Here is a 143,169-nt window from a genome sequence, read left to right on the forward strand (position 1 = left end):
TGGAGTGAAAGGAAAGACAGACCTGAGCTTCAGGCCATGGTTTCATGTATTCCATCATAATGGTGGTGACAATCCCACTCTGGGATATGGCTCTGTGGAAGAGCCCAGCAGACATTGGAGACAGGAACTGGGAACAACAGAGGGGCAGATGTTAGGAGGCAGAGGAGCACGGAGGTCTGAGGCCATAGAAGCCTTCCCAGATATAACCTCGACTGCTAGTTCTCTGTGGTCACTCACCAGGGATGAGACAATAATGCCTCCAGCAGAGTTACCGAAGATAGTGACACAGTTGGGATCTCCCCCAAAGGGGGCTATGTTCCCCTGGATCCAGCGAAGAGCAGCCACCACATCCAGGAAGCCCCTGTTGCCTGGCATGTGCTTGTCTCCAGTGCTAGGGACAGGGAGTGGCACTGTTTGGCTTAAGATAGCTTCCCAGACATATTTTTTCTTACACTCTGCGAATTTGCTTTGAGTCAGTCATCAGGGCACTGGGCACTTCTCCTCTTCCCAGTCCTTGCTTGCCCGTGAGTCACCTGTTTTCCTAGTATGTGTTGTAGGTAGATGTAGCAGGATAGCCAGTCAGAGCTGGCTCTTAGATGGTGAAGATGGCTTTTTTGTCCTCATTCTTTGCTAGGACTCTAGCCCCAGTTAGAGACAACACCCTTTGTTCAAATTCAACATTCATGTTTGGTTTTTTAAATTTTTTTTTAAAGATTTATTTATTTATTTATATGTAAGTACACTGTAGCTGTCTTCAGATGCACCAGAAGAGGGCATCAGATTATCATTACGGATGATAATGTGGTTGCTGGGATTTTGGTTGTGAGCCACCATGTGGTTGCTGGGATTTGAACTCAGGACCTTTGGAAGAGCAGTCAGTTCCCTTACCCACTGAGCCATCTCGCCAGCTCCTCATGTTTGGTTTTAATTTGGCCCCATTCTATCATGGAGAGCTGGCATATTCTCTCTCTCTGTCTCTCTGTCTCTTCCCTTCCCCCCTCTCTTTCTCTCTCCCTCTCCCTCCCTCCCTCCCTTCCTTCCTCCCTCCCTCCCTCCCTCCCCCTCTTTTCTTCCCTCACTTTCTTCCCCTCCCTTCCTCTTGTGTTTTTGTTTCCATCTGTGTGTGTTTGTGTGTATGCACATGCTGTGTGCTGTGTGTTATGTGTGTGGAGTGCATGTACATATGAATATCTGTCGAGTGTGGAGATCAGGAATCAACTAAGCATCTTGCTTAAGTGTTTTGCCTCTTGGTTTTTGGAACTGGGTCTACTTAGTGCTGAGATGCACAGACATGTACAGCCACACCCAGCTTTTACATAAATGTTGGGGACCCAATTCAGGTCCTCATGTTTGTATGGCAAGCAAACATTATTGTCTGAGCCACTTCCCCAAGCCGCCTACCCTCACATTCTCATGAGAAAGCCTTCCTCAGGGCTGCAACGTCCTTTTCCAGGATGGTCATCTCACCTAAGGAAGCCAAAGATCCCAAGGCGATACTGGACAGTGACAACTACCACATCCCCGTAGGCAGCCAGGGCTGATCCATCCTGAGATGTGGAGGAGCCAACCAGCAGAGAGCCCCCATGGATCCATACCATGACCTAGAGAAATGGCTTAGAATCAGTGGCCCCAGCTTGTTGGACTCCAGCCACCCCCCTTGTAGCCCAGGGTATTATAAGGACTTCTGAAGTGTTTAAGAAACAGGGGTGTAGAAGGTCATTTGTCATGGTCGAGTTGGATGGGGTCCTCTGGACTATATACCGGCCTTTTGTCCCCTGCAGTGATCTCAGTGGGGCTGTAGATGTTGAGGGTCAGGCAGTCCTCAGAAATGGGGAAGATTTTAATCTTTTCATTGAGGCCAAATCTGCTGTTGATCATTTTCTCTACATCTTGAAGGCACCTGCAGCCAAGGGGAAATTTCAGGGCCAGCCCTGAGCTCCACATACCCTGGCATCCAGAGACTGCCACTACCCTGCACACTTGCCCACTTACTGCAGCGGTACTCACATTGGGGGATTGATGCTAGCATCTCTCACACCTTCCCAGGGCTGTGGTGGGAGTGGAGCTGAGAACCGAAGAGGTCCCAGTGGTGCTTGAACAAAGGGGATGCCCAGGAAGACATTTACCATGAGGTCTGTATCCTTCACACCCACCTGCCGGCCCCGAACACGACCCAGGGGCGTATCCACTTCAGGCTGAATGACTTTGGTTCCTGAGACAGGGAAAGAAGGGCCATTGGGTGGTGAGTCTACTGCCTACATGAAGGGATGGGGGAAATAACGGACTTTTAAAATGAAGGAAGACTTGCTCCTCCAGTGTCTATTTGTTGGGTTCTACTCTGAATACTCTCCACCCAGCATTATGGCTAGGCTCTCCAGCAAGTGGCTACCTTCATGATTATTATCCCGAGCTTTTGTCCCCACCGGCAAGAACATGCTCAGGACAACTGGAATCTTCTGTGGCAAAAGCTTTATTGCTTACTTCTTCAGGAGGCAGAGGAGAAGAGAGAGAGAATGGCGAAACCCCGTCCCTTTTATGGAGGATTGTCCTCCACCTCGGACGTGTCGCTCCCTGATTGGCTGCAGCCCATCGACCGGAGTTGTCGTCATGGGGAAGGCAGAGCACATGGAGTGGAAAACTACCCCGGCACATGCGCAGCTTGCTTGTTTACTACTTAGAACACAGGGTGTAAGCGCCATCTTGTAATGGCGAATGTGAGGGCAGCTCCCCACAGATTATTATTTTTTTGTTTTTGAGACAAGTTCAGCCTGGCCTTTAAAGTGTTGGATAGAGGAGACTGGCCTTTAACCCCTGATTCTCCTGCCTCTACCTGCTCAGTGTGAGGATTATAAGTGTGTGGCTAGCATGCATGGCTCCTCTCTCCATGATTGTCCCTGACTTCCTCTTCCTTATTTTGTGTCCCAATCTCTAGTCTGAATCAGACTTATTCCCAGCTTGAACCTCAGTTACTCACATGTTAACTAAGGGGTGATAGTCACTCAGTTTGGTTAGCCTGCATTGCTTATTTTTGCCCACTTGTGAAAGCAAGAAGATGAAGATGAAGTAGAGGAGGAGGAGAAAAGAAGAAGAAGGGGAAGGGGATGGGAAGGGGAAGGGGAAGGGGAAGGGAAAGGGGAAGGGGAGAAGGAAGAGGAGGGGGAGGAGGAGGAGGAGAAGGAGGAGGAGGAATAAGAAGAGGAAGAGGAAGAGGAAGAGGAAGAGGAAGAGGAAGAGGAAGAGGAAGAAGAAGAAGAAGAAGAAGAAGAAGAAGAAGAAGAAGAAGAAGAAGAAGGAGTCTCACCCAGTTTTCCACTACTTGTTCTGTCATCTGGTGGCTCCCCTGTATGGCCTCATGGGGCTATTTGTATCCCAAATTTTTCAGGGATCTATAAGTAGGCTTCCTTTGTGACACTCTTGTTTGATTTACCATAACTGATTAAAACAGTAAAACATAAAAGTAAGAGTGAGGATACAGCTTAGTGTTGGAGCTTGTTTCATATGTTAAGTCCTCGAGTTCAGTCTCTAATAAATAAATAAAAAGATCATACAGATAATAATAACCCTGCCCAGTCGGGATATACCATGCCTGCACTCTTCTATTTTGGGCACCTTCCCAGAGAAGGCTGTTCACTCTTACTGCCTCACTCCAGTCCCCCCTTCCTCAGGTTTCCCACGGAGCTGGAAGACCCACTTCACTGGTTCAGGGAGTATGTCTTACCAGTGACTGTGGTAACAAATGCCTGGAGCAGACAGGCCATCCAGACTTGGACACTGGACCCAGCTGGTATCATTGTCCTCATATTTGTCATAATGGACTGTGGACGAAGCTGTGGAAAGCTGGAGAGGACTTGCCTTTTATAGTACCTCTTATCTTGTGAAAATTAACTTGGTCTGCCCTGATTGGTTGGAGGCCAGCTCTGGAATTGTGTATTCTACGCTCTGCCTGCTCTCAGAGCAGCAGAGTCTTCTGGAGAGGTCTGACGATTTAACACCCTCACCCCACCCACTACCCCCACTCCCACCGCCACCACCCCTCCTCTGTGGATGATTCTACTCTTGCCTGGCATGGTTTGTCACTCTTACAACTGCAGTGGCTGAATTGCATGTCAGTCAGACTCTGAGCTTAGTGAATGGAGCGAGGGAACTGGGTTGGACAGAGTTGAGGAGGGGAATAGGGATAGGGATCAGGTTTGGGAATTCGGGTGGGAAAGGGCTGGGAGTGAGAATGGAAATGGGGGCGGGCAAATCTGGGACTTGCTGGAGAACTGGGAATGGGTGAGGAGGCTCCTGGGAGTCTATGGGGATGACCTTAGCTGAGACTCTGAGCACCTGGGGATATGGAGACTGAAGTGGCCACCTCCTGTAGCCAGGCAGGACTTCCAGTGAAGGGAGGGGGAATATCAACCCACCCATGAAATCTTTGAGCCACAATTTGTCTTGGCTATGAGATGTGCTGGGATAAAAATGGAGCAGAAATGGCCCAATGACTGGCCCAAGTCAAGATAAGGTCCTATTCTATGAAGGAGGACTGGGCAAACAGAAAAGAGTAATCATTCCAAGAAAGATTGAAACCCAGAAGCACGGAGACATCTCTAAGTCTCTAAGCCCAGCATCCACGTACTCTGGGATGAGGGATAGTCCCAAGGCCTACTGCATTGCTGCTACATGTTAACATTTTTCATAGACTTATATATAGGGCTCTGCAACTTTTCAAGCCTAGAAAGCATCTTGCTATTTTCCCTACCTTTATAAAGTCCTCAAGTAACCATTCTGGTTCCATTTAGGCATTACCCCATTGGGAGACCCCCAGAAGCAACTCTGAACCTGCAGCAAACTTCTGTCAAAATCTAACAAGCCTCAAGACTCCTTATTTGCATTCTGAATGCACATAGTCCTGGTACCTTATGCCCACAATGAAGGTATGCTGGGGGTGTAAGTGTGGCCTAAGCCTGCTGGATCACAACCACAGAAGCTGCTCAGTGTGTCACGAGGAGGTTGGGATCTGGAGGTGAACTTGTAGAAGGAATCCCAGCCTGTTCTTTAAAACAGAGAATAGTCTTTTTACTATTATTATAGGAGGGGCATCCTTCAGGGGTTATGAGATGTCTACAAAACATCTTTCCAATTGTCTTAAACAGAATATGTATGCATATGTTTTTACTTTTCAAAAATATAGTCATAAATGGGAGAAGTCCTTGGTCCTAGGAAGGCTCAATAGGGTCCTAGGATGCCCCAGTGTAGGGGAATCGAGGGCGGGGAGGTGGGAGTGGGAGAGTGGATGGAGGAAAACCCTCATAAATGCAGGGGGAGGGAGGATGGGACAGGGGGTTTCTGACAGGGGAGATAGGGGAAAATATTTGAAATGTAAATAAAGAAATTACCCAATAAAATAAAATAAATATTTGTTTTTATTTTGTGTATATGTTTTTCAGGGTGTTTTGCCTGCATGTATGTTTGTGTATCATGTGTGTACAGTATCTTGAGTGTCCAGAAAAAGACATTGGATCCCCTGCCACTGGTGTAAAAGAGGGTTGTGAGTTACCATATAGGTGCTGACAATCAAGTATAGGTCCTTTGGAAGAGTAGCTAGTGCTCTTAACCACCATGATTTCTCTCCAGTGCCCACATATATTTTTCGATACAAGGTCTCACAATTGGCCCAGGCTTGCCTCAAACCCATGTTCATATTTCCTTCACATCTTGAATGCTCTACAGGCAGGCTCCTCCATGTATGAATAGAAAATTTAGAGGCACCCTTGCACAAGGTCAAATAATCAGAGTTAGTGCCAGTAAACAAGTGTCTTGTTTCTCACTGAATTCTTACAGAAGTTCTTACACTATCTTTCTTGTTTGCCTCATTGTAGCCTACATCTGCAATCCATTCATGGACACCAGCCCCCCAAGTCCTCTCCTATCTTCCCTGGACTATCTGTTCTGCACCTCCAACTTCTACTGTACTTTCCCACTTGCTGCAAATCCACCCTCATCTAAGAAGCATCCTGTTGAGATCTGGGGATGTAGCTCAGTGGTATATGCTTGTCTCTCGTGGGTGGGGCCTCAGGGTCAATCCCTAGCACCACAAACACACTCATACCACACTCTCCAAGGTGTTCTTTGCTCCATTTTCTCTCTTCTCTTCCGCAAAGCCAAGATCATTTGTTACCATGTCTCATTCCTCTCCTTATACTTTCTTCTAGAAGTTTCCCTCCACCATCTAATCAGGATTAGATGAGATCAAGAAAGGCAGCTCCTGTGGGAGTTTGGAGCAGAGCAAACCTGCCTCTGAAGCTTCCTTCATGATGCCAGGAGCCCTGTACACTCCCACAGGAGTCACTACTATCATGGAGCTTGCAGTCACAGTCCAATAGAGGTGTTGGGGGTGAAGATGAGGGAGCAGGAAGCTGTGACTGGAGGAACCAGACAGGAAGGTGGAAGCAGAAGCTGAAAGCCTAGGGTGCGAACAGTTAGAATGTAGATGAAGAAATGGAATGACCTTTGGTTGGGGTGAAGAGAATTTGAGCAAGGGTGTGTATATTTATCTGCAGTGTGCTCTTTCATTTGGCAATTGTCAGTGACCAATGGTCAGGGTAATCTCACAGCTCTGATTTCCTAGCTACTAGGAATTCTGTGGTTCTGAATGTCTAGCAGCCAGGCACTGCTGTATACACGTTTTGCAGGACAGATTAATGATTTTCCAAGGAGTTTGGTTTATGTGTTTCACTTTTTATTATATGCCCAGAGTTACAAGTTCAGTCACAATTAGAAAATGCAAACAGAACAGTATTTATTCCTACTATTAACCCTGTAATTCTAATTTAAAGAGTATAAAGAATGTCTAGTGCTAAGCAAACATTTTTGATATATGATAGCCTACTTTTAGGCTGACAATGTTTGCTTTTTGAAAGTGCTCCAGGCAAACAAAACATCTGAACTGTTTGTTTGTTTATTTATTTATTTCTATCAATTCATTTGTTTACATCTGAAATGATTTCCCATTTCCTGTTCACCCCCTCTACCAACCCCCATCCCAAACCCCACCTCCCAATTTGGAACCGTGAAAGGCAGCCTGGTTTCTGGTTAAGTTGGAAACTCTGGAGACCCTGCAAGGAACTGTAGGCATGTTGCCACCCTCCTGGACACCAGGCTCCTGACACGAGGACACAGCTCTTCATAGGTTTGTGGCCATCAGTCACGTAAGGACAATGCCCTAATCCCCTCCACAGGTAGAAAATGTGACCACAGGTCATGTAGCCTCAAGACAGATCTCCATTTTGATGAGGTACTTAAAGGCCTGGAGGTTTAGCCAATAAACTCCCCTTACAAGACACTCCTTCCTGCAATAGGTCTTTAACCCCAGGCCTGCCCTGAGAAAGTGGGGTACAGTTTTACTCATTGCCAGTCTGCCATGACACTAAATGCCTTAAAACCATGAACCATGGATCTTTTCATCAGGATCCACCATGAGGAGCAATGGAGCAGGTCTTAGCTTAAAGAGTCTCCCAGCCCTCCCAGCCATGGCCTCCATGAAGCCCAGCCACTCGCCAAGCAAGCCAAGGACTCTCTTCCCTGCAGGAACCAGTCAGGGCACTATTCTCTTTTCCCCTTCAGCCCTGGGCTAGATCCAGCCCACCAGCCTCTGTTCTGTTCTCAGCTCTTCTTTGGCTCCCAGTGGTGCCTAGATGCTCAACAGCCTGTGAACCTGATGTCCCCAGACTCCTTACAGGTCCCGGACCCCTGAGTCAACTCCAGCAGTCGCTGGCATCTCAGACTGCCCTCCCCCACACCTGGAGTGGGGTCCTGTGGCTTCTCATAGCCTAATGCCCACCCTGCTCTGTCGAGGGATAAGTGCAGTCAAAACTCCCACATATCACCTCCACCAGTGGCCTGATCCCTGACCAGACTTGGGACATCCCATAGCCCCAGGTCCCCCCTCTCATTTCCCTGTATGAGAGTGCTCCCCTACCCACCCACACACTCCTGTCCTGAAGTTCCAGCATAACCCTACATTGGGCATCAAACCTCCCCAGGACCATGGGCCTCCCCTCCCATTGTGGTCAGGCAAAGCCATCCTCTGCTACATAGGTATCTAAAGCCATGGATCCCTTCAGGTACACTCTTTGGTTGATGGTCTAGACTCTGGGAGAACTGAGTGGTCAGACCAGCCTATGTTGTTCTTCCAGTGGGGATACAAACCCCCTGAACTGGTTTTTTAATAAATAGCAAATACTAATACCTCACTCCTAAATCTTTTATCATCTATGCTATAAAGTAGCAAAGGTTTATTTTAGTCAATCTGTCTTATTTACTGAGTTTTATTCATCCAAGACTGTATCCTGTACCACCCGCATCTTTAAATTACATTTTCAGAGAGCTCTAAGCCTATAATATAAAAGCAACCTTGAATCCATCACCTTTTCTCCTGGCTATTCAACGATTGTCAGTTGTCTGTGTTTACCCGGCACTAATTATGCTGTTTTGAGTTTGTTCAGGAGCAGATACCCCAAAAAGGAACGGCCACATCTAAGTATGTACTTACCTGGGCTTAATGATTCTCAGGGCATAACAAAGACTTCCAAATAGGGACCAGATAAAGTTAATTGTAGGATTGAAGAGTCTCTTTAGATTAAAGAGACTCAAACATAATATTCTCAGGAAAAGACATAAAATGAGTAAAAATGAAGAAAGTCCTCAAGAATGCAACATGCAGAGACCAAACCCCAAAACTGAGAGACAGAAGGACAGCGATTGCAGCATTCTGCTCAGCTTTGCTGGAACTGTGTCAATCAGCTGTGCTGGCTCCATGTAGCCCCGTTTCTAGTGGATATGGCTGTGCCAGGCAAGGAAAACACCTCTTAGCTCCCAGGACCCATCGTCGACTAGGTTGTCACTAAAGGTCCTGTACATTACAGTTTCTTGTCTGTGGCTCTGCACAGCACAATCCTACTTAGTCAGGGCTGTTTTGCTTTGAAATGCTTTGGACTCTAGCACTTTCTGAGGCCCCTCACCCTATAGTTGAAATCTAGTTCAAGGTCACTTATCTCCTTACTTGGGAAATCTTTAAAATTTCACTTCTAGTTTCTGAAGGCTGTGAGTATATAAATAATTCATGTTGCACCCAGGAGCCTGAATCCCTTGGGAAAACAATGTGGGGCTCAATCTCAAACAGCCTGCAGTACACACTGATAGAGAAAACCAGCCATGGCCTCTGCATCCTAGGTTTGCACTTGGAGAGCCCAGTGCTGTCTGGGTCCCTTTTCAGTGACTTCTCAGGTCTTTTTAAAATTTACTGTGATCCATGTAATCAGCACACAGTGATTACTGCTCCTACTTGACTTTACCAATCAGCAAGGCCTGTTGTCAAGTTACTGTCTCTTCTTTTACCAAGGTTCCATCCCTGCCTGGCCAAATCACTCTCTGCTCTTCAGTTCCTGACTTAATGAATATCTGGGCTGTGGTAATTGAGAGGTCATAGCCCTATCAGCTCAGAGCCATAGAACTAGTTTCTTTATACTAACTAAACAGTCTAGTCTTTCTTCCTAATCCTGAGCTACCATGTGCCAAAGCTGTGAGAAGATCCCCATACCCTGCCGCATACTATGCCACCATTCAGAGGCCCTGTGTCACCAATGGCCAAGACCAGAGAAAACATGTGGAATAAAGCAGACTGTCAGGGCATTTCTGTAGTGTAGGTGGTGTGTGTGTGTGTTTGTAGTATGTGTTGTGTGTGTTTGTGTGTGTGTATACATCTACAGAAGTGTGGTATTGAGAAGGAGATTTAGGGATACATTTGCAATGAGACACCACATGTCCACCCATCATAATTAGATTTAAACCTATAAGACCATGAAGCCTGGCGGTACACACTTGTAATCTTAGCACTTAGGAGGCTGAGACAGGACATGCAGCAGTTGTCAGAGAATGAAGAGTCATCTTGGAAGGCAGTTGGGCAGTGTTTTTAAAAATGTTGTATGATGATACACATGCTTGATTTATGACTCAGCAGGTCTATTCTTAGTTCACCTCAAAGAAATGGGAACAGTACACTTTACCTATACAAAGTAATTAATAATACCTGCCCCCACTTCTCAGATGTGTATCAGTTGGTGAGAGGAAACGTTTTTGTGTGAACACACATGGAAGCAAGAAGTGAGCTGCTCCTTAATCTGAAAAGCATCAGGTGAAGATGAAGCGGTCAGTTCTGAACCCTTGGAAAATTGCACCAGATCCTTCTCCTCCTGGAAGAGAGACGTCATGGAGCTCAGAGGCACCTCTCCTCTCTGGAAGGGAGAAGCTAATTATATTCCTCAGAAAGACCACAGTGGGGACTGACCATTGGCCACCCGCTGATGATGGAAGCCCAGAGCACAGTAGACACATTCCTCATGACTGACCAACTATTGGCCACCTGCAGATGAAGGAACCCCATGCTACCTCATTCCTTAGCGATCAATCAGTTTAAAAGTCACACTGTTCTGCTAATCACAGTGTGCTTAGTGGCTGTTGCTCTATTCTACCCCTGAAAACTGTATAAAAACTGGCTGAATGGGCTGCCTAGGATTGTTGCTCCAACTTTGGATGCAGGACGACCCCAGTGTACTAAAACAATAAATTCCTCTTGCTTTTGCATCAATCTCCCGGCTCTGCGTTGTTCACTTGGGAGGGTCCCTGATAGGTAAGTCTCATCAGAGTCTTACAAAGACAGATCTAGTCCCAAATGATTCTTCTTGAGTTATGGCAGACAAGACCAGCAGCATTGGAAAAGAGTGAGGTTGTTGCCAGGCGGCAGGGTCCAAGGAAATAATTAACATAAAGCAACTAGGCTACTTCCATGGCTCTGACTTTCTAACTACTAGGTGCTTATTTATACATGTTTCTCTGAACAAAAACAGGCTAACAATTATCCAAGTGGTATCAAGTATGTATTTGATTTTTCCTTACATGTCCAGAGTTACAAATTCATCACGATTGAAAATACACACAGAAAACAAACGTTCGGAAGAGAAAGAAAAATGATACTTTTGTGGGGACAGTTACCCTCCTTAGTAATTCAAATTCAAAATTTAATGAATGAATTCAAATGTTTGTAAATATTACACAACACAGCTCTTACAAAATGAAGCTACTAAAAGTCTAAAAAGTGCCCTGTGAGTAGAGCCTCTCATTAGGTGAAATGTCATAGGCACCAGCAGAAAGGAAGTCCACACAGGCCCAGTCACAGCAACATTGAACAAAGCTCTTGGCCTCTGAGCCCAGGCTGAAAGCTATCCTTGTCTACCCCCTTGTCAGGGTGGGGCAATGAAAGTACTTCATTTTCAACTGAAAGGTGGTGGTGGCCAAGGTCCACCTCCATTGCAGAATATAAGAGAAAGGGAAACTTTACCAACCTAAGAAAACTGATGCCCAAGGAGGCAAGCTGGATAGGTAGGTGGATGGGAAAATCTTAGAGGGTTACAGCCTCTAACAAACAGAAAAGAACACAGAGGCATTGTGAGCAAGATGTTATTCTTACATAATGAGAAGAAATACAAGACAAGGTCAGTGACTGATACTTTCCTCTTCTCTACGGGGAGAGGAAGAAGTTTAAGGGTAAGGGAGAGTAAAGTCACTCAAGAGAATGCTAGTGGAGAGTAGGGGATGCTTAATGTCTGGAGGTTGTAGGGACTGTGAAAGGCAGGAAGCCATCTTTCTGCTCCTTGAGGCTCCTATGGTGCCAAGGCTACACCTTTGTTCCTTGATTCCAACCTTGCAATTCTATCTCCAAGATAACTTCCTTGTCAATGTACCATGATAGTGCAAGTGTGCCACTTACATTTTCTACATACCAAGAGGGGCACGAGCAGTGTCTGAGCATTTGGACACTTCAGGCTGACCCTGCTTGCCTTCAGGTCTACATTCCAAAACTGAACACTAGAACTATGCCATAGGGATTTACAGAGATGAGGACCATAAAGTGCCTCACAGCAGGGACCCAAGAAAGATTTGGGTATTATATCACAGATCTCACTTGCACCTGTAGCTCTGAGCTTTTCCCAGGGCACCAGGACTCCATTCCAGATATACTCATGCTGAAAGTGTGCTACTGGGAGTTTTGCGATCCAATGATGAAGTCCCCATCATTTGCTGTAACTAAGCTTGGATAATCTGTGGTCTTCCGTGTTCCTCCATGTACTCCAGCATCAATTGGTTACCAACCTTAGGAAGCAACATCTAACTAATGGGATCAAAGAAAGGGTGGTTAGACAGTGTGGGAAAGGCTTGGGGTAGGGCCTGGGAAGGTAAAAGTAAGAGAAAATAAGCCAAGCTCTGGTATGACCTCACATATAGAAAGAAGCATAGTTCAGGCTGTGTTCATGAAGTTGTATTGGTAGGACATCTGGTGGTGATTTCTTTATTATTCACAGATCCCAGGATTGTCAGCATCCTTTCTGATGTGTTGTATAGAATAGCCCTGAGGGTCTCTCTGTCTCTTTACTTCTTCCTGTCATTGGTGTTAATGCTAAAGGTGGCAAGGAAAGAGTTTCAAATTGGGATGGATAGTGAATGAACCTGGGCTCACAAAGCCTTACCATCCTATTAAGGCTTCCAAGACACCAGAGGAAGAGATTGACTTCATTTTTTGGACTTATTTTTATTTTTAATTATGTGTGTGCTGGTTTTATAGGTTTGGCCCTCATAGACTCATGTGTTTGAATGCTTGAGCCACAGGGAATGACACTACTAGGAGGTGTGGCACGCTTGGAGTAGGTGTGGCCTTGTTGGAAAGGGTGTATCACTGTGGGGTTGGGCTTTGAAGTCTCCTAGGCTTAAGCTTTGTGTTGTGTAGAATTCCAGTCTCCTCCTGGCTGTGATTCAGATGTAGAACTCTTGACTCCTCCAGCACCATATCTGCCTGTATGATGCCATGTTTCCCGCCATGATGATAATGGACTGAACCTCTGAAACACTAAGCAAGCCCCAATTAAATGTTCACTTTTATATGAGTTGCTTTGGCCATGGCATCTTTTCACAGCAATAAAACCCTACCTAAGACAATGTATTTGTGGTTGTCTATGGGTGGATATGTTTAGGCTAGCACAGATGCTCTTCAGGGGTGTTGGATCCTCTCAGAGCTGGAACCACAAGCAGTTGTGAGCTGCCTGATGTGAGTACTGAGAACTGAACTCCAGAAAAGCAGTACACACTCTTTACTGCACAGCTGTCTCTCTTGCCTCTAGACTTCACTGTGAACACCAATGATGATATTGACTGAAGTGAAACACAGGAGAGGCTGCCAGTTTTTGTGAGTGTCTGGGCAAGAAGACTTTATATCCAATACCAGGTATGATCTTGAAGGCCTGGGACATCAATGACATATCCTGGAACATCTTTGATATCCTCTGGATACCTTATACTCATTCCTGACTTATCCTTCAGTTCCACCCTGAATGCTCCCATGTCTGGTCTCATATGCCCGGGCCATCAGTTTATACCCAATACCACCAGACAGCATAGTCTGAGGATGAAGTATTTGTGCCTGCGAAGTTGAAGGTCATGTGAGCCTCCTGATCCTTATGCTATTGCCATTCCCCTTCCAAACTCATGACCTGGGCCTGACCTTGTTGATAGTTAGTGTTTCCTCTTCACTCTTGACCTACAAGCGATTTACCAGAGTCTTTGAATCTACCTGCTCACATGCATTCAAGTTGGCTACATCTGTAAAGGAACTAGACAGTTTGACTAGGCTATTTGACTGTGTGAAGAGGAAAGTCACAGGGATTCTTTTAGCTATTTTCTGGGTTCTTAATCCCATTTTTTCCCATCTCTCTGTTTCTTCCCTTTAAACTCCCTAACACTAGGCAGGAGAGAAAGAATGATAGGAGAGAGAGACAGAGAGAAAGAGAGAGAGAGAGAGAGAGAGAGAGAGAGAGAGAGAGAGAGAGAGAGAGAGAGAGAGAGAGGAGAGAGAGAAAACAAGAGAGAGAACAAGAGAGAGAGAGAACAAGAGAGAGAGAGAATGAGAGAGAGAAAGAGAGAGAGAGAGCTAGAGGGCACACTTCAAATAAAGTCAGGGAGTAGAAAAGGGAGTGATGGCATCATTAGACTAATTTCTGCTGATTAGGGGATGCTTAGTTCCTTGGACACATTTGAGCTTCGGCATCAGGATATCGAATTTCTTATTTTTGTCTCTGTATACACTATGACTTGACAAACAGCAATCAGGAGCATTCAACCACCAACCAGCCAACCAGTCCCTTCTATCAGGTATCTAGCATTTATATACATACTCTAAAAAGTCCCCAGAATTCCAAATGTCACACATCCACAGCACCTCTCTGCAGCTGGCAAAATCATGCTCCTACTAGAGCATGAGGCAAGTCATAGTCAACTGCTGTGGACAATCAGAGGCAGCCCCATATTCCATACTTGAAAATATAATGAAAACATATTTTTACAATATTTCAGTGTTTTAAAAAATTATTGGTGTTTTGCCTGCATATATGTCTTTGAAGGTGTCAGATCATGTAGTTTCAGACAGTTGTAAGCTGACATGTGGATGCAGGGAATTGAACCTGAGTTCTCTGGAAGAACAGTCAGTGCTCTTACCTGGTGAGTTATCTCTCCAGCACCCATACTGCTATGTTTTTAACAAAAACAAAAAATCTCACTATAGAAAGTTATTACAGAATGTAGTACCACAGCCAGACATGATGTCTCCTTCAAGCCTCGAGAGGTTGAGTCAGGAAGATTAAGAGTTTGAGGCCAACCTGGGCTACTTAACAAGGCACACATTTTAAAGAACTAAAAGTTGGGTCTAGGCATGGTGACTAAGGGTCTATAATCCCAGCTTCCAAGGAGGCTGAAGCAGGAAAATCACAGAATGAGGCTTACCTGAGCTACATGTTAAGTTCAGGTCCAACTTGTGAGACTAAGAGAGACAGTGTCTCAAAATAAAAAGAAGGTTATAGGGATATAGTCAGCAGTACAGAACTTACCTGAATTCAATCTTTAGCAGTACTTGGCTGGGAAGAGTAAAGTGGTTAGGAAAGGTGAATTATTGGGCATATAATATGTAGAAGTACAAAACATTTTTCAATGACAGCGCAAAGATCAAAGCTAAGATTCATATATCGAGTCTTTTTTTTTGGACTCTGAGACACAAGTATGACCTCTTTCAGAATGTGTCCTTTGGTTTAGGGCAGCCTTTTCAGGTTCTGGAGTTGGGGTACTGGTGTCCAACTTAGTTGGGTTTTTAGGATTCTAAGAATCAAGAGGCAGGGGATTTTCAAGGTGAGGACTTCAGACTATGAGTGCGCCACCTACAGAGAGGTCAAACTTCTTTCAAACATATGTGGGATACCTTTCTTCATATTGTTAACAGCTAAAACCCTAAATATCCCCCCCCCAAACCCAACTTATCTCCTTCCAGGGACCTTATCAGGATTTGCGTCTCTAGTGGACAAAGGTGAGCTCATCAGCCTTTTACAGGAAACCAACTTGCTGAGGTTCACTGAGCAGACAGGGAATCTTGCTTTTCCCTACCCTACTTACAGAGAGCCCAGCCTAGAACCTGGCTTCCAGGGACTGCCCTGACTATGCACAGGAAAGGCCAGAGTACAGAACCTGGAGTCTTATGAACCTGAGATTGAACGTATGACTATCTGATTCAATCAGGAGAGAACTGAAGTAGTTTCACCATTCATTTTTAACTTTCAAGTGACCTCAACCTGGGACAGTCTAGATACATTCTTCAGAGATTCCAGACACATTTCCCCCCTCTTCTTCTTCTTTTTGTGCACCCCACCAACAGCACCTCCTATTCCTCATCCTCTTTCTTCCCCTCCTCGCCCTGCTCCTTTTCCTCTTCTCCTCCTCCTTCTTCTTTTTGAGACAACGAGTCCCTATGTAATCTTGGCAGGCCTAGAACTAACTGTGCTGCCTGGGCTGACCTTGAACTCACAGAGATCCATTTGCCTCTGCCTCCTAAGTGGTGGTAATAAAGACATGTGCTACCACATCTGGCTTCCAGGACACTTTCAAGGATCACCTGCTGTCCCTTCCAATATTTCTTTTTCCTACAATGTTGGCATCTCTGTCAATTCATGCTTCATCCAAGTGCAGGTGTGCCTGACAAACCATGAATGGGTCAGGTATAACCGAAGGGTTGAGGCAGGGAGAGAGTCTCTGAGGCTGGAGAAGAGTAGCCTGGCCAAAATATGATATGTGGGTTTACAGAGAAACCTGGAGAACAAGATTGGGCTGTGCCTGGACATGCTATAAGTCACATTTCCCAGTTTTTGGGTCAGGGGCAATTACATGGAGTTCCTTCTATGGAAGGTGGTCCTCAAGAAGGCTGGACACTAACTTTTGTGGCCTGGACCAAGGATGGTATTGACTCTGACCACCCATCAATGACCTCTGCTGCTTTCAGCCTATCTTGGGGTTGTCTGGGTTCCCAGGAGGAGTCAGAAGCCAGATGATGTTTGCACATCTAAGAGGAAGTAGGGTGTGCCTCAGTGTTCTCTCCCCTGGTTCTCACATTGTTTGGGGGATGACTGGGGCCTAAGGATCAGGATGAAGGAAATCTGCATGCTAATTCTCCTTGGTTTTTCACTCTGTAGACCCCTCTGTATCAGAAAACTTAATTGATAATGCTGAGGTCCTGGAAAGAACATTGCATGCACTGCTCTACCCTGAAACTACAGAGCAGGTCTGGAGGCCAGGGAACACACCAGTGACTGGGTGACTGCAGTAATGGTCCTTGTCATTTCTCTATTGCCCATAATGCCACTATCTGAGGTCATTGCCTTGTCAAACACTTCTCTCTGCCTCTCCCCTGCTGGCCTGCTGCTTCCTACAGACACAGACACCCATTTAATTTAGATTCCGCAAACACCAACTCCAGTAGCAAGAGAGCTTCCCTCAGGAGGGCACATTATGGAGTCAGAGGCCAGCAAGCCTCCAAATAAAAATCTGTCCTCACACCATGGGGCTGCAAGAAAGCCACTTCCCCTCTCTGAGTCTCAGTTTTTAACTCCTCTGTATAGAGGACAAATCAGAGGCTTGGGATAAGAGACAGATGTCAGCCAGCCTGGGCTCTTATTAACTATCCCAGTCTCTGATGAAATATGTTTCTTGGGGCCCTGGACATTGTCCTCAGGATCAAGAAAGGGTGTTGATTTTCAACCAACTTATGCAGATCTTGTCTGCTGGACCTAAAATCTGAGGACCTGGAAAGAATGGAGCAGACTACATTTGATGCTGTTGACCATCTTTCATTAGTTTCAGTGTGCTTTTATATGCCAATGTAACAAAAGAAGCAATGATGCAAAGAAGAATGTTTGAGTTCAGACAAACATGACCAGAAAAACATGTAAATAATTGCCAGTAAGCACATACGCAATTTCAACAGAGGAACATTTTCTCAGAACAGACTAATTGAAATACAGTTGCCTGGCTCGTATTATAGATTACATGTGGGAAAGCATGAAATCAAGGCAGAAGGCCATATCCAGATTCAGAGTACATTGAGGAGATTGGGTTCTGTAGCTATTTTCTGATATTTAACAAGAATAATCGTGTTTTATTGGTTGAAAGTAAAGGTACTTCCAAGAACAATCCAGGGAACAAAATGCACCAGGTTCTCTGGCATTTTTCTTAGAACCTCTCTCAGTTCCCCAAGCCATTGGTCACCACGCCTCATTCTTTGACCACGTTCTAACAGAGGGCAGCTTAGAACCTTATGAAGGGGCAATAACACTTAAGTAGAATATCCAAAGGGCAAGGGAAACCCAAGGCCTAAGAGATAGAGAGGATCAGTAGGAAGGGAGACCCGTGGCAAGGAAGAGGGAGAAGATTGGTGCTATCTCCAAGTAGCAGGATTAATGTCACTTTCAGAGCCTCTTCTTGTCCTTGTTTTGGTCTTAGGAACTAGATAAATTGGTCCAGGAATGAGTGTAGAGATGGTAAGTAGCAGGGTAAAATGCCAAGGTGGGTTAACATGGCCACTACAATCAGATTAGGGAAGGCACTTATACAACAGTGATCCCCTCAGACCCCAGAGAAGAGCAGCAACTCCCACAAAATTATCAATCAGTCATTCAGAGAATGGGCATCTTCTGGATTGACATAAACTCCAAATTATTTCTTGGTAGAAGATGCCCATTCTACTAAGCATGCTAAAATTGTGACGACTCTAACTGACCCAGTTTAGTAATCGTTAACTGGAAATGAGAGATCCCTGTAATTTTTGCCTGTACAGAGGATAGTGAACATTTGCCGAGCTTTTGCTGGGTGCTGATCTAGCTGCTTTATGGATGATCATCTTTCAAATGCTCATGGAATAGAGGATAGGAACTACATTATATTACAAATGGAAAAACTGAGCAACTATATATGCTACAAAGAATTTACCTAAATATTAAGCAGAGGACTTTATGTACACTGTAAAAAATTCTAACAAAACAAAAAAGCTAATCACTTGTTGGAATGGGGGTTCTGCAGGAAGAGGCAGGTAGATCTCTGCATTTTAGACCAGCCTAGTCTACAGAGTGAGTTTCAGGGCAACCAGGGCTACACAGAGAAACCCTGTTTGTATAACAAACAAACAAAACAAAAAATCCCAAACAACAACTGTTATGTTTATAAAAATATAAAGAGAGAGAAGGAATATGTTTGGTGGACGTGTAGTCAGGCAGGGGGGAAGGGGTTGCCTCAGTGTGCCTATTCTGAGGCATCCCTTCCCTCTGAGGGACCGGCTACAGGATAGTATAATATAGTATAGAATAGAGTTTATTCAGGGGATGGGGAGGGAAATTAAGAGGGTAGCCTAGACAATGAGAGAGTGAGATTGAGAGAGAGAGAGAGAGAAAGAGAGAGAGAGAGAGAGAGAGAGAGAGAGAGAGAGAGAGAGATATGGGCCGGCCATGAGCATGTGGAGGGGGTGGGGAGGAAATGGGGAGAGACAGGTGAAGGGAGGAGAGGAGAGAGAAGGAGCAAAAAGGTAAGAGCAAGAGAGAGAGGAGTGTGCAAACAGCCCCTTTTATAGTATGTGTTGCCAGGTAACTGTGAGGTAGAATTTAGAGAAAATGCTAAAAGCAACAACAAGAAAACAAGCAAAACAAACAAACAAACAAACAAACAAACAAACAAAAACAAAGACAAAACCCAACCAACCAACCAAACCTTAACTCATGGCAAAAAATAAAACTTGCCCAGAAATAAACACCAGTAAATGGTGACTCATACTTAAAAGCCTGTTGGTGAGTGTGTGTGTGTGTCTGAGACTGAGTCCTTGTGGGCTAAAGCTATTAGGTTGTGTGTCTGCAGTGCAACCATATGCCTGCCCCTTTTCTGGAGAAGCAGTCTTGTCCTGCAGCGCCTCCTGGTGTCCACACCACATACATAACCCATTCTGCCATCTTGCCACAGGAGGCTCCATAACCCAACAGTTTCCTCATGTGAAGCTAATCCTTCTGTCTCCTTATTACAGGCCAGCTGGGGACTTGGAACAAGGACATGGGTCTGCTGTGACACCCTGGTCAGCAAGGTGACTCTCAGGGGTAGTGGCCCAGGAAAAGAAAATGTAAAGGCAAGAGGCATAGAAACCCAGGGAACCTTGCAGCCATAATTATTCTCCCTCAGGTGTCACTAGACAGGGCCTGAGACCTCACCATCCAATTTGCTCAGCTCTCCAGGGTGTAGCCATCCAGTGGCCATGGATGAACTGGGTTTACCTGAAAGGTGGGCTGGAAATGAAAAGCGTGTGTGTGTGTGTGTGTGTGTGTGTGTGTGACAGAAGAATGAAGCCAAGACATAGGTCCTGATCAAGACTTCAATTTTAGTATTCGGCACTTTGTTTATATAAGGTGAGCCCACAGACTCATTCTTTGTTTCAGCTGGATTATTTTGCAAAGTAAGCTCGGAGGGCAGTCTATTCTTCTAAGTTCCTGTAGGAAGTTGCACATGTAAACAAGGTGGATGGATGACTCCACCTACGTCATTAGGTCTATCTCAACTAATGCTCAAGGTCTATTCAGCCTGCTCAAGGCTGGGAAGGGCAGAAGTCTCCCTTTTTTGTTTTTTTAAAAGATGAGCAGTACTAGTTGCTGGACAGGGGCACAAGATTTACTTGTTTTCCATAATAACTTCTAGGGTATAGAAAGGCCAGGCAACTGTGCCTGTCTTAGGTTGGTGTCAATATTGCTCCTTCTAACCCATCAGGGAGAACAAACATAACATTGATGTATGTCTCTGTCTTAGTTTGATAGGAGCTCAATAACACTCTTATCTGTCCCTGACTACCAGCCTTCTATAGCCCACACTTTCCCATTCAGACCAAGCTACAAAGGATATATGAATATGCACTTAATGCACTTCTTCATAGCGATGGATAACTGCCATGGTGAATAACTGAACTTGCTGAGAGTGATCCTGTATGAAGGCAACCAATCTGTTTAAGATACAAGGTCCAAAAGTTAAAAGCAACAAAATTATAATTAATGGTTCTAATTAATGTTGAAATTAATGTAGAAATTAAAGTTGTAAGCTATGGGAAGTGGAGAACCAGATTTCAAACCATCCCTGATTCTGTCCTTTTTCTCTGTTCCTTGGGCCTAGTTCTCGACTTTAGCCATAGAATCCTTTACTATTCCTGAATGATCAATGTAAAAGTAACATTCTTCATGGAGGGCTGTACATAGTCCTTCCTGCTGAATGAATAAAAGATCAAGTCCTCTCCTGTTTTGAAGGACTATCTCAGACAAGGAGATTAAGATCCTAGCAAATGGGAAATAGAGTTTCTATCTTTTCTATATCTGCATCAATTGCCGTTCTAAGGAACTCATAATTTTTTTCCTTGCAAAACCAGGGCAGAAGCACCAGTAGCTGCTCCTCGCACACTCAGAGAGTTCTTTGGCATCCAAATTTTAAAATAAAAAGAATGATTTAAATAATTTTGTAGTGTATGGGGATATAATTCACACTTTCTTGTTTTTTTTTTTTAAATGAAGATATTGTTTTAAAGTTCCATGGGCCTATTCCACAATACCTTGTCCTTTATGATAATAAGGAAATATGGTAACATCTGTTTGCCATAATTGATTAGGTATGAGTCCTCAAGGATTAACACCATTATGTGCTAGATGAAGAAATTGAGGACAATGAGAACAAGTTTTTACAATTTGATGTGCATATTTTCTAGATATACCAAATTGTTGTCTCCAACTATTTTTATTTTGATGATGTAAAGAATAAGATTGTTTGGCTAATTGTTCCTGTAAGGTCTGCCTGGTATACAAATTTGCTGTGGCATTGGCTAGGGGTCAAGGCAATCCAGTATGAGCACTTAAATGTCCTATAAAGTAAGGAATAGTACATGTTTCTTAAATTAAGCTGTATTTGTATATATAACTGTAAAATTTGAGAATTAGCAGCATCTAAAAAAAGGAAAAATTTCAAGCAATTGCAAACCATGAGCTACCTATTGGCTATCAGTATTCAAATTAAAAGCTTGATTTTTCAATATTTCAAAACAGTGGCTACAACACATAATTCAATTATTTGTGTTGAAGTGGAGGGAAACTCAAGAGAATGAACAAGTAATCCAATCACATATGTTTCTCTCCCATTAAATGAGCTGTTTATAAATACAGTATATGAATTCTTTTTTGGTTGCATGTGTAAATGTACAGGAAATAAAAAGTATGTATCCAAATATCAATATTCTGCAATAATCCATTTAATTGCTGATTAAAATAAGGAATAAATGTTTCATCAAGTCCTTTCCTAAAATACTTTTGTGTCGCCGGGCGTGGAGGCACACGCCTTTAATTCCAGCACTTGGGAGGCAGAGGCAGATTTCTGAGTTCCAGGCCAGCCTGGCCTACAGAGTGAGTTCCAGGACAGCCAGGGCTACACGAGAAACCCTGTCTTGAAACACACACACACACACACCAAAATACTTTTGTGACTCTATCCTACAATCCTGCATTAACACAGCAACAACTTCATAATAGGGTGTTCATCCTTTCTTGGCGATGAAGAAAGATGAATCCACATTAAAGTCCCTTTTGCCAAAGGAGTTCTGTGAAACAGCCAACAAATGATCATAGTCTAATTAATGTGTCTGTTGTTGGCTAATAGCTTCCTCTACTTTCTGCAAAGCTATTTATCCCTCATCAGTTAATTGTCGACAGGAATTAGGATTTGCATTCATCTTGAGAAATATCAAACAGAGGTTTAAGTTCTCTTGTGGCAAGCTTAAGGTAAGGCCTTAGCCAATTAATACCTCCTAACAACTTTTGAGAATAATTTGAAGTAAGTAAATTATCTTTTCTTTCTTGAATTTTCTGTGCCACAATTTGTTTAGGATATAGCTGATGTCCCAAATATTGAAAAAAATATTGCCTTTGAATCTTTTCTGGAGCAACAACTACTCCAAAATTTTAAAGCTCGTTGGATAAAAGCAAAGGCTTGCAGTAAAATGTAATTAGGTGGATCAGCTAAAAATATACCATCCATATAATGAATAATATACACTAAAAGATTCAAAGTCCTAACCTCTTGTATTGAATCATTGACAGAATTTTTGATGTAATGTAGGGATATTAGCTATTCCTTGAGGCAAAACTTTCCAATGGAATCTCTTCAAGGGCTCTTCAAAATTACAAGTAAGCTCACTAAATGCAAACCTCCTAGTCACCAGGACACAACAGAACAGTATAAAAACAGTCCTCCAAATAACATAATAGTTTTATACACATTTCCTGGAATGGCAGGTAGAGTAGGCAAGCCAGGCTGTGAGCCTCCTCAAGTTCCATAGCCTCATCAACCCTTCGCAAACCCTGCAACAATCTCCACCTGCTTGATTTTTTCTTAGTTACCTACCTATATGTGTGAGTTAGAATCCTGAGCCTGTGATCAAACTTCAAAATACAGCCAACGGAACACTGGCAGTCTAAGTATAATTTTAAAGTTCCTTTTGCAATATTAGAGCATACCCATAATTTTGGAAAACAAATCCCAGTTTTAAACAATCCATTCTTTTAAAAATCAATACCAAAAACATTACTTTCACATTACAAAGTTTGACTGCCAGCTCATGTATGAATGCATAACAGTACAGTTTTTAATACTTCATTAAAGAGACATTGTTTTATATCTTATCCTTTGTAAGTCTGTTTTCTAGGACTATTTCCTTTGATTTGGATTTGGAGAACTGTTTTTATACTGTTCCATTGCATCCTGGTGACTGGGAGGTTTGCATTTAGTGAGCTTTTATGTAAGAATTACATAAAATATTATCCCAATTTAGAAGTATCTTTAGAGACCGATTTTCTTGGTTTGGCTCATGCCATGTGTTGTTGTTTAGAATGACCCTGAGTTACCAGTTTCAAGCTAAGTTTTTTGTTACCAATGCTACAAATTTATAATCATACCCAGTAACTTATAAGCCAATACTCTATAACCATGACATGCAGAACATATTTATACTTTAAAAACCAGTCAGAAGCAAAAATGAAGTGGCTACACATATATCATGTATTTAGATTGGACAAAATTCTTACTTTTTCTAGCTATAACTTTAAGAGAAGAGCACTTTGTTACCTTCTGAGCCCAATAATCACAATCAGAGATGTTTCTAGGAAAAAACAGCCAATTGCTCCCTTACCAAAATGCCAAACATCTGTTGGCCCCTTTAAAAGTGGCTTGGCAAGTAATCAGCCCCTAGCAGGGCTTCTCCAGCTGTGCTTGACTCCCAGCCACAGTGCACGGTAACTTACCAGTTTTTGCTGTGCAAATTGAGACTCTCTTTTAAACAAGTTAAACGAAATCAAGGGGTGGACATCCAGCAGATAAAGTTTTAAGTATTTTTTTCTTTTCAACATGAAACACAGAACAACAGTCGTCCTAACAATAAGCATAAATCTATTTGAGCTAAGAATTTTTCTAACATCTGTTTTTTTTTTTTTAAACCCTGATCCTCTTATCTAATGTATCTCTTGGTTGTGGACAAATGCCTATATACAATTCCTCTGTCCCATTGTGCTGTCACCCCTAGGAGAAGTCAGTGTTGGGTCAACACCTCTTCTGCCAGCTGTATCCCCTTAATACACCTCCTGTAATAACAGCCTCCAAAAATAAACTTTATAACTAGTGCTAATGTTAATGCAGTTCATTGCTAACTGAGCAGGATACTGTTAATTCTTCCATTTTCTGTGGAGCTCCATGCAAGACAGCATTTCTCAGTGGATCTCTCCATTTTCAGTCCCCTCATTTGGGTGCCTCATTTGTAGCTATCCAGTGGCCATGGATCAATTGGGTTTACCTGAAAGGGGAGCTGAAAACTAAAAGCATGGTATGGATTGAGATGTGCCCTTCCCCCAGCCTTGAGTTGGCTAAACAAGTCTCCTGTGCCTGGCCTCCCTATATTTACAGCTTTCTGCCTGAGACTTGAGCAGATTGCCTACTGAGCTTTACAACTCAATCCAACAAAAACAAAGCAACAGAATCCAAGTGAAATAAAGGGATTGGTTTTTGGGTTTTACCTATATAAACACAGAACTGAAAATTAAAATTTGAGCCATGATGATGAAAGACCTCCGTGGGGATACCCCCTCCTAAGTCACGAGATACTGAGCACCCTAAGAATCACGAGAGACCGTCTTTATGCAAACACACGAGGTAGTTTAATGATGGAGCTTTGAAAGACAAGTATGTCATACAGGAGACAGAGGTGTTGACACCGAGGCTCAAAAGTTAGGGGTTTATATAGGAAGAGAGTAGGGGTAGCAGAAGAATTGGCATGGCTTCACACAATTAGACAGTTTAAACATCAGCAAATTATACGTGCAGAGAGAGGTAACAGCAGTTCTGAGGGGCAGGGACTTATGATTACGCTGAGATAGTCCGGACATCCCTGCTGAGATAGTCTGGCTGTCTTTACAGGTCTTCTCCTATCTTTACGGCTAGCCAGTTCCTGGAAGGACTTAACAGCAACAGACTTTGTTCTTTGCCCTTGGCCCAAAAAGCCCTCCTAACTAGCAAGCCGCATGAGTCATGGACCTTGAATTTAATTTTCTTTCAATTAGAAATCTTTGTCTTGGGTCTTTATTTCTCTCATTCACCTATCCTATTTCATCCCCAGCTCTCCTTCCAGGTGTACCGGGTTCTCCATGCCACTGGATGGCTCCAGCAAGAGAAGATTGAAGCCAAAGCAAAGGATGTGATCAAGGCTTCAAGTTTAATATTCAGCACTGCATGTATATATAGGGACAGCCTGTGGGAAGCCACATGTGCCGTTGCAGGGTGGTGCTGCCTACCACTGGCCACCACACATACATAGGCAGTAAAGTTTTTTGCCAAGATGAGGTTTTGAGAATTAACCAATCAGATAAGAGACATATTAACCAATCAGATGAGAGACATATTAACCAATCAGATGAGAGACAAGTTAACCAATCAGATGAGAGAGAAGTTAACCAATCAGATGTGAGACATGCAAATGAGGTGGTAAGCATAACCCATGCATAACCAATCCGGGTGTGAGACATGCCTCTCCTAGGCCTATATAAGCAGCACCAGTTCTGGGCTTAGGGTCTCTTTGCCTCTGCAATCAAGCTCTCCCAATAAACGTGTGCAGAAGGATCCTGTTGCAGCATAGTTCTTGCTGGCAAGTCGGGCGTGCTCAAGAACAGCCCAGAGACCCATCTTTTGTTTTAGCTGGATTATTTTGCAAAGCAAGGTCAGAGGGCAGTCTATTCTTCTAAGTTCCTGTAGGAATTTGAACATGCCAAAAAGGCAGATTACTCCAGCATCTCTGCAAACACTCAAGGTCTATTCAGCCTGCTCAATTCTGGGAAGGACACACCAGAGACATCAGGAGCTGGCAGCCTCAGAGCAGGTGTGGTATGCCCTCAGCTAAGGGGCAAGAAACCATCCCATGCTAGACTTATGTTCCTGGAGCAGCTCCTTTGTGAACACTTCTCCCAGTCTTTCTTTCTCCTTACCTCTGTGTCTCAAGAGTCACCATGTCTGATGACTGTCAGTCAAGATCCCACCAGTAAGCCAGTATTGTGGTGTGCATGTATCATGCATGCACATGAGAAGTTGAGGCAGGAGGTTTAACATAAGTTTGTTTCTACCTTGGGCTATACAGTGAGATTCAGGCCAACCTGCATTAAGAAGTGAGACCTTCTCTCACCAAAACAGAAGTATTCATTTTGGAAAATGCACTGGCTCCTCCTTGCTTTCTCCTCCCAACCCTCCTTTCTTACTCCCTCTTCCAAATAGTGTTCCTGTTCAAGTCCCCTCTGCTTAGAATCTCTCTGGAGTCTTCTTGCTCTTAAGTTCAAGATCTGATCACAATCAAGTCCCCTTCTGCTACATCCGCTCCAGTAGTGACTGGAGTGTCAGGTCTGCAAACCTGGAAGCAGTCCTGAGGCAGAGTTTCACGGAAACTTAGCCTCCTGGAACCTTGGCATTCCCATAGCATGTATACTCGAAACCTGTCCCCACATTAGTCTGGTGTATCGATCTGTGTGCTCTCCCTCAATATTGTCTTATTATAAGTGCCTTTAAGGATTGATTTTGACATATAGCTAAGTTAGATTAAGACTCTACCAGAGTTCCAATGTCCTAGAAAGTCCTTGAGCCCACCCTGAGCTTGGAATTCAGTAAGAATGTTACCTATTCAGTAACATTCAAATTTACTTCTAGTAGAGACAGTGAAAATAACCAGGCATTACAATTTACTTGAATAAGAGCTAGAAAGCTCAGGGCTAGTCAACGTTGTAATTACTCAGAACAATAGCTGAGTCACACCCATACACAGGAATACACAATGGCCTAGGAAATAGGTGGGTTGTGGTTTTAGGAGGAAATGTAATATTATTCATGAAAGGATTAAGAGTGCAGAATTACCCTGGTGCATGTTTTTCACTAGGCCCAGAAGAATAGCTTTATCAGGTATTTACTAAAGGACCTCTGATTGTGGATTTAACAATAGACTAGCATTGTATCAGAGCATTCACCTGGCTTCTGTATTTAGCTGGTCTTAATTAAGGGTTGTTCTTATCTCAGTTGAATACACTGCCTGGTACTTGTATGCATTTTCTTTGTTTGTGTAAAGAACCAATGTACCTTGGAGGATGTATTCCCCTAGCTTTCTTGTTTTTCTGGTGCTTGCTTTGAGAAAACATATTCAGATGTACACTCTCTGTGTCCGTATTTGTTTGTCATCTTTGATAACTCCTTGCTCGCTTGTAATGGGAACCCAAATTTTCCTGCAAATCAAGGACCTAACCTAGGTCTGCAGCACCCTTCCCCTGCCCCCACCCCATAATCTAATCTCTGTTCATATGGAAGAGCATTTCCTCAGAATCTGTGCCATCTGCAAACCTGCTCTTTTCTCTTGCTTCTCACTTCTTTTATACTCTGTCCTGCCATTTGAATAACCTCTGCTTATCTTTTAGGTCTTGGCTTAGATGGCAGTATTTCCATGCCCTGAAATCAGACATGGCCTATTTCTCACAGTTCCTTGTAGTGCCAGAAACACACACTGGGTCCCATTTTGTAGCTGTCAGGCTGTCTATTAGGTTATGGTGTCAACCTTGTTTTTTGGAAGGAGGGGTTGGAGAACAAGAAGCCTTGGAAGCTTGTTCTAAGAGGAACAGATAGTCATAGGAAACTTTTCTATGTGTGTGTGTGTGTGTCTGTGTGAAGAAGTTCAGAGCCAGCTTTGTGTCTCCCCTTGCTCAAAGTGACTCCCTGGGGCATACCTGAATAGTTACAAATACTTTTCATGGAGGCATCAGCCAGGAAACAGTCTGACAGAAAAGCTATGTGTAGGACTCAAGTTCATGAGCTGGGATAGTGTAGACAAGGTATTATGAAGTCAATCAAAATGCAGATTTATTTGTTAATGTATGCTGGGTCTTGAATAGTCTATCTTGTATGCTGAGCAGATGTCCTATCAATGGGGTACCTCTTCCTCAGCCTCAAAAATCCAGATGTTTTAAGGGAATGATACACTGCTTCTTAAAAAGGACACTAACCTACTCTGCAAACTTGTGGCCTGAGAGGGTGCTGAAGAGGCTGTGCTAACTGCTGAACCAGTCACCAAACACTTTGTCCTGACCTACACCAAAGTGTCCCGGTGGGTCCCATGGGGCCATGCAAGGCTTTGCTGTGGTTGCTCTCTGCTACTGAGAGGTGAGGTAGGGGCTCCTGTCCTTTGTCTATAAGCCTGGAGGCCAGGCCCTGAAGGTAAAGACTGTTATCTGATGAGGGTTTTCTTGCTGGATTCTGTTCTGCTTTGTGTGAAAGCAAAGACCAATCAGCAGAGAGAAGGTCCTGGCCCTGTGTCATAATATTTCCACAACACCAGAACTATGCCTTTGGAGGTCACCTTCCTGGCCATGATGGACATCCATGGGGGATGGATCATTATTTTGGTGCCTGAGGGGTCTGGGTTCAAATCTAGAAACCACAGAACCACAGATTCACGAGTCATAAATTCTGTCTGTCACTCCTTGCCTCTAGGTCTTGCCTAATCTTGCCATGGTTGTCTACTATCATTTTCAGAGACCTCCTGTGGGAGGGACAAAGACTCAGACATGGACAGTGTGAGTACATGGTAGACTGGGTTCTAATGGATGTATGCAGCTTAGAGAAGGCAGAGGAGGTTTCTCAAGAGAACAGATCTTCTGAAGAGCTTTATTAATGTGTTGGACTGTGCCATACAGCAAGGGTTCAAGTCACTTTAGGAAGAAACACCAGTATGTTCAATGATCAAGAAGTAGAAACCAGAGTGGTAAAATTCCGTAGTCGACCATACTGGTCTGGCAGGGGCTGATGATTTAAGAAACTTGGGCTCACAGCAGTGTGGTCCAGGCTAAAGTCTGAACAGAAACAGAAGGAAGTTGTAGTTGCCCTGCTTGGATGCCACTATTCTTGGGTTGTCCCAGTCAGGAAGGTCCAGGTAGGTCTGGCCTCAGAGCTCCTCTGGAACTTTCCTGCTCCTCTGCTCTCGGTGCCATTCTTGAATTTTTCTGGGCAGTGTCTCTGTCCAGAACTGTAGCCGGCCCTTCTTTAGCTTCACCCCAGTCCGTGGTTCTAGACCAATCTCCAAGTATTGTTCTAACTGGTTTAATTGGGGCCAAGGAGGCAGTCCCTTGCCATTGGGGTTCCTGAGTGGGAGGAATGAAGGAAAACCAAAGGTTGATTCTATGCCCTGGGTAGATGCAGATAGGCCCAAAGCCTTCCCTGTGTAACCTACTCACCCTGTGTGTGCAAACTGGCTCCATTGGGCCATCATGGTCAGGCTCAGCTGCTTCTCTTCCTCTGTGGCCTCTGGGAAGGCTGGTAGGAGGGACAAATTTGGTTTAGAATCAGGTGAGGCTTAGACTGTCCCCACAGGTCCCTGGCACTGACTGGAGATATCTGGAACATGGTAGTCTAGGGATGGGATGTCTGTATGTTCTTACCCAGGAGGGAACTCTCATCAGTGAGGAAAGGACCTCCAAAAACAAAGGAATTCTCAGACGCATGGTCAGCCTTCACCCAGGCTGGCTTGAATTTCGCAAAAGAACTGGGTGTATGCTGGAACTCGTACAAGAAAACAGGGCACCCAGCATCTACAGAGAAAGCAGGATTCATGTCAGGTGCCCACAATTCAATCAGGCCATCTGGCACACAAGCTTGTAGTGGCATACATCTTGATCTGAAGAGTGGTACAGACTAGAGATGGCTGGCAAGCATTCCTGGGATTGCTTGGTGGATGTTGTTGCTTTTTAATGACAAAGTCTCATATATCCCAGGCAGTCCTTGAACTTCCTATATAGCCAAAGATGACTTTAAACTCCTGATCCTACTGTCTCCACTTCCTAAGTGCTGGCATGAACGTTATCATACCTGACCTGAATGTGGTGTATCATTTGTTTTTGTACTCAGGATGATCATCAGAGGAGCAGTACCCAACCTGTGGGCCAAGACTCATTTGGAGTCACCTATCAGACATCATGCACATCAGTTATTTACAATTTATAATAGTAGAAAAATTACAGTTATGAAGTAGCAACCAAATAATTTTACCGAAGAGCATCACTACCCCATGAGGATCTGTATTTATGGGTCACAGCATTAAGAGTGGTCACACCACTGCTTTTGATGAACATTCCTCATGTTCCCACCTTATAAATGATGATTGTGAGGCCCAGAGAGGACCTTGACATCTTGCCTGAAGTCACAAGGTTAAGAACATGTGCCTAATATAGGACAGTGTCAGGTTCACAGGGCAAGCATTGAATTGACTGCCATCTGAATAAATCTCAGGGACAGAGTTAATAAAGAGTATGCTGGTTGACCTTTGATAAGTCAATTTATCTCTCTCAAGTTCTGTTTCATATCCTGCCTGAGGTACTAGCCACTCCTGGGATGGTCTTGAAGGTGGCTGTAGAGTGTAGGATGTAAATCATAAGAGGGACTCTGTACCTATTGGTAGCTATGCCACTTGCAATACTACAGGGAAAGCAGGGAAGGTGGCAAAGGCTGGCTTACCTTGAAGGTATTTTGAGAAGTTCAAGGTAGGAATGACCAATGTGACGTCACCCAGCAATTCCTGGAAGGCATACCTTGTAGCTGATTCATCTGAGCCATTGTCTATGTATTCATCTATGATGGTGAGCAGTATCTCAGGGGGCAGTTGCTGGGGTGAAATGTCACATCACACAGCTTAGGCAGACGTCCCACGGATCCCCATATCCTCCACTACAGATTCTTTCAAATCCTTGGACTCATGCTCCAGGGGGTGGCCATGCATCTCTCTGCCTCCCTGGGGTGTTTTCTTAAGAGATCTTATCAAGGTAGGATAAGCGCAGTGTAGCCCTGTGGCCATTGTTTGGCTGTAGCACCTTAAGAAGGTATTTGAATTGCAGTGAAAGTCAGTGTCTACCTTGTAACTTTTTGCGAAGTCTAGGTGAAGTGTGCAGCACAGAGTGTGGTAATTAATCAGGAAGATACACTGAATCGGGGTACCACACAATTCCAGAGAGCAGCAATGAAGTTGTATGATAGAGAGGGCTCTGGGGTTTCTAAAGACAATAACACACACAGATGCTCTCTGGATATCTGGGCAGCTCTTTGCATGCAGTGTCCAGATTCTCTAGGAGATCTTAGGTGAGAAGGAAGCATCATCTCCATTTGCTGTGGGCTCAGAAGGATTGGAGAGCTGGAGATGATCAGGGCTGGTGTCTTATTTTCTGCCTCAGCTTCCTGAATGCTGGGATGATAGTCACCCCCCCCCCCCCCCCGGTCTCTTCATTTTTAGTGGAATTAAGACTTAGGCCAGGAGATTTATTGGCCAGTAAGCAGCATTAGGAGTGGATCAGACTTGTACTAGGTGCCCAGCAACCCCTACTTCCTTCCTCTTGCCTTACCATACGGGCCAAAAATGGCCTTGAAATCTCCAACAGGTCCTCCTGGCTCAAATGTTCCAAGTTATCCAGCATATTATAGAACTGTGGGGAATAGGATAGCTCAATCACTGTCCTTCATCTTTAGGCTTGAGGAAAAGAATATTTCTAGGCCAGTGTGCACAAACTCATGATAGAGCCATGGGTTGTTAAATCCATAACAGAGAGACTTCTGACTGCTGAGAATTGAGGTGCTTAGGATAGTGGCATTGTATACAGGTGTCAGAGGCTAACTGCAGTACCACCAGGGAGGATAACATTTGTTCAATATATCTCTTCTCCTTTTGTATCTCTATGTATATGTGATTGTGTGCACATATGTGCACATGTGTTTGTGTGCTCATGTATTTATGTGTTTTGTGCACATGTATGTGTTAATCTTCATATGAATGTGTGTAGGTAAGAAGTTGATGCTGGTTATTTTTCTCAATCTCTTTCCACCTTATTTTGTGAGCCAGGTCTCTTACAGAACCTGGAACTGGTCAGTTCGGCTTGACCAGCTGAGCAGTGAGCTCCAGGAATCCTCCTGCCTTTTCCTCCCCAGCACTGGGTTATAGACATCTAGCACCATGCCTGAGTTTTTTTGCAGTATGCTAGTGATGGATCTCAAGTCCCCCATGGTTCACCTCACAACCTCAAGTGCTCTAGTTAAAAGCATCACATGTTGCCTGATAGGTTGGCTCCTGTAACCCCAGCACTTGAGAGGCTGAGGTGGGAGTTTGAAACCAGCTTCAAGTTTGAAACCAGCCTGGGTTACATAGTGAGTTTTAAGGTAGCTGGACTATTGAACAAGACCCTGCTTCTAAACCAGAAACAAACAAAGACCTCAGGCAATTGAATCAAGTGTTGGCTTTTTCTGTTACAGGTATTTTTGTTTTTGAGATAAGAGGTCACATTGTAGCCCAGGCTGGTCTCAGACTTGAGGCCCTCCTACCCCTGCCATCTGAGTGGACAACAGGAGCATGCAGTGCCTGGCTTAGATGACATAGCTTAGCATTTGACATCTGAGTCCTTGAGTTCAAGGTCTACTATTTACTGGCTTCATGATAGCCAGTTGAACTTCTTGTTCCTCAGTTTTAAAATCTGTGAATGATACATGGCAGATACCTGCCTCCTAGGATCATTGTGGGACTGAGTTCGTGTATGTCCAAGTCCTGGCACTAGAAGCTGATTTTTGTGGTGGACTAACATTCAATGGGGCAATGTCAAGAGAAGAAGAAGTTCGTTTGTGTTCTCTCTCTCTCTCTCTCCCTCCCTCCCTCCTCCTTCCCTCCCTCCCTCCCTCCCTCCCTCCCTCCCTCCCTCCCTCCCTCCCTCCCTCCCTCCCTCTGTCTCTCTCTGTCTCTCTCTCTCTCTCTCTCTTTCTTTCTCTCCTCCTCTCCTTCTTTCTTCCTTCTGCCCTTTCTCTCTTTCTCTCTTTCTTTTCTGTTTCTTTTTGACAGCAGGGCATCATTAGAACAGAACACTGTGAGCTCCAGTGGCCCACACTAGCAGCTGCTCAAACCACAAAGTGAAGAAACACTATGGGCCCCATCTTTTGTGAGAAGCTTCAGCCACTGAAAACAATTGATAGGCTCAGGGGCATACTTGTGGGCAGAGTCCTTGGTTGGCAAGCCAGAGGACCTGTGTTTGGTCTTGAACATCATGGGAGGGTGAGAAAATTTTCTCTGAGGATGAAGAGACAAGAGAAAATAGTGGATGAAACAAGGCTCCCAGGAACACAGCACAGTAGAGACACTCTTATGGGCTCTGTGTACCTGGGCTGGATCAGAAGGCTGGATATATCTCCTGGGGCTTAATGCTGCCTGAAACCTTAGTCTTTCAGGCACAGGGTCACAAGCCCCAGTTGAGTAGAGTAGGGTCTATTAACCATTCACCACCATGAATGCACTGTGGGTTAGCACTTCCCAGAAGATCAGTTTGGCAATAGCTGTATCTTCAACACAGGAACATTCGGTTGGTGAAAAGGAAGCTTAGTGGCTTTGAGTCTCAGCTTTCTCACCTACCAAAATGGGAATGACCTGAGTGTTCAGGCCATGGCTGCTGTGGTGTGGTATAGGGAGGGCCACTCAGGCAGGGTCTTGAAGAGCACAGTTGCCAAAGGTCACTCACTCACTTTGAGTAGAAGCCAGCCAAACTCATGGTTGGTGACTCCCAAGAGGTAGGGCACAGTGGGGAATTGCTTGTCTGCTAGGAGCTTCTCTGGCCTTTGTGGGAAGAAGGAGTCATTGACTGTGTAGGAAATGTCCACCTTTTTCTGCAGGAAAGAGCAAGACAGATGTCTACTGATTACATAGGAATTAAACAGTATAGTTATGTGACACGGTCATCATCCCCCAACAGGAGGTATACCTTCATGATAAGGTCCTTTCCTTCCTTCTGCAGCAAACACTGGACCAGCTCAGCTGGGGATGCAGAGCCACAGGCCACAGAATTGGCAAAGTTCTGGGGACAGTCAGAAGAACATTGCCTCTCAGACACACATCGTTCACTTCCCACTCTACTGCTCCCTGTACTGAGCTGTGATGCCACTGTCTGGGTCCAAGGCTACCTGGAGAGACCTGCTACCAACCCAAGAGGCTGATCCCTTTCCAGTGTTCCCTTCTATGACCTTTTACAGTTCAGTAATAGCTTGTGGCACTCAGAAGACCATGCAGGGTCATGTCTGGCCGGGAATGGAAGGGGTGCTGAGTCTGGAGCAGGGCTAAGAGGCAGGAGGAATGGCTTCCAGAGAGACAGATGAGGTTTGGAACTTGTGGTAAGGAAGCTCTCTCCTCCATGGTGAGGTGAGGAGTAGGCTGCTGCTTTTGGGTAGATGTGAAGCAATGTGTCCCACTGAGGTTTCTGAGTTATCCCTCAAACCCAGTGTTAAGATACCCAGCTCACTCCTCCATCACAGCTGGGGCCTGGGACCAGCAGCTGGTAAATGATAGGTTTATCCTGTCTTCACTTACTCCAAAGCACCCTAAGGTACACCTATCCCATCAGTGTCTCCAGAGCTTACTGTTTGGTTTCAGACCCAGACAGGGAGACTGAGGTGCATATTTTACATATCAAAGACATGACCTCCAGAATCTCCCAGAGTCCCTCAGTCCATACCAGGAATGACTTGGTCCCAACCCTAAAATTTCCAACCCAGGGGCTAGGCTGACCTTCTCCCATAGGCTCCTCCCTATAAACTTCAACCATTTTGGTCTCTCCTCCTTGTCTTCTTTCTCTTCAAGCACACCCAATCTTTCTGTCTCTTACTTCCCCCTACCTCAGCCCCGCCCTCAATCCTTGAACCCAAGAGGAGCGTCCCAATCTGCCTTTAATGTAAGGGAGTCTGGCTTGGATTATCTCATTTACCAGTGAAGAAATAACCTATCACTTACCTTCACCATCTCCTTGGCCTTTGACCTCCAGGTTTGCCCCCTCCATTGCATCTTCCACTCATTGTGGCTTAGTTTTGTTTCCCTGCTTCTTCTAGCCCTTTGGATCCCACCCTAACTCCCTCCCAGGCATGGTCTGTCAGCTCCCTACACTACCTTCCAGTCCTTTAGTTCATTCACTTCCTGCTTGTTCCCTATCTGATGGCTTTACTGCTTCTGTGCCCCATCCCTGTCCTATTATGCGTGAAGCTTTTGACTCACAGTTCCTATTGGGGATTGCTTGGTGACTTCTGGCTACCCCTCAAAAGGGGACCGAACTCTTAGGTAACAGAGTAGCTGGGAATATAGGAATCCCTTGGGGAATGGGGGGATCTCCAAAAATACCCCCAGAGAAGAACCAGAGATAACCTGTTCAGGGGTGGCCTCCTCTAGAAAGCCTTGTCTGACTGCCTACCTCCTGGACTGCACTAGTCAATTGTCTCTGAGACTATCCGTGACTCCCTGTGTTACTCCTTCCTCTCCACACCTGACCCAAAGGTTAGCACAGGGTGGGCCGTGGAGTGAAAGGAAAGACAGACCTGAGCTTCAGGCCATGGTTTCATGTCTTCCATCATAATGGTGGTGACAATCCCACTCTGGGATATGGCTCTGTGGAAGAGCCCAGCAGACATTGGAGACAGGAACTGGGAACAACAGAGGGGCAGATGTTAGGAGGCAGAGGAGCACGGAGGTCTGAGGCCATAGAAGCCTTCCCAGATATAACCTCGACTGCTAGTTCTCTGTGGTCACTCACCAGGGATGAGACAATAATGCCTCCAGCAGAGTTACCGAAGATAGTGACACAGTTGGGATCTCCCCCAAAGGGGGCTATGTTCCCCTGGATCCAGCGAAGAGCAGCCACCACATCCAGGAAGCCCCTGTTGCCTGGCATGTGCTTGTCTCCAGTGCTAGGGACAGGGAGTGGCACTGTTTGGCTTAAGATAGCTTCCCAGACATATTTTTTCTTACACTCTGCGAATTTGCTTTGAGTCAGTCATCAGGGCACTGGGCACTTCTCCTCTTCCCAGTCCTTGCTTGCCCGTGAGTCACCTGTTTTCCTAGTATGTGTTGTAGGTAGATGTAGCAGGATAGCCAGTCAGAGCTGGCTCTTAGATGGTGAAGATGGCTTTTTTGTCCTCATTCTTTGCTAGGACTCTAGCCCCAGTTAGAGACAACACCCTTTGTTCAAATTCAACATTCATGTTTGGTTTTTTAAATTTTTTTTTAAAGATTTATTTATTTATTTATATGTAAGTACACTGTAGCTGTCTTCAGATGCACCAGAAGAGGGCATCAGATTATCATTACGGATGATAATGTGGTTGCTGGGATTTTGGTTGTGAGCCACCATGTGGTTGCTGGGATTTGAACTCAGGACCTTTGGAAGAGCAGTCAGTTCCCTTACCCACTGAGCCATCTCGCCAGCTCCTCATGTTTGGTTTTAATTTGGCCCCATTCTATCATGGAGAGCTGGCATATTCTCTCTCTCTGTCTCTCTGTCTCTTCCCTTCCCCCCTCTCTTTCTCTCTCCCTCTCCCTCCCTCCCTCCCTTCCTTCCTCCCTCCCTCCCTCCCTCCCCCTCTTTTCTTCCCTCACTTTCTTCCCCTCCCTTCCTCTTGTGTTTTTGTTTCCATCTGTGTGTGTTTGTGTGTATGCACATGCTGTGTGCTGTGTGTTATGTGTGTGGAGTGCATGTACATATGAATATCTGTCGAGTGTGGAGATCAGGAATCAACTAAGCATCTTGCTTAAGTGTTTTGCCTCTTGGTTTTTGGAACTGGGTCTACTTAGTGCTGAGATGCACAGACATGTACAGCCACACCCAGCTTTTACATAAATGTTGGGGACCCAATTCAGGTCCTCATGTTTGTATGGCAAGCAAACATTATTGTCTGAGCCACTTCCCCAAGCCGCCTACCCTCACATTCTCATGAGAAAGCCTTCCTCAGGGCTGCAACGTCCTTTTCCAGGATGGTCATCTCACCTAAGGAAGCCAAAGATCCCAAGGCGATACTGGACAGTGACAACTACCACATCCCCGTAGGCAGCCAGGGCTGATCCATCCTGAGATGTGGAGGAGCCAACCAGCAGAGAGCCCCCATGGATCCATACCATGACCTAGAGAAATGGCTTAGAATCAGTGGCCCCAGCTTGTTGGACTCCAGCCACCCCCCTTGTAGCCCAGGGTATTATAAGGACTTCTGAAGTGTTTAAGAAACAGGGGTGTAGAAGGTCATTTGTCATGGTCGAGTTGGATGGGGTCCTCTGGACTATATACCGGCCTTTTGTCCCCTGCAGTGATCTCAGTGGGGCTGTAGATGTTGAGGGTCAGGCAGTCCTCAGAAATGGGGAAGATTTTAATCTTTTCATTGAGGCCAAATCTGCTGTTGATCATTTTCTCTACATCTTGAAGGCACCTGCAGCCAAGGGGAAATTTCAGGGCCAGCCCTGAGCTCCACATACCCTGGCATCCAGAGACTGCCACTACCCTGCACACTTGCCCACTTACTGCAGCGGTACTCACATTGGGGGATTGATGCTAGCATCTCTCACACCTTCCCAGGGCTGTGGTGGGAGTGGAGCTGAGAACCGAAGAGGTCCCAGTGGTGCTTGAACAAAGGGGATGCCCAGGAAGACATTTACCATGAGGTCTGTATCCTTCACACCCACCTGCCGGCCCCGAACACGACCCAGGGGCGTATCCACTTCAGGCTGAATGACTTTGGTTCCTGAGACAGGGAAAGAAGGGCCATTGGGTGGTGAGTCTACTGCCTACATGAAGGGATGGGGGAAATAACGGACTTTTAAAATGAAGGAAGACTTGCTCCTCCAGTGTCTATTTGTTGGGTTCTACTCTGAATACTCTCCACCCAGCATTATGGCTAGGCTCTCCAGCAAGTGGCTACCTTCATGATTATTATCCCGAGCTTTTGTCCCCACCGGCAAGAACATGCTCAGGACAACTGGAATCTTCTGTGGCAAAAGCTTTATTGCTTACTTCTTCAGGAGGCAGAGGAGAAGAGAGAGAGAATGGCGAAACCCCGTCCCTTTTATGGAGGATTGTCCTCCACCTCGGACGTGTCGCTCCCTGATTGGCTGCAGCCCATCGACCGGAGTTGTCGTCATGGGGAAGGCAGAGCACATGGAGTGGAAAACTACCCCGGCACATGCGCAGCTTGCTTGTTTACTACTTAGAACACAGGGTGTAAGCGCCATCTTGTAATGGCGAATGTGAGGGCAGCTCCCCACAGATTATTATTTTTTTGTTTTTGAGACAAGTTCAGCCTGGCCTTTAAAGTGTTGGATAGAGGAGACTGGCCTTTAACCCCTGATTCTCCTGCCTCTACCTGCTCAGTGTGAGGATTATAAGTGTGTGGCTAGCATGCATGGCTCCTCTCTCCATGATTGTCCCTGACTTCCTCTTCCTTATTTTGTGTCCCAATCTCTAGTCTGAATCAGACTTATTCCCAGCTTGAACCTCAGTTACTCACATGTTAACTAAGGGGTGATAGTCACTCAGTTTGGTTAGCCTGCATTGCTTATTTTTGCCCACTTGTGAAAGCAAGAAGATGAAGATGAAGTAGAGGAGGAGGAGAAAAGAAGAAGAAGGGGAAGGGGATGGGAAGGGGAAGGGGAAGGGGAAGGGAAAGGGGAAGGGGAGAAGGAAGAGGAGGGGGAGGAGGAGGAGGAGAAGGAGGAGGAGGAATAAGAAGAGGAAGAGGAAGAGGAAGAGGAAGAGGAAGAGGAAGAGGAAGAGGAAGAAGAAGAAGAAGAAGAAGAAGAAGAAGAAGAAGAAGAAGAAGAAGAAGGAGTCTCACCCAGTTTTCCACTACTTGTTCTGTCATCTGGTGGCTCCCCTGTATGGCCTCATGGGGCTATTTGTATCCCAAATTTTTCAGGGATCTATAAGTAGGCTTCCTTTGTGACACTCTTGTTTGATTTACCATAACTGATTAAAACAGTAAAACATAAAAGTAAGAGTGAGGATACAGCTTAGTGTTGGAGCTTGTTTCATATGTTAAGTCCTCGAGTTCAGTCTCTAATAAATAAATAAAAAGATCATACAGATAATAATAACCCTGCCCAGTCGGGATATACCATGCCTGCACTCTTCTATTTTGGGCACCTTCCCAGAGAAGGCTGTTCACTCTTACTGCCTCACTCCAGTCCCCCCTTCCTCAGGTTTCCCACGGAGCTGGAAGACCCACTTCACTGGTTCAGGGAGTATGTCTTACCAGTGACTGTGGTAACAAATGCCTGGAGCAGACAGGCCATCCAGACTTGGACACTGGACCCAGCTGGTATCATTGTCCTCATATTTGTCATAATGGACTGTGGACGAAGCTGTGGAAAGCTGGAGAGGACTTGCCTTTTATAGTACCTCTTATCTTGTGAAAATTAACTTGGTCTGCCCTGATTGGTTGGAGGCCAGCTCTGGAATTGTGTATTCTACGCTCTGCCTGCTCTCAGAGCAGCAGAGTCTTCTGGAGAGGTCTGACGATTTAACACCCTCACCCCACCCACTACCCCCACTCCCACCGCCACCACCCCTCCTCTGTGGATGATTCTACTCTTGCCTGGCATGGTTTGTCACTCTTACAACTGCAGTGGCTGAATTGCATGTCAGTCAGACTCTGAGCTTAGTGAATGGAGCGAGGGAACTGGGTTGGACAGAGTTGAGGAGGGGAATAGGGATAGGGATCAGGTTTGGGAATTCGGGTGGGAAAGGGCTGGGAGTGAGAATGGAAATGGGGGCGGGCAAATCTGGGACTTGCTGGAGAACTGGGAATGGGTGAGGAGGCTCCTGGGAGTCTATGGGGATGACCTTAGCTGAGACTCTGAGCACCTGGGGATATGGAGACTGAAGTGGCCACCTCCTGTAGCCAGGCAGGACTTCCAGTGAAGGGAGGGGGAATATCAACCCACCCATGAAATCTTTGAGCCACAATTTGTCTTGGCTATGAGATGTGCTGGGATAAAAATGGAGCAGAAATGGCCCAATGACTGGCCCAAGTCAAGATAAGGTCCTATTCTATGAAGGAGGACTGGGCAAACAGAAAAGAGTAATCATTCCAAGAAAGATTGAAACCCAGAAGCACGGAGACATCTCTAAGTCTCTAAGCCCAGCATCCACGTACTCTGGGATGAGGGATAGTCCCAAGGCCTACTGCATTGCTGCTACATGTTAACATTTTTCATAGACTTATATATAGGGCTCTGCAACTTTTCAAGCCTAGAAAGCATCTTGCTATTTTCCCTACCTTTATAAAGTCCTCAAGTAACCATTCTGGTTCCATTTAGGCATTACCCCATTGGGAGACCCCCAGAAGCAACTCTGAACCTGCAGCAAACTTCTGTCAAAATCTAACAAGCCTCAAGACTCCTTATTTGCATTCTGAATGCACATAGTCCTGGTACCTTATGCCCACAATGAAGGTATGCTGGGGGTGTAAGTGTGGCCTAAGCCTGCTGGATCACAACCACAGAAGCTGCTCAGTGTGTCACGAGGAGGTTGGGATCTGGAGGTGAACTTGTAGAAGGAATCCCAGCCTGTTCTTTAAAACAGAGAATAGTCTTTTTACTATTATTATAGGAGGGGCATCCTTCAGGGGTTATGAGATGTCTACAAAACATCTTTCCAATTGTCTTAAACAGAATATGTATGCATATGTTTTTACTTTTCAAAAATATAGTCATAAATGGGAGAAGTCCTTGGTCCTAGGAAGGCTCAATAGGGTCCTAGGATGCCCCAGTGTAGGGGAATCGAGGGCGGGGAGGTGGGAGTGGGAGAGTGGATGGAGGAAAACCCTCATAAATGCAGGGGGAGGGAGGATGGGACAGGGGGTTTCTGACAGGGGAGATAGGGGAAAATATTTGAAATGTAAATAAAGAAATTACCCAATAAAATAAAATAAATATTTGTTTTTATTTTGTGTATATGTTTTTCAGGGTGTTTTGCCTGCATGTATGTTTGTGTATCATGTGTGTACAGTATCTTGAGTGTCCAGAAAAAGACATTGGATCCCCTGCCACTGGTGTAAAAGAGGGTTGTGAGTTACCATATAGGTGCTGACAATCAAGTATAGGTCCTTTGGAAGAGTAGCTAGTGCTCTTAACCACCATGATTTCTCTCCAGTGCCCACATATATTTTTCGATACAAGGTCTCACAATTGGCCCAGGCTTGCCTCAAACCCATGTTCATATTTCCTTCACATCTTGAATGCTCTACAGGCAGGCTCCTCCATGTATGAATAGAAAATTTAGAGGCACCCTTGCACAAGGTCAAATAATCAGAGTTAGTGCCAGTAAACAAGTGTCTTGTTTCTCACTGAATTCTTACAGAAGTTCTTACACTATCTTTCTTGTTTGCCTCATTGTAGCCTACATCTGCAATCCATTCATGGACACCAGCCCCCCAAGTCCTCTCCTATCTTCCCTGGACTATCTGTTCTGCACCTCCAACTTCTACTGTACTTTCCCACTTGCTGCAAATCCACCCTCATCTAAGAAGCATCCTGTTGAGATCTGGGGATGTAGCTCAGTGGTATATGCTTGTCTCTCGTGGGTGGGGCCTCAGGGTCAATCCCTAGCACCACAAACACACTCATACCACACTCTCCAAGGTGTTCTTTGCTCCATTTTCTCTCTTCTCTTCCGCAAAGCCAAGATCATTTGTTACCATGTCTCATTCCTCTCCTTATACTTTCTTCTAGAAGTTTCCCTCCACCATCTAATCAGGATTAGATGAGATCAAGAAAGGCAGCTCCTGTGGGAGTTTGGAGCAGAGCAAACCTGCCTCTGAAGCTTCCTTCATGATGCCAGGAGCCCTGTACACTCCCACAGGAGTCACTACTATCATGGAGCTTGCAGTCACAGTCCAATAGAGGTGTTGGGGGTGAAGATGAGGGAGCAGGAAGCTGTGACTGGAGGAACCAGACAGGAAGGTGGAAGCAGAAGCTGAAAGCCTAGGGTGCGAACAGTTAGAATGTAGATGAAGAAATGGAATGACCTTTGGTTGGGGTGAAGAGAATTTGAGCAAGGGTGTGTATATTTATCTGCAGTGTGCTCTTTCATTTGGCAATTGTCAGTGACCAATGGTCAGGGTAATCTCACAGCTCTGATTTCCTAGCTACTAGGAATTCTGTGGTTCTGAATGTCTAGCAGCCAGGCACTGCTGTATACACGTTTTGCAGAACAGATTAATGATTTTCCAAGGAGTTTGGTTTATGTGTTTCACTTTTTATTATATGCCCAGAGTTACAAGTTCAGTCACAATTAGAAAATGCAAACAGAACAGTATTTATTCCTACTATTAACCCTGTAATTCTAATTTAAAGAGTATAAAGAATGTCTAGTGCTAAGCAAACATTTTTGATATATGATAGCCTACTTTTAGGCTGACAATGTTTGCTTTTTGAAAGCGCTCCAGGCAAACAAAACATCTGAACTGTTTGTTTGTTTATTTATTTATTTCTATCAATTCATTTGTTTACATCTGAAATGATTTCCCATTTCCTGTTCACCCCCTCGACCAACCCCCATCCCAAACCCCACCTCCCAAATTGGAACCGTGAAAGGCAGCCTGGTTTCTGGTTAAGTTGGAAACTCTGGAGACCCTGCAAGGAACTGTAGGCATGTTGCCACCCTCCTGGACACCAGGCTCCTGACACGAGGACACAGCTCTTCATAGGTTTGTGGCCATCAGTCACGTAAGGACAATGCCCTAATCCCCTCCACAGGTAGAAAATGTGACCACAGGTCATGTAGCCTCAAGACAGATCTCCATTTTGATGAGGTACTTAAAGGCCTGGAGGTTTAGCCAATAAACTCCCCTTACAAGACACTCCTTCCTGCAATAGGTCTTTAACCCCAGGCCTGCCCTGAGAAAGTGGGGTACAGTTTTACTCATTGCCAGTCTGCCATGACACTAAATGCCTTAAAACCATGGACCATGGATCTTTACATCAGGATCCACCATGAGGAGCAATGGAGCAGGTCTTAGCTTAAAGAGTCTCCCAGCCCTCCCAGCCATGGCCTCCATGAAGCCCAGCCACTCGCCAAGCAAGCCAAGGACTCTCTTCCCTGCAGGAACCAGTCAGGGCACTATTCTCTTTTCCCCTTCAGCCCTGGGCTAGATCCAGCCCACCAGCCTCTGTTCTGTTCTCAGCTCTTCTTTGGCTCCCAGTGGTGCCTAGATGCTCAACAGCCTGTGAACCTGATATCCCCAGACTCCTTACAGGTCCCGGACCCCTGAGTCAACTCCAGCAGTCGCTGGCATCTCAGACTGCCCTCCCCCACACCTGGAGTGGGGTCCTGTGGCTTCTCATAGCCTAATGCCCACCCTGCTCTGTCGAGGGGTAAGTGCAGTCAAAACTCCCACATATCACCTCCACCAGTGGCCTGATCCCTGACCAGATTTGGGACATCCCATAGCCCCAGGTCCCCCCTCTCATTTCCCTGTATGAGAGTGCTCCCCTACCCACCCACACACTCCTGTCCTGAAGTTCCAGCATAACCCTACATTGGGCATCAAACCTCCCCAGGACTATGGGCCTCCCCTCCCATTGTGGTCAGGCAAAGCCATCCTCTGCTACATAGGTATCTAAAGCCATGGATCCCTTCAGGTACACTCTTTGGTTGATGGTCTAGACTCTGGGAGAACTGAGTGGTCAGACCAGCCTATGTTGTTCTTCCAGTGGGGATACAAACCCCCTGAACTGGTTTTTTAATAAATAGCAAATACTAATACCTCACTCCTAAATCTTTTATCATCTATGCTATAAAGTAGCAAAGGTTTATTTTAGTCAATCTGTCTTATTTACTGAGTTTTATTCATCCAAGACTGTATCCTGTACCACCCGCATCTTTAAATTACATTTTCAGAGAGCTCTAAGCCTATAATATAAAAGCAACCTTGAATCCATCACCTTTTCTCCTGGCTATTCAAAGATTGTCAGTTGTCTGTGTTTACCCGGCACTAATTATGCTGTTTTGAGTTTGTTCAGGAGCAGATACCCCAAAAAGGAATGGCCACATCTAAGTATGTACTTACCTGGGCTTAATGATTCTCAGGGCATAACAAAGACTTCCAAATAGGGACCAGATAAAGTTAATTGTAGGATTGAAGAGTCTCTTTAGATTAAAGAGACTCAAACATAATATTCTCAGGAAAAGACATAAAATGAGTAAAAATGAAGAAAGTCCTCAAGAATGCAACATGCAGAGACCAAACCCCAAAACTGAGAGACAGAAGGACAGCGATTGCAGCATTCTGCTCAGCTTTGCTGGAACTGTGTCAATCAGCTGTGCTGGCTCCATGTAGCCCCGTTTCTAGTGGATATGGCTGTGCCAGGCAAGGAAAACACCTCTTAGCTCCCAGGACCCATCGTCGACTAGGTTGTCACTAAAGGTCCTGTACATTAGTTTCTTGTCTGTGGCTCTGCACAGCACAATCCTACTTAGGGCTGTTTTCCTTTGAAATGCTTTGGACACTAGCATTTTCTGAGGCCCCTCAACTTGTAGTTGAAATCTAATTCAAGGTCACTTATCTCCTTACTTGAGAAATCTTTAAAATTTCACTTCTAGTTTCTGAAGGCTGTGAGTATATAAATAATTCATGTTGCACCCAGGAGCCTGAATCCCTTGGGAAAACAATGTGGGGCTCAATCTCAAACAGCCTGCAGTACACACTGATAGAGAAAACCAGCCATGGCCTCTGCATCCTAGGTTTGCACTTGGAGAGCCCAGTGCTGTCTGGGTCCCTTTTCAGTGACTTCTCAGGTCTTTTTAAAATTTACTGTGATCCATGTAATCAGCACACAGTGATTACTGCTCCTACTTGACTTTACCAATCAGCAAGGCCTGTTGTCAAGTTACTGTCTCTTCTTTTACCAAGGTTCCATCCCTGCCTGGCCAAATCACTCTCTGCTCTTCAGTTCCTGACTTAATGAATATCTGGGCTGTGGTAATTGAGAGGTCATAGCCCTATCAGCTCAGAGCCATAGAACTAGTTTCTTTATACTAACTAAACAGTCTAGTCTTTCTTCCTAATCCTGAGCTACCATGTGCCAAAGCTGTGAGAAGATCCCCATACCCTGCCGCATACTATGCCACCATTCAGAGGCCCTGTGTCACCAATGGCCAAGACCAGAGAAAACATGTGGAATAAAGCAGACTGTCAGGGCATTTCTGTAGTGTAGGTGGTGTGTGTGTGTGTTTGTAGTATGTGTTGTGTGTGTTTGTGTGTGTGTATACATCTACAGAAGTGTGGTATTGAGAAGGAGATTTAGGGATACATTTGCAATGAGACACCACATGTCCACCCATCATAATTAGATTTAAAGCTATAAGACCATGAAGCCTGGCGGTACCCACTTGTAATCTTAGCACTTAGGAGGCTGAGACAGGACATGCAGCAGTTGTCAGAGAATGAAGAGTCATCTTGGAAGGCAGTTGAGCAGTGTTTTTAAAAATGTTGTATGATGATACACATGCTTGATTTATGACTCAGCAGGTCTATTCTTAGTTCACCTCAAAGAAAAGGGAACAGTACATTCTACCTATACAAAGTAATTAATAATACCTGCCCCCACTTCTCAGATGTGTATCAGTTGGTGAGAGGAAACGTTTTTGTGTGAACACACATGGAAGCAAGAAGTGAGCTGATCCTTAATCTGAAAAGCATCAGGTGAAGATGAAGCGGTCAGTTCTGAACCCTTGGAAAATTGCACCAGATCCTTCTCCTCCTGGAAGAGAGAAGTCATGGAGCTCAGAGGCACCTCTCCTCTCTGGAAGGGAGAAGCTAATTATATTCCTCAGAAAGACCACAGTGGGGACTGACCATTGGCCACCCGCTGATGATGGAAGCCCAGAGCACAGTAGACACATTCCTCATGACTGACCAACTATTGGCCACCTGCAGATAAAGGAACCCCATGCTACCTCATTCCTTAGCGATCAATCAGTTTAAAAGTCACACTGTTCTGCTAATCACAGTGTGCTTAGTGGCTGTTGCTCTATTCTACCCCTGAAAACTGTATAAAAACTGGCTGAATGGGCTGCCTAGGATTGTTGCTCCAACTTTGGATGCAGGACGACCCCAGTGTACTAAAACAATAAATTCCTCTTGCTTTTGCATCAATCTCCCGGCTCTGCGTTGTTCACTTGGGAGGGTCCCTGATAGGTAAGTCTCATCAGAGTCTTACAAAGACAGATCTAGTCCCAAATGATTCTTCTTGAGTTATGGCAGACAAGACCAGCAGCATTGGAAAAGAGTGAGGTTGTTGCCAGGCGGCAGGGTCCAAGGAAATAATTAACATAAAGCAACTAGGCTACTTCCATGGCTCTGACTTTCTAACTACTAGGTGCTTATTTATACATGTTTCTCTGAACAAAAACAGGCTAACAGTTATCCAAGTGGTATCAAGTATGTATTTGATTTTTCCTTACATGTCCAGAGTTACAAATTCATCACGATTGAAAATACACACAGAAAACAAACGTTCGGAAGAGAAAGAAAAATGATACTTTTGTGGGGACAGTTACCCTCCTTAGTAATTCAAATTCAAAATTTAATGAATGAATTCAAATGTTTGTAAATATTACACAACACAGCTCTTACAAAATGAAGCTACTAAAAGTCTAAAAAGTGCCCTGTGAGTAGAGCCTCTCATTAGGTGAAATGTCATAGGCACCAGCAGAAAGGAAGTCCACACAGGCCCAGTCACAGCAACATTGAACAAAGCTCTTGGCCTCTGAGCCCAGGCTGAAAGCTATCCTTGTCTACCCCCTTGTCAGGGTGGGGCAATGAAAGTACTTCATTTTCAACTGAAAGGTGGTGGTGGCCAAGGTCCACCTCCATTGCAGAATATAAGAGAAGGGGAAACTTTACCAACCTAAGAAAACTGATGCCCAACGAGGCAAGCTGGATAGGTAGGTGGATGGGAAAATCTTAATGGGTTACAGCCTCTAACAAACAGAAAAGAACACAGAGGCATTGTGAGCAAGATGTTATTCTTACATAATGAGAAGAAATACAAGACAAGGTCAGTGACTGATACTTTCCTCTTCTCTACGGGGAGAGGAAGAAGTTTAAGGGTAAGGGAGAGTAAAGTCACTCAAGAGAATGCTAGTGGAGAGTAGGGGATGCTTAATGTCTGGAGGTTGTAGGGACTGTGAAAGGCAGGAAGCCATCTTTATGCTCCTTGAGGCTCCTATGGTGCCAAGGCTACACCTTTGTTCCTTGATTCCAACCTTGCAATTCTATCTCCAAGATAACTTCCTTGTCAATGAATGTACCATGATAGTGCAAGTGTGCCACTTACATTTTCTACATACCAAGAGGGGCACGAGCAGTGTCTGAGCATTTGGACACTTCAGGCTGACCCTGCTTGCCTTCAGGTCTACATTCCAAAACTGGACACAAGAACTATGCCATAGGGATTTACAGAGATGAGGACCATAAAGTGCCTCACAGCAGGGACCCAAGAAAGATTTGGGTATTATATCACAGATCTCACTTGCACCTGTAGCTCTGAGCTTTTCCCAGGGCACCAGGACTCCATTCCAGATATACTCATGCTGAAAGTGTGCTACTGGGAGTTTTGCGATCCAATGATGAAGTCCCCATCATTTGCTGTAACTAAGCTTGGATAATCTGTGGTCTTCCGTGTTCCTCCATGTACTCCAGCATCAATCGGTTACCAACCTCAGGAAGCAACATCTAACTAATGGGATCAAAGAAAGGGTGGTTAGACAGTGTGGGAAAGGCTTGGGGTAGGGCCTGGGAAGGTAAAAGTAAGAGAAAATAAGCCAAGCTCTGGTATGACCTCACATATAGAAAGAAGCATAGTTCAGGCTGTGTTCATGAAGTTGTATTGGTAGGACATCTGGTGGTGATTTCTTTATTATTCACAGATCCCAGGATTGTCAGCATCCTTTCTGATGTGTTGTATAGAATAGCCCTGAGGGTCTCTCTGTCTCTTTACTTCTTCCTGTCATTGGTGTTAATGCTATAGGTGGCAAGGAAAGAGTTTCAAATTGGGATGGATAGTGAATGAACCTGGGCTCACAAAGCCTTACCATCCTATTAAGGCTTCCAAGACACCAGAGGAAGAGATTGACTTCATTTTTTGGACTTATTTTTATTTTTAATTATGTGTGTGCTGGTTTTATAGGTTTGGCCCTCATAGACTCATGTGTTTGAATGCTTGAGCCACAGGGAATGACACTACTAGGAGGTGTGGCACGCTTGGAGTAGGTGTGGCCTTGTTGGAAAGGGTGTATCACTGTGGGGTTGGGCTTTGAAGTCTCCTAGGCTTAAGCTTTGTGTTGTGTAGAATTCCAGTCTCCTCCTGGCTGTGATTCAGATATAGAACTCTTGACTCCTCCAGCACCATATCTGCCTGTATGATGCCATGTTTCCCGCCATGATGATAATGGACTGAACCTCTGAAACACTAAGCAAGCCCCAATTAAATGTTCACTTTTATATGAGTTGCTTTGGCCATGGCATCTTTTCACAGCAATAAAACCCTACCTAAGACAATGTATTTGTGGTTGTCTATGGGTGGATATGTTTAGGCTAGCACAGATGCTCTTCAGGGGTGTTGGATCCTCTCAGAGCTGGAACCACAAGCAGTTGTGAGCTGCCTGATGTGAGTACTGAGAACTGAACTCCAGAAAAGCAGTACACACTCTTTACTGCACAGCTGTCTCTCTTGCCTCTAGACTTCACTGTGAACACCAATGATGATATTGACTGAAGTGAAACACAGGAGAGGCTGCCAGTTTTTGTGAGTGTCTGGGCAAGAAGACTTTATATCCAATACCAGGTATGATCTTGAAGGCCTGGGACATCAATGACATATCCTGGAACATCTTTGATATCCTCTGGATACCTTATACTCATTCCTGACTTATCCTTCAGTTCCACCCTGAATGCTCCCATGTCTGGTCTCATATGCCCGGGCCATCAGTTTATACCCAATACCACCAGACAGCATAGTCTGAGGATGAAGTATTTGTGCCTGCGAAGTTGAAGGTCATGTGAGCCTCCTGATCCTTATGCTATTGCCATTCCCCTTCCAAACTCATGACCTGGGCCTGACCTTGTTGATAGTTAGTGTTTCCTCTTCACTCTTGACCTACAAGCGATTTACCAGAGTCTTTGAATCTACCTGCTCACATGCATTCAAGTTGGCTACATCTGTAAAGGAACTAGACAGTTTGACTAGGCTATTTGACTGTGTGAAGAGGAAAGTCACAGGGATTCTTTTAGCTATTTCCTGGGTTCTTAATCCCATTCTTTCCCATCTCTCTGTTTCTTCCCTTTAAACTCCCTAACACTAGGCAGGAGAGAAAGAATGATAGGAGAGAGAGAGAGAGAGAGAGAGAGAGAGAGAGAGAGAGAGAGAGAGAGAGAGAGAGAGAGAGAGAAAGCGAGAGAGAGAGAGAGAGAGAGAGAGAGAGAGAGAGAGAGAGAGAGAGAGAGAGGAGAGAGAGAAAACAAGAGAGAGAACAAGAGAGAGAGAACAAGAGAGAGAGAATGAGAGAGAAAGAGAGAGAGAGAGCTAGAGGGCACACTTCAAATAAAGTCAGGGAGTAGAAAAGGGAGTGATGGCATCATTAGACTAATTTCTGCTGATTAGGGGATGCTTAGTTCCTTGGACACATTTGAGCTTCGGCATCAGGATATCGAATTTCTTATTTTTGTCTCTGTATACACTATGACTTGACAAACAGCAATCAGGAGCATTCAACCACCAACCAGCCAACCAGTCCCTTCTATCAGGTATCTAGCATTTATATACATACTCTAAAAAGTCCCCAGAATTCCAAATGTCACACATCCACAGCACCTCTCTGCAGCTGGCAAAATCATGCTCCTACTAGAGCATGAGGCAAGTCATAGTCAACTGCTGTGGACAATCAGAGGCAGCCCCATATTCCATACTTGAAAGTATAATGAAAACATATTTTTACAATATTTCAGTGTTTTAAAAAATTATTGGTGTTTTGCCTGCATATATGTCTTTGAAGGTGTCAGATCATGTAGTTTCAGACAGTTGTAAGCTGACATGTGGATGCAGGGAATTGAACCTGAGTTCTCTGGAAGAACAGTCAGTGCTCTTACCTGGTGAGTTATCTCTCCAGCACCCATACTGCTATGTTTTTAACAAAAACAAAAAATCTCACTATAGAAAGTTATTACAGAATGTAGTACCACAGCCAGACATGATGTCTCCTTCAAGCCTCGAGAGGTTGAATCAGGAAGATTAAGAGTTTGAGGCCAACCTGGGCTACTTAACAAGGCACACATTTTAAAGAACTAAAAGTTGGGTCTAGGCATGGTGACTAAGGGTCTATAATCCCAGCTTCCAAGGAGGCTGAAGCAGGAAAATCACAGAATGAGGCTCACCTGAGCTACATGTTAAGTTCAGGTCCAACTTGTGAGACTAAGAGAGACAGTGTCTCAAAATAAAAAGAAGGTTATAGGGATATAGTCAGCAGTACAGAACTTACCTGAATTCAAATCTTTAGCAGTACTTGGCTGGGAAGAGTAAAGTGGTTAGGAAAGGTGAATTATTGGGCATATAATATGTAGAAGTACAAAACATTTTTCAATGACAGCGCAAAGATCAAAGCTAAGATTCATATATCGAGTCTTTTTTTTTGGACTCTGAGACACAAGTATGACCTCTTTCAGAATGTGTCTTTTGGTTTAGGGCAGCCTTTTCAGGTTCTGGAGTTGGGGTACTGGTGTCCAACTTAGTTGGGTTTTTAGGATTCTAAGAATCAAGAGGCAGGGGATTTTCAAGGTGAGGACTTCAGACTATGAGTGTGCCACCTACAGAGAGGTCAACCTTCTTTCAAACATATGTGGGATACCTTTCTTCATATTGTTAACAGCTAAAACCCTAAATATCCCCCCCCCCAAACCCAACTTATCTCCTTCCAGGGACCTTCTCAGGATTTGCGTCTCTAGTGGACAAAGGTGAGCTCATCAGCCTAGTCTCTAGTGGACAAAGAGACTAGCTCATCAGCCACTAGTCTCTAGTGGACAAAGGTGAGCTCATCAGGAGACCAACTTGCTGAGGTTCACTGAGCAGACAGGGAATCTTGCTTTTCCCTACCCTACTTACAGAGAGCCCAGCCTAGAACCTGGCTTCCAGGGACTGCCCTGACTATGCACAGGAAAGGCCAGAGTACAGAACCTGGAGTCTTATGAACCTGAGATTGAACGTATGACTATCTGATTCAATCAGGAGAGAACTGAAGTGGTTTCACCATTCATTTTTAACTTTCAAGTGACCTCAACCTGGGACAGTCTAGATACATTCTTCAGAGATGCCAGACACATTTCCCCCTCTTCTTCTTCTTTTTGTGACCCCCCCAACAGCACCTCCTATTCCTCATCCTCTTTCTTCCCCTCCTCGCCCTGCTCCTTTTCCTCTTCTCCTCCTCCTTCTTCTTTTTGAGACAACGAGTCCCTATGTAATCTTGGCAGGCCTAGAACTAACTGTGCTGCCTGGGCTGACCTTGAACTCACAGAGATCCATTTGCCTCTGCCTCCTAAGTGGTGGTAATAAAGACATGTGCTACCACATCTGGCTTCCAGGACACTTTCAAGGATCACCTGCTGTCCCTTCCAATATTTCTTTTTCCTACGATGTTGGCATCTCTGTCAATTCATGCTTCATCCAAGTGCAGGTGTGCCTGACAAACCATGAATGGGTCAGGTATAACCGAAGGGTTGAGGCAGGGAGAGAGTCTTTGAGGCTGGAGAAGAGTAGCCTGGCCAAAATATGATATGTGGGTTTACAGAGAAACCTGGAGAACAAGATTGGGCTGTGCCTGGACATGCTATAAGTCACATTTCCCAGTTTTTGGGTCAGGGGCAATTACATGGAGTTCCTTCTATGGAAGGTGGTCCTCAAGAAGGCTGGACACTAACTTTTGTGGCCTGGACCAAGGATGGTATTGACTCTGACCACCCATCAATGACCTCTGCTGCTTTCAGCCTATCTTGGGGTTGTCTGGGTTCCCAGGAGGAGTCAGAAGCCAGATGATGTTTGCACATCTAAGAGGAAGTAGGGTGTGCCTCAGTGTTCTCTCCCCTGGTTCTCACATTGTTTGGGGGATGACTGGGGCCTAAGGATCAGGATGAAGGAAATCTGCATGCTAATTCTCCTTGGTTTTTCACTCTGTAGACCCCTCTGTATCAGAAAACTTAATTGATAATGCTGAGGTCCTGGAAAGAACATTGCATGCACTGCTCTACCCTGAAACTACAGAGCAGGTCTGGAGGCCAGGGAACACACTAGTGACTGGGTGACTGCAGTAATGGTCCTTGTCATTTCTCTATTGCCCATAATGCCACTATCTGAGGTCATTGCCTTGTCAAACACTTCTCTCTGCCTCTCCCCTGCTGGCCTGCTGCTTCCTACAGACACAGACACCCATTTAATTTAGATTCCGCAAACACCAACTCCAGTAGCAAGAGAGCTTCCCTCAGGAGGGCACATTATGGAGTCAGAGGCCAGCAAGCCTCCAAATAAAAATCTGTCCTCACACCATGGGGCTGCAAGAAAGCCACTTCCCCTCTCCGAGTCTCAGTTTTTAACTCCTCTGTATAGAGGACAAATCAGAGGCTTGGGATAAGAGACAGATGTCAGCCAGCCTGGGCTCTTATTAACTATCCCAGTCTCTGATGAAATATGTTTCTTGGGGCCCTGGACATTGTCCTCAGGATCAAGAAAGGGTGTTGATTTTCAACCAACTTATGCAGATCTTGTCTGCTGGACCTAAAATCTGAGGACCTGGAAAGAATGGAGCAGACTACATTTGATGCTGTTGACCATCTTTCATTAGTTTCAGTGTGCTTTTATATGCCAATGTAACAAAAGAAGCAATGATGCAAAGAAGAATGTTTGAGTTCAGACAAACATGACCAGAAAAACATGTAAATAATTGCCAGTAAGCACATACGCAATTTCAACAGAGGAACATTTTCTCAGAACAGACTAATTGAAATACAGTTGCCTGGCTCGTATTATAGATTACATGTGGGAAAGCATGAAATCAAGGCAGAAGGCCATATCCAGATTCAGAGTACATTGAGGAGATTGGGTTCTGTAGCTATTTTCTGATATTTAACAAGAATAATCGTGTTTTATTGGTTGAAAGTAAAGGTACTTCCAAGAACAATCCAGGGAACAAAATGCACCAGGTTCTCTGGCATTTTTCTTAGAACCTCTCTCAGTTCCCCAAGCCATTGGTCACCACGCCTCATTCTTTGACCACGTTCTAACAGAGGGCAGCTTAGAACCTTATGAAGGGGCAATAACACTTAAGTAGAATATCCAAAGGGCAAGGGAAACCCAAGGCCTAAGAGATAGAGAGGATCAGTAGGAAGGGAGACCCGTGGCAAGGAAGAGGGAGAAGATTGGTGCTATCTCCAAGTAGCAGGATTAATGTCACTTTCAGAGCCTCTTCTTGTCCTTGTTTTGGTCTTAGGAACTAGATAAATTGGTCCAGGAATGAGTGTAGAGATGGTAAGTAGCAGGGTAAAATGCCAAGGTGGGTTAACATGGCCACTACAATCAGATTAGGGAAGGCACTTATACAACAGTGATCCCCTCAGACCCCAGAGAAGAGCAGCAACTCCCACAAAATTATCAATCAGTCATTCAGAGAATGGGCATCTTCTGGATTGACATAAACTCCAAATTATTTCTTGGTAGAAGATGCCCATTCTACTAAGCATGCTAAAATTGTGACGACTCTAACTGACCCAGTTTAGTAATCGTTAACTGGAAATGAGAGATCCCTGGAATTTTTGCCTGTACAGAGGATAGTGAACATTTGCCGAGCTTTTGCTGGGTGCTGATCTAGCTGCTTTATGGATGATCATCTTTCAAATGCTCATGGAATAGAGGATAGGAACTACATTATATTACAAATGGAAAAACTGAGCAACTATATATGCTACAAAGAATTTACCTAAATATTAAGCAGAGGACTTTATGTACACTGTAAAAAATTCTAACAAAACAAAAAAGCTAATCACTTGTTGGAATGGGGGTTCTGCAGGAAGAGGCAGGTAGATCTCTGCATTTTAGACCAGCCTAGTCTACAGAGTGAGTTTCAGGGCAACCAGGGCTACACAGAGAAACCCTGTTTGTATAACAAACAAACAAAACAAAAAATCCCAAACAACAACTGTTATGTTTATAAAAATATAAAGAGAGAGAAGGAATATGTTTGGTGGACGTGTAGTCAGGCAGGGGGGAAGGGGTTGCCTCAGTGTGCCTATTCTGAGGCATCCCTTCCCTCTGAGGGACCGGCTACAGGATAGTATAATATAGTATAGAATAGAGTTTATTCAGGGGATGGGGAGGGAAATTAAGAGGGTAGCCTAGACAATGAGAGAGTGAGATTGAGAGAGAGAGAGAGAGAGAGAGAGAGAGAGAGAGAGAGAGAGAGAGATATGGGCCGGCCATGAGCATGTGGAGGGGGTGGGGAGGAAATGGGGAGAGACAGGTGAAGGGAAGAGAGGAGAGAGAAGGAGCAAAAAGGTAAGAGCAAGAGAGAGAGGAGTGTGCAAACAGCCCCTTTTATAGTATGTGTGGCATACCTGGCGGTTGCCAGGTAACTGTGAGGTAGAATTTAGAGAAAATGCTAAAAGCAACAACAAGAAAACAAGCAAAACAAACAAACAAACAAACAAAAACAAAGACAAAACCCAACCAACCAACCAAACCTCAACTCATGGCAAAAAATAAAACTTGCCCAGAAATAAACACCAGTAAATGGTGACTCATACTTAAAAGCCTGTTGGTGAGTGTGTGTGTGTGTCTGAGACTGAGTCCTTGTGGGCTAAAGCTATTAGGTTGTGTGTCTGCAGTGCAACCATATGCCTGCCCCTTTTCTGGAGAAGCAGTCTTGTCCTGCAGCGCCTCCTGGTGTCCACACCACATACATAACCCATTCTGCCATCTTGCCACAGGAGGCTCCATAACCCAACAGTTTCCTCATGTGAAGCTAATCCTTCTGTCTCCTTATTACAGGCCAGCTGGGGACTTGGAACAAGGACATGGGTCTGCTGTGACACCCTGGCCAGCAAGGTGACTCTCAGGGGTAGTGGCCCAGGAAAAGAAAATGTAAAGGCAAGAGGCATAGAAACCCAGGGAACCTTGCAGCCATAATTATTCTCCCTCAGGTGTCACTAGACAGGGCCTGAGACCTCACCATCCAATTTGCTCAGCTCTCCAGGGTGTAGCCATCCAGTGGCCATGGATGAACTGGGTTTACCTGAAAGGTGGGCTGGAAATGAAAAGCGTGTGTGTGTGTGTGTGTGTGTGTGTGACAGAAGAATGAAGCCAAGACATAGGTCCTGATCAAGACTTCAATTTTAGTATTCGGCACTTTGTTTATATAAGGTGAGCCCACAGACTCATTCTTTGTTTCAGCTGGATTATTTTGCAAAGTAAGCTCGGAGGGCAGTCTATTCTTTTAAGTTCCTGTAGGAAGTTGCACATGTAAACAAGGTGGATGGATGACTCCACCTACGTCATTAGGTCTATCTCAACTAATGCTCAAGGTCTATTCAGCCTGCTCAAGGCTGGGAAGGGCAGAAGTCTCCCTTTTTTGTTTTTTTAAAAGATGAGCAGTACTAGTTGCTGGACAGGGGCACAAGATTTACTTGTTTTCCATAATAACTTCTAGGGTATAGAAAGGCCAGGCAACTGTGCCTGTCTTAGGTTGGTGTCAATATTGCTCCTTCTAACCCATCAGGGAGAACAAACATAACATTGATGTATGTCTCTGTCTTAGTTTGATAGGAGCTCAATAACACTCTTATCTGTCCCTGACTACCAGCCTTCTATAGCCCACACTTTCCCATTCAGACCAAGCTACAAAGGATATATGAATATGCACTTAATGCACTTCTTCATAGCGATGGATAACTGCCATGGTGAATAACTGAACTTGCTGAGAGTGATCCTGTATGAAGGCAACCAATCTGTTTAAGATACAAGGTCCAAAAGTTAAAAGCAACAAAATTATAATTAATGGTTCTAATTAATGTTGAAATTAATGTAGAAATTAAAGTTGTAAGCTATGGGAAGTGGAGAACCAGATTTCAAACCATCCCTGATTCTGTCCTTTTTCTCTGTTCCTTGGGCCTAGTTCTCGACTTTAGCCATAGAATCCTTTACTATTCCTGAATGATCAATGTAAAAGTAACATTCTTCATGGAGGGCTGTACATAGTCCTTCCTGCTGAATGAATAAAAGATCAAGTCCTCTCCTGTTTTGAAGGACTATCTCAGACAAGGAGATTAAGATCCTAGCAAATGGGAAATAGAGTTTCTATCTTTTCTATATCTGCATCAATTGCCGTTCTAAGGAACTCATAATTTTTTTCCTTGCAAAACCAGGGCAGAAGCACCAGTAGCTGCTCCTCGCACACTCAGAGAGTTCTTTGGCATCCAAATTTTAAAATAAAAAGAATGATTTAAATAATTTTGTAGTATATGGGGATATAATTCACACTTTCTTGTTTTTTTTTTTAAATGAAGATATTGTTTTAAAGTTCCATGGGCCTATTCCACAATACCTTGTCCTTTATGATAATAAGGAAATATGGTAACATCTGTTTGTCATAATTGATTAGGTATGAGTCCTCAAGGATTAACACCATTATGTGCTAGATGAAGAAATCGAGGACAATGAGAACAAGTTTTTACAATTTGATGTGCATATTTTCTAGATATACCAAATTGTTGTCTCCAACTATTTTTATTTTGATGATGTAAAGAATAAGATTGTTTGGCTAATTGTTCCTGTAAGGTCTGCCTGGTATACAAATTTGCTGTGGCATTGGCTAGGGGTCAAGGCAATCCAGTATGAGCACTTAAATGTCCTATAAAGTAAGGAATAGTACATGTTTCTTAAATTAAGCTGTATTTGTATATATAACTGTAAAATTTGAGAATTAGCAGCATCTAAAAAAAGGAAAAATTTCAAGCAATTGCAAACCATGAGCTACCTATTGGCTATCAGTATTCAAATTAAAAGCTTGATTTTTCAATATTTCAAAACAGTGGCTACAACACATAATTCAATTATTTGTGTTGAAGTGGAGGGAAACTCAAGAGAATGAACATGTAATCCAATCACATATGTTTCTCTCCCATTAAATGAGCTGTTTATAAATACAGTATATGAATTCTTTTTTGGTTGCATGCGTAAATGTACAGGAAATAAAAAGTATGTATCCAAATATCAATATTCTGCAATAATCCATTTAATTGCTGATTAAAATAAGGAATAAATGTTTCATCAAGTCCTTTCCTAAAATACTTTTGTGTCGCCGGGCGTGGAGGCACACGCCTTTAATTCCAGCACTTGGGAGGCAGAGGCAGGCAGATTTCTGAGTTCCAGGCCAGCCTGGCCTACAGAGTGAGTTCCAGGACAGCCAGGGCTACACGAGAAACCCTGTCTTGAAACACACACACACACACACACACACACACACACACACACACACACAAACCAAAATACTTTTGTGACTCTATCCTACAATCCTGCATTAACACAGCAACAACTTCATAATAGGGTGTTCATCCTTTCTTGGCGATGAAGAAAGATGAATCCACATTAAAGTCCCTTTTGCCAAAGGAGTTCTGTGAAACAGCCAACAAATGATCATAGTCTAATTAATGTGTCTGTTGTTGGCTAATAGCTTCCTCTACTTTCTGTAAAGCTATTTATCCCTCATCAGTTAATTGTCGACAGGAATTAGGATTTGCATTCATCTTGAGAAATATCAAACAGAGGTTTAAGTTCTCTTGTGGCAAGCTTAAGGTAAGGCCTTAGCCAATTAATACCTCCTAACAACTTTTGAGAATAATTTGAAGTAAGTAAATTATCTTTTCGTTCTTGAATTTTCTGTGCCACAATTTGTTTAGGATATAGCTGATGTCCCAAATATTGAAAAAAATATTGCCTTTGAATCTTTTCTGGAGCAACAACTACTCCAAAAATTTAAAGCTTGTTGGATAAAAGCAAAGGCTTGCAGCAAAATGTAATTAGGTGGATCAGCTAAAAATATACCATCCATATAATGAATAATATACACTAAAAGATTCAAAGTCCTAACCTCTTGTATTGAATCATTGACAGAATTTTTGATGTAATGTAGGGATATTAGCTATTCCTCGAGGCAAAACTTTCCAATGGAATCTCTTCATGGGTTCTTCAAAATTACAAGTAAGCTCACTAAATGCAAACCTCCTAGTCACCAGGACACAACAGAACAGTATAAAAACAGTCCTCCAAATAACACAATAGTTTTATACACATTTCCTGGAATGGCAGGTAGAGTAGGCAAGCCAGGCTGTGAGCCTCCTCAAGTTCCATAGCCTCATCAACCCTTCGCAAACCCTGCAACAATCTCCACCTGCTTGATTTCTTTTCTTAGTTACCTATATGTGTGAGTTAGAATCCTGAGCCTGTGATCAAACTTCAAAATACAGCCAACGGAACACTGGCAGTCTAAGTATAACTTTAAAGTTCCTTTTGCAATATTAGAGCATACCCATAATTTTGGAAAACAAATCCCAGTTTTAAACAATCCATTCTTTTAAAAATCAATACCAAAAACATTACTTTCACATTACAAAGTTTGACTGCCAGCTCATATATGAATGCATAACATTACAGTTTTTAATACTTCATTAAAGAGACATTGTTTTATATCTTATCCTTTGTAAGTCTGTTTTCTAGGACTATTTCCTTTGATTTGGATTTGGAGAACTGTTTTTATACTGTTCCATTGCATCCTGGTGACTGGGAGGTTTGCATTTAGTGAGCTTTTATGTAAGAATTACATAAAATATTATCCCAATTTAGAAGTATCTTTAGAGACCGATTTTCTTGGTTTGGCTCATGCCATGTGTTGTTGTTTAGAATGACCCTGAGTTACCAGTTTCAAGCTAAGTTTTTTGTTACCAATGCTACAAATTTATAATCATACCCAGTAACTTATAAGCCAATACTCTATAACCATGACATGCAGAACATATTTATACTTTAAAAACCAGTCAGAAGCAAAAATGAAGTGGCTACACATATATCATGTATTTAGATTGGACAAAATTCTTACTTTTTCTAGCTATAACTTTAAGAGAAGAGCACTTTGTTACCTTCTGAGCCCAATAATCACAATCAGAGATGTTTCTAGGAAAAAACAGCCAATTGCTCCCTTACCAAAATGCCAAACATCTGTTGGCCCCTTTAAAAGTGGCTTGGCAAGTAATCAGCCCCTAGCAGGGCTTCTCCAGCTGTGCTTGACTCCCAGCCACAGTGCAAGGTAACTTACCAGTTTTTGCTGTGCAAATTGAGACTCTCTTTTAAACAAGTTAAACGAAATCAAGGGGTGGACATCCAGCAGATAAAGTTTTAAGTATTTTTTCTTTTCAACATGAAACACAGAACAACAGTCGTCCTAACAATAAGCATAAATCTATTTGAGCTAAGAATTTTTCTAACATCTGTTTTTTTTTTAAACCCTGATCCTCTTATCTAATGTATCTCTTGGTTGTGGACAAATGCCTATATACAATTCCTCTGTCCCATTGTGCTGTCACCCCTAGGAGAAGTCAGTGTTGGGTCAACACCTCTTCTGCCAGCTGTATCCCCTTAATACACCTCCTGTAATAACAGCCTCCAAAAATAAACTTTATAACTAGTGCTAATGTTAATGCAGTTCATTGCTAACTGAGCAGGATACTGTTAATTCTTCCATTTTCTGTGGAGCTCCATGCAAGACAGCATTTCTCAGTGGATCTCTCCATTTTCAGTCCCCTCATTTGGGTGCCTCATTTGTAGCTATCCAGTGGCCATGGATCAATTGGGTTTACCTGAAAGGGGAGCTGAAAACTAAAAGCATGGTATGGATTGAGATGTGCCCTTCCCCCAGCCTTGAGTTGGCTAAACAAGTCTCCTGTGTAAGGAGCCGTCCTCACACTCGCCATTACAAGATGGCGCTGATAGCACTGACACCCGTGTTCTAAGTAGTAAACAAGCAAGCTGCGCATGTGCCGGGGTAGCTTTCCACGCCATGTGCTCTGCCTTTCCCGTGACGACAACTCCGTCTGATGGGCTGCAGCCAATCAGGGAGTGACACGTCCGAGGCGGAGGACAGTCCTCCATAAAAGGGAGAGGGCTCCGCCAGCTCTCTCTCTCTCTCTCTCTCTCTCTGGCTCCCTCTCTGGCTCTCTTCACCACTGGCTCCTGATGGGGTAAGCAATAAAGCTTGTGCTGCAGAAGATTCCGGTTGCCCTGAGCGTGTTCTTACCAGGGGGGACACAAAAGCTCGCAATAAATGACGCCGAAACCAGCGAGCTACTGCATCACGGGGAAGGAGCGGTTAATGAAGTGTTCCCGGAAAACAGACTGTTGAGAAGGATCCGGCATGGGTTCAGAACTCTTCAGCTGGGGAACTGTGGTAATGAAGTGTTCCCGCAAAACAGACTGTTGAGAAGGATCCGGCATGGGTTCAGAACTCTTCAGCTGGGGAACGGAGCGGAACCAGAACTGTGGGGATGGGACGCGCGTTACAGCTTTACAAGGTATGTCTGGTCTTGAACTTTCTCTAGTGTTAAAAGCCCTTTTATTTCTTTTCACATGTCAACAAGTGGTTAAGACAGGGTGGAAAATTCTGAACGAAATTCAAGCCAGTCTATCAGAAGTAAAGCGGGGAGAGAGAGCAGGAAAAAAGAGAAAGCATGGCGCGCCAAATAAGTATACAGGCCTTTCCACGGGTCTTGAACCCAAGGAAAAGTTAATGTCAGGGAAGAATACCTGGGGAGAGACTAGAAGGAAAGAGGAGAAAAAACAAAGGAAAAAAGAAAAGTTAATGTCAGGGAAAAATACCTGGGGAGAGATTAGAAGGAAAGAGGAGAAAAGAGATGAGTTTAAAGAGCCAGTTCTTAGTAGCTGTAAATCAGATAAAGAAATTAGCCCTTCTGAGAAAACAGACTTGGAGGAGGGAGCAGCTCGTTATGAGAGAGAAATGCGAGCTTATAGGTCAAGAAAAAAGCCAAAAGCGGCTGGCAAAGTCCAGCTTGCTGCTCGGCCTCCAGGCAGTCGGCTTCAAGGTCATAGTGCACCTCCGCCCTATGTGGAGCCCCCGCCCTGCATAGTGCGTCGGCAGTGCGCAGAGCAACAGTGCGCAGACTCGTTCATTCCAAGAGAGGAACAAAGGAAGATGCAACAGGCATTTCGGGTCTTTGAAGGAGCCGAGGGTGGGCGTGTTCATGCTCCGGTAGAGTACAGGCTTGCCGGCATGGCACTAACTCCTGCCGACTGGCAAATGATTGCAAAAGCCGCTCTCCCCAATATGGGCAAATATATGGAATGGAGAGCTCTATGGCAAGAGGCTGCACAAACGCAGGCCCGAGCAAACGCTGCCGCTTTGACTCCAGAGCAGAGAGATTGGACCTTTGACCTGTTAACGGGTCAGGGAGCTTATACCGCTGATCAAACAAATTATCACTGGGGAGCTTATGCCCAAATTTCCTCCGCGGCTATTAAGGCCTGGAAGGCACTCTCCCGAACAGGTGAAGCCACTGGACAATTAACAAGGATACAGCGGCTGAACGTCATTGTTCAGAGCCAGATAGGCCCAAAGACATGGTTAAATGGAAAGATGTTTTAAATAACAAATGGAAAGGCCCGGATCCTATTTTGATAAGATCCAGGGGAGCTGTTTGTGTTTTTCCACAGAATGAAGACAACCCATTTTGGATACCAGAAAGACTCACCCGAAAAATCCAGACTGACCAAGGGAATACTGATGTCCCTCGTCTTGGTGATGTCCAGGGCGACAACAACAAAGGGAGAGCAGTGTTGGGAGATACAGAATTGGGCGGCTAGATTTGAACAGACCCTTCAAAAATTGAGACTTGCCCCACGCACTTGGACCTGTCCCTGACCTAAGGACTATCTTTTCAACATTTTCCTTCTTTAAAGAATGGGTGGGGGTGGAATTATTTGGAGCTGTTCTTTGCTGTGGATTAGTGTTGCTTCTCTGATTGGTCTGTAAGCTTAAGGCCCAAACTAGGAGAGACATGGTGGTTATTTCCCAGGCGCTTGCAGCACTAGAACATGGTGCTTCCCCTGATATATGGTTATCTATGCTTAAGCAATAGGTCGCTGGCCACTCAGCTCTTGCACCCCACGAGGCTAGTCTCATTGCACGGGATAGAGTGAGTGTGCTTCAGCAGCCCGAGAGAGTTGCACGGCTAAGCACTGCAGTAGAAGGGCTCTGTGGCATTTATGAGCCTATTCTAGGGAGACATGTCATCTTTCAAGAAGGTTGAGTGTCCAAGTGTCCTTCCCCCAGGAAAAACGACACGGGAGCGGACCAAGACCCCTTCGGGTGATGAGCCTGGGAGGAGGTTTTGTGTACGGCTCCTTTACCTGCACACTGGGGATTTGACCTCTATCTCCACTCTCATTAATATGGGTGGCCTATTGCTCTTAAATAAAAGAAAAGGGGGAGATGTAAGGAGCCGTCCTCACACTCGCCATTACAAGATGGCGCTGATAGCACTGACACCCGTGTTCTAAGTAGTAAACAAGCAAGCTGCGCATGTGCCGGGGTAGCTTTCCACGCCATGTGCTCTGCCTTTCCCGTGATGACAACTCCGTCTGATGGGCTGCAGCCAATCAGGGAGTGACACGTCCGAGGCGGAGGACAGTCCTCCATAAAAGGGAGAGGGCTCCGCCAGCTCTCTCTCTCTCTCTCTCTCTCTCTGGCTCCCTCTCTGGCTCTCTTCACCACTGGCTCCTGATGGGGTAAGCAATAAAGCTTGTGCTGCAGAAGATTCCGGTTGCCCTGAGCGTGTTCTTACCAGGGGGGACACAAAAGCTCGCAATACTCCTGTGCCTGGCCTCCCTATATTTACAGCTTTCTGCCTGAGACTTGAGCAGATTGCCTACTGAGCTTACTTTACAACTCAATCCAACAAAAACAAAGCAACAGAATCCAAGTGAAATAAAGGGATTGGTTTTTGGGTTTTACCTATATAAACACAGAACTGAAAATTAAAATTTGAGCCATGATGATGAAAGACCTCCGTGGGGATACCCCCTCCTAAGTCACGAGATACTGAGCACCCTAAGAATCACGAGAGACCGTCTTTATGCAAACACACGAGGTAGTTTAATGATGGAGCTTTGAAAGACAAGTATCTCATACAGGAGACAGAGGTGTTGACACCGAGGCTCAAAAGTTAGGGGTTTATATAGGAAGAGAGTAGGGGTAGCAGAAGAATTGGCATGGCTTCACACAATTAGACAGTTTAAACATCAGCAAATTATACGTGCAGAGAGAGGTAACAGCAGTTTTGAGGGGCAGGGACTTATGATTACGCTGAGATAGTCCGGACATCCCTGCTGAGATAGTCTGGCTGTCTTTACAGGTCTTCTCCTATCTTTACGGCTAGCCAGTTCCTGGAAGGACTTAACAGCAACAGCCTTTGTTCTTTGCCCTTGGCCCAAAAAGCCCTCCTAACTAGCAAGCCGCATGAGTCATGGACCTTGAATTTAATTTTCTTTCAATTAGAAATCTTTGTCTTGGGTCTTTATTTCTCTCATTCACCTATCCTATTTCATCCCCAGCTCTCCTTCCAGGTGTACCGGGTTCTCCATGCCACTGGATGGCTCCAGCAAGAGAAGATTGAAGCCAAAGCAAAGGATGTGATCAAGGCTTCAAGTTTAATATTCAGCACTGCATGTATATATAGGGACAGCCTGTGGGAAGCCACATGTGCCGTTGCAGGGTGGTGCTGCCTACCACTGGCCACCACACATACATAGGCAGTAAAGTTTTTTGCCAAGATGAGGTTTTGAGAATTAACCAATCAGATAAGAGACATATTAACCAATCAGATGAGAGACATATTAACCAATCAGATGAGAGACAAGTTAACCAATCAGATGAGAGAGAAGTTAACCAATCAGATGTGAGACATGCAAATGAGGTGGTAAGCATAACCCATGCATAACCAATCCGGGTGTGAGACATGCCTTTCCTAGGCCTATATAAGCAGCACCAGTTCTGGGCTTAGGGTCTCTTCGCCTCTGCAATCAAGCTCTCCCAATAAACGTGTGCAGAAGGATCCTGTTGCAGCATAGTTCTTGCTGGCAAGTCGGGCTCAAGAACAGCCCAGAGACCCATCTTTTGTTTTAGCTGGATTATTTTGCAAAGCAAGGTCAGAGGGCAGTCTATTCTTCTAAGTTCCTGTAGGAATTTGAACATGCCAAAAAGGCAGATTACTCCAGCATCTCTGCAAACACTCAAGGTCTATTCAGCCTGCTCAATTCTGGGAAGGACACACCAGAGACATCAGGAGCTGGCAGCCTCAGAGCAGGTGTGGTATGCCCTCAGCTCAGGGGCAAGAAACCATCCCATGCTAGACTTATGTTCCTGGAGCAGCTCCTTTGTGAACACTTCTCCCAGTCTTTCTTTCTCCTTACCTCTGTGTCTCAAGAGTCACCATGTCTGATGACTGTCAGTCAAGATCCCACCAGTAAGCCAGTATTGTGGTGTGCATGTATCATGCATGCACATGAGAAGTTGAGGCAGGAGGTTTAACATAAGTTTGTTTCTACCTTGGGCTATACAGTGAGATTCAGGCCAACCTGCATTAAGAAGTGAGACCTTCTCTCACCAAAACAGAAGTATTCATTTTGGAAAATGCACTGGCTCCTCCTTGCTTTCTCCTCCCAACCCTCCTTTCTTACCCCCTCTTCCAAATAGTGTTCCTGTTCAAGTCCCCTCTGCTTAGAATCTCTCTGGAGTCTTCTTGCTCTTAAGTTCAAGATCTGATCACAATCAAGTCCCCTTCTGCTACATCCGCTCCAGTAGTGACTGGAGTGTCAGGTCTGCAAACCTGGAAGCAGTCCTGAGGCAGAGTTTCACGGAAACTTAGCCTCCTGGAACCTTGGCATTCCCATAGCATGTATACTCGAAACCTGTCCCCACATTAGTCTGGTGTATCGATCTGTGTGCTCTCCCTCAATATTGTCTTATTATAAGTGCCTTTAAGGATTGATTTTGACATATAGCTAAGTTAGATTAAGACTCTACCAGAGTTCCAATGTCCTAGAAAGTCCTTGAGCCCACCCTGAGCTTGGAATTCAGTAAGAATGTTACCTATTCAGTAACATTCAAATTTACTTCTAGTAGAGACAGTGAAAATAACCAGGCATTACAATTTACTTGAATAAGAGCTAGAAAGCTCAGGGCTAGTCAACGTTGTAATTACTCAGAACAATAGCTGAGTCACACCCATACACAGGAATACACAATGGCCTAGGAAATAGGTGGGTTGTGGTTTTAGGAGGAAATGTAATATTATTCATGAAAGGATTAAGAGTGCAGAATTACCCTGGTGCATGTTTTTCACTAGGCCCAGAAGAATAGCTTTATCAGGTATTTACTAAAGGACCTCTGATTGTGGATTTAACAATAGACTAGCATTGTATCGGAGCATTCACCTGGCTTCTGTATTTAGCTGATCTTAATTAAGGGTTGTTCTTATCTCAGTTGAATACACTGCCTGGTACTTGTATGCATTTTCTTTGTTTGTGTAAAGAACCAATGTACCTTGGAGGACATATTCCCCTAGCTTTCTTGTTTTTCTGGTGCTTGCTTTGAGAAAACATATTCAGATGTACACTCTCTGTGTCCGTATTTGTTTGTCATCTTTGATAACTCCTTGCTCGCCTGTAATGGGAACCCAAATTTTCCTGCAAATCAAGGACCTAACCTAGGTCTGCAGCACCCTTCCCCTGCCCCCACCCCATAATCTAATCTCTGTTCATATGGAAGAGCATTTCCTCAGAATCTGTGCCATCTACAAACCTGCTCTTTTCTCTTGCTTCTCACTTCTTTTATACTCTGTCCTGCCATTTGAATAACCTCTGCTTATCTTTTAGGTCTTGGCTTAGATGGCAGTATTTCCATGCCCTGAAATCAGACATGGCCTATTTCTCACAGTTCCTTGTAGTGCCAGAAACACACACTGGGTCCCATTTTGTAGCTGTCAGGCTGTCTATTAGGTTATGGTGTCAACCTTGTTTTTTGGAAGGAGGGGTTGGAGAACAAGAAGCCTTGGAAGCTTGTTCTAAGAGGAACAGATAGTCATAGGAAACTTTTCTATGTGTGTGTGTGTGTCTGTGTGAAGAAGTTCAGAGCCAGCTTTGTGTCTCCCCTTGCTCAATGTGACTCCCTGGGGCATACCTGAATAGTTACAAATACTTTTCATGGAGGCATCAGCCAGGAAACAGTCTGACAGAAAAGTTATGTGTAGGACTCAAGTTCATGAGCTGGGATAGTGTAGACAAGGTATTATGAAGTCAATAAAAATGCAGATTTATTTGTTAATGTATGCTGGGTCTTGAATAGTCTATCTTGTATGCTGAGCAGATGTCCTATCAATGGGGTACCTCTTCCTCAGCCTCAAAAATCCAGATGTTTTAAGGGAATGATACACTGCTTCTTAAAAAGGACACTAACCTACTCTGCAAACTTGTGGCCTGAGAGGGTGCTGAAGAGGCTGTGCTAACTGCTGAACCAGTCACCAAACACTTTGTCCTGACCTACACCAAAGTGTCCCGGTGGGTCCCATGGGGCCATGCAAGGCTTTGCTGTGGTTGCTCTCTGCTACTGAGAGGTGAGGTAGGGGCTCCTGTCCTTTGTCTATAAGCCTGAAGGCCAGGCCCTGAAGGTAAAGACTGTTATCTGATGAGGGTTTTCTTGCTGGATTCTGTTCTGCTTTGTGTGAAAACAAAGACCAATCAGCAGAGAGAAGGTCCTGGCCCTGTGTCATAATATTTCCACGACACTAGAACTATGCCTTTGGAGGTCACCTTCCTGGCCATGATGGACATCCATGGGGGATGGATCATTATTTTGGTGCCTGAGGGGTCTGGGTTCAAATCTAGAAACCACAGAACCACAGATTCACGAGTCATAAATTCTGTCTGTCACTCCTTGCCTCTAGGTCTTGCCTAATCTTGCCATGGTTGTCTACTATCATTTTCAGAGACCTCCTGTGGGAGGGACAAAGACTCAGACATGGACAGTGTGAGTACATGGTAGACTGGGTTCTAATGGATGTATGCAGCTTAGAGAAGGCAGAGGAGGTTTCTCAAGAGAACAGATCTTCTGAAGAGCTTTATTAATGTGTTGGACTGTGCCATACAGCAAGGGTTCAAGTCACTTTAGGAAGAAACAGCAGTATGTTCAATGATCAAGAAGTAGAAACCAGAGTGGTAAAATTCCGTAGTCGACCATACTGGTCTTGCAGGGGCTGATGATTTAAGAAACTTGGGCTCACAGCAGCGTGGTCCAGGCTAAAGTCTGAGCAGAAACAGAAAGAAGTTGTATTTGCCCTGCTTGGATGCCACTATTCTTGGGTTGTCCCAGTCAGGAAGGTCCAGGTAGGTCTGGCCTCAGAGCTCCTCTGGAACTTTCCTGCTCCTCTGCTCTCGGTGCCATTCTTGAATTTTTCTGGGCAGTGTCTCTGTCCAGAACTGTAGCCGGCCCTTCTTTAGCTTCACCCCAGTCCGTGGTTCTAGACTGATCTCCAAGTATTGTTCTAACTGGTTTAATTGGGGCCAAGGAGGCAGCCCCTTGCCATTGGGGTTCCTGAGTGAGAGGAATGAAGGAAAACCAAAGGTTGATTCTATGCCCTGGGTAGATGCAGATAGGCCCAAAGCCTTCCCTGTGTAACCTACTCACCCTGTGTGTGCAAACTGGCTCCATTGGGCCATCATGGTCAGGCTCAGCTGCTTCTCTTCCTCTGTGGCCTCTGGGAAGGCTGGTAGGAGGGACAAATTTGGTTTAGAATCAGGTGAGGCTTAGACTGTCCCCACAGGTCCCTGGCACTGACTGGAGATATCTGGAACATGGTAGCCTAGGGATGGGATGTCTGTCTGTTCTTACCCAGGAGGGAACTCTCATCAGTGAGGAAAGGACCTCCAAAAACAAAGGAATTCTCAGACGCATGGTCAGCCTTCACCCAGGCTGGCTTGAATTTCGCAAAAGAACTGGGTGTATGCTGGAACTCGTACAAGAAAACAGGGCACCCAGCATCTACAGAGAAGGCAGGATTCATGTCAGGTGCCCACAATTCAATCAGTCCATGTGGCACACAAGCTTGTAGTGGCATACATCTTGATCTGAAGAGTGGTACAGACTAGAGATGGATGGCAAGCATTCCTGGGATTGCTTGGTGGATGTTGTTGCTTTTTAATGACAAAGTCTCATATATCCCAGGCAGTCCTTGAACTTCCTATATAGCCAAAGATGACTTTAAACTCCTGATCCTACTGTCTCCACTTCCTAAGTGCTGGCATGAACGTTATCATACCTGACCTGAATGTGGTGTATCATTTGTTTTTGTACTCAGGATGATCATCAGAGGAGCAGTACCCAACCTGTGGGCCAAGACTCATTTGGAGTCACCTATCAGACATCATGCACATCAGTTATTTACAATTTATAATAGTAGCAAAATACAGTTTAGAAGTAGCAACCAAATAATTTTACCGAAGAGCATCACTACCCCATGAGGATCTGTATTTATGGGTCACAGCATTAAGAGTGGTCACACCACTGCTTTTGATGAACATTCCTCATGTTCCCACCTTATAAATGATGATTGTGAGGCCCAGAGAGGACCTTGACATCTTGCCTGAAGTCACAAGGTTAAGAACATGTGCCTAATATAGGACAGTGTCAGGTTCACAGGGCAAGCATTGAATTGACTGCCATCTGAATAAATCTCAGGGACAGAGTTAATAAAGAGTATGCTGGTTGACCTTTGATAAGTCAATTTATCTCTCTCAAGTTCTGTTTCATATCCTGCCTGAGGTACTAGCCACTCCTGGGATGGTCTTGAAGGTGGCTGTAGAGTGTAGGATGTAAATCATAAGAGGGACTCTGTACCTATTGGTAGCTATGTCACTTGCAATACTACAGGGAAAGCAGGGAAGGTGGCAAAGGCTGGCTTACCTTGAAGGTATTTTGAGAAGTTCAAGGTAGGAATGACCAATGTGACATCACCCAGCAATTCCTGGAGGGCATACCTTGTAGCTGATTCATCTGAGCCATTGTCTATGTATTCATCTATGATGGTGAGCAGTATCTCAGGGGGCAGTTGCTGGGGTGAAATGTCACATCACACAGCTTAGGCAGACGTCCCACGGATCCCCATATCCTCCACTACAGATTCTTTCAAATCCTTGGACTCATGCTCCAGGGGGTGGCCATCCATCTCTCTGCCTCCCTGGGGTGTTTTCTTAAGAGATCTTATCAAGGTAGGATAAGCGCAGTGTAGTCCTGTGGCCATTGTTTGGCTGTAGCACCTTAAGAAGGTATTTGAATTGCAGTGAAAGTCAGTGTCTACCTTGTAACTTTTTGCGAAGTCTAGGTGAAGTGTGCAGCACAGAGTGTGGTAATTAATCAGGAAGATACACTGAATCGGGGTACCACACAATTCCAGAGAGCAGCAATGAAGTTGTATGATAGAGAGGGCTCTGGGGTTTCTAAAGACAATAACACACACAGATGCTCTCTGGATATCTGGGCAGCTCTTTGCATGCAATGTCCAGATTCTCTAGGAGATCTTAGGTGAGAAGGAAGCATCATCTCCATTTGCTGTGGGCTCAGAAGGATTGGAGAGCTGGAGATGATCAGGGCTGGTGTCTTATTTTCTGCCTCAGCTTCCTGAATGCTGGGATGATAGTCACCCCCCGCCCCCGGTCTCTTCATTTTTAGTGGAATTAAGACTTAGGCCAGGAGATTTATTGGCCAGTAAGCAGCATTAGGAGTGGATCAGACTTGTACTAGGTGCCCAGCAACCCCTACTTCCTTCCTCTTGCCTTACCATACGGGCCAAAAATGGCCTTGAAATCTCCAACAGGTCCTCCTGGCTCAAATGTTCCAAGTTATCCAGCATATTATAGAACTGTGGGGAATAGGATAGCTCAATCACTGTCCTTCATCTTTAGGCTTGAGGAAAAGAATATTTCTAGGCCAGTGTGCACAAACTCATGATAGAGCCATGGGTTGTTAAATCCATAACAGAGAGACTTCTGACTGCTGAGAATTGAGGTGCTTAGGATAGTGGCATTGTATACAGGTGTCAGAGGCTAACTGCAGTACCACCAGGGAGGATAACATTTGTTCAATATATCTCTTCTCCTTTTGTATCTCTATGTATATGTGATTGTGTGCACATATGTGCACATGTGTTTGTGTGCTCATGTATTTATGTGTTTTGTGCACATGTATGTGTTAATCTTCATATGGATGTGTGTAGGTAAGAAGTTGATGCTGGTTATTTTTCTCAATCTCTTTCCACCTTATTTTGTGAGCCAGGTCTCTTACAGAACCTGGAACTGGTCAGTTCGGCTTGACCAGCTGAGCAGTGAGCTCCAGGAATCCTCCTGGCTTTTCCTCCCCAGCACTGGGTTATAGACATCTAGCACCATGCCTGAGTTTTTTTGCAGTATGCTAGTGATGGATCTCAAGTCCCCCATGGTTCACCTCACAACCTCAAGTGCTCTAGTTAAAAGCATCACATGTTGCCTGATAGTTTGGCTCCTGTAACCCCAGCACTTGAGAGGCTGAGGTGGGAGTTTGAAACCAGCTTAAAGTTTGAAACCAGCCTGGGTTACATAGTGAGTTTTAAGGTAGCTGGACTATTGAACAAGACCCTGCTTCTAAACCAGAAACAAACAAAGACCTCAGGCAATTGAATCAAGTGTTGGCTTTTTCTGTTACAGGTATTTTTGTTTTTGAGATAAGAGGTCACATTGTAGCCCAGGCTGGTCTCAGACTTGAGGCCCTCCTACCCCTGCCATCTGAGTGGACAACAGGAGCATGCAGTGCCTGGCTTAGATGACATAGCATAGCATTTGACATCTGAGTCCTTGAGTTCAAGGTCTACTATTTACTGGCTTCATGATAGCCAGTTGAACTTCTTGCTCCTCAGTTTTAAAATCTGTGAATGATACATGGCAGATACCTGCCTCCTAGGATCATCGTGGGACTGAGTTCATGTATGTCCAAGTCCTGGCACTAGAAGCTGATTTTTGTGGTGGACTAACATTCAATGGGGCAATGTCAAGAGAAGAAGAAGTTCGTTCGTGTTCTCTCTCTCTCTCTCTCTCTCCCTCCCTCCCTCCTCCTTCCCTCCCTCCCTCCCTCCCTCCCTCCCTCCCTCTCTCTCTCTCTCTCTCTTTCTTTCTCTCCTCCTCTCCTTCTTTCTTCCTTCTGCCCTTTCTCTCTTTCTCTCTTTCTTTTCTGTTTCTTTTTGACAGCAGGGCATCATTAGAACAGAACACTGTGAGCTCCAGTGGCCCACACTAGCAGCTGCTCAAACCACAAAGTGAAGAAACACTATGGGCCCCATCTTTTGTGAGAAGCTTCAGCCACTGAAAACAATTGATAGGCTCAGGGGCATACTTGTGGGCAGAGTCCTTGGTTGGCAAGCCAGAGGACCTGTGTTTGGTCTTGAACATCATGGGAGGGTGAGAAAATTTTCTCTGAGGATGAAGAGACAAGAGAAAATAGTGGATGAAACAAGGCTCCCAGGAACACAGCACAGTAGAGACACTCTTATGGGCTCTGTGTACCTGGGCTGGATCAGAAGGCTGGATATATCTCCTGGGGCTTAATGCTGCCTGAAACCTTAGTCTTTCAGGCACAGGGTCACAAGCCCCAGTTGAGTAGAGTAGGGTCTATTAACCATTCACCACCATGAATGCACTGTGGGTTAGCACTTCCCAGAAGATCAGTTTGGCAATAGCTGTATCTTCAACACAGGAACATTCGGTTGGTGAAAAGGAAGCTTAGTGGCTTTGAGTCTCAGCTTTCTCACCTACCAAAATGGGAATGACCTGAGTGTTCAGGCCATGGCTGCTGTGGTGTGGTATAGGGAGGGCCACTCAGGCAGGGTCTTGAAGAGCACAGTTGCCAAAGGTCACTCACTCACTTTGAGTAGAAGCCAGCCAAACTCATGGTTGGTGACTCCCAAGAGGTAGGGCACAGTGGGGAATTGCTTGTCTGCTAGGAGCTTCTCTGGCCTTTGTGGGAAGAAGGAGTCATTGACTGTGTAGGAAATGTCCACCTTTTTCTGCAGGAAAGAGCAAGACAGATGTCTACTGATTACATAGGAATTAAACAGTATAGTTATGTGACACGGTCATCATCCCCCAACAGGAGGCATACCTTCATGATAAGGTCCTTTCCTTCCTTCTGCAGCAAACACTGGACCAGCTCAGCTGGGGATGCAGAGCCACAGGCCACAGAGTTGGCAAAGTTCTGGGGACAGTCAGAAGAACATTGCCTCTCAGACACACATCGTTCACTTCCCACTCTACTGCTCCCTGTACTGAGCTGTGATGCCACTGTCTGGGTCCAAGGCTACCTGGAGAGACCTGCTACCAACCCAAGAGGCTGATCCCTTTCCAGTGTTCCCTTCTATGACCTTTTACAGTTCAGTAATAGCTTGAGGCACTCATAACACCATGCAGGGTCATGTCTTGCCAAGAATGGAAGGGGTGCTGAGTCTGGAGCAGGGCTAAGAGGCAGGAGGAATGGCTTGCAGAGAGACAGATGAGATTTGGAACTTGTGGTAAGGAAGCTCTCTCCTCCGTGGTGAGGTGAGGAGTAGGCTGCTGCTTTTGGGTAGATGTGAAGCAATGTGTCCCACTGAGGTTTCTGAGTTATCCCTCAAACCTAGAGTTAAGATACCCAGCTCACTCCTCCATCACAGCTAGGGCCTGGGATCAGCAGCTGGTAAATGATAGGTTTAGCCTGCCTTCACTTACTCCAAAGCACCCCAAGGTAACACTATCCCATAAGTGTCTCCAGAGCTTACTGTTTGGTTTCAGACCCAGACAGGGACTGAGGTTCATATTTTCTGCATCAAAGACAAGGCCTCCAAATTCTCCCAGTATCCCTCAACTAATACCTGGAATGCCTTTGCCCCAACCCTAACCTTTCTAGTCTAAGGGCTGGGCTGCCCATCCCTCAAAGGCTACTCCCTATAAAATCCAACCATTTTGGTCTCTCCTCCTTCTCTTCTTTCTAAGGGAACACACCCACCTTTACCCTCTTGCTCTCCTCCCCACACTTTCCTCAATCCTTGGACCCAAACTGAGCTTCCCAACAAATATGCCTTTAATACAATGGAGTCTGGCTTGAATTGGCTCATTTTTCCAGTTGAGAAATAACCTGTCACTTACCTTCACCATCTCCTTTGATTTGACCTCCAGGATTGCTGCTGCTATTGCATCTTCCACTCAGAGTGGCTTAGACTTGTTGCCCTGCTTCTCCTAGCCTTTTGTGTTCTGACCAAACTTCCTCGTAGACCTGGTCTGTCAGCTCCCAGTACTACCCTCCAGTCCTTTAGAACATTCCCTTCTTGCATGTTTCCTACCTGATGGCTTCCTGCTTCTGTGCCCCATCCCTGTCTTATATGCCTGAAGTTTTGCACACACTGTTCCTATTAGGGAACTGCTTGGTGACTTCTGGCTACTCTTCCCAAGAAAACAGATCACTCAGGTAAAAGGATAGCTGGGAATACAGGGCTCCCTTGGTGAAAAGAGAGATCCCTAAAAATGCCTCCAAAGAAGGACCAGAGATAACCTGTTCAGAGGTGGCCTCCTCTAGAAAGCCTTGTCTGACTGCCTACCTCCTGGGCTGCACTAGTCAATTGTCTCTGAGCCTATCAGTGACTCCCTAGTGGATACTCCTTCCTCTCCACATCTGACCCAAAGGTTAGCACAGGGTCGGCTGTGGAGGCACACTTAGGGTAAGAGAGTGAAGGAAAGGCAGACCTGAGCTTCAGGCCATGGTTTCAACACTTCCATTATTTTGGTGGTGACAACCCCACTCTGCGATATGGCTCTGTGGAAGAGCCCAGCAGACATAGGAGACAGGAGCTGGGAATAGCAGAGAGGACACATGTTAGGAGGCAGAGGATAGTGGATGTTGTGGGCCATTGAAGCCCTCCCAGATGTAACTTGATTGCTAGTTCTTTGTGGAAACTCACCAGGGATGAGACAATAATGCCTCCAGCAGAGTTACCGAAGATAGTGACACAGTTGGGATCACCCCCAAAGGGGGTTATGTTCCCCTGGACCCAGCGAAGAGCAGCCACCACATCCAGGAATCCCCTGTTGCCTGGCATGTGCTTGTCTCCAGTGCTAGGGACAGGGAGTGGCACTGATTGGCTTAAGATAGCTTCCCAGACATATTTTTTCTTATACTCTGCACATTTGCTTTGAGTCAGTCACCAGTGCACTTCTCTGCTTCCCTGTCCTTGCTTGCCTGTGAATCTCCTGTTTTTCTAGTATGTGATGTGGGTGGATGTCGCAGGACAGCCAGTCAGAGCTGGCTCTTCGATGTTTAAGAGCTTGTTGCTCTTTGTCCCTATTCCCTGCTAGGACTCTAGCCCCAGCCAGAGACAACACCCTTTGCTCACATTCAGTATTTAGGTTCGGTTTTGACTGGGCCCCATTCTCTTATGGAGAGCTGGGACACTCTTTGTCTCTGTCTCTGCCTCTGTGTCTGTCTTCCTCCCTCCTTCCCTTCCTCCCATTCCTCCTTCCCTCTCTCCCTCCCTGCCTCCTTCCCTCCCTCCCTCTTTCCCTCCCTCCTCCCTCCCTCTCTCTCTCTCTCTCTCTCTCTCTCTCTCTCTCTCTCTCTCTCCTTCCCTCCCACCATCCCCCTCCCTTCCTCTTGTGTTTTCTGTGTGTGTTTCTGGTTGTGTGTATGTGTGTGATGTTTGTTGTGTGGTATGAATGTGGAGTGCATGAATATATAAATTTCTGCCGAGTGTGGAGGTCAGGAATCAACACTATGCATCTTGCTTGAATGTTTTGCCTCTTGGTTTTTGAAACTGGGTCTACTTAGTGCTGAGATGTACAGACATGTACAGCCACACCCAGCTTTTACATAAATGTTGGGGACCCAATTCAGGTCCTCATGTTTGTATGGCAAGCAAACATTATTGTCTGATCCACTTCCCCAAGCCCTCTACCCTCACATTCTCATGAGAAAGCCTTCCTCAGGGCTGCAACGTCCTTTTCCAGGATGGTCATCTCACCTAAGGAAGCCAAAGATCCCAAGGCGATACTGGACAGTGACAACTACCACATCCCCATAGGCAGCCAGTGCTGATCCATCCTGAGATGTGGAGGAGCCAACCTGCAGAGAGCCTCCATGGATCCATACCATGACCTAGAGAAATGACCTTTGAATCAGTGGCCCAAGCTTCTTGGACAACAGCCACTCACCTTGTAGCCCAGGGTATTTTAAGGACTTCTGAAGTGTTTAGGAAACAGGGTTGTAGAAGGTCATTTGCCATGGTCGAGTTGGATGGGGTCCTCTGGACTATATACCGGCCGTTTGTCCCCTGCAGTGATCTCAGTGGGGCTGTAGATGTTGAGGGTCAGGCAGTCCTCAGAAATGGGGAAGATTTTCATCTTTTCATTGAGGGTGAATCTGCTGTTGCTCATTTTCTCTACATCCTGAAGGCACCTGCAGCCAAGGGAAATCCCAGGGCCAGCCCTCAGCTCCACACACCCTGTCATACAGCAATTTCACCACCCTGCCCACTTCCCACCTCCTGCAGGTGTACTCACATTGGGGGATTGATGCTCGCATCTCTTACTCCTTCCCAGGGCTGTGGTGGGAGTGGAGCTGAGAACCGAAGAGGTCCCAGTGGTGCTTGAGCAAAGGGGATGCCCAGGAAGACATTTACCATGCGGTCTGTATCCTTCACACCCACCTGCCGGCCTCGAACACGACCCAGGGGGGTATCCACTTCAGGGTGACTGACTTTGGGTCCTGAGACAGGGAGAGAAGGTTCATTGGGTGGTGACTCTACAGCCTCCATGAAGGGGTGGGGGAAATAATGGACTTTTAAAATAAAGGAAGACTTGCTCCTCCAGCGTCTATTTGTTGGGTTCTACTCTGAATACTCTCCACCCAGCATTATGGCCAGGCTCTCCAGCAAGTGGCTACCTTCATGATTATTATTTGTTTTTGAGATAGGTTCACCCTGGCCTTGAAAGTGCTTGATGGAGGAGACTGTCCTTTATCCTCTGATCCTCCTGCCTCTACCTTCTCAGTGCAAGGAATACAAGTGTGTGGCTAGCACGCCTGGCTCTCTCTCCATGATTGTCCCTGACTTCCTCTTCCTTACCTTGTGTCCCAATCTCTAGTCTGAATCAGACTTGCTCCCAGCATGAACCTCAGTTACTCATATGTTAACTAAGGTGTGATAGTCAACCAATCTGCTTAGCCTGCATTGCTTATTCTTGCCCACTTGTGAAAGCAAGAAGAAGAGGAGGAGCAGGAGTAGTGGAGCAGGAGGATGTGGAGTAGGAGGAGTAGGTCCAGGAGCAGGAGGAGGAGGAGTAGTGGTGGAGCAGGAGGAGGAAGAGAATGATGATGATGAAGAACAAGGAGGAGGAGTCTCTCCCCGTTTCCCACTACTTGTTCTGTCATCTTGTGGCTCCCCTGTATGTCCTCATGGGGATTGTTTTTATCCCCAATTTTTCAGTGATCTGTAAGTAGGCTTCATTTATGACATTCTTTTTCATTTTACCATGACTGATTAAAACTTTAAAACATAAAGGTAAGAGTGAGGATATAGCTTATTCTTGGAGCTTTCTTCATATGTTAAGCCCCTGAGTTCAGTCTATAAAAAATGAATAAATAGATCATATAGATAATAATAACCCTGCCCAGTAGGGATATACCATGCCTGCACTCTTCTATTTTGGGCACCTTCCCAGAGAAGGCTATTCACTCTTACTGCCTCACTCCAGTCCCCTCATTCCTCAGGTTTCCCATGGAGCTGGAAGCCCCACTTCACAGATTCAGGGAGTATGTCTTACCAGTTACTGTGGTAACAAATGTCAGGAGCAGACAGGCCATCCAGACTTGGACACTGGACCTGGCTTGTACTGTTGTCCCCATGTTTGTTATAACGGCCTTTGGACGAAGCTGTGGATACCTGGAGAGGACTTGCCTTTTATTGAACCTCTTACCTGTGAAAATTAACTTGGTCTGCCCTGGTTGGTTGGAGGCCAGCTCTGGAATTGTGTATTCTACGCTCTGCCTGCTCTCAGAGCAGCAGTGTCTTCTGGAGAAGTCTGACAATTTAACACCCTCTGCTCACACCATCTTCCCTCCTCTATAGACAATTCCCTTCTCTTGCCTGGCATGGTTTTTCACTCTTAGGATTGTAGCTGCATTGCATGTTAGATAGGATGTGAGTTTGGAGGATGGACGGAGGGAAATGTGGGAGAGAGGCTGAGGAGGGGAATGGGGATGGGGAACAGATGTGGGAAGGGATGAGGGAGAGGGCTGGGAGTCAGAATGGAAATAGGTAGGGAGCATCTCTGGGACTATTGGAGAACTGGGAATGGGTGAGGAGGTTCCTGGGAGTCTATGGGGGTGACTCTAGTTGAGACCCTGAGCACCTGGGGATATGGAGACTGAAGTGGCCACATCCTGTTGCCAGGTGTGACTTCCAGTTTAGAGACACAGTTTATCCCACCTATGAGATGTGCAGGGATAAAGATGGAGTAGAGATGGCCCAAGAAATGGCCCATGTCAAGATAATGTCCTATTCTCTGAAGGAGGACAGAGCAAGCAGAAAAGAGCAATCATTCCAAGAAAGACTGAAACCCAGAAGCACGGAGACATCTCTAAGTCTCTAAGCCCAGCATCCACATACTCTGGGATGAGGGATAGTCCCAAGGCCTACTGCATTACTGTTACATGTTAATATTTTTCATAGAATTATATATAGGGGTCTGCAACTTTTCAAGCCTAGGAAGCATCTTGCTATTTTCCCTACCTTTATAAGGTCCTCAAGTAACCATTCTGGTTCCATTTAGGCATTACCCCATTGGGAGATCCCCGGAAGCAATTCTGAACCTGCAGCAATCTTCTGTCAAAATCTAACAAGCTTCCAAAACCCCTTATTTGCATTCTGAATGCACATAGTCCTGGTACCTTATGCCCACAATGAAGGTATGCTGGGGGTGTAAGTGTGGCCTAAGCCTGCTGGATCACAACCACAGAAGCTGCTCATGTGTCACTAGGATGTTGGCATCTTGAGGTGATCTTGTAGAAGGAATCCCAGCCTGGTCTTTAAAACAGAGAATAGTCTTTTGACCATTATTATAGGAGGGGCATCCTTCAGGGGTTCTGAGATGTCTACAAAACATCCTTCCAATTGTCCTAAACAGAATATGTATGCATGGGTTTTCACTTTTAAAAAAAATAGGCATAAATGGGAGAAGTCCTTGGTCTTAGGAAGGCTCAATAGACGCCCCAGTGTAGGGGAATCGAGGGTGGGGAGGTGGTTATGAGTGAGTGGATGAGGGAACACCCTTATAGATGCAGAAGGAGGGAGGATGGGACAGGGGGTTTCTGAGAGCGGGGAAAGGGGATAATATTTGAAATGTAAATATAGAAATTACCCAATAAAATAAAATAAATATTTGTTTTTATTTTGTGTATATGTTTTTCAGGGTGTTTTGCCTGCACGTATGTTTGTGTATCATGTGTGTACAGTGTCTTTTTTTAAAAAATATTTTTTATTAGGTATTTTCCTCATTTACATTTCCAATGCTATCCCAAAAGTCCCCCATACCCTCCCCCCAACTCCCCTATCCACCTACTCCCACTTTTTGGCCCTGGCGTTCCCCTGTACTGGGGCATATAAAGTTTGCAAGTCCAAAGGGCCTCTCTTTCCAGTGATGGCCGACTAGACCATCTTTTGATACATATGCAGCTAGAGTCAAGAGCTCCTGGGTACTGGCTAGTTCATAATGTTGTTCCACCTATAGGGTTGCAGATCCCTTTAGCTCCTTGGGTACTTTCTCTAGCTCCTCCATTGGGGGCCTTGTGATCCATCCAATAGCTGACTGTGAGCATCCACTTCTGTGTTTGCTAGGCCCAGGCATAGTCTCACAAGAGACAGCTATATTAGGGTCCTTTCAGCAAAATCTTGCTAGTGTATGCAATGGTGTCAGCGTTTGGAAGCTGATTATGGGATGGATCCCTGGATATGGCAGTCTCTAGATGGTCCATCCTTTCATCACAGCTCCAAACTTTGTCTCTGTAACTCCTTCCATGGGTGTTTTGTTCCCAATTCTTTTTTTTTAATTTTTAATATTTTTTTATTACGTATTTCCTCAATTACATTTCCAATGCTATCCCAAAAGTCCCCCATACCCCCCCCCCACTTCCCTACCCACCCATTCCCATTCTTTTGGCCCTGGCATTCCCCTGTATTGGGGCATATAAAGTTTGCAAGTCCAATGGGCCTCTCTTTCCAGTGATGGCCGACTAGGCCATCTTTTGATACATATGCAGCTAGAGACAAGAGCTCCGGGGTACTGGTTAGTTCATCATGTTGTTCCCCCTATAGGTTTGCATATCCCTTTAACTCCTTGGATACTTTCTCTAGCTTCTCCATTGGGAGCCCTGTGATCCATCCAATAACTGACTGTGAGCATCCACTTTTGTGTTTGCTAGGCCCTGGAATAGTCTCACAAGAGACAGCTATATCTGGGTCCTTTCAGCAAAATCTTGCTAGTGTATGCAATGGTGTCAGCGTTTGGAAGCTGATTATGGGATGGATCCCTGGATATGGCAGTCTCTAGATGGTCCATCCTTTCATCACAGCTCCAAACTTTGTCTCTGTAACTCCTTCCATGGGTGTTTTGTTCCCAATTCGAAGAAGGGCAAAGTGTACACACTTTGGTATTTGTTCTTCTTGAGTTTCATGTGTTTCGCAAATTGTATCTTATATCTTGGGTATCCTAAGTTTCTGGGCTAATATCCACTTATCAGTGAGTACATATTGTGTGAGTTCCTTTGTGATTGGGTTACCTCACTCAGGATGATGCCCTCCAGGTCCATCCATTTGCCTAGGAATTTCATAAATTCATTCTTTTTAATAGCTGAGTAGTACTCCATTGTGTAAATGTACCACATTTTCTGTATCCATTCCTCTGTTGAGGGGCATCTGGGTTCTTTCCAGCTTCTTGCTATTATAAATAAGGCTGCTATGAACATAGTGGAGCATGTGTCCTTCTTACCGGTTGGAACATCTTCTGGATATATGCCCAGAAGAGGTATTGCGGGATCCTCCGGTAGTACTATGTCCAATTTTCTGAGGAACTGCCAGACTGATTTACAGAGTGGTTGTACAAGCTTGCAATCCCACCAACAATGGAGGAGTGTGTACAGTGACTTGAGTGTCCAGAAAAAGATATTGGATCACCTGCCACTGGTGTAAAAGAGGGTTGTGAGTTACCATATAGGTGCTGGCAATCAAGTATAGGTTCTTTGGAAGAGTAGCCAGTGCTCTTAACCACCATGATTTCTCTCCAGTGCCCACATATATTTTTCAATACAAAGTCTCACAATTGGCCTGGGCTTGCCTCAAACCCATGTTCATATTCCCTTCATGTCTTGAATGCTCTACAGGTAGGCTCGATCATGTATGCACAGAAAATTTAGAGGCACCCTTGCACAAGGTCAAATAATCAGAGTTAGTGCCAGTAAACAAGTGTCTTGTTTCTCACTGAATTCTCACTGAAGTTCTTAAACTATCTTTCTTGTTTGCCTCATCGTAGCCTACATCTGCAACCCATTCATGGACACTAGCCCTAAGTCCCTTCCTATCTTCCCTGGACTATCTGTTTTGCACCTCCAACTTCTACTGTCCTTTCCGACCTGCTGCAAACCCACCCTCATCTAATAAGCATCCTGTTGAGATCTGGGGTTGTAGCTCAGTGGTATATGCTTGTCTCTTGCTGGTGAGGCCTCAGGGTCAATCCCTAGCACCACAAACAAACTCATACCATACTCCCTGTACTGGCTAGTTTTGTGTCAACTTGAGACAGGCTGGAGTTATCACAGAGAATGGAGTTTCATTTGGGGAAATGCCTCCATGAGATCCAGCTGTAAGGCATTTTGTCAATTAGTGATCAAGGTGGGAGGTCCCGTTGTGGGTGGTGCCATCTCTGGGCTGGTAGTCTTGGTTCTATAAGAGAGCAGGCTGAGCAAGCCAGGGGAAGCAAGCCAGTAAGAACATCCCTCCATGGCCTCTGTATCAGCTCCTTCTTCCTGACCTGCTTGAGTTCCAGTCCTGACTTTCTTTGGTGATAACAGCAGAGTGGAAATGTAAGCTGAATAAACTGTTTCCTCTCCAACTTTCTGTGGAAATGTAAGCTGAATAAACTCTTTCCTCCCCAACTTTCTTCTTGGTCATAATGTTTTGTCCAGGAATAGAAACCCTGACTAAGACAAATTGGTGCCAGGATAGTGTGGTATTCCTGTGACAACCTGACCATGCTTGGGGGAGGACTGCGGAAGGACTTTGGAACTTTGGGCTAGAAGATCCATTCCGTGTTAAGAGCTCTGTGGGATGTTGTGTAGGAGCTTGGAAGATAATGTTGAGAACAGTGCAGAAGATGGAGGCCTGGCTTGTGAAATTTCAGAGGGAAGATTAAAGACTCTTTTCAGGGCCATTTCTATTTTGATTTGTGAAGAATCTGTGGTTCTGGTTAGCTGGGGCTGAAGAATCAGCTGTGATTAACAAGATACCAGAACTACTAAAGCAAAACCTTTGCATCACTGGGACTATTGATGCTGGTTAGCTGGAGCTAAGAAATTAGTGGTGATTAAGAAGAGACCAGCATCATTGAGGTGACATCTTCTCAGAAGTGTTTTCTGAGAGCACAGAGGCTGTGTTCCAGAAATAGCCAAGGTTGTACCTTGTACTGTGGCTGGACTTAGTAATGTGTAAGAGTTACCTAGGTGGTACTGGTTTTGAAGGCATGAAGGAGTCATGCAGAGCAGTTGAGGCTCTGCACTGTGAGAGGCCATGGAAGGCCATTGGTGAAGGTGCAGCCTCAGTTGCAATTGATGGCCCAGGACTGAAGGGGTCATGCAAAGGAGTTGTGGCTTGGCACCATGAAGAGAGCCTATGAGAAGCTATTGTTGAATCCAAGTTACAGTGGAAGACAGCAGCATTTTGGAGATGGCAGTACCATGAGATGACCCCCAAGAACAACAGCAGCAGTGGAGTACAGGCAGCTTGTACCCAGAATACAACGTGTGTGCTACAAAGTGCATGGCTGGAGAAGTGACCCAAGCCCTTGGAGGAGCCCAGAAGATCGTGAGTTGGATCCCAGACATTGGACAGTTGGAGTTTTATTTTTACTTTTAATTGTGACTGTGCCCTGTATTTTTTTCCTCTTGAAGGAAGAAAACATTTTAGTGGATCCCACAGTTAAGAGACTTTTAATTGTAAAAAGCCTTTGGATTTTAAAAGAGACTTTATATTTTAAAAGGATTGAACTTTTAATATGTAAAGACTGTGGGACTTTTAAAGCTATTTAGATCTTCGGGATGAATAAGAACTAAGGGTTGAGGCTTACTAGTGATGTGTTTGTGTGTCAAGTTGACAAGGGGTCAATTGTACTGGCTAGTTTTGTGTCAACTTGAGACAGGCTGGAGTTATCCCAGAGAAAGGAGCTTCAGTTGGGGAAATGCCTCCATGAGATCCAGCTGTAAGGCATTTTGTCAATTAGTGATCAAGGTGGGAGGTCCCGTTGTGGGTGGTGCCATCTCTGGGCTGGTAGTCTTGGTTCTATAAGAGAGCAGGCTGAGCAAGCCAGGGGAAGCAAGCCAGTAAGAAACATCCCTCCATGGCCTCTGCATCAGCTCCTTCTTCCTGACCTGCTTGAGTTCCAGTCCTGACTTTCTTTGGTGATAACAGCAGTGTGGAAATGTAAGCTAAATAAATCCTTTCCTCCCCAACTTTCTTCTTGGTCATGATGTTTTGTCAAGGAATAGAAACCCTGACTAAGACACTTCCCATAGCCTAATGCTCACCCTGCTCTGTCGAGGGGTAAGTGCAGTTAAAACTACTACATATCACCTCCACCAGTGGTCTGATCCCTGAGCAGACTTGGGACATCCCATAGCCCCAGGTCCCCCCTCTCATTTCCCTGTATGAGAGTGCTCCCCTACCCACCCACACTCCTGTCCTGAAGTTCCAGCATAACCCTACATTGGGCATCAAACCTCCCTAGGACCAAGGGCCTCCCCTCCCATTGTGGTCAGGCAAGGCCATCCTCTGCTACATAGGTATCCAAAGCCATGGATCCCTCCAGGCACACTTTTTGGTTGATGGTCTAGACTCTGGGAGAACTGGGTGGTCAGACCAGCCTATGTTGTTCTACCAATGGGGTTACAAACCCCCTGAACTGGTTTTTTAATAAATAGCAAATACTAATACCTCACTCCTAAATTTCTTATCATCTATGCTATAAAGTAGTAAAGGTTTATTTTAGTCAATTTGTCTTATTTAATGAGTTTTATTCATCCAGGACTGTACCCTGTACCACCCCCTATCTTTAAATTACATTTCCAGAGAGCTCTAAGCCTATAATATTTTTATATTACAAGGTTGATTTTAGCAACCTTGAATCCATCACCTTTTCTCCTGGATATTCAAAGATTGTCAGTTGTCTGTGTTTTCCCAGCACTAATTATGCTGTTTTGAGTTTGTACAGGGGCAGATACCCCAAGAAGGAATGGCCACATCTAGGTCTTAATGCTTATCAGGGCATAACAAAGACTTCCAAATAGGGACCAGATAAAGTTAATTTTAGGATTGAAGAGTCTCTTTAGATTAAACATAATAACTCAAACATAATATTCTCAAGAAAAGACATAAAATGGTTAATAATGCAGAAAGTCCCCAAGAATGCAACATGCAGAGATGAAAACCCAAAAGTGAGAGACAGAAGGACAGTGATTGCAGCATTCGGCTCAGCTTTGCTGGAACTGTGTCAATCAGCTGTGCTGACTCCATGTAACCCCGTTTCTAGTGGATATGGCTGTGCCAGGCAAGGAACACACCTCTTAGCTTCCAGGACCCATCATCGACTACGGTGTCACTAAAGTTCCTGTACATTACAGTTTCTTGTCTGTGGTTCGGCACAGCACAATCCTACTTAGTCAGGGCTGTTTTTCCTTTGAAATGCTTTGGACACTAGCACTTTTTGAGGCCCCTCACTCTATAGTTGAAATCTAATTCAAGGTCACTTATCTCCTTACTTGAGAAATCTTTAAAATTTCACTTCTAGTTTCTGAAGGCTGTGAGTATATAAATAATTCATGTTGCGCCCAGAGCCTGAATTCCTTGGGAAACCAATGTGGGGCTCAATCTCAAACAGCCTGCAGTACACACTGATAGAGAAAACCAGTCATGGCCTCTGCATCCTAGGTTTGCACTTGGAGAGCCCAGTGCTGTCTGGGTCCCTTTTCAGTGACTTCTCAGGTCTTTTTAAAATTTACTGTGATCCATGTAATCAGCACACAGTGATTACTGCTCCTACTTGACTTTACCAATCAGCAAGGCCTGTTGTCAAGTTACTGTCTCTTCTTTTACCAAGGTTCCATCCCTGCCTGGCCAAATCACTCTCTGCTCTTCAGTTCCTGACTTAATGAATATCTGGGCTGTGATAATTGAGAGGTCATAGCCCTATCAGCTCAGAGCCATAGAACTAGTTTCTTTATATTAACTAAACACTCTAGTCCTTCTTCCTAATCCTGAGCTACCATGTGCCAAAACTGTGAGAAGATCCCCATACCCTGCCGCATACTATGCCATCATTCAGAGGCCCTGTGTCACCAATGGACAAGACCAGAGAAAACATGTGGAATAAAGCAGACTGTCAGGGCATTTCTGTAGTGCAGGTGGTGTGTGTGTGTGTTTGTAGTATGTGTTGTGTGTGTTTGTGTGTGTTTGTGTGTGTGTGTATACATCTACAGAAGTGTAATATAGAGAAGAATATTTAGGGAAACAACTGCAATGAGATACCATATGCCCATCCATCATAATTAGATTTAAAGCTATAAGACCATGAGGCCTGGCGGTACACACTTGTAATCTTAGCATTTAGGAGGCTGAGACAGGACATGCAGCAGCTGTCAGGGAATGAAAAGAGTCATCTTGGAATGCAGTTGGGCAGTGGTTTTAAAAAAGTTGTATGATGATACCCATGCTTGATGTATGAATCGGCAGGTCTATTCACCTAAAAGAAATGGGAACAGTACACTTTACCTATACAAAGTAATTAATAATACCTGCCCCCACTTCTCAGATGTGTATCAGTTGGTGAGAGGAAACGTTTTTGTGTGAACACACATGGAAGCAAGAAGTGAGCTGCTCCTTAATCTGAAAAGCATCAGGTGAAGATGAAGCAGTCAGTTCTGAACCCTTGGAAAATTGCACCAGATCCTTCTCCTCCTGGAAGAGAGAAGTCATGGAGCTTGGAGGCACCTCTCCCCCCTGGAAGGGAGAAGCTAATTATATTCCTCAGAAAGACCACAGTGGGGACTGACCATTGGCCACCCGCTGATGATGGAAGCCCAGAGCACAGTAGACACATTCCTCAAGGCTGACCAACTGTTGGCCACCTGCAGATAAAAAGCCCTTGCTATCCCATTCCCCAATGACCAATCAGTTTAAAAGTCACACTGTTCTGCTAATTGCAGTGTACTTAGTGGCTGTTGCTCTAGTCTACCCCTGGAAACTATATAAAAACTGGCTGAATGGGTTGCCCCAACTTTGGATGCAGGACAACCTCAGTGTACAGGAACAATAAATTCCTCTTGCTTTTGCATTAATCTCCCAGCTCTGTGTTATTTACTAGGGAGGGTCCCCATAGCTAAGTCTCGGCAGAGTCTTACAAAGACAGATCTAGTCCCAAATGATTCTTCTTGAGTTATGTCAGACAAGACCAACAGCATTGGAAAACAGTGAGGTGGTTGCCAGGCGGCAGGGTCCAAGGAAATAATTAACATAAAGCAACTAGGCTACTTCCATGGCTGTGACTTTCTAACTACTAGGTGCTTATTTATACAGGTTTCTCTGAACAAAAACAGGCTAACAATTATCCAAGTGGTATCAAGTATGTATTTGATTTTTCCTTACATGTTCAGAGTTATAAATTCATCACGATTGAAAATAAACAGAAAATAAATTTTCTGAAGAGAAAGAAACATGATACTTATGTGGGGATAGTTACCCTCCTCAGTAACTCAAATTCAAAATTTAAAATGGATGAATTAAAATGTTTGTAAATATTCCACAAGACAGCTCTTACAAAATGAAGCTACTAAAAGTCTAAAAAGTGCCCTGTGAGCAGAGCCTCTCCTTCGGTGAAATGTCATAGGCACCAGCAGAAAGGAAGCCCACACAGGCCCATTCACAGCAACATTGAACAAAGCTCTTGGCCTCTGAGCCCAGGCTGAAAGCTATCCTTGTCTACCCCCTTGTTGTCAGGGTGGGGCAATGCAGGTACTTCATTTTCAACTGAAAGGTGGTGGTGGCCAAGGCTCACCTCCATTGCAGAATATAAGAGAAGGAGAGGGGCTGGTGAGATGGCTCAGTGGGTAAGAGCACCCGACTGCTCTTCCGAAGGTCCAGAGTTCAAATCCCAGCAACCACATGGTGGCTCACAACCATCCGTAACGAGATCTGGTGCCCTCTTCTGGAGTGTCTGAAGACAGCTACAGTGTACTTACATATAATAAATAAATAAATCTTTAAAAAAAAAAAAAAAAAAGAGAAGGAGAAACTTTACCAACCTAAGAAAACTGATATCCAGGGAGGCAAGCTGGATAGGTAGGTGGATGGGAAAATTATAGAGGATTACAGCCTCTAACAAACAGAAAAGAACACAGAGGCATTGTGAGCAAGATGTTATTCTTACATAATGAGAAGAAATACAAGACAAGGTCAGTGACTGATACTTACCTCTTCTCTGTGGGGAGAGGAAGAAGTTTAAGGGTAAGGGAGAGTAAAGTCACTCAAGAGAATGCTAGTGGAGAGTAGGGGATGCTTAATGTGTGGAGGTTATAGGGACCGTGAAAGGCAGGAAGCCATGTTTCTGCTCCCTGAGGCTCCTATGGTGCCAAGTCTACACCTTTGTTCCTTGATTCCAATCCTGCAATTCTATCTCCAAGATAACTTCCTTGTCAATGCACCATGATAGTGCAAGTGTGCCACTTACATTTTCTACATACCAAGAGGGGCACGAGCAGTGTCTGAGCATTTGGACACTTCAGGCTGACCCTGCTTGCCTTCAGGTCTACATTCCAAAACTGGACACTAGAACTATGCCATAGGGATTTACAGAGATGAGGACCATAAAGTGCCTCACAGCAGGGACCCAAGAAAGATTTGGGTAATATACCACAGATCTTACTTGCACCTGTAGCTCTGAGCGTTTCCTGGGGCACCAGGACTCCATTCCAGATATACTCATGCCGAAAATGTGCTACTGGGAGTTTTTCGATCCAACGATGAAGTCCCCATCATCTGCTGGAACTAAGCTTGGATAATCTTTGGTCTTCAGTGTCCTCCCATGTACTCCAGCATCAATAGGTTACCAAACTCAGGAGGAAACATCTAACTAATGGGATCAAAGAGAGGCTGTTTAGACAGTATGACAAAGCCTTGGTTGGAGTAGGGCCTGGGAAGGGTAAAGTTAAGAGAAAAAAAAAAAAAAGCCAAGCTCTGGTGTGACTTCAAGTATAGAAAGAAGCATTGTTTAGGGAGTTGCATTGGTAGGACATCTGGTGGTGATTTCTTTATTATTCACAGATTCCAGGATTGTCAGCATCCTTTCTGATGTGTTCTATAGAATAGCCTTGAGGGTCTCTTTGTCTCTTTACTTCTTCCTGTCATTGGTGTCCATTCTATAGGTGGCAAGGAAAGAGTTTCAAATTGGGATGGATAGTGAATGAACCTGGGCTCACAAAGCCTTACCATCCTTTCAGGGCTTCTAAGACACCAGAGGTAGAGATAGACTTCAATTTTTGGACTTATTTATTTTTAATTATGTGTGTGTGTGTTGGTTTTGTAGTTTTGGCCCCCATCGACTCATGTGTTTGAATGCTTGGGACACAGGGAATGACACTACTAGGAGGTTTGGCATTTTTGGAGTAGGTGTGGCCTTGTTGGAAGGGGTATGTCTCTGTGGGGGTGGGCTTTGAGGTCTCCTAGGCTTAAGTTTTGTGTAGTATAGAACTCCAGTCTCCTCCTGGCTGTGATTCAGATGTAGATCTCTTGACTCCTCCAGCACCATATCTGCCTGAATGATGCCATGCTTCCCGCCATGATGATAATGGACTGAACCTCTGAAACAGTAAGCCAGCTCCAATCAAATGTTCACTTTTATACGAGTTGCTTTGGCCATGGCATCTTTTCACAGCAATAAAACCCTACCTAAGACAATGTATTTGTGGTTGTCTATGGGTGGATATGTTTAGGCTAGCACAGATGCTCTTCAAGTGTGTTGGATCCTCTCAGAGCTGGAACCAGAAGAAGTTGTGAGCTGCCTGATGTGAGTACTGAAAACTGAACTCCAGAAAAGCAGTACACACTCTTTACTGCACAACTGTCTCTCTTGCCTCTAGACTTCACTGTGAACACCAATGATGATATTGACTGAAGTGAAACACAGGAGAGGCTGCCAGTTTTTGTGAGTGTCTGGGAAACTGTGATCTTGAAGGCCTGGGACATCAATGACATGTCCTGGAACATGTTTGATATCCTCTGGATACCTTACACTCCTTCCTGACTTATCCTTCAATTCCACCCTGAATGGTCCCATGTCTGTCCCCATATGCCCCAGCCATCAGTTTATACCCAATACCACCAGACAGCATGGTCTGAAGATGAGGTGTTTGTGCCTGAGAAGTTGAAGGTCATGAGGGTCTTCTGATCCTTATGCTATTGCCATTCCCCTTCCACGCCCATGACCTGGGCCTGTTCTTGTTGATCGTTAGTGTTTCCTCTTTACTCTTCACCTAAAAGTGTTTACCAGGGCCTGCGAATCTACCTGCTCACTTGCACTCAAGTTGGCTACATCTGTAAAGGATCTAGACAGTTTGACTAGGCTATTTGACTGTGTGAAGAGGAAAGTCACAGGGATTCTTTTAGTTCCTTTGTGGGTTCTTAATCCCACTCTTTCCCATTTCTTTGTTTCTTCCCTTTAAACTCCCTAACACTTTGCAGGAGAGAAAGAAGGACAGGAGAGAGAGAGAAAGAGGGGGGGGGGAGTCAGGGAGTATGAAAGGGAGTGATGACATCATTAGACTACTTCCTGCTGATTAGGGGATGCTGATTTCCGTGGGGCAAGTTTGAGCTTAGCCATTAGGATATCGAGTTTCTTATTTTTGTCTCTTCATACATTGTGACTTGACAAATAGCCATCAACAGCATTCAACCACCAACCAGCCAACATCAGCTTCTATTAGGGCTCTAGCATTTATATACATAGTCTGAAAAGTCCCCAGAATTTCAAATGTCACACATGCGCAGCACCTATCTGCAACTGGCAAAATCATGTTCCTGCTAGATTATGATGCAAATCATAGTCAACTGTTGTGGACAATCTGAGGTAACCTCATATCCCACACTTGGGAGTAAAATGAAAACATATTTTTATAATATTTCAGTGTTTTTCAAAAAACTATTGGTGTTTTGCCTGCATATATGTCTTTGAAGGTGTCAGATCATGTAGTTTCAGACAGTTGTAAGCTGACATGTGGATGCAGGGAATTGAACCTGAGTCCTCTGGAAGAACAGTCAGTGCTCTTACCTGGTGAGTTATCTCTCCAGCACCCATACTTCTATGTTCTTTACAGAATCGAAATTCTCACTGTAGAAAGTTGTCATTACACAAGGTAGTACTATAGCCACACATGATGTCTCCTTCAAGCCTCGAGAGGTTGAGTCAGGAAGATTAAGAGTTTGAGGCCAACCTGGGCTACTTAACAAGGCACACATTTTAAAGAACTAAAAGTTGGGTCTAGGCATGGTGACTAAGGGTCTATAATCCCAGCTTCCAAGGAGGCTGAAGCAGGAAAATCACAGAATGAGGCTCACCTGAGCTACATGTTAAGTTCAGGTCCAACTTGTGAGACTAAGAGAGACAGTGTCTCAAAATAAAAAGAAGGTTATAGGGATATAGTCAGCAGTACAGAACTTACCTGAATTCAATCTTTAGCAGTACTTGGCTGGGAAGAGTAAAGCGGTTAGGAAAGGTGTATTATTGGGCATTTAATATGTAGAAGTACAAAGCATTTTTCAATGACAGCGCAAAGATCAAAGCCAAGATTCATATATCAAGTCTTTTTTTTTTGGACTCTGAGACACAAGTATGACCTCTTTCAGAATGTGTCCTTTGGTTTAGGGCAGCCTTTTCAGGTTCTGGAGTTGAGGTACTGGTGTCTAACTTAGTTGGGTTTTTAGGATTCTAAGAATCAAGAGGCAGGGGATTTTCAAGGCGAGGACTTCAGACTGTGAGTATGCCACCTACAGAGAGGTCAACCTTCTTTCAAACATATGTGGGATACCCTTCTTCATATTGTTAACAGCTAAAACCCTAAATATCCCCCCCCCCAAACCCAACTTATCTCCTTCCAGGGACCTTCTCAGGATTTGCGTCTCTAGTGGACAAAGTTGAGCTCATCAGCCTTTTACAGGAGACCAACTTGCTGAGGTTCACTGAGCAGACAGGGAATCTTGCTTTTCCCTACCCTACTTACAGAGAGTGCAGTCTAGAACCTGGCTTCCAGGGACTGCCCTGACTGTGCCAGGAAAGACCAGAGTACAGAACCTGGAGTCTTTTGAACCTGAGATTGAACATATGACTATCTGATCCAATCAGGAGACAACTGAAGTGGTTTCACCATTTATCTTTAATTTTCAGGTGACCTCAACCTGGGACAGTCTAGATAAAGACTTCAGAGATGCCAGACATGTATTTCCCTTCTTCTTGTTCTTGTTCTTGTTCTTGTTCTTGTTCTTGTTCTTGTTCTTGTTCTTGTTCTTGTTCTTGTTCTTGTTCTTGTTCTTGTTCTTGTTCTTGTTCTTGTTCTTGTTCTTGTTCTTGTTCTTGTTCTCTTGTTCTTGTTCCTGTTCCTCTTCCTGTTCTTCCTCTTCCTCTTCTTCCTGTTCTTCCTCTTCTTCCTGTTCTTCTTCTTCTTCCTCTCTTCCTCTTCCTCTCCCTCTCCTTCTCCTTGTTCTTGTTCTTCCTCTTCTTCCTCTTCCTCTTCCTCTTCCTCTTCCTCTTCCTCTTCCTCTTCCTCTCCCTCTCCCTCTCCCTCTCCCTCTCCCTCTCCCTCTCCCTCTCCCTCTCCTTCTCCTTGTTCTTCTTCTTGTTCTTGTTCTTCTTCTTCTTCTTCTTGTTCTTCTTCTTCCTCTTCTTCTTCTTCTTGTTCTTCTTCTTCTTGTTCTTGTTCTTCTTCTTCTTCTTGTTCTTCTTGTTCTTCTTGTTCTTGTTCTCCTCCTCCTCTTCTTCTTCTTCTTCTTCTTCTTCTTCTTCTTCTTCTTCTTCTTCTTCTTCTTCTTCTTCTTCTTCTTCTTCTTCTTCTTCTTCTTCTTCTTCTTCCCCCTCCTCCAATAGCACCTCTTTTCTGCGGACCGATCTCAGTTGGCCTATCTCAAACCATGTGGAATCAAGTTTCCAGACAAGTGGGCATGGAGTTGGGGAGAAATGACAAACACAGACACAAGGGAGTGCTGAATCTGAATGTAATTTTCCACAATGTGAACACCAGTCTTTTTTTTTTTTTTTTTTTTAAAGATTTATTTATTTATTATATGTAAGTACACTGTAGCTGTCTTTGTCTTCAGACGCACCAGAAGAGGGCATCAGATCTCATTACGGGTGGTTGTGAGCCACCATGTGGTTGCTGGGATTTGAACTTCGGACCTTTGGAAGAGCAGTCGGGTGCTCTTACCCACTGATCCATCTCACCAGCCCGTGAACACCAGTCTTATATAATACAGAAAACAAAGTAGTAGGGTGTCACAGCAGTCAAGGTACATTAAAGTATCTGACACAAAACAGAGGAATGCCTACAAAGGACTGACAGAAACCAAGTAATGTTTACAGTAAAGATAAAACAGCTCTGCCTAGATTTCACACCCTAGTAACAATTTATTTTATTTTATTTTATTTTTGGAGTACAATTTTTTTTTTCTTTAGGTATTTTCTTCATTTACATTTCCAGTGCTATCCCAAAAGTCCCCCATAACCCCCCCTCCCCACTCCTCTATCCACCTACTTCCACTTCTTGGCCCTGGCGTTCCCCTGTACTGAGGCATATAAAGTTTGCAAGTCCAATGGGCCTCTCTTTCCAGTGATGGCCGACTAGGCCCTCTTCTGATACCTATGCAGCTAGAGTCAAGAGCTCCGGGGGTTACTGGGTAGTTCATATTGTTGTTCCACCTATGGGGTTGCAGTTCCCTTTAGCTCCTTGGGTACTTTCTCTAGCTCCTCCATTGTGGGCCCTGTGATCCATTCAATAGCTGACTGTGAGTATCCACTTCTGTGTTTGCTAGGCCCCTGCATAATCTCACAAGAGACAGCTATATCAGGGTCCTTTCAGCAAAATCTTGCTAATGTATGCAATGGTGTCAGTGTTTGGAGGCTGATTATGGGATGGATCCCCGATATGGAAGTCTAGATGGTCCATCCTTTCATCTCAGTTCCAAACTTTGTCTCTGTAACTCCTTCCATGGGTATTTTGTTCCCAATTCTAAGAAGGGGCAAAGTGTCCACACTTTGGTATTCATTCTTCTTTAATTTCATGTGTTTTGCAAATTGTATGTTATATCTTGGGTATTCTAAGTTTCTGGGCTGTCTTAGTCAGGGTTTCTATTCCTGCACAAACATCATGACCAAGAAGCAAGTTGGGGAGGAAAGGGTTTATTCGGCTTACACTTCCATATTGCTGTTCATCACCAAAGGAAGTCTGGACTGGAACTCAAGCAGGTCAGAAAGCAGGAGCTGATGCAGAGGCCATGGAGGGATGTTCTTTACTGGCTTGCCTCCCCTGGCTTGCTCAGCCTACTCTCTTATAGAACCCAAGACTACCAGCCCAGGGATGGTCCCACCCACAGGGGCCTTTCCCCCTTGATCACTAATTGAGAAAATGCCTTACAGTTGGATCTCATGGAGGCATTTCCTCAACTGAAGCTCCTTTCTCTGTGATAACTCCAGCTGTGTCAAGTTGACACAAAAATAACCAGTACATGGGCTAATATCCACTTATCAGTGAGTACGTATCATGGGAGTTAGTTCTTTTGTGATTGGGTTACCTCACTCAGGATGATGCCCTCCAGGTCCATCCATTTGCCTAGGAATTTCATAAATTCATTCTTTTTAATAGCTGAGTATTACTCCATTGTGTAAATGTACCACATTTTCTGTATCCATTCCTCTGTTGAGGGGCATCTGGGTTCTTTCCAGCTTCTGGGTATTATAAATAAGGCTGCTATGAACATAGTGGAGCATGTGTCCTTCTTACCGGTTGGGACATCTTCTGGATATATGCCCAGGAGAGGTATTGCAGGATCCTCTGGTAGTATAATGTTCAATTTTCTAAGGAACCGCCAGACTGATTTCCAGAGTGGTTGTACAAGCTTGCAATCCCACCAACAATGGAGGAGTGTTCCTCTTTCTCCACATCCTTGCCAGCATCTGCTGTCACCTGAATTTTTGATCTTAGCCATTCTGTCTGGTGTGAGATGGAATATCAGGGTTGTTTTGATTTGCATTTCCCTGATGATTAAGGATGCTGAACATTTTTTCAGGTGCTTCTCAGCCATTCCTTAGGAGAATGTATTCCTTAGGAGAGAATTCTTTGTTTAGCTCTGAGCCCCATTTTTTAATGGGGTTTTTGATTTTCTGGAGTCCACCTTCTTGAGTTCTTTATATATATTGGATATTAGTCCCGTATCTGATTTAGGATAGGTAAAGATCCTTTCTCAATCTGTTGGTGGCCTTTTTGTTTTATTGATGGTGTCTTTTGCCTTACAGAAGCTTTGTAATTTTATGAGGTCCCATTTGCCGAATCTCGATCTTACAGCACAAGCCATTGCTGTTATATTCAGTAATTTTCCTCCTGTGCCCATATCTTCAAGGCTTTTCCCCACTTTCTCCTCTATAAGTTTCACTGTCTCTGTTTTTATGTGGAGTTCCTTGATCCAATTAGATTTGACCTTAGTACAAGGAGATAGGCATGGATCAATTCGCATTTTTCTACATGATAACCGCCAGTTGTGCCAGCACAATTTGTTGAAAATGCTGTCTTTTTTCCACTGGATGATTTTAACTCTCTTGTCTTGTTTTTTTTTTTTTGTTTGTTTGTTTGTTTTTTTTTTTTTTTTTTTCCGAGACAGGGTTTCTCTGTATAGCCCTGGCTCTCCTGGAACTCACTTTGTAGGCCAGGCTGGCCTCGAACTCAGAATTCCGCCTGCCTCTGCCTCCCGAGTGCTGGGATTAAAGGTGTGCGCCACCACGCCCGGCCAGCTCCCTTGTCAAAGATCAAGTGACCATAGGTGTGTGGGCTCATTTCTGGGTCTTCAATTCTATTCCATTGGTCTACTTGTCTGTTGCTATACCAGTACCATGCAGTTTTTATCACAATTGCTCTGTAGTATAGCTTTAGGTCAGGCATGGTGATTCCACCAGAGGTTCTTTTATTGTTGAGAAGAGTTTTTGCTATCCTAGGTTTTTTGTTATTCCAGATGAATTTGCAGATTGCCCTCTCTAATTCATTGAAGAATTGAGTTGGAATTTTGATGGGGATTGCATTGAATCTGTAGATTGCTTTTGGCAAGATAGCCATTTTTACTATATTGATCCTGCCAATCCATGAGTATGGAAGATCTTTCCATCTTCTGAGATCTTCTTTAATTTCTTTCTCCAGAAACTTTAAGTTCTTATCATACAGACCTTTCACTTCCTTAGTTAGAGTCACACCAAGGTATTTTATATTATTTGTGACTATTGAGAAGGGTTTTGTTTCCCTAATTTCTATCTCAGTCTTTTTATCCTTTGTGTAGAGAAAGGCCATTAACTTGTTTGAGTTAATTTTATATCCAGCTACTTCACTGAAGCTGTTTATCAGGTTTAGGAGTTCTCTGGTGGAATTTTTAGGGTCACTTACATATACTATCATATCATCTGCAAAAAGGGATATTTTGACTTCTTCCTTTCCAATTTGTATCCCCTTGATCTCCTTTTGTTGTCAAATTGCTCTGTCTAGGACTTCAAGTACAATGTTGAATAGGTAGGGAGAAAGTGGACAGCCTTGTCTAGTCCCTGATTTTAGTGGGAATGTTTCCAGCTTCTCCCCATTTACTTAGCTGTTGGCTACTGGCTTGCTGTAGATTACTTTTATCATGTTTAGGTATGGGCCTTGAATTCCTGATCTTTCCAAGACTTTTATCATGAATGGGTGTTGGATTTTGTCAAATGCTTTCTCAGCATCTAACAAGATGATCATGTGGTTTTTGTCTTTGAGTTTGTTTATATAGTGGATTACGTTGATGGATTTCCGTATATTGAACCATCCCTGCATCCCTGGGATGAAAACTACTTGGTCCGGATGGATGATTGTTTTGATGTGTTCTTGGATTTGGTTAGCAAGAACTTTATTGAGGATTTTTGCATCGATATTCATAAGGGAAATTGGTCTCAATTTCTCTATCTTTGTTGGGTCTTTTTGTGGTTTAGGTATCATAGTAATTGTGGCTTCATAGAATGAGTTGGGTAGAGTATCTTCTACTTCTATTTTGTGGAATAGTTTGTGAAGAACTGGGATTAGATCTTCTTTGAAGGTCTGATAGAACTCTGCACTAAACCCATCTGGTCCTGGGCTTTTTTTATTTGGGAGACTATTAATGACTGCTCCTATTTCTTTAGGGGATATAGGACTGTTTAGATCATTAACCTGATCTTGATTTAACTTTGATACCTGGTATCTGTCTAGAAACTTGTCCATTTCATCCAGGTTCTCCATTTTTGCTGAGTATAGCCTTTTGTAGAAGGATCTGATGGTATTTTGGATTTCTTCAGGATCTGTCGTTATGTCTCCCTTTTCATTTCTGATTTTGTTAATTAGGATGCTGTCCCTGTGCCCTCTAGTGAGTCTGGCTAAGGTTTTATCTATCTTGTTGATTTTCTCAAAGAACCAGCTCCTCGTTTGGTTTATTCTTTGAATAATTCTTCTTGTTTCCACTTGGTTGATTTCGCCCTTGAGTTTGATTATTTCCTGCTTTCTACTCCTCTTGGGTTAATTTGCTTCCTTTTGTTCTAGAGCTTTTAGGTGTGTTATCAAGCTGCTAGTGTGTGCTCTCTTTAGTTTCTTTTTGGAGGCACTCAGAGCTATGAGTTTTCCTCTTAGAAATGCTTTCATTGTGTCCCATAAGTTTGGGTATGTTGTGGCTTCATTTTCATTAAACTCTAAAAAGTCTTTAATTTCTTTCTTTGTTTCTTCCTTGACCAAGTTATCAATGAGTAAAGTGTTGTTCAGCTTCCACATCAACATTGGCTTCCTATTATTTATGTTGTTATTGAAGATCAGTCTTAGTCCATGGTGATCTGATAGGATGCATTAGACAATTTCAATATTTTTGTATCTGTTTAGGCCTGTTTTTTGACCAATTATATGGTCAGTTTTGGAGAAGGTATCATGAAGTGCTGAGAAGAAGGTATATCCTTTTGTTTTAGGATAAAATGTTCTGTAGATATCTGTTAAATCCTTTTGTTTCATAATATCTGTTAGTTTCACTGTGTCCCTGTTTAGTTACTGTTTCCACGATCTGTCCATTGATGAAAGTGGTGTGTTGAAGTCTCTCACTTTTATTGTGTGAGGTACAATGTGTGCTTTGAGCTTTAGTAAAGTTTTTTTTTTTTTTTTTTTAATGAATGTGGCTACCCTTGCATTTGGAGCATAGTTATTCAGAATTGAGAGTTCCTCTTGGAGGATTTTACCTTTGATGAGTATGAAGTGTCCCTCCTTGTCTTTTTTGATAACTTTGGGTTGGAAGTCGATTTTATTCGATATTAGAATGGCTACTCCAGCTTGTTTCTTCACACCATTTGCTTGGAAATTTGTTTTCCAGCCTTTCCTTCTGAGGTAGTGTCTGTCTGTTTCCCTGAGATGGGTTTCCTGTAAGCAGCAAAATATTCTGTCCTGTTTGTGTAGCCAGTCTGTTAGTCTATGTCTTTTTATTGGGGAATTGAGTCCATTGATATTAAGAGATATTAAAGAAAAGTAATTGTTGCTTCCTATTATTTTTTGTTGTTAGAGTTGTCATTTTGTTCTTGTGGCTGTCTTCGTTTAGGTTTGTTGAAGGATTACTTTCTTGCTTTTTCTAGGGCATAGTTTCTGTCCTTGTATTGTTTTTTTTTTCTGTTATTATCCTTTGAAGGGCTGGATTCATAGAAATATAATATGTGAATTTGGTTTTGTCCTGGAATACTTTGGTTTCTCCATCTATGGTAATTTAAAGTTTGGCTTGGTATAGTAGCCCGGGCTGGCATTTGTGTCCTCTTAGTATCTGTATAACATATATCCAGGATCGTTTGGCTTTCACAGTCTCTGGTGAAAAGTCTGGTGTAATTCTGATAGGTCTGCATTTATATGTTACTTGAACTTTTTCCCTTACTGCATTAATATTCTATCTTTATTTAGTGCATTTGTTGTTCTGATTATTATGTGTCGGAAGGAATTTCTTTTTTGGTCCAGTCTATTTGGACCTCAAGGCTTCTTGTATGTTCATGGGCATCTCTTTCTTTAGGTTTGGGAAGTTTTCTTCTATAATTTTGTTGAAGATATTTGCCGGTCCTTTGAGTTGAAAATCTTCATTCTCATCTACTCCTATTATCCGTAGGTTTGTTCTTCTCATTGTGTCCTGGATTTCCTGGATGTTTTGAGTTAGGATCTTTTTGCATTTTCCATTTTCTTTGATTGTTGTACCGATGTTCTCTATGGAATCTTCTGCACCTGAGATTCTCTCTTCCATCTCTTGTATTCTGTTGCTGATGCCTGCATCTATGGTTCCAGATTTCTTTCCTAGGGTTTCTATCTCCAGCTTTGCCTCACTTTGGGTTTTCTTTATTGTGTCTACTTCCCTTTTTAGGTCTAGTATGGTTTTGTTCATTTCCATCACTTGTTTAGATGTGTTTTCCTGTTTTTCTTTAAGGACTTCTACCTGTTTGGTTGTGTTTTCCTGTTTTTCTTTAAGGACTTGTAACTCTTTAGCAGTGTTCTCCTGTATTTCTTTAAGTGAGTTATTAATGTCCTTCTTGATGTCCTCTACCATCATCATGAGATATGCTTTTAAATCCGTGTCTAGGTTTTCGAGTGTGTTGGGGTGCCCAGGACTGGGTGAGGTGGGAGTGCTGCGTTCTGATCATGGTTAGTGTTCTTGGTTTCTGTTAGTAAGTTTCTTATGTTTGCCTTTTGCCATCTGGTAATCTCTGGAGTTAGTTGTTATAGTTGTCTCTGGTTAGAACTTGTTCCTCTCGTGATTCTGTTAGCCTCTATCAACAGACCTGGGAGACTAGCTCTCTCCTGAGTTTCAGTGGTCTGAGCACTCTCTGCAGACAAGCTCTCCTCTTGCAGGGAAGGTGCACAGATATCTGGTGTTCAGACCTGCCTCCTGGCAGAAGATTAAGGCCTGAAACAGGGCTTGTCCCAGAAGCTGTTAGCTTCTGTAGTCCACACTCTCACCTGAGCAGACTAGTCTCAGAGGATCCGGGAATCAAGATGGCTTCCCTAGGTGCTCTGGCAAAGCCCTCCCTGGTGGGGAGGACATCTGTCCTCTAGCAGGGAAGGTGCCTGGAAATCTGGAGCCCGAAATGGGGTCTGCCCTAGAAGCTGTCCTCTAGGGACCTTGGGGGTGTCCTCTGACTCCTTGCTTAGGTGACCCAGTGCCGCCTGGAAGGGACTTGTGACCCTGGTCAGGCTGGGTTTTCTGCTTCCCTAATGCTGTCTCAGGTCCTGCACGATTGGAATGGAACAGAAGTTGTGTTCCACTCACTGGTGGTCCTAAGATTGCTTGTAGAGTCCTCTAAGGACCTTGGGTGTGTGTGTGTGTCCGCCAACTCTGCCCCCAAGGTGACCCGGTGCTGGTGCAGACTGGAAGGGACTTGTGACCTAGTCACAATTTATGCTACTCCTTTGAGCCTTGTGAAAGCTAGCACCAGGGTGTTCTTCTCTAGCAGACCTTATCATGAATAATGCAATACCACAATTCCCTTTTTCCTAGGCCTTGGTAAATACTTGCATATGAGAGTAACTTGGCTGTTCTTTTAAGTATCTATAGGGAATCTCCATTTGTCAGAAGAATTCACCAACTTTCTTCTAATATGCAGTGTAGTCTGTAAGGAAGATTCTAAGTATACTTTGCTAAGCTTGCCCTGAGATTTCTAACTCTTATCTAGTAAAATACTGTAAGAAAGCATGCAAGACCCTCCACAATATTGCAGGGACAAATCTGGGGCATTCTAGCTATGGGAATGCCAAGGTTCCAGGAGGTTAAGTTTCCTTGAAACTCTTTGCCTCATGACTGCTTCCAGGAGTTTAGGCATGCCAGGCAAGTCACTACTGGAATGGATGTAACACCTTCTCTTCTTCATCCTCTTTCTTCTCCATCCTCTCCTCTCCCTCCTCCTTATCCCCTTCTCCTCCTCCTTCTTCTTTTTGAGACAATGAGTCACTATATAACCTTGGAAGGTCTAGAACTCACCTTTCAGACTGGGCTGACCTTGAACTCACAGAGAACCATTTGACTCTGCCTCCTAAGTGCTGGTAATAAAGGCATGTGCCACCCCATCTGGATTTCAGGACACTTTCAAGGATCACCTGCTGTCCCTTCCAATATTCCTTTTTCCCACAATGTTGGCACCCTCTGTCAATTCATGCTTCATTCAAGTGCAGGTGTGCCTGGCAAACCATGAATGGGTCAGGTATAACCTAAGGACTGAGGCAGGAAGAGAGTCTTTGAGGCTGGAGAAGAGTAGCCTGGCCAAATTATGATCTGAGGATTCACAGAGGAACATGGAGACCCATATTGGGTTGTGCCTAGGCATGCTATGAGTCACATTTCCCAGTTCTTTGGGCAGTGGCAATTACTTTGAGTTTCTTCTAAGGAAGGTGGCCCTGAAGAAGGCTGGATACTAACTCTTGTGGCCTAGACCAAGGATGGTATTGACATGACTCCTGCTGCTTTCAGCCTACACTTGGGGTTGTCTGGTTTCTCAGGAGGAGTCAGAGGCCAGATGATGTTTGCACATCCAAGAGGAAGTAGGGTGTGCCTCAGTGTTCTCTCCCCTGAGTTCTCACATTGTTTGGGGGCTGACTGGGGCCTAAGGAACGGGATGAAGGAAATCTGCATGCTAATTGTCCTTAGTTCTTCACTCTGTAGACCCCTCTGCATCAGAAAAGTTAATTGATAATACTGAGGCCCCAGTACTGAGCAGTATTGCATGCACTGCTCTACCCTGAGACTATAGAGCAGGTCTGGAGGTCAGGGAACACACCAGTGACTGGGTGACTGCAGTAATAATCCTTGTCATTTCTCTATTGCCCATAATGCCACTATCTGAGGTCATTGCCTTGTTAAACACCTCTCTCTGGCTCTCCCCTGCTGGCCTGCTGCTTCCTACAGTCACAGATGCCCATTTAATTTAGATCCCGCAAACACCAACTCCAGTGGCAAAAGAGCTTCCCTTAGGAGGGCACATTATGGAGTCAGAGGCCAGCAAGCCTCCAAATAAAAATCCTGGCTCTGTCCTCACACAGTGGGGTTGCAAGAAAGCCACTTCCCTGAGGAAGACCAGCTTAGCGAATGCCTTAAAGAGACGGACTACTGCTCTGGTGGCAAGTAGCAAAGCTTTACTGATTTCTTCAGCTTATAAACATGGGGTATGACTTTGCAATTTTTGCTCAAAAAATAACAGTTTTACTTAGTTACACCTGGCACACAATATTATCATTTTTGGATTCATTTTGTCATAAGAAGAACATTCTTCAGAAGAAGGAATTGTTTATGAGCAGACCCAAGGACATCCTCCTCTCCAGATAAATATTAACTCTTGACTAGGAACAAGGAAAAACTCTGGCCCACAGAAAGTTATGTTAGGACATCCCTCCTTTCCAGTAGGGATGGCCCCTGAACTTTCCCCCAATTAACTGCTCAGACCTTTTCAGGCCAGAACCAAAGGGAAGCCATTGTTCTCCTCACATCCCCTCTCTGAGTCTCAGTTTTTAACTCCTATGTATAGAGGACAAATCAGAAGCTCGGGAGAAGATACAGATGTCAGCCCGCATGGACTCTTATTAACTATCCCAGTCTCTTATTAACTATGTTTCTTGGGGACATGGACATTGTCCTCAGGATCAAGAAAGGGTGTTGATTTTCAACCAACTTATGCAGATCTTGTCTGCTGGACCTGAGATCTGAGGACCTGGAAAGAATGGAGCAGACTACATTTGATGCTGTTGACAATCTTGCATTAGTTTCAGTGTGCTTTTATACGCAAATGTAACAAAAGAAAGCAATGATCCCAAGAAGATTGTTTGAGTTCAGACAAACATGACCAGAAAAACATGTAAATAAATGCCAGTGAGCATATACGAAATTTCAACAGAGGAACACTTTCTCAGAACTTTCTCAGAACAGACTGATTGAAATACAATTACATGGCACATCCTATAGATTATGTGTGGGAAAGCATGAAAGCAAGGCAGAAGGTCATATCCAGATTTAGAGCACTCTGACCAGTTTGGGTTCTATAGCTATTTTCTGACATCTAACAAGAATAATCTGTCTTATTGTTTGAAAGTAAAGGTTTATCCAAGAACAATCCAGGGAACAAAATGCCGCAGGATCTCTGGCATTTTTCCTAGAACCTCTGTCAGTTCCCCATGCCATTGGTCAAATTATGTTCTGAAGGTTCACAGAGGAACATGGATTGGGCTGTGTCTAGGCATGCTATGAGTCACATTTCCCAGTTCTTTGGGCAGTGGCAATTACTTTGAGTTTCTTCTAAGGAAGGTGGCCCTGAAGAAGACTGGATACTAACTCTTGTGGCCTAGACCAAGGATGATATTGACATGACCCCTGCTACTTTCAGCCTACTCTTGGGGTTGTTTGGGTTCCCAGAAGGAGTCAGAAGCCAGATGATGTTTGCACATCTAAGAGGAAGTAGGGTGTGCCTCAGTGTTTTCTCCCCTGGCTCTTACATTGTTTGGGGGCTGACTAGGGCCTAAGGAACAGGATGAAGGAAATCTGCACGCTAATTGCCCTTAGTTCTTCACTCTGTAGACCCCTCTGCATCAGAAAACTTAATAGACAATGCTGAGGCTCTGGAAAAAACATTGCATGCACTGCTCTACCCTGAGGCTACAGAGCAGGTCTGGAGGCCAGGGAACACACCAGTGACTGGGTGACTACAGCAATGGTCCTTGTCATTTCTCTATTGCCCATAATGTCACTATCTGAGGTCATTGTCTTGTCAAACACTTTCTCTGGCTCTCCCCTGCTGGCCTACTGCTTCCTACAGTCACAGATGCCCATTTAATTTAGATTCCGCAAACACCAACTCCAGTGGCAAGAGAGCTTCCCTTAGGAGGGCATATTATAGAGTCAGAGGCCAGCAAGCCTCCAGATAAAAATCGTGGCTCTGTCCTCACACCATGGGACTGTAAGAAAGTCACTTCTGCTCTCTGAGTCTCAGTTTTTAACTCCTATGTATAGAGGACAAATCAGAAGCTCGGGAGAAGATACAGATGTCAGCCCGCATGGACTCTTGTTAACTATCCCAGTCTCTTATTAACTATGTTTCTTGGGGACATGGACATTGTCCTCAGGATCAAGAAAGGATGTTGATTTTCAACCAACTTATGCAGATCTTGTCTGCTGGACCTGAGATCTGAGGACCTGGAAAGAATGGAGCAGACTACATTTGATGCTGTTGACAATCTTTCATTAGTTTCAGTGTGCTTTTATACGCAAATGTAACAAAAGAAAGCAGTGATCCCAAGAAGATTGTTTGAGTTCAGACAAACATGACCAGAAAAACATGTAAATAAATGCCAGTGAGCATATACGAAATTTCAACAGAGGAACACTTTCTCAGAACTTTCTCAGAACAGACTGATTGAAATATAATTACATGGCACATACTATAGATTATGTGTGGGAAAGCATGAAAGCAAGGCAGAAGGTCATATCCAGATTTAGAGCACTCTGACCAGTTTGGGTTCTATAGCTATTTTCTGACATCTAACAAGAATAATCTGTCTTATTGTTTGAAAGTAAAGGTTTATCCAAGAACAATCCAGGGAACAAAATGCCGCAGGTTCTCTGGCATTTTTCCTAGAACCTCTGTCAGTTCCCCAAGCCATTGGTCACCATGCCTCATTCTTTTTTTTTTTTTTTAATTTTTATTTGATATTTTCTTCATTTACATTTCAAATGCTATCTGCAAAGTCCCCTATACCCTCCCCCAACCCTGCTCCCCAACCCATCCATTCCTGCTTCCTGGCCCTGGCATTCCCCTGTAGTGAGGCATATGATCTTCACAATACCAAGGGCCTCTCCTCCCATTGATGGTTGACTAGGCCATCCTCTGCTACATATGCAACCAGAGACACAGCTCTGGGAGGTACTGGTTAGTTCATATTGTTCTACCTCCTATTTGGTTGAAGACCCCTTTAGCACCTTGGGTACTTTCTCTAGCTCCTTCATTAGGGGCCCTGTGATCCATCCAATAGATGACTATTGGCATCCACTTCTGTATTTGGCAGGCATTGGCATAGACTTACATGAGAGAGCTATATCAGGGTCCTGTCAGCAAAATCTTTCTGGCATATGCAATAGTGACTGGGTTTGGTGGTTGTATATAAGATGGATCCCTTGGTGGGGCAGTCTCTGGATGGTCTTTCCTTCCTTCTTAGCTCCGAACTTTGTCTCTGTAACTCCTTTCATGGGTACTTTGTTTCCAATTCTAAGAAGAAATGAAGTATCCATACTTTGGTCTTCCTTCTTCTTGAGTTTCATGTGTTTTGCAAATTGTATTTTGGATCATCAAAGTTTTTGGGCTAATATCTGATTATCAGTAAGTGCATACCATGTGTGTTCTTTTGTGATTGGGTTACCTCACTCGGGATGATATCCTCCAGATCCATCTATTTGCCTAAGAATTTCATGAATTCTGAGTAGTACTCCATTGTGTAAATGTACCACATTTTCTGTATCCATTCCTCTGTTGAGGGACATCTGGGCTCTTTCCAGCTTCTTACTACTAAAATATAAGGCTGCTATGAACATAGTGGAACATGTGTCCTTATTACAAGTTGAAACATCTTCTGGGTATATGCCCAGGAGAGGAATTTCTGGATCTTCTGGTAGTATTATGTCCAATTTTCTGAGGAACCGCCAGGCTGATTTCCAGAGTGGTTGTGCCAACTTGCAATCCCACCAAAAATGGAGGAGTGTCCTTCTTTTTTCACATCCTTGCCAGCATCTGCTGTCACCTGAATTTTTTATCTTAGCCATTCTGACTGCTGTGAGGTGGAATCTCAGGGTTGTTTGATTTGCATTTTCCTGATGATTAAGGATGTTGAACATTTTTTCAAGTGCTTCTCAGCCATTCTTTGTTTAAACAATTCTTTGTTTAGCTCTGTACCCCATTTTTAAATAGGGTTATTTGATTTTCTGGAGTCCAGTTTTTTGAATTCTTTATATATACTGAACATTATTCCCCTATCTGATTTAGGATTGGTAAAGATCCTTTCCCAATCTGTTGGTGGTCTTTTTGTCTTATGACAGTGTCTTTTGCCTTACAGAAGCTTTGCAATTTTATGAGGTCCCATTTGTCAATTCTTGATCTTATAGCACAAGCCATTGCTGTTCTGTTGAGGAAATTTTCCCCAGTGCCCATATCTTTGAGGCTTTCCCCCACTTTCTCCTCTATAAATTTCAGTGTCTCTGGTTTGATGTGTGTTGGGAGCTATTAAGACAATGCTATTGTCCTGATCTCTGAATTGGGCCTAATCCTTCGTCCGTTCAGCGATTACTTCAAATTAAAAGAGAACTTCAGACTCAGATTGCCAATCTTAAAGATGTTCTAGGGCTTCAAAAGGAGCTACAAGACCTCAGTCTAGAGACTCAGAGTCTACAAAGAGCCCTCATGGGGAACCTTCAAGGTCCCATTTCAAAAAATCCTCAAACTGGCCGCAAGGGTCCCTCTCAGAAACAAGGGAATGAAAAATTGACCTTCCCTGTCCTCACCCGATCTCGAGCCCATCAGGCTGCTCCAGGTCATGAGGACCCCCACTGGCTCCTCCGATAAAGATCAGGGGGAACCAGAGAGTGATGAAGAGGGGATTAAACAAACTCTGATTCCGATGAGGGTGGCATGTCCCCCGATGAAAGGTTGGACACCAACAGCCAACCGGTCTACAAAAAGCTAAAAATGAGACATGTAAAAGATCTTCATTCAGCAGTCAAAAATTATGGGGTTAATGCCCCGTTCACAGTATCTATATTAAAAGGTTTAGCAAGAGAAGGCTTCTTGATACCCAATGAATGGAATAAAGTTGTTTAGTCTGTCCTCACTAGAGGCCAATATTTAACTTGGAAGTCAGAGTTTGTGGACAGAGGAGAAAATTTGGCTGCAAATAATAGAAAGAATCCTGCTAGTAAGACAACCTCCTGGACTGCCGATAAAATCTGTGGTAAAGGCAATTTCGCTGCAGACAAAAAACAATTAGGGCTCTCCCCTGGTGTCCTCGCCCAGACAGCACAGGCAGCTCTGGGATCTTGGCACGCTGTCCCTGCTACAGGGGAGCTAACTATGCCCCTAACCAAGATTATACAAGGGCCCCACGAGTCCTATGCGCAGTTCGTTGCCAGATTGCAGGAAGCAGCTGAGAGAATTTTGGGACCTGAGGAAAGTGAGGGTCTGTTGGTCTGACAACTTGCTCTTGAAAATGCTAATTCAGCATGTACAGCTGCCCTGAGAGGTAAAACCAAGAGTTTAGATATAAATGGTATGGTCAAGATTTGTAATGAGGTAGATGTGTTTTCTCAACAAGTTTCTAAGTCTATTAACCTGGCCATTGGGGCTGCTCTACAACTAAATAAAGGAGAAAAAAACTTGCTATAGATGCAACCAACCTGGACATTTTGCTAGAAGATGCCCTACACAAAGACAGAGCACCCTAGTCTCAACCATGCCTGCTACCCAACAAAAGTCCCCCCCCCCCCCCGTTGGTCTTTGCCCTAAGTGCAAGAGAGGCTGCCATTGGGCACAAGATTGCCGATCTAAGACTGATATCAATGGCCACCCACTACCTGCGGTCCAGGGAAACAGCCAGAGGGGCCCCTTGCGGGGCCCATCTCCCCTGATGATAACTGCAGACAACCCCCTAGCCCCCATGGGATATTGTGCAGGGTTCCGACAGAGAGCACAGCGAGCTCGAGAGTGCTGCCTTCTTCGCCCGGGGCCCCTCACTGCCTCGGCCCATGCTGGGTGAGCCTAAGGGGCCTGGGAACAGCCTCGGTCCCTACCCTGTGGATGTCAGGAGCCCTTGCCCTCGAGGCAGCCACAGGCTAGGCCTGAAGGCCAAGACTGGGCCTTCAGGGCTTCTGTGGCCTAAGGCTGCAGGTCTGAGCAAGAACACTCTGCCATTGCTGGCACGGGACAAGAGGCCCGCCCATGGCCGAGCACACAGACCTGGATGAACTGAGGCCTTGATGGGCCTAGACGAAGGTGGGGGGGGGCCCTCTTCCACTGATTTACTGTGGTCTATATTGAATGCTTCTGCTTTAGTCTTGTTGGATAAGACACAAAGAGATAATGTGTCAGAATTTGAAGATTGTTAGATGTGCTTTTCTGCTTCCCCACCCTTTTATGAGGGCATAGCCTTATTTGGAATTTTTCCCTGCTTTCAGATGCTAGGCAGCTTCCCTTCGAGTCAGTTCAGCTTACCTTGGCAGAACTCTCTGGGATAAGAAGTTGTGTGTTGGGCCCAAGTATGCTTCTGCCTCGGCCCTTGATAGAGATTTGTAATAACACATTTAGAGTAAATAAAAACAGGAATTCTTATCTTCTTGCCCCAAATGATACCTTTTTGGCATGTTCCATGGGCCTTACATGGTACATTATTATACAAGATTTTATAAATAATAGAGATTATTGTGTCTTGGTTCAGCTTTTTCCAAATTTTAGTATTCATGAGTCAGATGACTTACTGAAGTTTTGGGATTGAGGTGCCTCCTTGCCATCCTGCCACAAAAGGGAGCCTATCTCGGTGGTGACTCTTGCAGTCCTTCTTGGCCTGGGTGCTGCTGGGACTGGGACTGGAATTGCAGCCCTTATGTCGTCTCAACAGAATGCACACAATTACCATCTGCTCAATGAGGCTATTAGCCAAGATATAGAGAATATAAAAAGGGGCCTGGATGATCTTACTGATTCCTTGGTCTTCCTTTCAGAAGTTGCCCTTCAAAATAGAAGGGGATTAGATTTGCTCTTTCTACAACAAGGAGGCTTATGCGCTCCACTTAGGGAAGAATGCTGCATATATGTTGATAAAACTGGATTAATTAAAGATAGCATTGCCAAGGTTACTGCCAGTTTAGAAAAAGAAAAAGAGAGAGAGAACAACAAGAGTCATGGTACAAAAATTGGTTTTCAACCTCCCCCTGGCTTTCGATTTGTTGCCCTCCCTTTTGGGGCCCCTATTGGGACTCCTATTATTGATTTCCTTCAGTCCTTGGGCATTTCAGAAATTGACCCGATTTGTTAAATCTCAAATTGATTCATCTCTTTCAAGCGCATTTGTTTCAGTTCATTACCATCGGCTGGACGTTGGTGATAACAAGCAGGTTACTGGAGAAGAGTCAGACGTGGATACCGCTTCATCACCCTCGTCTCGGGGAGAGAGACTCAATTTCCATAAAATGCTTAAGTAAGATCATTCCCCTCCTCCTAAATTCGGCCATCAGTCTCATGCTACGAATCATTTATAGATTGCCGTAGTCTGTGCTTCCGACATGGTAATAAACGTTCTTGCCACATTGGAAACTAAACAGTCATCCCAGGCTAGACACATCAAAAAATTGGAACTTGAAGCTGTCGCCCGTGAGAGTTGTGAGACTAAGTACTACACAGAGATTAGTCTGGAAGCTGTTAGACGGTCTCTGAGAGGCATGTCTGATTGCATGAAGGTTGAGTGTCCTAGAGTCTTTCCCCCAGGAAAAATGGCATGGGAGCAGGTCAGGGTTACTCTGGGTAAAAATCTGTGGGCCTGAGAGTCAATCCTGTACATGGTCCCTAACATTACACACTGGGGATCAGACCTCTATGTCTACCCATGGAGCTTGCTTCGCTCCTAAATCCCTTGGCTAGCCCAAGTTATACCCAACAGACTGGAACTGTTAATTCAAGCCTCATAGATGACTTGTCCTTGTGTCCTTTGTGGTTTTAGAGAATCACCTGGTGAGCAAACAGACGTTTAGGCAGTCGTTAAAAATGTGGCTACAAATTTATTATACAATATGCCTTTATAAAAATATTAAAACGGGGGAGATGTTGGGAGCTATTAAGACAACGCTATTGTCCTGATCTCTGAATTGGGCCTCTCCCCCAGAGAAGAAAAGAGGGTCAAAAGCGGGCCACTGACACATCATTCTGAGAACAATCACAGAATGTTCCAGCGCTAAGTCAGCGCCAGATGTCCTGACCACACCCTGATACCACCAAGTTCCTGTCTCCCCATGTAGCTGCCAAAAGAAAAATTTCCACTGCCCCACCCCTCCTGCTGAGAAGTATTTGTACTTCCCCTTTTGCTTGTGCATTTAAGCCTTGGGCCTTTCTCAATACAGCGAGACCTTGATATTACTCAGACTGCTTCCATGTGTTGTTCATTGCACAAGGTTCTCCTCTCTCTCAAACCCCCATTTGGTTCTTAGGAGAAGGTCCCCTCAAGACCCTCGAATAACTGGACCTGTTGGACGGGTCAGATGTGGAGTTCCTTGATCCAATTAGACTTGAGTTTTGTACAAGGGGATAAGAATGGATCAATTTGCATTCTTCTACATGATTACCCCAAGTTGTGCCAGCACCATTTGTTGAAAATGCTGTCTTTTTTCCACTGGATGGTTTTACCTCAAATGACCATAGGTGTGTGGGTTCATTTCTGGGTCTTCAATTATATTCCATTGATCTACCTGTCTGTTGCTGTACCAGTACCATGCAGTTTTTATTTTATTTTATTTTATTTTATTTTATTTTATTTTATTTTATTTTATTTTTTATCACAATTGCTCTGTAGTACAGCTTGAGGTCAGGCATGGTGATTCCACCAGAGGTTCTTTTATCATTGAGAAGAGTTTTTGCTATCCTAGATTTTTTGTTATTCCAGATGAATTTGCAAATAGCCCTTTCTATTTCTAATTTCTAATGAGTTAAATAATTTTGTGGTGTATGGGGATATAATTCACCATTTTTTTTAAATGAGGATATTGTTTTAAAGTTCCATGGGCCTATTCCACAATACCTTGTCCTTTATGATAATAAGGGAATATGGTAACATCTGTTTGTCATAATTGATTAGGTATGAGTCCTCAAAGATTAATACCATTATATGCTACATGAAGAAATTGAGGACACTGAGGACAAGTTCTTACAGTTTGATGTGCATACTTTCTAGATATACCAAATTTTAGTCTCCAACTATTATTATTTTGATGATGCAAAGAATAAGATTGTTTGGCTAATTGTTCCTATAAGGTCTGCCTGGTATACAAATTTGGTGTGGCATTGCCTAGGGGTCAAGGCAATCCAGTATGAGCACTTAAATGTCCTATAAAGTAAGGGATAGTACATGTTTCTTAAATTAAGCTGTATTTGTATAAATAACTATAAAATTTGAGAATTAGCAGCATCTAAAAAAAGGAATAATTGCAAGCAATTGCAAACCATGAGCTACATATTGGCTATCAGTATACAAATTAAAAGCTTGATTTTTCAATATTTCAAAAACAGTGGCTACAACACATAATTCAATTATTTGTGTTGAAGTGGAGGGAGAATGAACATGTAATCCAATCACATATGTTTCTCTCCCATTAAATGGGCTGTTTATAAATACAGTATATGAATTCTTTTTTGGTTGCATGTATAAATGTACAGGAAATAAAAAGTATGTATCCAAATATCAGTATTCTGCAATAATCCATTTAATTGCTGATTAAAATAAGGAATAAATGTTTCATCAAGTTCTTGCCCAAAATACTTTTGTGACTCTATCCTACAATCCTGCATTAACACAGCAACAACTTCATAATAGGGTGTTCATACTTTACTTGGAGATGAAGAAAGATAAATTCACATTAAAGGTCCCTTTTGCCAAAGGAGTTCTGTGAAACAGCCAACAAATGATCATAGTCTAATTAATGTGTCTGTTGTTGGCTAATAGCTTCCTCTACTTTCTGCAAAGCTATTTGTCCCTCATCAGTTAATTGTTGACAGTAATTAGGATTTACATTCATCTTGAGAAATATCAAACAGAGGTTTAAGTTCTCTTGTGGCAAGCTTAAGGTAAGGCCTTAGCCAATTAATACCTCCTAACAACTTTTGAGAATAATTTGAAGTAAGTAAATTATCTTTTCTTTCTTGAATTTTCTGTGCCACAATTTGTTTAGGATATAGCTGATGTCCCAAATATTGAAAAAAATATTGCCTTTGAATCTTTTCTGGAGCAACAACTACTCCAAAATTTTAAAGCTGGTTGGATAAAAGCAAAGGCTTGCAGTAAAATGTAATTAGGTGGATCAGCTAAAAATATACCATCCATATAATGAATAATATACACTAAAAGATTCAAAGACCTAACCTCTTGTATTGAATCATTGACAGAATTTTTGATGTAATGTAGGGATATTAGCTATTCCTTGATGCAAAACTTTCCAATGGAATCTCTTCAAGGGCTCTTCAAAATTACAAGTAAGCTCACTAAATGCAAACCTCCTAGTCACCAGGACACAACAGAACAGTATAAAAACAGTCCTCCAAATAACATAATAGTTTTATACACATTTCCTGGAATGGCAGGTAGAGTAGGCAAGCCAGGCTGTGAGCCTCCTCAAGTTCCATAGCCTCATCAACCCTTCGCAAACCCTGCAACAATCTCCACCTGCTTGATTTCTTTTCTTAGTTACCTATATGTGTGAGTTAGAATCCTGAGCCTGTGATCAAACTTCAAAATACAGCCAACGGAACACTGGCAGTCTAAGTATAACTTTAAAGTTCCTTTTGCAATATTAGAGCATACCCATAATTTTGGAAAACAAATCCCTGTTTTAAACAATCCATTCTTTTAAAAATCAATACCAAAAACATTACTTTCACATTACAAAGTTTGACTGCCAGCTCATATATGAATGCATAACAGTACAGTTTTTAATACTTCATTAAAGAGACATTGTTTTATATCTTATCCTTTGTAAGTCTGTTTTCTAGGACTATTTCCTTTGATTTGGATTTGGAGAACTGTTTTTATACTGTTCCATTGCATCCTGGTGACTGGGAGGTTTGCATTTAGTGAGCTTTTATGTAAGAATTACATAAAATATTATCCCAATTTAGAAGTATCTTTAGAGACCGATTTTCTTGGTTTGGCTCATGCCATGTGTTGTTGTTTAGAATGACCCTGAGTTACCAGTTTCAAGCTAAGTTTTTTGTTACCAATGCTACAAATTTATAATCATACCCAGTAACTTATAAGCCAATACTCTATAACCATGACATGCAGAACATATTTATACTTTAAAAACCAGTCAGAAGCAAAAATGAAGTGGCTACACATATATCATGTATTTAGATTGGACAAAATTCTTACTTTTTCTAGCTATAACTTTAAGAGAAGAGCACTTTGTTACCTTCTGAGCCCAATAATCACAATCAGAGATGTTTCTAGGAAAAAACAGCCAATTGCTCCCTTACCAAAATGCCAAACATCTGTTGGCCCCTTTAAAAGTGGCTTGGCAAGTAATCAGCCCCTAGCAGGGCTTCTCCAGCTGTGCTTGACTCCCAGCCACAGTGCACGGTAACTTACCAGTTTTTGCTGTGCAAATTGAGACTCTCTTTTAAACAAGTTAAACGAAATCAAGGGGTGGACATCCAGCAGATAAAGTTTTAACCATTTTTTCTTTTCAACATGAAATACAGAACAACAGTCATTCAAACAATAAACAACAAAACATATAAAAATTGACAGACATGTGGAATGATTGGTGCACCAAGGACAGTCAATAGACAGGGAAAGAAGAGAACTTGATGTCCTAAGGGGACCTAGATGTAACCAGAACTAAGGATATCTCCAGGAGGAGTCAGAGAGGAAGCAGGATGTCTCCCAATTTCCTCCTGTCCCTAGGAGAGCTCTGAAACAGCTTTTACCATTTCTACTTCTGGGAACTATGGACAGCATAAATCTATTTGAGCTAAGAATTTTTCTAACATCTTTTTTTTTAAACCCTGATCCTCTCATCTGATGTAGCTCTTGGCTGTGGACAAATGCCTATATACAGTTTCCCTGTCCCATTGTACTGTCACCCCTAGGAGAAGTCGGTATTGGGTCAACAACTCTTCAGCCAGTTGTATCCTCTTAATGCATCTCCTGTAATAACAGCCTCCAAAAATAAACTTTATAACTAGTGCTAGTGTTAATGCAGTTCATTGCTAACTGAGCAGGATACTGTTAATTCTTCCATTTTCTGTGGAGCTCCATGCAAGACAGCATTTCTCAGTGGGTCCCTTCATTTTCAGTCCCCTCTTTTGGGTGCCTCATTTGTAGCTATCCAATGGCCATGGATCAATTGGGTTTACCTGAAAGGGGAGCTGGAAAGTAAAAGCATGGGATGGATTGAGATGTGCCCTTTCCCCAGCCTTGAGTTGACTAAATAAGTCTCCTGTGCCTAGCCTGGGTATATTTACATCTTTCTGCCTGAGACTTAAGCAGATTGCCTACTGAGCTTACTTTACAACTCAATCCAGCAAAAACAAAGCAACAGAATCCAAGTGAAATAAAGGGATGGGTTTTTGGGTTTTACCCATATAAACAGAGAGCTGAAAATTAAAATTTGAGCCATGATCAGAAATCTTTGTCTTGGGTCTTTATTTCTCTCATCCACCCATCCAATTCCATCCCCAGCTCTCCTTCCAGGTGTATCTGGCTCTCCATGGCCACTGGATGGCTACAATGAGAGTAGATTGAAGCCACAGCTAAGGATGTGATCAAGGTTTCAAGCTTAATATTCAGAACTGTGTGTATATATTGGAACAGCCCAGAGACCCATCTTTTGTTTTAGCTGGATTATTTTGCAAAGCAAGCTCAGAGGGCAGTCTATTCTTCTATGTTCCTGTAGGAATTTGAACATGCCAAAAAGGCAGATGACTCCAGCATCTTGCAAACACTTAAGGTCTATTCAGCCTGCTCAATTCTGGGAAGGACACACCAGGGATATCAGGAGCTGGCAGCCTCAGAGCAGGTGTGGTATGCCCTCAGCTCAGGGGCAAGAAACCATCCCATGCTAGACTTATGTTCCTGGAGCAGCTCCTTTGTGAACACTTCTCCCAGTCTTTTTTCCCCTTACCTCTGTGTCTCAAGAGTCACCATGTCTGATGACTGTCAGTCAAGATCCCACCAGTAAGCCAGTATTGTGGTGTGCATGTATCATGCATGCACATGAGAAGCTGAGGCAGGAGGTTTAACATAAGTTTGTTTCTACCTTGGGCTATACAGTGAGATTCAGGCCAACCTGCATTAAGAAGTGAGACCTTCTCTCACCAAAACAGAAGTCTTCATTTTGGATAATGAACTGGCTCCTCCTTGCTTTCTCCTCCCAATTCTCCTTTCTTACCCCCTCTTCCAAATAGTGCTCCTGCTCAAGTCCCCTCTGCTTAGAATTTCTCTGGAGTCTTCTTGCTCTTAAGTTCAAGATCTGATCACAATCAAGTCCCCTTCTGCTATATCCACTCCAGTAGTGACTCAAATGACAGGCCTAGAAACTAGGAAGCAGTCCTGAGGCAAAGAGTTTCACGGAAACTTAGCCTCCTGGAACCTTGGCATTCCCATAGCACGTATATCCAAACCTGTCCCCACATTAGTCTGGTGTATGGATTTGTGTGCTCTCCCTCAATATTGTTTTATTATAAGTGCCTTTAAGGATTGATTTTGACATATAGCTAAATTAGATTAAGCCTCCACCAGAGTTCCAATGTCTTAGAAAGTCCTTGAGCTGACCCTGAGCTTGGAATTCAGTAATAATGTTACCTATTCAGTAACATTCAAATTTACCTCTAGTAAAGACAGTGAAAATAACCAGGCATTACAATTTACTTGAATAAGAGCTATAAAGCTCATGGTTAGTCAACATAGTAATTACTTAGAACAATAGCCAATTCACACCCATACAAGGGAATACACAATGGCCTAGGAAATAGGTGTGCTTTGGTTTCAGTTGGAACTGTAGTATTATTCATGAAAGGGTTAGGAGAGCAGAATTCCCCTGGTGCATGGTTTTCACTAGGCCTGGAGGAATAGCATTACCAGGTCTTTACTAAAGGACCCCTGGTGGTAGGTTTAACAATAGACTAGCATTGCATCAGAGCCTTCACCTGGCTCCTGTATTTAGCTGATCTTCATTAAGGGTTGTTCTTATCTCAGTTGAATACACAGCCTGGCAATTGTCATCTTTTTATGTATGCATTTTCTTTGTGTAAAGAACCAATGTACCTTAGAGGATGTATTCCCCTAGCTTTCTTGTTTTTCTGGTGCTCGCTTTGAGAAAATACATTCAGATGTACACTCTCTTGTGTCCGTATTTGTTTGTCATCTTTGATAACTCCTTGCTCGCTTGTAATGGGAACCCAAATTTTCCTGCAAATCAAGGACCTAACCTAGGTCTGCAGCACCCTTCCCCTGCCCCCACTCCATAATCTAGTCTATGTCTGTTCATATGGAAGAACATTTCCCCAGAATCTGTGCCATCTGCCAAGAACCCCCTCTTTCTCTTGCTTCTCACTTCTTTTATACTCTGTCCTGCCCATTTGAGTAACCTCTGCTTATCTTTTAGGTCTTGGCTTAGATGGCCCTATTTCCTTGCACTGAAATCAGGCATGGCCTATTTCTTACAGTTCCTTGTAGTGTCAGAAACACACACTGGGTCCCATTTCATAGCTGTCAAACTGCCTATCAGGTTATGGCATCAACCTTCTTTGTTGGAAGGAGGGGATGGAGAACAGAAGTCTTGGAAGTTTGTTCTAAGAGGAACAGATAGTCATAGGAAACTTTTCAATGTGTGTGTGTGTGTGTGTGTGTGTGTGTGTGTGTGTGAAGGAGTTCAGAGCCTGCTTTGTGTCTCCCCTTGCTCAAAGTGACTCCCTGGGGCATACCTGCACAGTTACAAATTCTTTTCATGGAGGCATCAGCCAGGAAACAGTCTGACAGAAAAGCTATGTGTAGGACTCAAGTTCATGAGCTGGGATAGTGTAGACAAGGTAATATGAAGTCAATCAAAATGCAGATTTATTTGTTAATGTATGCTGGGTCTTGAATAGTCTATCTTGCATGCTGAGCAGATGTCCTATCAATGGGATACCCCTTCCTCAGCCTCAAAAATCCAGATGTTTTAAGGGAATGATACACTGCTTCTTAAAAAGGACACTAACCTACTCTGCAAACTTGTGGCCTGAGTGGGTGCTGAAGAGGCTGTGCTAACTGCTGAACCAGTCACCAAACACTTTGTCCTGACCTACACCAAAGTGTCCCAGTGGGTCCCATGGGGCCATGCAAGGCTTTGCTGTGGTTGCTCTCTGCTACTGAGAGGTGAGGTAAGGGCTCCTGTCCTTTGTCTATAAGCTTGGAGGCCAGGTCCTGAAGGTAAAGACTGTTATCTGGTGAGGGTTTTCTTTTTTTTTTTTTTTTTTAGGTTTTTTCGAGACAGGGTTTCTATGTGTAGCCCTGGCTGTCCTGGCACTCACTTTGTAGACCAGGCTGGCCTTGAACTCAGAAATCCGCCTGCCTCTGCCTCCCGAGTGCTGGGATTAAAGGCGTGCGCCACCATGCCCGTCTGGTGAGGGTTTTCTTGCTGGATTCTTTTCTGCTTTGTGTGAAAGCAAAGACCAATCAGCAGAGAGAAGGTCCTGGCCCTGTTTCATAATATTTCCACGACACTAGAACTATGCCTTTGGAGGTCTCCTTCCTGGCCATGGTGGACATTCATGGGGGATGGATCATTATTTTGGTGCCTGAGGGGTCTGGGTTCAAATCTAGAAACCACAGAAACCACAGATTCACGAGGCACAAATTCTGTCTGTCATTCCTTGCCTCTAGGTCTTGCCTAATCTTGCCATGGTTGTCTACTATCATTTTCAGATACCACCTGTGGGAGTGACAAAGACTCAGACATGGACAGTGTGAGTACACAGTAGACTGGGTTCTAATGGATGTATGCAGCTTAGAGAAGGCAGAGGAGGTTTCTCAAGAGAACAGATCTTCTGAAGAGCTTTATTAATGTGTTGGACTGTGCCATACAGCAAGGGTTCAAGTCACTTTAGGAAGAAACAGCAGTATGTTCAATGATCAAGAAGTAGAAACCAGATTGGTAACATTTAGTGGTCCACCATACTGGTCTTGCAGGGGCTGATGATTTAAGAAACTTGGGCTCACAGCAGTGTGGTCCAGGCTAAAGTTTGAACAGAAACAGAAGGAAGTTGTAGTTGCCCTGCTTGGATGCCACTATTCTTGGGTTGTCCCAGTCAGGAAGGTCCAGGTAGGTCTGGCCTCAGAGCTCCTCTGGAACTTTCCTGCTCCTCTGCTCTCGGTGCCATTCTTGGATTTTTCTGGGCAGTGTCTCTGTCCAGAACTGTAGCCGACCCTTCTTTAGCTTCACCCCAGTCCGTGGTTCTAGACCAATCTCCAAGTATTGTTCTAACTGGTTTAATTGGGGCCAAGGAGGCAGTCCCTTGCCATTGGGGTTCCTGAGTGGGAGGAATGAAGGAAAACCAAAGGTTGGTTCTATGCCCTGGGTAGATGCAGATAGGCCCAAAGCCTTCCCTGTGTAACCTACTCACCCTGTGTGTGCAAACTGGCTCCATTGGGCCATCATGGTCAGGCTCAGCTGCTTCTCTTCCTCTGTGGCCTCTGGGAAGGCTGGTAGGAGGGACAAATTTGGTTTAGAATCAGGTGAGGCTTAGACTATCCCCAGTGGTTCCTGGCACTGACTGGAGATATCTGGAACATGGTAGCCTAGGGATGGGATGTCTATTTGTTCTTACCCAGGAGGGAACTCTCATCAGTGAGGAAAGGACCTCCAAAAACAAAGGCATTCTCAGAGGCATGGTCAGCCTTCACCCAGGCTGGCTTGAACTTCGCAAAAGAACTGGGTGTATGCTGGAACTCGTACAAGAAAACAGGGCACCCAGCATCTACAGAGAAGGCAGGATTCATGTTAGGTGCCCACAGTTCAATCAGGCACAATCAGTACACAAGCTTTAATGGCATCCATCTTCATCAGAAGAGTGGTACAGACTGGAGATGGATGGCAAGCATTCCTGGGATTGCTTGGTGGATGTTGTTGCTCTTTAACGACAAAATCTCATACATCCCAGTCAGTCCTTGAACTTCCTATATAGCCAAAGATGACTTTAAACTCCTGATCCTACTGTCTCCACTTCCTAAGTGCTGGCATGAATGTTACCACACCTGACCTGAATGTGGTGTATCATTTGTTTTTGTACTCAGGATGATCTTTAGAGGAGCAGTACCCAACCTGTGGGCCAAGACTCATTTGGGGTCACCTATCAGACATCATGCACATCAGATATTTATAATTCAGAATAGTAACAAAATTACAGTTATGAAGTAGCAACCAAATAATTTTATGTATGAGCGTCACTACCCCACGAGGACCTTTATTAAAGGGTCACAGCATTAACAGTGGTCATACCACTGCTTTTGATTAACATTCCTTATGTTCCCACTTAACAAATGATGATTGTGAGGCCCAGAGAGGACCTCTACATCTTGCCTGAAGTCACAAGTTTAAGAACATGTACCTAATATAGGACAGTGTCAGGTTCACAGGGGAAGCATTGAATTGGCTGCCAACTGAATAAATCTCAGGGACAGAGTTAATAAAGAGTATGCTGGTTGACCTTTGATAAGTCAATTTATCTCTCTCAACTTCTATTTCATCTGCACCATATCCTGCCTGAGGTACTAGCCACTCCTGGGATGGTCTTGAAGGTGGCTGTAGAGTGTAGGATGTAAATCATAAGAGGGACTCTGTACCTATTGGTAGCTATGTCACTTGTGATACTCCAGGGAAAGCAGGGAAGGTGGCAAAGGATGGCTTACCTTGAAGGTATTTTGAGAAGTTCAAGGTAGGAATGACCAATGTGATATCACCCAGCAATTCCTGGAGGGCATACCTTGTAGCTGATTCATCTGAGCCATTGTCTAGGTATTCATCTATGACAGTGGGCATGATCTCGGGGGGCAGTTGCTGGGGTGAAATGTCACATCACACAGCTTAGGCAGACCTCACACAGATCCCCACATCCTCCACTACAGATTCTTTCAAATCCTTGGACTCATGCTTCAGGGGTGGACATCCATCTCTCTGCCTCCCTGGGTGTTTTCTTAAAAGATCGTATCAAAGTAGCATAAGCACAGTGTAGCCCTGTGGCCACTGTTTGACTGTAGCACCTTAAGAAGGTATTTGAACTGCAGTGAAAGTCAGTGTCTACCTTGTAACTTTTTGCAAAGTCTAGGTGAAGTGTGCAGCACAGAGTGTGGTAATTAATCAGGAAGATACACTGAATCGGGGTACCACACAATTCCAGAGAGCAGCAATGAAGTTGTATGATAGAGAGGGCTCTGGGGTTTCTAAAGACAATAACACACACAGATGCTCTCTGGATATCTGGGCAGCTCTTTGCATGCAGTGTCCAGATTCTCTAGGAGATCTTAGGTGAGAAGGAAGCATCATCTCCATTTGCTGTGGGCTCAGAAGGATTGGAGAGCTGGACAAATGATCAGGGCTGGGATCTTACTTTCTGCCTCAGCTTCCTGAATGCTGGGATGATAGTCACTCCCCCCCCCCCCCCCCGGTCTCTTCATTTTTAAAGGAATTAAGACTTAGGCCAGTAGATTTATTGGCCAGTAAGCAGCATTAGGAGTGGATCAGACTTGTACTAGGTGCCCAGCAACCCCTACTTCCTTCCTCTTGCCTTACCATACGGGCCAAAAATGGCCTTGAAATCTCCAACAGGTACTCCCGGCTCCAACGTTCCATCTTATCCAGGGTATTCCAGAACTGTAGGGAATAGGATAGCTCTATCACTGTCCTTCACCTTCAGGCTTGAGGAAAAGAACATTTCTAGGCCAGTGTGCACAAACTCATGATAGAGTCATGGGTAGTTAAATCCATAACAGAGAGACTTCTGACTGCTGAGAATTGAGGTGCTTAGGATAGTGGCATTGTATACAGGTGTCAGAGGCTAACTGCAGTACCACCAGGGAAGATAACATTTATTCAACATATCTCTTCTCCTTTTGTATCTCTGTGTATATGTGTTTGTGTGCTCATGTATTTATGTGTTTTGTGCACATGTATGTGTTAATCTTCATATGAATGTGTGTAGGTAAGAAGTTGATGCTGGTTGTTTTTCTCAATCTCTTTCCACCTTATTTTGTGAGCCAGGTCTCTTACAGAACCTGGAACTGGTCAGTTCGGCTTGGCCAGCTGAGCAGTGAGCTCCAGGAATCCTCCTGCCTTTTCCTCCCCAGCACTGGGTTATACGCATCTAGCACCATGCCTGAATTTTTTTTTTGCAGTATGCTAGTGATGGATCTCAAGTCCCCCATGGTTCACCTCACAACCTCAAGTGCTCTAGTTAAAAGCATCACATGTTGCCTGATAGTTTGGCTCCTGTAACCCCAGCACTTGAGAGGCTGAGGTGGGAGTTTGAAACCAGCTTCAAGTTTGAAACCAGCCTGGGTTACATAGTGAGTTTTAAGGTAGCTGGACTATTGAACAAGACCCTGCTTCTAAACCAGAAACAAACAAAGACCTCAGGCAATTGAATCAAGTGTTGACTTTTTCTGTTACAGGTATTTTTGTTTTTGAGATAAGAGGTCACAGTGTAGCCCAGGCTGGTCTCAGACTTGAGGCCCTCCTACCCCTGCCATCTGAGTGGACAACAGGATCATGCAGTGCCTGCCTTAGATGACATAGCTTAGCATTTGATGTCTGAGTGCTTGAGTTCAAATGTTAGGTGTACTACTTACTGGCTTCATGACAGCCAGTTGAACTTCTTGTTCCTCAGTTTTAAAATCTGTGAGTGATACATGGCAAAGACCTGCCTCCTAGGCAGGTCATCATCATCGTGGGACTGAGTTCATGTATGTCCAAGTCCTGGCACTAGAAGCTGATTTTTGTGGTGGACTAACATTCAATGGGGAAATGTCAAGAGAAGAAGAATTTCTTTCTTATCTTTCTTTCTTCTTCTCCTTCTTTCTTCCTTCATCCTTTCTCTCTTTCTCTCTTTCTTTTCTGTTTCTTTTTTGACAGCAGGGTGTCATTCGAACAGAACACTGTGAGCTCCAGTGGCCCATACTAGCAGCTGCTCAAACCACAAAGTGAAGAAACACTATCGGCCCCATCTTTTGTGAGAAGTTTCAGCCACTAAAAACAATTGATAGGCTCAGGGTTAGACTTGTGTGCAGAGTCCTTGATTGGCAAGGCAGAGGACCTGTGTTTGGTCTTGAACATCATGGGAGGGTGAGAAAATTTTCTCTGAAGATGAATAGACAAGAGAAAATAGTGGATGAAACAAGGCTCCCAGGAACACAGCACAGTAGAGACACTCTTATGGGCTCTGTGTACCTGCACTGGATTAGAAGACATCTATTTCCAAGGGCTTAATGCTGCCTGAAACCTTAGTCTTTCAGGCACAGGGTCACACACCTCAGTTGAGTAGAGCAGGGTCTATTAACCATTCACCACCATGAATGCACTGTGGGTTAGCACTTCCCAGAAGATCAGTTTGGCAATAGCTGTATCTTCAACACAGGAACATTCGGTTAGTGAAAAGGAAGCTTAGTGACTTTGAGTCTCAGCTTTCTCACCTACCAAAATGGGAATGACCTGAGTGTTCAGGCCATGGCTGCTGTGGTGTGGTATAGGGAGGGCCACTCAGGCAGGGTCTTGAAGAGCACAGTTGCCAAAAGTCACTCACTCACTTTGAGTAGAAGCCAGCCAAACTCATGGTTGGTGACTCCCAAGAGGTAGGGCACAGTGGGGAATTGCTTGTCTGCTAGGAGCTTCTCTGGCCTTTGTGGGAAGAAGGAGTCATTGACTGTGTAGGAAATGGTCACTGTTTTCTGCAGGAAAGAGCAAGACAGATGTCTACTGATTACATAGGAATTAAACAGTATAGTTATGTGACACGGTCATCATCCCCCAACAGGAGGTATACCTTCATGATAAGGTCCTTTCCTTCCTTCTGCAGCAAACACTGGACCAGCTCAGCTGGGGATGCAGAGCCACAGGCCACAGAGTTGGCAAAGTTCTGGGGACAGTCAGAAGAACATTGCCTCTCAGACACACATTGTTCACTTCCCACTCTACTGCTCCCTGTACTGAGCTGTGATGCCACTGTCTGGGTCCAAGGCTACCTGGAGAGACCTGCTACCAACCCAAGAGGCTGATCCCTTTCCAGTGTTCCCTTCTATGACCTTTTACAGTTCAGTAATAGCTTGAGGCACTCAGAAGACCATGCAGGGTCATGTCTGGCCGGGAATGGAAGGGGTGCTGAGTCTGGAGCAGGGCTAAGAGGCAGGAGGAATGGCTTGCAGAGAGACAGATGAGATTTGGAACTTGTGGTAAGGAAGCTCTCTCCTCCGTGGTGAGGTGAGGAGTAGGCTGCTGCTTTTGGGTAGATGTGAAGCAATGTGTCCCACTGAGGTTTCTGAGTTATCCCAAAAACCCAGTGTTAAGATACCCAGCTCACTCCTCCATCACAGCTGGGGCCTGGGACCAGCAGCTGGTAAATGATAGGTTTAGACTGCCTTCACTTACTCCAAAGCACCCCAAGGTAACACTATCCCATCAGTGTCTCCAGAGCTTAATGTTTGGTTTTAGACCCAGTCAGTGACTGAGATGCATATTTTCTGCATTAAAGACAAGGCCTCCATATTCTCCCAGAATCTCTCAGTCAATACCTGGAATGTCTTTGCCCCAACCCCAAACTTTCTAGCCTAAGGGCTGGGCTGCCCATCCCTCAAAGGCTCCCCCGTATAAAATCCAACCATTTTGGTCTCTCCTCCTTCTCTTCTTTCTCAGGAACACACCCACCTCTACCCTCGTGTTCCCCTCCCCACACTGTCCTCAATCCTTGAACCCAAGAGGATCTTCCCAATAAATCTGCCTTTAATGTAAGGGAGTCTGGCTTGGATTATCTCATTTTACCACTAAAGAAATAACCTATCACTTACCTTCACCATCTCCTTGGTCTTTGATCTCCAGGTTTGCCCCCTCCATTGCATCTTCCACTCATTGTGGCTTAGTTTTTTTTTCCTGCTTCCTCTAGCCCTTTGCATCCCACCCAAACTCCCTCCTAGACCTGGTCTGTCAACTCTCTGTACTACCCTCCACTCCTTTAGAGCATTCATTTCCTGCATGTTCTCTACCTGATGGCTTCCCTCTTCTGTGCCCCATCCCTGTCTTATTATGCCTGAAGCTTTTGCATACACAGTTCCTATTAGGGAACAGTTTGGTGACTTCTGGCTACTCCTCCCGAGAAGACAGATCTCTTAGTTAATAGGATATCTGGGAATACAGGGCTCCCCTGGTGAAAAAGAGATCCCTAACAATGCCCCCAAGGAAGGACCAGAGATAACATGTTCGGGCTGGTATCCTCTAGAAAAGCCTTATCTGACTGCCTACCTCCTGAACTGCACTAGTCAATTATTTCTCTTCGTATTAGTGACTCCCTAGTGATTACTCCTTCCTGTACACACCTGACCCAAAGGTTAGCATAGGGTAGGCTGTGGAGGCACACTTAGGGTAAGAGAGTGAAGGAAAGGCAGACCTGAGCTTCAGGCCATGCGTTCAACTCTTTCAGCATCTTGCTGATGACAACCCCACTCTGTGATATAGCTCTGTGGAAGAGCCCAGCAGATATTGGAGACAGGAGCTGGGAATAGCAGAGAGGACACATGTTAGGAGGCAGAGGATCGTGGATGTCGTGGGCCATAGAAGCCCTCCCAGATGTAACTTGATTGCTAGTTCTTTGTGGAAACTCACCAGGGATGAGACAATAATGCCACCAGCAGAGTTACCGAAGATAGTGACACAGTTGGGATCACCCCCAAAGGGGGCTATGTTCCCCTGGATCCAGCGAAGAGCAGCCACCACATCCAGGAATCCCCTGTTGCCTGGCATGTGCTTGTCTCCAGTGCTAGGGACAGGGAGTGGCACTGATTGGCTTAAGATAGCTTCCCAGACATATTTTTTCTTATACTCTGCACATTTGCTTTGAGTCAGTCACCAGTGCTCTTCTCTGCTTTCCTGTCCTTGCTTGCCTGTGAATCACGTGTTTTTCTAGTATGTGATGTGGGTGGATATAGCAGGACAGCCAGTCAGAGCTGGCTCTTAGATGCTTGTTGCTCTTTGCCTCCATCCCCTGCTAGGACTCTAGCCCCAGCCAGCTCATATTCAGTTTTTACGTGTGGTTTTGATTGGGCCCCATTCTCTTATGGAGAGCTGGGATACTTTTTGTCTCTGTCTCTGTCTCTGCCTCTGTGTCTCCCTCTCTCCCTCCCACCTCCCTCCCTCCCTTCCTCCTTCTTACCTCTTTCTCTCTCCCTCCCTTTCTCCATCCCCCTCCCTTCCTTTTGTGTGTGTGCCTGGTTGTGTGCATGTGTGTTCTGTGTGTTGTGTGGTGTGTAAGTGAAGTGCATGCATATATAAATTTCTGTCCAGTGTGGATGTCAGGAATCAACTAGGCATTTTGATTAAGTGATTTGAACCTTGGTTTTTGGAACTGGGTCTACTTAGTGCTGAGATGTACAGACATGTACAGCCACACTCAGCTCTTACATGAATATTGGGGACCCCAATTCCGGTCCTCATGTTTGTATGGCAAGCAAACATTATTGTCTGAGCCACTTCCCCAAGCCCTCTACCCTCACATTCTCATGAGAAAGCCTTCCTCAGGGCTGCAACATCCTTTTCCAGGATGGTCATCTCACCTAAGGAAGCCAAAGATCCCAAGGCGATACTGGACAGTGACAACTACCACATCCCCGTAGGCAGCCAGTGCTGATCCATCATGAGATGTGGAAGAGCCAACCAGCAGAGAGCCTCCATGGATCCATACCATGACCTAGAGAAATGGCTTTGAATCAGTGGCCCAGCTTCTTGGACTCCAGCTGCCCACTTTGTAGCCCAGGGTATTTTAAGGACTTCTGGAGTGTTTAGGAAACAGGGGTGTAGAAGGTCATTTGACATAGTCGAGTTGGATGGGGTCCTCTGGACTATATACCGGCCGTTTGTCCCCTGCAGTGATCTCAGTGGGGCTGTAGATGTTGAGGGTCAGGCAGTCCTCAGAAATGGGGAAGATTTTCATCTTTTCATTGAGGGTGAATCTGCTGTTGCTCATTTTCTCTACATCCTGAAGGCACCTGCAGCCAAGGGAAATCCCAGGGCCAGCCCTCAGCTCCACACACCCTGTCATACAGCATTTCACCACCCTGCCCACTTCCTACCTCCTGCAGGGGTACTCACATTGGGGGATTGATGCTGGCATCTCTTACTCCTTCCCAGGGCTGTGGTGGGAGTGGAGCTGAGAACCGAAGAGGTCCCAGCGGTGCTTGAGCAAAGGGGATGCCCAGGAAGACATTTACCATGCGATCTGTATCCTTCACACCCACCTGCCGGCCTCGAACACGACCCAGGGGGGTATCCACTTCAGGGTGAGTGACTTTGGTTCCTGAGACAGGGAGATAAGGGCCATTGGGTGCTGAGTTTACAGCCTCCATGAAGGGATGGGGGAAATAATGGACTTTTAAAATGAAGGAAGACTTGCTCCTCCAGCGTCTATTTGTTGGGTCCTACTCTGAATACTCTCCATCCAGCATTATGGCCAGGCTCTCCAGCAAGTGGCTACCTTCATGATTATTATTTGTCTGTTTTTTAGATAGGTTTACCCTGGCCTTGAAAATACTTGATGGAGGAGACTGTCCTTTATCCTCTGATCCTCCTGCCTCCACCTTCTTGTAGCCTCCCCTCCCCCAGCCTCAATGGTTCCACTGTTTACACCTGGATGGAGCTTCCCACTCAATAGTTCTGCCACGCCCACTTCTGGAGCCTGGTGCTTTCCTGTTCGGAAGCCATCACATGGTCACCCTGCTACTGGACCCTGAGATTATTTGGCGGGAATCGGGGCCCCCTTCCCCTGCTTCATAACTGCGTGCGGAATAGTAAAATTGAGCTTTGATCTGAATGCCTGTCTTAGCTGCATCTTTTCTTGCTCGTCTAGCCCTTCTTCTCTTCCAGGTTTCCAAAATGCCTTTCCAGGCTAGAACCCAGGCTGTGATCTGCTGGCCGGACACAACACCTTCTCAGTGCAAGGAATACAAGTGTGTGGCTAGCACGCATGGCTCCTCTCTCCATGATTGTCCCTGACTTCCTCTTCCTTACCTTGTGTCCCAATCTCTAGTCTGAATCAGCATTGCTCCCAGCATGAACCTCAGTTACATGTTAACTAAGGTGTGATAGTCAAACAATCTGCTTAGCCTGCATTGCTTATTCTTGCCCACTTGTGAAAGCAAGAAGAAGCGGAGGAGCAGGAGGATGTGGAGGAGGATGAGTAGGTCAAGGAGGAGGACGAAGAAGAAGAAGAAGAAGAAGAAGAAGAAGAAGAAGAAGAAGAAGAAGAAGAAGAAGAAGAAGGAGTATTCTCTCCCCGTTTCCCACTACTTGTTCAGTCATCTTGTGCCTCCCCTCTATGTCCTCATGGGGTTATTTGTATCCCCAATTTTTCAGTTATCTGTAAGTAGGCTTCATTTATGACATTCTTTTTCATTTTACCATGACTGATTAAAACATTAAAACATAAAGGTGAGAGTGAGGGTATAGCTTAGTGTTGGAGCTTTCTTCATATGTTAAACCCCTGAGTTCAGTCTATAAAAAAAAATAGATCATTCAGATAATAATGACCCTGCCCAGTCGGGATATACCACACCTGTACTCTTCTATTTTGGGCAGCTTCCCAGAGAAGGCTGCTCACTCTTACTGCCTCACTCCAGTCTCCTCCTTCCTCAGGTTTGCCACAGAGCCAGAAGCCCCACTTCACTGGTTCAGGGAGTATGTCTTACCAATGACTATGGTAGGAAACATCAGGAGCAGACAGGCCATCCAGACTCGGACACTGGACCCAGCTTGTACCGTTGTCTCCATATTTGTCATAATGGACTGTGGACGAAGCTGTGGAAAGCTGGGAGGACTTGCCTTTTATTGAACCTCTTATCTTGTGAAAATTAACTTGGTCTGCCCTGATTGGTTGGAGGCCAGCTCTGGAATTGTGTATTCTACACTCTGCCTGCTCTCAGAGCAGGAGCAGCAGAGTCTTCTGGAGAGGTCTGACGATTTAACACCCTCTGCTCACACCATCTTCCCTCCTCTATAGATAATTCTCAACTCTTGCTTGGCATGGTGCTTCACTGCACTGCATGTTAGATAGACTCTGAGCCTGGTTAATGAAGGGAGGAAAATGTGTGAGAGAGGGTGAGGAGGGGAATGGGGATAGGGAGCAGGTGTGTGAAGGGGTGAGGGAGAGGACTGGGCATGAAAATGGAAATAGGTAGGGGGAATTCTGGGACTAGTTTGAGAACAGGGAATGGGTGAGGAGGCTCCTGGGAGTCTATGGGGGTGACCCTAGCTGAGACTCTGAGCATCTGGGGATATGGAGACTGAAGTGGCCACTTCCTGTAGCCAGGCAGGATTTCTAGTGAAGGGACACAATTTTTCCCACTTATGAGATGTTCAGGGATAAAGATGGAGCAGAAATGGCCCAATGACTGGCCCAAGTCAAGGTAAGGTCCTATTTTCTGAAGCAGGACTGGTCAAGCAGAAAAAAAGCAATCATTCCAAGAAAGATTGAAACCCAGAAGCACGGAGACATCTCTAAGTGTCCAAACCCAGCATCCATGTACTCTGTGATGAGGGATAGTCCCAAGGCCTACTGCATTGCGGCCACATGTTAGCATTTTTCATAGGTTTACATATTGGGGTCTGTAGATTTTCAAGCCTAGGAAGCATCTTGCTGTTTCCCCTACCTGTATAAAGTCCCCAAGTAATTATTCTGGCTCCATTTAGGCATTACCTCATTGGGAGACCCCTGAAGCAGCTCCGAGCCTATGGCAAATCTGCCAGAGTTTACTCTTTAAAAGTCTACCACTCTTCCCAGACTCCTTATTTGCATTCTGAATGCACATAGTCCTGGTACCTTATGCCCACAATGAAGGTATGCTGGGGGTGTAAGTGTGGCCTAAGCCTGCTGGATCACAACCACAGAAGCTGCTCAGTGTGTCACGAGGAGGTTGGGATCTTGAGGTGAACTTGTAGAAGGAATCCCAGCCTGGTCTTTAAAATAGAGAATAGTCTTTTGACTATTATTATAGGAGGAATATACTTCAGGGGTTCTGAGATGTCTACTACACATTCTTCAAATTGTCCTAAAGAGAATATGTATGCATGCCTATGTATTTTTTAAAAAACTACTTATTTTTTGTTTTATATGTATGTTTTGCAGTATGTTTTGTCTACATGTATGTTTGTGTACCATGTGTGTACAGTGTCTGAGTGACCAGAAAATGATATTTGATCCCCTGCCACTGGAGCAAAAGAGAGTTGTGAGTTTCCACATAGTTGCTGGTAATCAAGCAGAGGTCCTTTGGAAGAGTAGCCAGTGCTCTTAACCACTGTGATTTCTTTCCAATGCTAAAATATATTTTTTGATACAAGGTCTCACAATTGGCCCAGGCTTGCCTCAAACCCATGTTCATATTCCCTTCATGTCTTGAATGCTCTACAGGCAGGCTCCTCCATGTATGAACAGAAAATTTAGAGGCACCCTTGCACAAGGTCAAATAATCAGAGTTAGTGTCAGTAAACAAGTGTCTTGTTTCTCACAACTCATCCTAGCCTATATCTGCAATCCATTCATGGACACCAGCCCCCAAGTCCTCTCCTATCTTCCCTGGACTATCTGTTCTGCACCTCCAACTTCTACTGTGCTTTCCCACCTGCTGCAAACCCACCCTCATCTAAGAAGCATCCTGTTGAGATCTGGGGTTGTAGTTCAGTGGTATATGCTTGTCTCTCATGGGTGGGGCCTCAGGGTCAATCCCTAGCACTACAAACACACTCATACCACACTCCCCAAGGTGTTCTTTGCTCCATTTTCTCTCTTCTCTTCCACAAAGCCAAGATCATCTGTTACCATGTCTCATTCCTCTTCTTATACTTTTTTCTAGAAGTTTCCCTCCACCTAATCAGCAGGATTAGATGAGATCAAGAAAGGCAGCTCCTGTGGGAGTTTGGAGCAGAGCAAACCTGCCTCTGAAGCTTCCTTCATGATGCCAGGAGCCCTGTACACTCCCACAGGAGTCACTACTATCATGGAGCTTGCAGTCACAGTCCCATAGAGGTGTTGGGGGTGAAGATGAGGGAGCAGGAAGCTGTGACTGGAGGAACCAGACAGGAAGGTGGAAGCAGAAGTTGAAAGCCTAGGGTGCGAACAGTTAGAATGTAGATGAAGAAATGGAATGACCTTTGGTTGAGGTGAAGGGTATTTCAATGAAGGTGTGCACGGTTATCCAGAGTGAGTCCTTTCATTTGGCAATTGTCAGTGATCAATGGTCATGGTTATCCCACAGCTCTGATTTCCTAGCCTCTAGGCCACTGCTGTGAATCTGAATGTCCTGCAGCCCAGCACTTCTGTATACAAGTTTTGCAGAACAGTTTAATGATTATCCAAGTCATACATATTATGTGTTTGACTTCTTATTACATGCCCAGAGTTACGAGTTCAGTCAATTCGAAATAAAAACATAACAGTATTTATTCTAACTATTAACCCTGTAACTCTAATTTAAAGAGTATAAAGAATGTCTAGCCCAAAGCAGTCACATTTGATATATGACAGCCTACTTTTTAGGCTGGAAACATTTGCTGACTGAAAGCACTCCAGGCAAACAGAAAAATATCTGAACTGAATTTTTTTTGGTGGGTGCAGCAAACTTTATTGATGGTATATCAAGAGAGTAGGGAGGGCTCCCTAGGCCCCTCCTGTTATTATGGGGGTCTGGGATGGAAATTGTGAGGGAGATGCTCAGTGTTGGGGGCCAAGTTGGAATAGGGACTCCTTAGCAACCGAGGGCCTCTCTCTTGCTCTCAGTGTCCTTGCTGGGGTGACTGGTCCAGGGTTTCTTACTCCTTGGAAGCCATGTAGGCCATGAGATCCACCACCCTGTTGCTGTAGCTGTATTCATTGTCATATCAGGAAATGAGCTATATGAAGTTGTCATTGAGGGCAATGCCAGCCCAGCATCAAAGGTGGAAGTGTGGGAATTGCTGTTGAAGTCACAGGAGACAACCTGGTCCTCAGTATAGCCCAGGATGCTCTTCTGTGGGCCCTCAGGTGCCTGTTTCACCACCTTCTTGATGTTATGAAACTTGGCAGGTTTCTCCAGGTGGCTTGTCAGATCCACAATGGATACATTGGGGGTAGGAACATAGAAGACCACGCCAGTGAGCTTCCCGTTCAGCTCTGAGATGACCTTGCCCATAGCCTTAGCAGTACCAGTGGATGCAGAGATGATGTTCTGGGCAGCCCCATGACCATCACGCCACAGCTTTCCAGAGGGGCCATCCACAGTCTTCTGAGTGGCAGTAATGGCATGGACCACGGTCATTAGCCCTTCCATGATGCCAAAGTTGTCATGGATGACCTTGGCCAGGGGGCTAAGCAGTTGGTGGTACAGGATGCATTGTTGACAATCTTGAGTGAGTTGTCATATTTCTCATGGTTCACACTCACCACAAACATAAGGGTATCGGCAGAAGGGGCAGAGATGATGACCCTTTCGGCCCCACCCTTCAAGTGGGTCCCAGCCTCTCCAAGGTGGTGAAGACACCAGTAGACTCCATGATGTACTCAGCACCAGCATCACCCATTTGATGTTAGCAAGATCTCGTCCCTGGAAGATGGCGATGGACTTCCCGTTGATGACAAGCTTCCTATTCTCATCCTAGACTGTGCCATTGATTTTGCCATGGGTAGAGTCATACTGGAATATGTAGACCATGTAGTTGAGGTCAATGAAGGGATTGTTTATGGCAACAATCTCCACTTTACTAAGTGGAGAACAGATGGCAGCTCTGTTAACCAGGTGCCCCATATGGCCAAATCTGTTCACATCGACCTCTATGGGACAAGGCTGGCACTGCATAAGAAGATGTAGCTGTCTCTGGAACAGGGAGGAGCAGAGAGCTCTAAACTGGATTTTTAGTCAATGACAAATACTAATACCTCACTCCCTTTAATATATCTTTTATCATCTATGTTATAAAGTAGGAAAGGTTTATTTTAGCCCATTTGTCTTATTTACTGAGTTTTATTCCTCCAAGGCTGTACCCTGTACCACCTCCTATCTTTAAATTACATTTTCAGAGAATTCTAAGCCTACAATAAAAAAAGAGACCTTGAATCTGTTACCTTTTATCCTGGCTTGTCAGAGTTTGTCAATTGTCTCTGTTTACCCGGCGCTAATTATGCTGTTTGAGTTCGTTCGGGAGCAGATACCCCAAGAAGGAATGGCCACATCTATGTATGTACTTACCTAGGCTTAATGATTCTCAGGGCATAAGGAAGATTTCCAAATAGTTGACCAGATAAAGTTAATTTTAGGATTGAAGAGTCTCTTTAGATTTAAGAGACTCAAACATAATATTCTCAGGAAAAGATATAAAATGAGTAATAATGCAGAAAGTCCCTGTCTTAGTTAGGATTTTACTGCTGTGAACAGACACCATGACCAAGGCAAATCTTATAAAAAAAACAACATTTAATTGGGGATGGCTTACAGGTTCAGAGGTTCAGTCCATTATCATCAAGGTGGGAGCATGGCAGTATCCAGGCAGGCATGGTGCAGGAGGAGCTGAGAGTTCTATATCTTCATCCAAAGGCTGCTAGTGGAAGACTGACTTCCAGGAAACTAGGGTGAGGAACTTATACCCACACCCACAGTGACACACCCATTCCAACCAGGTCACACCTATTCCTACAAGGCCACACCTTCAGATGGTGCCACTCCCTGGTCCAAGGATATACAAACCATCACATTCCACTCCCTGGTCCCCATAGACTTGTTCAAAAACATGAGTCTATGGGGGGACATACTTAAACATAGCATAATGCAAAATGCATTTAGTCCAAATTTCAAAGTCCTGTCCTCAGTCTATAGCAGTCACAACAATGTTAGAAGTCCAAAGTTCAAGGTCTCTTCTGAGATTCATTCAACTTAATTAACTGTAATCCCCAAAGCAAGGCAGGAAACCAGCTGGGCAAACTCCAAATTCTGCATCTCCATGGCTGATGTCAAAGCAGTCTTCAGATCTCCACTACTTTTTCATGTTTGTTGACTGCAACAAACTGCTTTCTCCTGGGCTGGTTCCACTCCCTGTTAGCAGCTTTCCTCAGTATGTATCCCATGGCTCTGGCATCTTTAACATCTTTGAGTCTCCAAGGCAATTTCAATGTTACAGCTTCTTCTTTCAGTGTCTGGGATTCCACTTGATCTTTTGGACTCCTCCTAAGGGCTGGCATCACTTTTCCAGCTCTGCCCTCTGTAGCACTCTAAGCTCAGGTTGATCCACTCCACTATAGCTGCAGTTCTTGGTGATCACTCCATGGTTCTGACATCTCCAATACACTAGGGTATTCCACTCGAACTAGGCTTCACCAATAGCCTCTCATAGGCTCTCTTCAGGGTGCCAAGCTTCAAATCCTTTGCATGACCCCTTCAGTCCTGGGCCATCAACTACAGCTGAGACTTAACCTTCTCCAATGGCTTTCCCTGGCCTCTCACAGTGCTAAGCCTCAGCTTCTCTCCATGATCCCTTCATTCCTTCACAAGCAGTACCACCTGAGTGACTCTTACACATTACCAAGTTCAGCCACAGCAGGAGGTACAACCTTGGGTATCTCTGGAACACAGCTTCTTTGTGCTCCCAGAAAACAATTTCCAGAAGATTTCACCTCAGTGATGCTGGTCTCTTCTTAATCACTGCTAATTCCTTAGCTCCAGCTAACCAGCATCAATTTTCCCAGTAGTTCCTTCCATTCTTAACTCTAGAGCCAGAGCCACATGGCTGAAGCTGCCCAGTTTTGCTGTTAACAGGATCTAGAACATGATCCCCTTGTACTATTACATTAACACTGGCTTTATGTTTTCTAAATCCTTCACTGCCTAAGCTTGGCTATCCTGGTCCTTGCTCTGTAGATTGACCTTGAATGCAGAGATCAGCATGCTTGTCTCATGGGATTAAAGGTGTGTACCACCATGTCTGGATTTAATTAAACTGGGTAGAATCTTGCCCCAAGGTCCCACTCCCTTAATTCGTTATCTCCTAGAACACAAAATTTTGCTCCATTTCACTTCCTGGTATGCCTTTAATACTTGAACCATATATTTTATATTTGGCCTTTCTAAGCTTGCTATGCTTGTTCAAACTTCTCTTTGTGAGACTTAACCAGAGAACAAAGTCTCTGCTGGGCTTTTTTGAAACTTCTTTTGTCAATGCAATTAATCCAAGTCTCTTCACCTTAGTCTCAGGCAAACTTTTCAGACAAGGGCAAAAAGTAGCCACATTCTTCACCCAAATACCACAAAACCAGTCTTTATGCCACATTCTGAAATTCTTCTCCTTTGAAATCTCTTGGGCCAGAACAACACAGTTCAAATCACTCCCAGCAACAAAGTCTTCCATATTCCTACTAGGATGACCCATTAAGCCCCATTTAAAGCATTCCACTGCTTTCCAAATCCAAAGTCCCAAAATACACATTCTTTCAAATAAAAGCATGGTCAGGCCTATCACAGCAATACCCCACTCCTGGTACCAACTTCTGTCTTAGTTAGGATTTTACTGCTGTGAACAGACACCATGACCAAGGCAAATCTTATAAAAAAACCCAACATTTAATTGGGGATGGCTTACAGGTTCAGAGGTTCAATCCATTATCATCAAGGTGGGAGCATGGCAGTATCCAGGCAGGCATGGTGCAGGAGGAGCTGAGAGTTCTATATCTTCATCCAAAGGCTGCTAGTGGAAGACTGACTTCCAGGAAACTAGGGTGAGGATCTTATACCCACACCCATAGTGACACACCCATTCCAACCAGGTCACACCTATTCCTACAAGGCCACACCTTCAGATGGTGCCACTCCCTGGTCCAAGGATATACAAACCATCACAGTCCCCAAGAATGCAACATGCAGAGACCAAAACCCAAAAGTGAGAGACAGAAGGACAGCGATTGCAGCATTCGGCTCAGTTTTGCTGGAACTGTGTCAATCAGCTGTGCTGGCTCCATGTAGCCTCATTTCCAGTGGATATGGATGTGCCAGGCAAAGAAAACACCTTTTAGCTCCCAGGACCCATCGTCGACTAGGGTGTCACTATAGTTCCTGTACATTACAGTTCCTTGTCTGTGGTTCTGCACAGCACATTCCTACTTAGTCAGGGCTCCTTTTCCTTTGAAATGCTTTGGACTCTAGCACTTTCTGAGGCCCCTCACCCTATAGTTGAAATCTAGTTCAAGGTCACTTATCTCCTTACTTGGGAAATCTTTACAATTTCACTTCTTAGTTTAGAAGTATATAAATAATTCATGTTGCGCCCAGGAGCCTGAATTCCTTGGGAAACCAATGTGGGGCTCAATCTCAAACAGCCTGCAGTACACACTGATAGAGAAACCCAGCCATGGCCTCTGCATCCTAGCTTTGCCCTTGGAGAACCCAGTGCTGTCTGGGTCCCTTTTCAGTGACTTCTCAGGTCTTTTTAAAATTTACTGTGATCCATGTAATCAGCACACAGTGATTACTGCTTCTCCTTGACTTTACCAATCAGTAAGGCCTGTTGTCAAGTTACTGTCTCTTCTTTAACCAAGGTTCCATCCCTGCCTGGCCAAATCACTCTCTGCTCTTCAGTTCCTGACTTAATGAATACCTGGGCTGTGGTAATTGAGAGGTCATAGCCCTATCAGCTCAGAGCCATAGAACTAGTTTCTTTATATTAACTAAACAGTCTAGTCTTTCTTCCTAATCCTGAGCTACCATGTGCCAAAGCTGTGAGAAGATCCCCATACCCTGCCATATACTGTGCCATCATTCAGAGGCCCTGTGTCACCAATGGCCAAGACGAGAGAAAACATGTGGAATAAAGCACACTCAGGGCATTTCTGTAGTGCAGGTGGTGTGTGTGTGTGTGTGTGTGTGTGTGTGTGTGTATACATCTACAGAAGTGTGGTGTCGAGAAGATTTAGGGAAACATGTCCAATGAGACACCACATGCCCATCCATCATATTCAGATTTAAAGCCATAAGACCATGAGGCCTGGCGGTACACACTTGTAATCTTAGCACTTAGGAGGCTGAGACAGGACATGCAGCAGCTGTCAGGGAATGAAAAAGGTCATCTTGGAAGGCAGTTGGGCAGTGCTTTTAAAAAATTTGTATGGGCAGGGCGTGGTGGCATGCCTTTAATCCCAGCACTTGGGAGGCAGAGGCAGGCAGATTTCGGAGTTCTAGGCCAGCCTGGTCTACAAAGTGAGTTCCAGGACAGCCAGGACTCTATAGAGAAACCCTGTCTCGAAAAACCAAAAACAAACAAACAAAAAATTGTATGATGATACACATGCTTGATGTTTGATTCAGCAGGTCTATTCTCAGTTCACCTTAAAGAAATAGGAACAGGGCACTACCTATGCAAAGTAATTAATAATACCTGCTCCCACCCACTCAGATGTGTGTCAGTTGTTAAGAGGAGATGGGGTGGTGTGAACACACATGGAAGCAAGAAGTAAGCTGCTCCTTAAATCTCAAAAGCATCAGGTGAAGGCAGAGCTACCCGCAAATGATTCCTTTTGATTATGACAGACAAGATCAACAGTATTGGAAAACAGTGAGGTGGTTTCCAGGGAGCAGAGTTCAGGGAAATAATTAACATAAACCAAACCCAGAAGGTAACCCCTACCCACGTGGGATCAAAGAGAGGCTGCTTATACAGGGTGGGAGAGCCTCGGGGAAGGGCCTGGGCTGGGAAAAGTTAAGAGAAAAAAAAAAGCCAAATTATGGAGTGACCTCACTTATAGAAAAGAAGAAACTTTCAGGCTATGTTTATGGAGTTGTATTGGTAGGATGTCTGGTGGTGATTTTTTTTCTTTTGTAGAACACGATTTTAATATTTTCAACTTTTGATATTCAATAAACAGATATATTTCGCCGGGTGTGATGGTGCACATCTTTAATCCCAGCACTTGGGAGGCAGAGGCAGGTGAATTTCTGAGTTTGAGGACAGCCTGGTCTACAGAGTGAGTTCCAGGACAGCAAGGACTACACAGAGATACCCTCTCTTGAAAAACAAAACAAAACAAAACAAAACAAAAGATATATTTCATTGTTATGTCTTCCTTTTCATTTCTGATTTTATTAATTTGGATACTGTCTCTATGCCGTCTGGTTAGTCTGGGTAAAAGTTTATCTATCTTATTGATTTTCTCAAAGAACCAGCTCTTGGTTTTGTTGATTCTTTGTATAGTTCTTTTTGTTTCTAGTTGATTGATTTCATTCCCGAGATTTATTATTTCCTGCTGTCTACTCCTCTTGGGTCTTTTTGTTCTAGAGCTTTCAGGTGTGCTGTTAAGCTGCCAGTGTAAGCTCTCCTCATTTTCTTTTTGGAGGCACCTACCATTGCTTTCATTGTGTCCCATAAGTTTTGGTATGATGTGTCCTCATTTTCATTAAAGTCTAAAAAGTCTTTAATTTCTTTCTTTATTTCTTCCTTGACCAAGTTATCATTGAGTAGAGTGTTGTTCAGCTTCCATGTATATGTGGGCTTTCAGTTGTTTTTGTTAGTATTTAAGACCAGCCTTAGTCCATCATGATCTTATAGGGTGCATGGGATTATTTCAATCTTCTTGTATCTGTTGAGGCCTGTTTTGTGACCAATTATATGGTCAGTTTTGGAGAAGATACTGTGAGGTGCTGAGAAGAAGTTATATTCTTTTGTTTTAGGATGAAATGTTCTATATCTGTTAAATCCACTGGTTCATAACTCCTGCTAGTTTCACTGTTTAGTTTCTCTGCTTAGTTTCTGTTTCCATGATCTTTTCATTGCTGAGAGTGGGATGTTGAAGTTTCCCACTATTAATGTGTGGGGTGCTTTGAGCTTTAGTAAAATTTCTTTTATGGATGTGGGTGCCCTTTGCATTCGGAGCATAGATGTTCAGAATTGAGAGTTCTTGGTAGAATTTTCCCTTTGAGGAGTATGAAGTTTCCTTCCTTATCTTTTTTGATGACTTTTGGATGAAAGTCAATTTTATTCTATATTAGAATGGCTGGCTACTCCAGCTTGTTCCTTGCTTGGAAAATTGTTTTACAGCCCTTTGATCTGAGATAGTATCTTTGACACTGAGGTGTGTTTCCTGTATGCAGTCAAATGCTGGGTCCTGTTTATGTAGCCAGTCTGTTAATCTATGCCTTTTTATTGGGGAATTGAGTCTATTGATGTTAAGAGATATTAAGGAAAAGTAATTGTTACTTCCTGTTATTTTTTATGTTAGAGTTGAGATTCTGTTCATGTGGCTATCTTCTTTTAGGTTTGTTGAAAGATTACTTTCTTGCTTTTTTTTTTTTTGGGGGGGGGTGTAGTTTCCCTCCTTGTGCTGGTGTTTTCAATCTATTATCCTTTCTATGGCTGGATTTATAGAAAGATATTGTGTGAATTTGTTTTTGTCCTGGAATATCTTGGTTTCTCCATCTATGGTAATTGAGAGTTTTGCTGGGTACTATAGCCTGGGCTGGCATTTTTGTTTTCCAAGGGTTTGTATGACATCTGCCCAGGATCTTCTAGCTTTCATAGTCTCTGGGGAGAAGTCTTGTGTAATTCTAATAGTCCTGCCTTTATATGCTACCTGACCTTTTCCCCTTACTGCTTTTAATATTCTTTCTTTGTTTAATGCATTTGGTGTTTTGATTATTATGTGACAGGAGGAATTTCTTTTCTTTTGCAGCCTGTTAGGGGTTCTGTAGGCTTCTTTTATGTTCATGGGCATCTCTTTCTTTAGGGTAGGGAAGTTTTCTTCTATAATTTTGCTGAAGATATTTACTGGCCCTTTAAGTTGGGAGTCTTTATTCTCTTCTATACCCATTATTCTTAGGTTTGGTCTTCTCACTGTGTCCTGGATTTCCTTGATGTTTTTAATTAGAGTTTTTTGCTTTTTGCATCTTCTTTGACTGTTATGTCAATGTTTTCTATGGTATGTTCTGCCCATGAGATTCTGTCTTCCATCTCTTGTATTCTGTTGGTGATGCTTGCATCTATGACTCCTGATCTCTTTCCTAGGTTTTCTAACTCCAGGGTTGTCTCCCTTTGTGATTTCTTTACTGTTTCTATTTCCAATTTTAGATCTTGGATGATTTTGTTCATTTCCTTTGCCTCTTTGATTGTGTTTTCCTGTAATTCTTTAAGTGCTTTTTATGTTTCCTATTTAAAGACTTCTAGCTGTTTACTTGTGTTCTCTTGTATTTCTTTAAGGGAATTATTTATGTCCTTCTTAAAGTCCTCTATAACCCTCATGAGAAGTGATTTTTTGATCCGAATCTTGCTTTTCCAGTGTGATGGTGTATCCAGGACTGCTATGGCGGGAGTATTGGGTTGTGATGATGCCAAGTAACCTTGATTTCTGTTGCTTATGTTCATATGCTTGCCTCCCACCATCTGATTATCTCTAGTGCTACCTGTCCTTGATATATCTGACTGGAGCCTGTCCTTCCTGTGATCTTTGTTGTGTCAGAACTCCTCAGAGTTCAGCTGTCTCTGTGACCTTGTGATTCTGGGATCCTGTGATCCTCAGATCCTGGGTGTGTCAGAGCTCCTGGGAGTCAAGCTGCCTCTGAGACCCTGAGACCCTGGGGTGACCAAGCTCCTGGGATCCTGCTATCCTGTGCTCCTGTGTTCCTGGGCATGTTAGAGCACATGGGAGTGGAGCTTTCTCTGGATGTTGTAGAACTGGCTGTGGAGTTTGGGCCCAAGGTTTGTTTAGGGTACCTCTGATTCTATGATTCTGGGTGTGTTAGAGTGCCTGGGAGTGGAGCTTCCTCTGGGTGTTGTGGGGCTGGCTGCAGAGTTTGCACCCGAGGTCTGCTGAGGGCACTGGCCCAGACCAGAAGAAACCCATGCCACTGGACAGGTGGAGTTCATGAGTGCCTGGGTCCTGCTGGCCTCAGTTACTCCTGGTTTTGGGGCAGATGTTGTGTCCTCTTCACCTCTGATTCTATGATTCTGGGTGTGTTAGATTACTTGGGAGTGGATCTTCCTCTTGGTGTTGTGGGACTGGCTGGAGTTCATGCCCAAGGTCTGCTCAGGGCACCAGCCCAGACCAGAAGGAATCCATACCACTGGTCAGGCAGAGTTCCTGGGTGCCTAGGTCCTGCCGGTCCCCAATGATTTTTTTTTTTTATTCACATATCCTAGGATCCTCAGCATGTTTTCTGATGTGTTCTATAGAATAGCCCTCAGGGTCTCTATGTCTCTTTACTTCTGGCTGTTGGTGGTGTCCATGTTATAGGTGGCAAGGAAAGAGTTTCAAATGGGGGGGGGCTAGTGAATGAACCTGGGCTCACAAAGCCTTACCACCCTATCAGGGCTTCCAAGACACGAGAGAGAGAGAGAGAGAGAGAGAGAGAGAGAGAGAGAGAGAGAGAGAGAGAGAGAGAGAGAGATATCATTTTTTGGACTTATTTTATTTTTAATTGTGTGTGTGTGTGTGTGTGTGTGTGTGTGTGTGTGTGTGTTGGTTTGAATAGGTTTGGCCCCCATAGACTCATGTGTTTGAATGCTTGGCCCATAGAGAATGACACTACTAGACTATGTAGTCTTTTTGGAGTAGGTGTGATCTTGTTGGAAGGGGTCTGTCACTGTGGGAGTGGGCTTTGAGGTCTCCTAGGTTTAAGCTTTGCCTAGTGTAGAATACAAGTCTCCTCCTGCCTCTGATCCAGATGTAGAACTCTTGGCTCCTTGAGCACCGTGTCTGCCTGCATGATGCCATGCTTCCTGCCATGATGATAATGGACTGAACCTCTGAAATGATAAGCCAGCCCCAATGAAATGTTCTCCTTTATAAGAGTTGCTTTGGTCATGGTGTCCCTTTACAGCAATAAAACCCTACCTAAGACAATGTGTTCGTGTCTGTCTATGGGTAGGTATGTTTTTTTTTTTTGGTTTTTCGAGACAGGGTTTCTCTGTGTAGCCCTGGCTGTCCCGGAACTCACTTTGTAGACCAGGCTGGCCTCGAACTCAGAAATCCGCCTGCCTCTGCCTCCCGAGTGCTGGGATTAAAGGCGTGCGCCACCACGCCCGGCTGGGTAGGTATGTTTATGCTAACAGGTGCCCTTCAGGGTTGTTAGATCCTCTCAGAGCTGGAACCACAAGCAGATGTGAGCTGCCTGATGTGAGTACTGAGAACTGAACTCCAGAAAAGCAGTACACACTCTTTACTGCACTCTCTTGCCTCTAGACCTCACTGTGAACACCAATGATGATAGTGACTGACATGAAACACAGGAGAGGCTGCCAGCCTTTGTGAATGTCTGGGTGAGAAGACTTTATCTACAATACCAGCTATGATCTTAAAGGCCTGGGACATCAATGTCATGTTCTGGAACATCTTTGATATCCCCTGGATACCTTACACTCATTCCTGGCTTATCCTTCAACTACACCCTTAATGGTCCTATGTCTGTCCCCATATGCCCCAGCCATTAGTTTACATCCAATACTACCAGAGAGCATGGTCTGAGGATGAGGTATTTGTGCCTGAGAAGTTGAAGGTCCTGTGGGCCTTCTGATCCTTATGCTATTGCCATTCCCCTTCCACACCCATGACTACTGGGCCTAACTTTGTTGATGGATAGTATTTCCTCTTCTCCCTGACCTACACGTGATTTACCAGGGCCTTTGGATCTACCTACTTACATGCAGAGAAGTTGGATACTATCTGTAAAGGAACTAGACAGGGACTGCCTCATTTTTCTAGGCAGGAAGATAAGGGTTTTGCCAATACCTCAACTGAGTTCAGGTGCTCTCTCTCAAATATTATGATCAGTGTGGACTGTAACATGTATGAAATCATTGTCACCTCCCCAAGGCTGATAAGTGATACCGGAACCATGCCACTTATTCACATAGTTCTGAACACAAGGGGATGCCTTGGGGACTACTTTGCTGGTTAGAAAAAACATTCAGATTTTGTGAGACAGAGATATACACCATGACCCTTGGGCAATTTTCAGAGTACAGTTTACAGAGTACCTTGTTATCTCCATAAAAATGGACAGAGAATCAGAAGCCCTGAGGACAGGAGCTAAGACAGGACTTGTTGTTTGAATGCACTTAAAATCTCAGAGGAGAGACCTCTGTGCACTTTCCCCACCAGAGGAGAGTTGGCCTCCAATGCAGGCTCTGACCATGGGACCAGGTGAGAATGCCATCTTGTATCCTGGGTCCCCCAGCGACCAGTCTGTACAGGAGAGCACATGGGTGGTAGAAGCAACATAGCTTCTGGGACAGGGTCCCTTTTGGGCCTATATCTTCAGTCAGGAGGGAGAGCTGAGCTCCAGACCTCTGTGCATCTTCCCTGCAAGAGGAGAGCTTGCCTGCAGAGAGTACTCTGACCACTGAGACTCAGGAGAGAGTTGGACTCCCAGGAGTGTTGACAGAGGCTAACAGAATCAGAGAAGGAACAAGCTCCACCCAGAGACAGCTATAACAACTAATGCCAGAGATTACCAGTTGGTGAAAGGCAAACTTAAGAATCTTACTAATAGAACCCAAGACCACTCAGCATCATCAGAATTCAGCACTCCCAGCACAGTGAGTCCTGGATACCTCAACACACCTGAAAAACAAAATTTGGATTTAAAAATCATATCTCATGATGCTGGTAGAGAATTTTAAGAAGGACATTAATAACTCACTTAAAGAAATACAGGTGAACATGACTAAACAGGTAGAAGGCCTTAAAGAGGAAGCATAAAAATCCCTTAAAGAATTACAGGAAAACACTGCTAAACAGGTAGAAGCCCTTAAAGAAGAAACACAAAAACCCCTTAAAGAATTACAGGAAAACACAACCAAACAGGTGATGGAATTGAACAAAACCACCCAAGATCTAAAAAGGGAAGTAGAAACAATAAAGAAAACCCAAAGGGAGACAACTCTGGAGATAGAAACCTTAGGAAAGAAATCAGGAACCATAGATGCGAGCATCAGCAACAGAATACAGAGATGGAAAAGAGAATCTCAGGTGCAGAAGATTCCATAGAGAACATGGACACAACAATCAAAGAAAATGGAAAATGCAAAAAGATCCTAACTCAAAACATCCAGGAAATCCAGGACACAATGAGAAGACCAAACCTACAGATAATAGGAGTAGATGAAAATGAAGATTTTCAACTTAAAGGGCCAGCAAATATCTTCAACAAAATTATAGAAGAAAACTTCCCAAACCTAAAGAAAGAGATGCCCATGAACATACAAGAAGCCTACAGAAGTCCAAATAGACTGGACCAGAAAAGAAATTCCTCTTGACACATAATAATCAGAACAACAAATGCAGTAAATAAAGATAGAATATTAAAAGCTGATAGGGGAAAAGGTCAAGTAACATATAAATGCAGACCTGTCAGATTTACACCAGACTTCTTACCAGAGACTATGAAATCCAGAAGATCCTGAACAGATGTTATACAGACACTAAGAGAACACAAATGTCAGCCCAGGCTACTATACCCAGCAAAACTCTCAGTTACCATAGATGAAGAAACCAAAGTATTCCATGACAAAACCAAATTCACACAATATCTTTCTACAAATCCAGCCCTTCAAAGGATAATAAAGGGAAAACACTAACACAAGGACAGAAACTACGCCCTAGAAAAAGCAAGAAAGTAATCCTTCAAAAACCTAAAAGAAGACAGCTGCAAGAACAGAATCCAAACTCTAACAACAAAAATAACAGGAACCAACAATTACTTTTCCTTAATATCTCTTAATATCAATGGACTCAATTCCCCAATAAAAAGACATAGACTAACAGACTGGCTACACAAACAGGACCCAACATTCTGCTGCTTACAGGAAACCCACCTCAGGGAAAAAGACAGACACTACCTCAGAGTGAAAGGCTGGAAAACAATTTTCCAAGCAAATGGTGTGAAGAAACAAGCTGGAGTAGCCATTCTAATATCGAATAAAATCGACTTCCAACCCAAAGTTATCAAAAAAGACAAGGAGGGGCACTTCATACTCATCAAAGGTAAAATCCTCCAAGATGAACTCTCAATTCTGAATATCTATGCTCCAAATGCGAGGGCAGCCACATTCATTAAAGAAACGTTAGTAAAGCTCAAAGCACACATTGCACCTCACACAATAATAGTGGGAGACTTCAACACCCCACTCTCATCAATGGACAGATCATGGAAACAGAAACTAAACAGAGACTCGTGGAAACTAACAGAAGTTATGAAACAAATGGATTTATGAAACAAATGGATTTAACAGATATCTACAGAACATTTTATCCCAAAACAAAAGGATATACCTCTTCTCAACACCTCATGGTACCTTCTCCAAAATTGACCATATAATCAGTCACAAAACAGGCCTGAACAGATACAAAAATATTGAAATTGTCTAATGCATCCTATGAGATCACCATGGACTAAGGCTGATCTTCAATAACCACATAAATAATAGAAAGCCAACATTCATGTGGAAGCTGAAGAACACTCTACTCAATGATACCTTGGTCAAGGAAGAAATAAAGAAAGAAATTAAAGACTTTTTAGA

The 143,169-nt window shown here is 44.3% G+C and overlaps 4 protein-coding genes and 1 pseudogene across 6 annotated transcripts in view; all 5 read right to left on the reverse strand.

Annotated features, from left to right (window-relative positions):
- The window catches only part of LOC147002348 (carboxylesterase 3B-like), a 10,519-nt gene extending 6,707 nt beyond the window's left edge, over positions 1 to 3,812 (reverse strand). The window contains exons 1-6 of one of the 3 annotated variants that reach the window (XM_085843647.1): positions 3,719 to 3,812; positions 2,008 to 2,212; positions 1,762 to 1,900; positions 1,468 to 1,601; positions 238 to 391; positions 23 to 127 (exon numbers count right to left, since the gene is read on the reverse strand). In XM_085843647.1, coding sequence (XP_085699773.1) covers positions 23 to 127; positions 238 to 391; positions 1,468 to 1,601; positions 1,762 to 1,900; positions 2,008 to 2,212; positions 3,719 to 3,809 — 828 coding nt within the window. In that variant the 5' untranslated portion in view covers positions 3,810 to 3,812. Of the gene's footprint in view, positions 1 to 22; positions 128 to 237; positions 392 to 1,467; positions 1,602 to 1,761; positions 1,901 to 2,007; positions 2,213 to 3,718 lie in introns of those variants that run through there. The other 2 variants (XM_085843648.1, XM_085843649.1) reach the window with 2 other exon arrangements.
- Positions 3,813 to 28,661: 24,849 nt separating this feature from the next.
- Positions 28,662 to 39,187, reverse strand: LOC147002349 (carboxylesterase 3B-like). Its single transcript, XM_085843650.1, has 13 exons — positions 39,094 to 39,187; positions 37,383 to 37,587; positions 37,137 to 37,275; positions 36,843 to 36,976; positions 35,613 to 35,766; positions 35,398 to 35,502; positions 33,801 to 33,893; positions 33,565 to 33,705; positions 31,413 to 31,493; positions 30,535 to 30,682; positions 29,463 to 29,612; positions 29,259 to 29,337; positions 28,662 to 29,165 (listed from the first exon to the last, which is right to left on the reverse strand). The coding sequence occupies exons 1-13, from the start codon at positions 39,182 to 39,184 to the stop codon at positions 28,970 to 28,972; spliced, it is 1,716 nt and encodes a 571-aa protein (XP_085699776.1). The 5' UTR covers positions 39,185 to 39,187; the 3' UTR covers positions 28,662 to 28,969.
- Positions 39,188 to 67,085: 27,898 nt separating this feature from the next.
- LOC110288331 (carboxylesterase 3A) lies at positions 67,086 to 76,946 on the reverse strand. The gene is made up of 13 exons (XM_085843651.1): positions 76,862 to 76,946; positions 75,602 to 75,806; positions 75,359 to 75,497; positions 75,064 to 75,197; positions 74,008 to 74,161; positions 73,793 to 73,897; positions 72,180 to 72,272; positions 71,944 to 72,084; positions 69,832 to 69,912; positions 68,958 to 69,105; positions 67,887 to 68,036; positions 67,683 to 67,761; positions 67,086 to 67,589 (listed from the first exon to the last, which is right to left on the reverse strand). The coding sequence occupies exons 1-13, from the start codon at positions 76,941 to 76,943 to the stop codon at positions 67,394 to 67,396; spliced, it is 1,707 nt and encodes a 568-aa protein (XP_085699777.1). The 5' UTR covers positions 76,944 to 76,946; the 3' UTR covers positions 67,086 to 67,393.
- A 39,488-nt stretch (positions 76,947 to 116,434) lies between these two features.
- LOC110300898 (carboxylesterase 3A) lies at positions 116,435 to 126,468 on the reverse strand. Its single transcript, XM_085843652.1, has 13 exons — positions 126,345 to 126,468; positions 124,753 to 124,957; positions 124,511 to 124,649; positions 124,218 to 124,351; positions 123,271 to 123,424; positions 123,056 to 123,160; positions 121,442 to 121,534; positions 121,206 to 121,346; positions 119,197 to 119,277; positions 118,317 to 118,464; positions 117,236 to 117,385; positions 117,032 to 117,110; positions 116,435 to 116,938 (listed from the first exon to the last, which is right to left on the reverse strand). The coding sequence occupies exons 1-13, from the start codon at positions 126,433 to 126,435 to the stop codon at positions 116,743 to 116,745; spliced, it is 1,716 nt and encodes a 571-aa protein (XP_085699778.1). The 5' UTR covers positions 126,436 to 126,468; the 3' UTR covers positions 116,435 to 116,742.
- Positions 126,469 to 129,540: 3,072 nt separating this feature from the next.
- Positions 129,541 to 130,481, reverse strand: LOC110300348 (glyceraldehyde-3-phosphate dehydrogenase pseudogene; annotated as a pseudogene).
- Between the last annotated feature and the right edge of the window lie 12,688 nt (positions 130,482 to 143,169).

This window comes from Mus caroli, unplaced genomic scaffold, assembly GCF_978045245.1.
Source record: "Mus caroli unplaced genomic scaffold, Mus_caroli_1 scaffold_10, whole genome shotgun sequence".
NCBI lineage: Eukaryota > Metazoa > Chordata > Mammalia > Rodentia > Muridae > Mus > Mus caroli.

Coding starts and splice junctions, on each gene's coding strand:
- LOC147002349 (XM_085843650.1), bottom strand. CDS start 39,184: ATGACAAATATGAGGACAATGATACCAGCTGGGTCCAGTGTCCAAGTC. Junction 37,276..37,382: donor GCTAGCATCAATCCCCCAAT/GTGAGTACCGCT, acceptor CCTTGGCTGCAG/GTGCCTTCAAGATGTAGAGA. Junction 36,977..37,136: donor CTGCAGGGGACAAAAGGCCG/GTATATAGTCCA, acceptor CCATTTCTCTAG/GTCATGGTATGGATCCATGG.
- LOC110288331 (XM_085843651.1), bottom strand. CDS start 76,943: ATGGGGACAACAGTACAAGCCAGGTCCAGTGTCCAAGTCTGGATGGCC. Junction 72,085..72,179: donor GAAAGGACCTTATCATGAAG/GTATGCCTCCTG, acceptor TCTTTCCTGCAG/AAAAAGGTGGACATTTCCTA. Junction 68,037..68,957: donor CTTCTCAAAATACCTTCAAG/GTAAGCCAGCCT, acceptor CCTTCTCTGTAG/ATGCTGGGTGCCCTGTTTTC.
- LOC110300898 (XM_085843652.1), bottom strand. CDS start 126,435: ATGACAAATATGGAGACAACGGTACAAGCTGGGTCCAGTGTCCGAGTC. Junction 118,465..119,196: donor GGCCATTTTTGGCCCGTATG/GTAAGGCAAGAG, acceptor ATTTCACCCCAG/CAACTGCCCCCCGAGATCAT. Junction 116,939..117,031: donor AGCCAGTTTGCACACACAGG/GTGAGTAGGTTA, acceptor CCTCCCACTCAG/GAACCCCAATGGCAAGGGAC.